Here is a 144,179-nt window from a genome sequence, read left to right as displayed (position 1 = left end):
TACACACTCTCCTTTTGGTTGATTGGATTCCTTATTTTCTCATTGCACATAATAGAAATAAATAAATCAATAAATGTGCACAAGATATATAACTGATATTTTATAACTATAAATTATTTTATATGATTTTATATGATGTTTCTGGCCAGAAACCGAAACTTAGTATAGCAGCAGCATAGTAAAATTGCTAATTGCTATATTTTTTATTATTTTTATTTTAACACATATTAAAACATATATAAATATTTTCATTCAATGAGGTTTAGAAGTATAGACATTAGATTGCTCAGGTTCTCTTTGGAAACATTTCAAGAAAAAATACTTTTGCAGCTATCATAAACAACCACAGATGAAAATGTTTCCATGCTTGCAAACTTGCGGTTGCATACTATGCCTTGCATGAGCTCTGAATGACTGTGAAAATGAAACCTAAAGCCTTAGATAAACAATTAACTTTGCATTAAGTACCACAAAACCTGTTTTATTTTCTATAATAGAAAGCAAAAACACAGACCTGGTGGCCCTTAATATTTTTCCATCTATGATCTAAATACAGTAAACTAGCAGAAATATTATCATACAATTTACTGAGCTAAGGCCAAATGTTTCTATATAATTTGCCTCCAACAACACTGGTTTAATTTTAGGGGATATATGTTACATGGAATAAATAGACGTTTATGTCTGCCTGAGTGATGAAAATCTTTAGGGCACTTAGGTCTGTGATAAAGCCTTTGAATGCTAAACTGATCAGTTGACACTAACTGAGGTCTGCTCTCCTTATTTTTAGTGTGCACATAAAAGAAAATTGGTTTTGTCTTGAAACAGTTGTGTCTGGCAGTCACAGCTTTTTGACTGATAAGCTCTTACTTCATACACTGACTCATTTCAGATAAAAACATCTGTGCTTTTTCAAGTGTGACCTGGGTCTCTTTCTCTACCCCATTCACCCTTTGATTCCCCTCTCCCTCTCTTCTGTGTCTTTTATTCATTGCCAGAAATATATCAATAACATAATGCCACAAAGCTGTTACCAAAAACCAAACCATTAAAATGTCTGTTTTATGATACAGATCTTATTTCCCCCAGGTATGCTACACATCTTTTGTAAATTTGAAGCTTATTTTTTAATCAGTTATTAGATTTATTTATATATTTATATCAAGAAAACATAAAGGTTTATAATAAATTCATCACAGTATGACTTCATCCATGCTATTTATATTTTTTTTTTTCAGCAAAACCTCAATAAAGCAAAATGTAAAGATATCATTTCATCAACCATATTGCCTTCATGGCCACTGTTTCTCTTTTTTGAATACTTGATTCTGACCCATCCATCTGTCTAGTACAGAGTGCGATAGTCAAGTTTTGTCGAGTCGAGTTTCTCCATAGCGGAATAGATTTTTAAAAATAACTTATAAATCTTTAAAGACAGACCTACTATGAACTATGAGGTTGTTAATCGATTGTATATGATTTTATTGAAGCCATTAGCTCAAATTAGTTCAACGTACTGTATTTTTAAAAGAACGTTTATTAGCAAGAATCCTGCTAAAAAAACGAGATTACACGAGCTCTCCACCAATCAGAGAACAGCGACAAGGTCAGCCCATTCCCATGAAGCATGGCAAATAGTTAGTCCCCCTCTACTCTCAAACAGCTTAAGTATATAGACTGTATGTGCACATATAGCTAATTAAATTAAATATTATTTTTACATTTTATAAAAAATTTTTTACTTTAAATCAAAGTCAGTGTTGTGATTCACCTTGTAGCTGGCTGGTTTGGTAACAAAGATTATTTTAAAACCCTATGGAAAAAGGATGGGAAAAAAACATGGAACCAAGGTTGCTGAAGAAGTAAGCGTCACTGTTGCCCTCTATTTGTTAAAAAAAATTTATTTGTCATCCATGTCAACATTCTAACTGAAACCAATGTTACTTTCCTGTTTCTTTTATAACACTGCAGACTCGCTGTCTCTCAATTCACTGCAACTCCCACCATCTTGCATCTCAATTATCAATTGTTGTAAAAAAAAAAAAAAAAAAAAAAAAAAAAAAAGACCTCAGAGGATTTCAGTAGACATATTAATATTAAAATATCCTGTTAGTTTGATTGATTGTAGAAACTTTAAGATAATATACAGGTAAGATCATGAATCAGTTGAATGTATTATCACTGTGAATATCACAAATTCATGTATTTGGAATTTATGATTGGCATCCATTTCCTTTTCTAAGTTAACAATGCGTTAAGGGCCCTTGAACAACAAGTTTTGTTCTGTTAGTTGGAAAATGAAACTTTGAGTATTTAATGGCAACCATTTTATTTGCAGTAATGAGAGTAGAGAAGAAGCAAATACCCTTTTGAGAAAAGAATGGGAGCAAAGCATTAACTTGATCTGCCATGACATTTCCCCAAATCAATCTGGACTAAAAAGGTTTAGTTCAATTGGGTGTGCGTACTTAAGTTAATTATGTTTCCAAGGATAAAGTGGAATACTGGAACAGGGATCCAACAGATGTCATTGAACCTCTACATACCGAAAGCTCAATAATCCCAAATACCCCTTAATTGATCAACAACGGAGCGTGTGTTTAACTGCCTCCCGCTTTTCTCTTCCTCACAGGATTTTTTTTTTTTTCACCCTGTTTGCTTATTTGTTGCCTTGCTCGATGCCCAAAGAAATTTACAGCCCTCATTTATGGTGATTGTTTTCATGGCACAGAGGTTAGCGTTTAATCATCTTGCTCGCCCCTGTGGAATTTGCTAATGACAGTCCCCAGAACAGCTCTCTGGGCATGCTCAGTAAAGAGAGCGGAGAGCTGTGGGCTGCGAGCATGTTTGTCCTATGAAGAGCTGTTTCTGTCACCAGCCAAAGCTGTTGTTTAACAAGTGGAAACCTCATCACAATTAAGCCTTGGTGGTTATGGCTTGGCAGCGTGGAGATGGCAGAACCCTTTCCCTGTCTCTCACAGTTTTCTTCTTTTTTTGGCATCACTTTTTCTCGCCTGTGGCTTTTCATGTCTAAACATGACAACAAACAAACAAACAAACAAATACATAAAACAGTGGTTTTACGACCTAAAAGCAACCAGGAAAAGCAGCGATGTAGAACCTTGTGAGATCCTTCATGATAATCAACTCATGACCCCCTTTGAGTAATAAACAGAGGAAAGAACGGGATCAAAGTTCGGATCAGTGTGTGAGAGGGTTAGAGAAATATGCTGGTCAGGTTGTGTTTCTGTGACGTTGTGGTCTGGCAGGTGCAGCTCGCTGGTTGCGGAGGGCTTTGATCTCTCTTATTTAGGTGTGAACTCTTTGGTGGCATAAGGCCCAGCTGGAAGAAGGTCTGCTCTAGTTAAGACCATATGACCGTATCCTTAGTGTGAGAAAGGGCAGAGGTTTTCATCAAAGAACAATGATGAAGCTAATGTAAGCTACAGCATACCGCAGTCTGGAACCACAATCTGGAAAATTGTTGTAAAAATAAATGTGGCATTTGCTTTAAAGGTTTTGTTCATCCAAAAAATGAAAAATGCTGTCATTATTTACTCGCTCTCATGTCGTTCCAAACCCAAACAAATGTATTCCTCCATGGAACACAAAAAGAGATTTTCTATGGAATTTATGCTATTTTCCAAACAACAAAAATGGAAAGTGATTCCTGTCAGGCACCAAGATAATGAATAAAAGCATAATGAAAAAGGATAAATGAATCATAAGGGTAGATCTTCTGAAGCCCTATGATGCTGCAATTTATTCACTGAAAATCTGTGTTATTGTTGACAATCAACCACAAGATGTGTTAGAATACAGATATTCAGCACAAAACAGCACAATGTGTGTTGAGTGTGATATTACATTTAAACAACAATTAAATAAACAAAAGGTGTATATTGAGTAACAGATAATTAAAACACACTATTGGCACTTAATTTGAGATCTAAAAGTAGTCCAAATGAAACCAGCTGTTACACAGTAGTGGTGTTTCATTCCTTAATGAATCAGTGTTTTGGTACGAATCATTTGAATAAATGATTCTATGACTACATAACTGCTTGCTTTGTTCCTGAATGACTCAGTGTTTTTGAAGGAATACATGATTCAGGGACTCCCTCAAAAAGTTGTTTGTTAATTTAGTATGTCTGGTTCACACTCATAGTACACACATTCATATATGGAACAGATTTTTTTAATGATCACAAAGTAACTACTTATTCAAAAAAAAAAAAAAAAATACATTTTTCAATTTAATCACTCACTCACATGTTGTTTATTTTTTATTATTTCTATTGTGTGTGTATAACAAATTATGTTTTGGTCAGTTTCCAACACATTAAATATAACGTATAAAAGTGCTGATAACAGACATTATTTGTACTTATTTTTGGTTTTATCATGTCTGAAACAACTAGTTGGTGAATTGAAGCAGTACTTCAAAATGGTCTTGAAGCCAATGAGATTTTGTTTGCTGACATGTGCTGCAGTCACTGAGAGGTCATTTGTCCAGCCATGGCCACTTGATATGTGCTTTATAGCACCTTGTTTAATGATCACACTGCACTCTTAATACCCAGATAATTGCTATTCTACAAAACCACATTTTAAAAACACAAGGCCAACAGTAACCATGCCCTGTCTGCAAAGACCTTTAAATAAACCATGCTAAAAAACGCTCTTATCCTTTATTTCAAATTAATATTTATGAGAAATGTGGCTTCAGGGCACAGAAAGTTCAAACTATATTTAACATGTTCCTTGATAGTGAAACATAACTGGATTTCTTTAATTAAAGTTTAATATGACTTTACATTTATGGGAGAACTCAGCAATGCCTACATATCTGAGTGCATGAAAGGAAAAATACATATACAATTTTATGTTCTGTCTGTTGGCCACACCTATCTTTAACAAAAATGAATAAACCTTGTCTGCAGAATAGGAAATTAGCCTATTACCCTTTCAGTTAATGAGCTGCATATTTTCTAAGAATCTGCAGGGGTAAGAAGTTATTGCCGTATTGTCATAATTTGGTGGCCCCATTTTTCCTGCCGTTTATTATTTCTTATGGGCTAATTAAGCCATTAGCCTCTCTAGAAACTTTTCATCAAACAATTGTAATGTTCTTCTTTAGACTTGTGCCAAGCACCCAGAGCTGCATTCAAGGAGCGTTCGGTTCTGTGGTTTTGCTCTGTGAGGTGTCTGAGAGGTGACAAAGTCAGACACCCTTTATGAACTCTTTATTTGTCAAAGTGGACAACATCTGCAAGTACTAAACCTTCACAGTGTCACATGCAGTGTTATTTATAGAAAAGCAGTTTTTAACTCATTGCTTGTCATAATGCTTTGAACATTTTGACCTCAAGGCTGAGTTCACGGAAGAACTTAAAACATTTTCTTAACACATTTTTTTCTCTCTTCCTGTATTTTCGTCTTCTGTATGAACGACTTTACTAAAGGTCGCAGTGTGTTTAATTTTCATTAGCCTTCTTGCTTTGTTAGTGCGCGTATCATAATGAAAACACATTGCTTCGGCAGATCTAGTAAAACATTTCTGGTGTCAGCAAACGCTGATGCTCGATGACACATAAATGTCATTTATCAGCGTGTTCGTGTTAGCACTTTAACTGCTCTTTTTAATGCCTCGTCGAAGCAGAGATGCTTTGTCAGTTCAAAACGACAATGTCAGTCTTAATTACACACGGATCCCAGACGTAGACGTTGAACACCAGAGATCAGTTCAGATGAGGGAGCTTTGTTTGATGTGCCCACCCGGGAGTTAAAACGGCATGTCACTCGTGAACATGTAGGTCTGAGAAGAGAATCTGAGCATGTGTGGATTGGTTGGACCTTACAGACAAAGAGCACACAAAGACATTACCAAACTTGGCCTTCATCTGTTCCTGCATTCTGTCTCCTTCCATTTCCTATGTGTTTGCCTCGTTGTTTTCAGTCTTTAACATTTATTGGCCAAAGATTTAACAATGTGTTTCAATGAAAGTTTGGATTCTTCTCTCTCCCACATAATAACTGTAGCAATGGCGAGAGAGACGGGCTCGTTTTGCTCAGCAACTGTAAAAATCTCTTGGCTGCATTTTCTGCATGTCTCACTCTCCCCAAAATCACGTTGGTCCTTTGATAGCTTGGCATTTTGTTCAGTTGTATCATTTTATGTTTGTCAGGCACTATTAGTTCTCCTTCTGACTTAAACCCAAGAGAATACTGTCATCCAGCAGTCTGTAGAGTTCATCTATCACGTGTCCTGTTAAGCATTCTGTGTATCTGAAAGCGGTCTGTCTTAGAAGAAGATGGTGGTGCTGAAATGTGCCTCATTTTCATTGGTCAGAATGACAACATCCAGTGTGTCTGTAGTAATTACATGCTAAAACACAAAGGGAATAAAAATGGCAGATAGATGGGTTGCAAAAAGTTGTGATGACGTTATTGTTTTCCAGTCAGAATCTGAACTTTAGGAGTAGTGAATATTCTCTGGTGTAAGAGTTGGCCAGGGACATAGATTTAATCATTATAAATGTTATTTATTTATTTGTTTCACATTTACAAATAAAAATACAACAAACAAGATATTCTAATAGGATGAGTAGTTACTAGATTACTAATTCTAATTAGTAAGGAACCATCTAAGAGTCTTACAAGCAACTGATTTTTTAGAGGAATATGTATCAACATCTGTCTTGAAAATAAAAGAATGTTTTTTTTTTTATATCTTTTGAAAATGATTATGAATATACAATTTTGCAATAAATAGTAATAAAATAATATTCAACTAATAACTTTAGAATCTTAATATTAAAATTATCTATACAACAGAAAACACACTTTTTTGACCACACTTTCTTTTATTATATATTTTTGTAAAATTAGAAAAAGTCAAACCAAAACACTTTGCAATAAACACAATTCCAAAATAAGTGGGTATGACAATTTGGTGAAATTGGGTCATTCAATTTTGTAAGTCTTTAGTTTACTAGTTTATGGTGTAACAATTATGAATAACTTTTTTTATAAGAATCTTCAGAAGACACGTTTGTCAAAGAAACCAGAATTCTGAATTCATTTCATATTTTACTGTAGCTGTCATGTGAGTTTGCTGTTGGTATATATATATATATATATTACAAGCACATGCACATGCACACACACACACACGAACATCTCTATATACTGTACATTCATAGAAAGCTTTAACTTTAAACTTAGATTTGTGGTGTGGACTCTGATTTTAAAGTTCCAGGGGCCTAAACCCACAGGATGAGGTCCATAGCACAGAGGAAACAAACTGTGAGAGATCCAATATAAAACATTTTCACATGTTTTCTCTAACCGCAGAGCCTGCAGCCTCCAGCCAAACCCTCCATCTTAACTGGCCTCAGTAGTATGAATTTCTCTCTTTTTATTTCTTATGATCTGTTCTTAGCTAAACGGATGGTGATGGTAAGCAGAGTCCAAAGATCCACCCTTGGATAATACATTGAATCATTGTGGTTACTGGCTGTCCTATGTGTTTCGTGTTGTAAACACTGTCAGACTGAGTCTATAACTACATTGCTAATTGTTTTTGGACTATTGTTGTATTGTATTCAGCATATGCATCTAAACTCCCCATGTACTGTTGCGCTCTTAATCCAGTATTGTTTTCTTTTAACAGATCTAGACCATCCAGCATGTGCTACTACAGCTGTCGATAGAGTAATCTTTATCTACAGACAGCAGTAAGTATCAAGACTGCTACAAGCCAGCCTTTTACAAGGGCATCTACAAGTGTAGTTGTAATACATCTCATTGTGAGCATGAAGCAAAACCACAGACACCAGCACCAAGTGATGGATAAACCATAAAAGAAGAGGGGAGAGCAGACTGATGGGAAACAGCCCACATCAATAGATATCGACTAGTGAGAGAAAGAGAGAGGGGGGGGGGGGGTTAAAGGAAGGACAAATTGAAAAGTGAAAGAAAGAGATGACCACAACCGAGGGACTGTAATTTGTTTTACAAACAATGTTTGTGTTTAAGGATCAATTCATCGAGAAATTATTATTTACTATTATTATGCACACGCCTTCATGTTGTTCCAAATCTGTATGATTTTATTTAATATGTAGAACACAAACAGAGACATTTTAAATAATGCACTGATCTGTATTTTTTGCAGTTACAGTGGGCCTTCAAGCCTCAAATGGACACCAGAGCACCAAAAAGGAGTCCATATTAATATGTGTACTATATTCCATTTTCAGAAGTTAAATTATAACCTTCCTCTTCAGTGAACTGTGAACAGTTATGACCGAATTAGTGAGCCATGAGCTAAATTAGTCCAATTCCTGAACAAATCATTCTGTCCAGTTTCATTAACTCGAACAATTGATTCATTAAAATATCTGACTCAAAAAAAAAAAAGATTTATTAATGAATCAGCCATTGATTCTTCTCTTATTAGCTCTCATGAACACACCAAGGAAAGCAATGGCAAATTTAAAAATTTTCCCTGACTAGTTCAAATTTCAGTCTGTTTCTCGCAAAACATTTTCAAATATTTCAGAATACTTGCAATACAGCACACAAATCATGTGGACCACTTGTTTATGGTGCTTTTAATTTTCAGTCGACAGCCCCAGAACTCATTCATGTTCATTATCACGGAATGTGAGAGATACACCTGTTGTGAGCCACTGAAGAACACAAGTTAAATAAGTTTTGAACACGTAAAGAAGAGTAAATGGTCACAGTGATAACTTTAGGCAGAATTATTCCTTTAACAGTTTCTATGGCCTATGAAACAAAACCAAATGCAATTTTGCATAAAGAAATATGATGTTAAAATAAATTGAATATGAATGTCAAACTAATACCACCAGTTAGCGGCAAATCACTTAATGTGTGAGTCCCTGAATTATTTAATCAACCGAATTGTTCAAATCAAAGCAACTGATTTAATCAGTAATGCAACTGTGTTGTTCAGGGACGCAGCAGCTGCTGTGGATTGCTGGACTTTGTTTGGAACTATTTTTATTGCTGAAATAGCAAAAATAATAATAAAAATATATAAAATTGTGTCTAAAATGTAATTCACTAATACTTCTTGTTAGTTTAACGCTTGCATAAAATCACTACCATGTTTTGCAGTCAAACTCATATTCATGAAAAAAGCTCTTTGAAATTGCTTAATGCTATGTAATATGAAAACAAGATCTCAAGTAAATAAAAATTGCAATCATATCTTGAATTTTATTTTGGCCATTTGTATTAGTTTTGGTTAATTTTTTTGACACAATTCCTCATTAAATTCTGACCGGAAACAGCTGTGTTAAAATAATCAAATAAGAAATAAGTTCATCACATGTTAAATAATTCAGACAGTGCACTTTGTCAGTCAGGTCATCAATCAGCCACTCACAACAGAAAACTAATCACCAGCACCTGGACACCATCAACCCATCAGCTCACCTCCACATAAAAGCACACACCTCAGTTCCTCAGGTTGTCTGATCTTGTAGTTGCATAGCGGAATCACTCCTGTTGTTTAGCTACCTGCATTGACGCCCTACAAACCTTGCTACTTACCTCTCATTGATTCCTTCTCCTAGACTGTGTTTCTCCAGTGTCTCCTGTGATCCCTTCTCCAAGTTCTCTTCTCCGGTGTGAACCCTGAAATGTGTGCGACATGTCTGTCTTCTTGGTCATCCCACTGACGGCTCTGGAAATTCCCATTCTGTCAGTCAAGCTGCAATCAGCGAACTATCTCCTCTGCATATCTCTCGTGCTCAACTCAGACCCACTTCCAATAAACCTAACTCACTTATACCTTCGGTCACAGTGTCTACCGGTCAAGAGGGAGAACACAAGAAATTGCTTTTATGATTATCAATCATTCTGATGATATATGCTGACCACTGATCTACATAAAAAAAGCTGATACTGAACTGCATCAAAAATGTTTAAGCTCAAATAGAATCACCTCTGCATTACACAGAAATATATGTGTTAAGATTATATATCGTGATTTGAAATGAGTGCTCCATTTAATCAGTCCAGGTTCACTAAAGCTTACAGGATTAAACCATTCCCATAGCTACAAATTAAAAGACTAATAGAGTCCCTCATTTGCCATCTACATTCACTTGATTATTAATTTGGCGTGTTCTCATCAACCCTCGGGATGAGCTCAGTAAATCTGACATTCACGTATTGCTTCAGTACAGGTTTATTCCCTAATAACAGATGGATTGTGCCTGACCTTCAGTCAACATTATTCTGTAGAGGACTGTGTGTTCTCCAGTGTGTTTGCCTTATGCTCGAAAATAAACCAGTCAACTGAGACCGTAAACGACCCAGCTTGATGATGATGATGATGTGTGTTTGTGTGCAATGTTCTGGCTACTCACCAGACTAATTAACCAAACAGACATCGCTCAGTGCTGCAACCCAAGACAATTCCAATTTGAGGCGCCCTAATTGAAGTGACAACTTAATTACAGCCTGATAATATCAAGCTTTCCTTGTAGACCCGTCTATCTCCCCTTCTCATCATCCACTCTCTTTTATTCTCTCCAAAGCTCTAATTAATGGAAGACAACCAACAGGTTTAATGTAAAAGCAGGAAACTCCATCCTGTAACCTTTTTTCTCCCATCACCCCGTGCATAATTAAACCCTCATAAGTGAAAAGTCACTTTGTCTCATTTTTGTTGACAGTGTACATAAGAGCCTCTTCATTTAGGCAAAATAGTAGCTCACCCCACACCTCGCTCTCTGCTAGAGTGTTGTTATTAGCATTAGCATCGTCTTTATAGGTGCTACGTTGAGTTTAGCATTCTGGCTAAATGACATTATTATCATAATGTGTGTGTGCATGTGTCTCTAAGTGATTTGCCCCAGTCTATCTCTCTTTCCACCACATCAAAGTGAAACAGAGCGTTACTGTAATTGGGCCATGCCGTCCTGTCAGGATGATTCAAGATGATGTCTGTTCTTCTCCCTCCAGAGCTCAGGGGCTCACTAATTTTCACTCAAAAAAAGTGTCTCATAAAAGTGAAAAGTAGGGGGAAATACAAGTTTGGAGACTGACTTATTAGAGTTTGCAGTATACGTTTAATTAATTATACTGTGATTTTTCCAGGAATCAAAAGTTGCTATTTAACCATTTATTTTTCTGGAAATTATTTGTTTAAGGTTTGTGTGTGTGTGTGTGTGTGTGCGTGTGTGTGTGTGTGTGTGTGTGTGTGTGTGTGTGTGTGTGTGTGTGTGTGTGTGTGTGTGTGTGTGTGTGTGTGTGTGTTGTTGCCGTCACAGTAAATATTTTCAAGATATACTTTTTTTTTTGTTTTGGGAAAAAAATATTCCAGTACTTTTAATAAAACATTAATTCAAGACCAGTTATCTGCAGTATTTTATAATGTTCTCAAAACAGTGGAACAAAAACATTAATCATGTTTTCTTTTTTTTTTCATTATTTTTTTTTATGTTCGTAATAAGGGAAGAAGAAAAAAAATATCTGTGTGGTTAATATTTTTTATCTTTTTTTTCTTTTTCTAATCTAAACTTTCATTGGATAATAAGAATTTTAAAAAAAGCAGTGAAAATTCCCATTTCCACCATCAGGACAATAATAAACACATAAAAACATAAAAACATAAAATGTTACAAATCTGCCAGGAAGAGGACGTGTTTCTATATCATCTTAATGCACGGTGAGAAGGAGAGTTTGAGTGGCCAAAGACTCTCCAATGATTACAGCTGGAGAACTGCAGAAAATAGTTGAGTCTCGGGGTTAGAAAACCTTGAAAAAAAATTGTCAAACAGTACCTACATCACCACATACTGTTTCAAGAAAAATTCAAGATTCAATTCAAGATCAAAATTCAAGGGTTTCAAGAAAAATTCTCCTAGCTCATCCAAAAACAAGTATTCAGTTATCAGACATGACTGAAACTTCAAATATGACTGGCTTCTATGGTGAGATGAAACTAAAAAAATAGCTTTTTAGTAGCAAACACTCAAGATGGGTTTGGTGAAAACAGCGATAAAAAGTACCCCATGTGTACAATGTAATATACTCCTGTATTTTTTATGTTGTTGGCCTATATTTCTGCTGGAGGTCCTGGAAATCTTGTCTAGATACATGGCATCATGGTTTCTATCAAATACCAACAGATAAAAAAATAAAAAAAATGTCTGACTCTTTTAGAAATATTATAATAGACCATGTTTGGATCTTCCAACTGAACAATAATCCAAACACAAACATTAAAAACAACACAAAAATGGGTCACTCTGCACAAAACCAAGCTTCGGCTATGGCCATTTCAGTTCCCTGTTACCTGCACCCTATAGACAATATGAGTGTGGAGAACTGAAAAGAAGAAGCACCAACATGGAGCTGGGAATCTAAAGGGTCTGCAGTGATTCTAGATGAAGGAACGGTCTCTGATCTCTTGTCAGGTGTTCTCTAACCTCATCAGGCATTATAGGAGAACATTTAGAGCCGTTAAACTGGCAAATGGAGGTTTCAAAAAGCATTGAATAAAAGTGTGCTGTTAATTTTGGCCAATGTGCATTAGAGAAAAAATGTATTTAATGATGATACACCCCCCCCCCACCCCATCCCCCCCCCCCCCCCATTTCAATTCTCATAATTCAATGAAAGGTTATATTTTTGTGATTTTTTTAAAATAAAAGATCAAAAAGATTAACAATGCAGATACATTTTCACAGCCTATATTTTTGGCCATGACTGTATATATATATATATATATATATATATGTATATATAATTATAATTATTATTATATGTATTTATTTATTGTGAAAATACCCTTTTCGGTTGTCTGCTTCCTTGTGTATTTTATCAGTCATGTTTCAATATCTTTTTCTTTCATAATCATAATTGATTTCTCTCCGTGGCTCCCTTCACTGTAGGTCAGTCAGGGTTGTGTGCTAAATCAAATAACCTTTTCCTTTGCTGTATTTCCCCTGGCTTGTATTTGAATATGAAAAGCTTTCCCTCTCACACTTTTTAATGTCATTTGGCAGTCATTTGATTTATTAGATTTTAGGACTGGAAAGAAGAGACGAATCCACTAAATATTTCATATATCATGATAATCAATTTAATATTGCTAGCTAAAGCAGTGTACCTCTCTCTCTCTCTCTCTCTCTCTGTGTGTGTGTGTGTGTGTGTGTGTTTGTGTGTGTGTGTGTGTGTGTGTAGATGTTAAAAACACCTGCGAACATCCTGAATAATAAAATGGCCTCATATTGAAATATTTAGACTTTCCCATCAAAGAATCTTTAAAACATGAGATTTAGGTTCATGCTCTGTTTTGAGAGTAAAAAAGTAGAAAGAATGGAGATACATTAGACAGGAATCACAGCTCTGCTAAATCTGTTGCCTGTACTAAAATGCAAAGCTTGAAAGTGCCTTTCTTTGTCTCTTCCCCTCTCTCTGTCTTATTTCCTTCCCCTTCCTCTTCATCTGAGAGTGGATTGCGGCTAAAAAGTGAGCTCTTCAGAAACACGACTTGTTATCCTCACGTAACACATGTCTGAGAAGGGCACAGCCGGGATGATCACACCACCCTCTGCTTTCCTCTGATATGAGGGACAGAAATAATAAAGGTGGAAAATTCTGTTCTGTTTCAAAGTAAAAAAAAAAAAAAAAAAATCACAAATATATAAAAGTTTGATTAACATAAGTAGCTTTAGAAGCACAAGCTTCCTAGCACACAAGATTCAGCAGGCTATAACTTCCTTTCAACACAGGTGACTTTTTCATCACCGTTCTGTAAAACATACCTCACACGCGGTCCCACCTGCTCCCAGATGTTGAGTGGCTTTAGTTGAGAGCTTGATTCTAAGCAGTTTTCAGGCTGTTTATGCACAAACATTTCACAAACATAATTTGCTTTTGAAATGAAAGCCATCTACATTGTATTTTTACTGACATTATACTCAATCGCTCTTGCATTGTTCAATAAATTATAGGTGAAGCCTGAAATGCTGAGTACGTACTCCATGGTTGGTAAAAAGTTTTTGCCCACAAATCCTTGGTGAGCACAGGCCCGCTTTCATGTGCAAATCTGACCCTGTGATGACATCATTGTTGTGGAGATACTTGATGATGAAAGCTAGACAGCCACCGTGACTAAACACACAAAAAACCACTGAAAAAAACGTCCAACATTTCTTTTTGTTTCGAGGTTTATGCGAACAGGGATGGCAGAGAAACAGCTCAGTGTGTGGCAAGAGAATGAGAGGAAACACATTTAGAGAGCAGGTCACTAAACAGGTCTGCTGGAATGTGGTTTCACAAATGAAAACAATTTTCAAACAATAAATGTAAAAGTCCCAGCATCAGATTTAAATGATTTACGCTTGGGTTCCATGAAGATCTGACCACATTTTCAGTGGCGACCATTCAACTGCTAAACAACAACAATCAAAACAAGTCTCATGCAACAGGGTCAGACATGTACAGTACAGTATACATAAGGTTATGAACTTCTCATTATTAAAGGAATTGATCACCCCCCCCCCCCCCCCCAAAAAAAAAAACAATTAAATTCAGTCATTATGTATTCATCCTTATGTTGACTTTCTTTCTTTACAAAAGATGAAGATTTAAAAGAAATGTCAATATAATAACAGTGAATGGGGACTGCCTGGTGTGGTCAGATTACCAAAAATTGCCATTACAGTATATACATTTTTATCAGGTTTTGGAACAACATGAGAGGGAGTAAACAATGACTTAATTTCCTTTTTGTGTGTGAAATATTCATTTAAAGCACCTTTATTTATTTAATTATATGATGGTCACTTAATTTAGACCAGATTTGTGGATCAACTGATTCATTCAAAAGTCAACATGGTGGATTTTCAGTTAATAATGACACAAGTTTAAAGTCGTGACAAAATAGAAGTAGCAATAGATCTTTCGTATTGTGACTAACATCCAAGTGAAACAGATTATCGTAAAAACGTAGGGAGGGGACTTGGTTCTATTCATTGGGTGTTGATTGAGATTTTTCCGAACATATACATGAATAAATCATTCACAAGATCAATAACATGCATTCATAAAATATAGTGTGAAATGTCATTTCATACTGACTGTCGTGTATGCTTATCTCTGAAAACTTCAGGCTCGGAGCGAATACAAGGTCTCAGAATGGTTTTTCTAGTTTCTTGGTGTTGTACATCTTACCGTGCCACTGTTGCCTTAAACTTGGGTGAGTCTTAATCACAGACAATGGTCATTCATTAATCTGTCACTTTTGTAACGGGGAATGCTGATAGGTGCACAAAGGCCTGGGCCCTCACATCTTTCAGGGTGGGCTTCTGAGTGTGTAGTAGATTCATGTTCCTCAGCAGACAGAAGTGACGGCTCCCGCTAAAGGAAAGGGATGTTGCACGCTCTGAATCAGGAGACAGACCAATAATCTACTCAGATAGTGACACAAAGTGTGAGCGTGCCCAGGAGTCTGTATGTGTAGTTACAGTGCTCATTGGCCGTGCCCCAGACTTTAATTGGACATAGCAGGCATCAGTTCATGCAGCAGCATGCATGCGCTCTAAATCCTTGAAGGCCCGGCCGGGTGATTTTCACATGGCTGACAACTGCAGGCTCACAGATGAGGAGACGGGAGGCCAGGTAGTCGGCAATGTACCTCCTGATTCGCCATCGGGGCTCGCGGCCACAGCAACAGCCTCAGTCTTAGTTAAATTGTGAAGAGGAAAGGAAGTGACACGCATAAGCTGGGTGTCACGATAATCGGTGCTAAATGAAGGACTCACACCTGAAATGCGAGCAGGATGTGACCAGGGCATACTGTCAGCACTGATAGTCTCAGTTATCCAAACTCCCTTCAGGAATATTCACACACATCATTAAAATATCCGTCCCCATTATGAATATGGAGATTAGCGGAAGGGGAGCGAGAGGAAAGAAATCTAGTTTGTATTGTTGCAGAAATGACAGGGGTAATGATTATGTTAATGATTACAGTATGTAGACAATGATGATGATAAGCGTTGATTTGGAATGCGGATCAATGACAAGAGCTGGGCCTTATTTTCCTGTGTCTGTCTGCAAGCAAGAGATGGCTAGTGGGTAATATGAAATGATGAAAGAAAAGACCTAGCCATGTATTAAAATACAAACACACACTCACATATACATAAAGCAAGTCCTATTAACACTGTTTGCTGTTCCTATTCTAGAATAACTGTGAGATTGGTATATCTCTGTGAGCATCACTAACTTTGCCAAACCTGTGTTGATTGTTGTACTTTACATACAATTTTATTTTAAGGTCTTCTCATATTATGAAAAAAAATACTTAAATATTTGAACATTCGTTTATTGAGAGTTTTAAACCAATGAAACTCACAAGTAGCAATACAGTAAATGCAACATCAGTGTGTTATTTCCCTTGTAACATAAGTGAATTTTGGTGCTATACCTCTCCTAGCTCTACCTAAAGTATTTACCTCTTTTTAATGCATAATAGGAAATCTGATCTACAGGTACAATATAATCAGCTTTATTTTTAAAGGGTCATATGATGTTGCTAAAAAAAAAAAACATTATTTGGTGTAATGCCATGTGTTTAAGGTAAGAAAAAAATAATAATTCCACATAATGTACATTATTGTTTCTCCTCTATGCCCCGCCTTTCTGAAATGCGTAGATTTTTACAAAGCTCACCATCCTGAAAAGCGAGGTGTACACTGATTGGCAAGCTACTGTATACATTGCGTTGTGATTGGTTAAATGTCTCAAGCATGTGATGGAAATGTTATGCCTCTTACCATACTGTGATGCCGTCTCCCGGCATGATGAGACAAAACCAATAAAATCCATTACAAATTAGGCATTAGTTGCAACCAGTGGGGACATAATTACTGATTATAATACCTTATACTATACACGTTGCGTTGCGTATCATGCTGTGTAAACAAAAAACCATGTCTGCATTTGTGATCGGAGAACGACAAACAACAAGCGCTACTCTACACTGCTCAAAACTCACATTTGAATCATCAGTGGCAAATTCTTTAATTATGTAAACGTACTAACAGGCTGTGAGTCAGAAGCCCCCCCCCCCCCCCCCCCCCAGCACTCCAAATCAGTGAAGATAATGCACATCAGAAAGAACAAGAGAAGAAAGGCACTAGGCCCAGACGGTGCTGAAATCCTGTGCTGACCAGCTGGCCCCCATCTTCACCCAGATCTTCAGCAGATCACTGCAGCTGTGCAAAGTCCCTAATGCTTCAAATGCTCCACCATCATCCCCGTTCCAAAGAAACCCAAAATTACAGGACTAAATGACTACAGACCTGTGGCTCTAACGTCTGTGTGCATGAATTCATTTGAAAGACTAGTTTTGGCTAATCTGAAGGAGATCACGGTACCCTTACTGGACCCCCTGCAGTTTGCCTACAGAGCAAACAGGTCTGTGGATGACACAGTCAGCATTGGACTGCATTTCATTCTGCAACATCTAGACATACCAGGGATTTATGTGAGGATCCTGTGTGAGGACTCGGCATTTAACACTATCTTCTCGAACCTCCTCCTGCCCAAACTAACTCAGCTCTCCATGCCCACCTCCATCTGTCAGTGGATCAACAGCTTCCTGACTGACAGGCAGCAGCTAGTGAGGCTGGGAAAACTCAAATCCAGCACTTGTACGATCAGCACTGGCGCCCCCCAGGGTTGTGTCCTCTCCCCACCGCTCTTCTCCCTGTATACCAATGACAGCACATCTAAAGACTTCTCTGTCAAGCTCCTGAAGTTTGCAGACAACACCACACTCATCGGCCTCATTCAGGATGGTGACAAGTCTGCTTACAGACAGGAGGTTAAAGAGCTGGCTGTCTGGTGCAGTCTTAACAACCTGGAGCTCAACACACTCAAAACTATAAAGATGATAGTGGACTTCAAGAGAAACTCCCCTGCCCTCCACTCACTTACCATCATGAACAGCAATCTCCACCATATCCCAGGACCTGAAGTGAAGGAAAAAATGTAGATCAAGAATCGTTTTGGAATTGGATTGTGACTCAAAGAATCGGAATCAGATCGGAACATGAAGTGCCTGAAGATTCCCACCCCAATAGATGAACAGGATTCATGACAACATTATGATGCATTTTAAATCGTAATCAAATCTTGGGTCTCTGAATCATAATCGAATCGAATCGTGAGATACCCATAGATTCCCACCCCTACATACATTACCTATTTAACACCATACTTGTTTACATTAAAAAATTGCAAACATCATACCTGTACATTTTAATTGTCTATATTATATTTTGCATTTGTTTATTTGTACATTGCCAATTTTGTATATTTTTTATCTTATTCTGCTTATTATCTCTGTCCTGTCTTGTCCCTGTCATTCTGTTGCACTGTGGAGCTTTTGTCATTAAAACAAATTCCTTGTATGTGTAAACATACCTGGCAATACAGCTCATTCTGATTCTGATTATAGAAATAGCCTTTGTGCCACAGAAGCATTGTAGGCTATATACTGTTTCAGGAAACAGTCCTCGTCCTCCGTAAAATGTGCTGCACACATCTGAATATTTGGGTTGAACTGTTTTGGAACAGTGTTGTAAATACAACTTAACCACTGATTTCCAGTTGTGTCCTCTTTTGGAAGGCCAAATAAAGTAGTCTTGCTTTCACAACGAAACACACAGCTTCTCTACAACATGGCGGAGTTGCTTAACAATAGTGAGAATAAAAGTTACACCTTCTTTCTTTGCATGGACATTTGCCTGGCATTATGCAACTCTTCTCACATTGTGACTTAGACATGTGGGGGCGTGTTAGTACGAGCTGTTTTAGGGGGCGTGGTTGACTCTTAACTTTTATAAAGAATATCTCTTTGGATTTAAGATTTAAGTCTTAGCAACTTTACAGATCTTCTTTATGCACCAAGAGCTTGTAACACTCCAAATAGAAATAAAAATTTGAAATCGCATCATATGACCCCTTTAACTGAATTAAGAACGATCATATGCTTTCGCTTAAACTACGACTAAATTATGTTAATCATCATCATTTTAATAGAATATATTAGATTTTCATCACACAGAGGAATGAAGCTTAAGTGTCAAATATGGTTTTCAGTCACAATATAGTAACTCGTTGCACTATTGACAATAGAAAACTTACCTATTTACATGCAAAATTCATTAAATCAGGGCTCTCTTGTACTACTCTCATCATCTGTGCTGTTTTCCATATTACTGTTGGCATTATAAACTGATTTTATTCCTTTAAACTGCATCTCCCCAGATCCATCCAGAGAAATCTGATTATTTGAGGAGAATTATTTCAAAATTGGATTCCACTTAACTCTGTCATTGCAGCTTCAAATTGATTTCTATCAGTTTGTTCAAAGCAACCGAGCTTTATCATTGCTAAAGGCTAGTATTCATTTCCAAGCCATGTCAAAAGATGATCTCCTCACTATGGATTTTATCCTTTGGTCTGTCCAACTTCGTTGGCCAGTGCTCAAGCCACTAATGCACATCAGACAGAGAAGATAACCATAATTGTGCACACACATACACAATAACTTAAGAATTCAGGAAAGAAAAATAGCTTTTGGATATTGTTTCAAACTTGAAACCATTGTTCAGCCCGGGTGAAAATATTCCTTTATCTGAAACTCCCTTTTCACAAATTCGGAGCAGATTTTGATTACAGTAGTTATTTGACAAACAGAAATGGTGCAGAGAATAAGAGAGGGAGATTTGGGAGAGGCTGAATATGTGTGATTTATGGACTGAGGTGTGATGCTATCTTTGCTGACAAATTGGAAGAAGGTTAACCATGTTCTTTACATGTTTGAATGAAGGGTGAAGGTGATGCCGGAGTGTGGTCATGCATACCATTGTTTAATTCAATCCAAGTAATGAAAAAATCATGCTTTTTATTTAACATGTCATATTGCAAGAATATACAATCTACATTTCATTTCAATAAATTCATATTTAAGTAGAGACGTCTAGTTTAATGTATATATCTTCAACAGGCCACTACAGGGGGCTTAACTAGATCTGTTATTCTGATAATATAATTTGTAATGAAAAAAAAAAGAAATAATAATAATAGACAGAATGAGATCAACAAAGTCCTTTTGAACTTTCATTTACAGCTTTATTTTTGTATCTCTTTTTGTTGTTGTTTTTTGCCTTTTTTCTCTTTTTTTCTTTCCTTTCAGAGAGCAGGTGGGTTTTCAAATCTTTCTGGATTTTTTTTCTGTAAATGTTTTTTGGAAAGTAATCCTTAACTAATGTTCTGTTAATAATGAAAAAGGTAAAACTGAAAATGAAAGTGGGTGTACATCCCTTACCTTAAATAGTGTGAGATTAACTTAACTGGGCAGAGCAAACTAGTGGATAAGAGCACTCGTCTCGGTAGACCTTTTCATTGCTCAGTTGTGTGTTTGTGCACATGTCAGTATAGCTTGATGTGTGCACACAGATGTTTTTTGGTACCAGTAAAAATAAAATCAAGTTCAAACTAGTTTTTTGAGATTCATGCGATTCTGATAATGGCTAACGGACAGGAGAAACCTCCCTGTCTAATGGTTCTTTAATGGATCTTTAAAATACCACACCAGAACAATCTCACTAAAATAATCATGACCCTACAATAACACCAGCTAATAAAAAAATAAAAGGAGTTCTCCCTCTTAGAGGAATATAGTCCGTTGTTTATTCATTCTGAACAGTGTTTTGATTTTATCAGTCTGTGTAATAAAATATTCCTACACTGGGTTAAGTGCACACACTTGTCTAAAGAGATGTGAGAAGAGGATATTAATATTAACACACAGGTGAGGGGTGGATTGATTTTCTAATGCTTTTGATTTCAGAGCTAACAGCACCTGCAACACCTTTGTTGGAGTTGTTTATTCTTGTATTTATTTTCCATAGGTAGATTATCAACCTGCCTAATGGTTATGACCTTTGACTTGTGGCTATGAAATGACCTGTCACTTGTTTTTGTTGGCTAATAGCATGTTCTCTATGATGAGATGGGCTATACGTGATGTTTAGTATACTGTGTGCCGGTGTACTGTTGTTATGTTGACATTTCACCTGAAACACGGAAGTAAAAACCAACATGTCATAGATGTTCAATATGTCAGTTGGACATCCTTTACACTTTATCTTCCCCTAAAAATACAGATTAAGGAATTTAAGTGCGGGCTTTAATTTTTGTAAACACTTATTTTTATCCCTGAGAGTCTTTCAGTGTGCCAGTCAATAATTCTCCATCAGGGGCGTTTAACCAGAGACCATCTCTTCGTAAGAAGAGCAGTCTGTAAATTTGTTCGGATTAAGGTTTTAATCTATCTTTTAAAAATGCTAATGTATGTTTAGCAAGAGCTATCAATTAAACGCAGTGGTCTAAAATAGGCGTGAGAAAGATTAGCCCATTTTGCTCAGTGCCTTAATGTATTCCTATTCAAAGTTTCTTAAATTCATTTAAATTGTGACGAGTGTTTTGGAAATAACATGCTCTTTCTCATGTATAAGACAGATCTTTTGTTAATTTAATAGACTACTGCTGATAGTTTTAGATGAAGAATAGCATATCAGATGCAGGACTACTCATATAACGTGATCTACATAAGTGTTGATTTAGTTTTACAGATTTACTGAAAACTATGTGCAGTATATAAAAAAAAATAAATAAAAGAAATCTGGACATAAACCAAAATTATAATTAAATAGTCAGCAGTTTCTTATTTACTCATATTCCTGAGAAGAAAAAAATATGTTGACTTCAGAAGACAGTGCTTTTGTAATTTTATTTATACTTAAGAAAGTAAACATTGGTCTATTGAAAGAAAAATGTAAAGAGAAAAATTACAGACATAAGTAATGTTTGTTGTTTGGCTTTAGAAGACTTATTCATTTTATAGTGCTTTTGTAATTTTTCAAGCAAGAAAGCATAAATTAATTCTCTTAAAAAAATAAAAGTCCACTTTCATTTTACGGAAAATAGCATCTCAGATATTCATGGGAAGAAAAAAAAACGTATTAATTATTACATAGCTGTACAGGCTTAGCCTGGGTTAATGGAAACCTATGAAATGAGGAGAATGCTGAATCACAGTGGAGTCATAAGAATGATAAGTCTCTAGAGTGATGTTTCCTTACGAGAGTGTGTTGACAAGATCGTCATCTAAGTGCACTTTGAATTTATGATCATGCAAGCAGCTTTCAAAGAACAGTTGTCCACACTAAGACAAAAGAAAAGCCGGACGCAAAGTGCTTCCAGACCTGCCACAAAAACACACTCCCACAAACACACTGCTGCATTGTTCACAGTCAAAGTTATTCCCGTAAACTCACATTTTTCATGTGTGGACTGGATTGAGGTAAAACGTCATGATTTATGGAGGATTTTCAACTCTGTATCTATCCTTCCCTTTTATCCTCCTCTGTTTCTTTTCTCTCCAGTCATTCTGTTGCTAAACAGCCTTCGTTTTCCAGTTCAGAAACGTTTTATTTCACACACCTTTCCTCTATTAAAACCTCAATCCTTACAGCATATGTGGAGCATTCCTTTGGACCTGTGCTATATTAATATTGACCTAATTTTACATGATATATTAAAGCTGCGGCTCATGGCACATGTGACTTGGAGCTTTAAGTGAGAGGCGTGCAATGTGAGCACAAATCTGGAAAATTAGGCTATACTGCTCATATTAGCTTATGCTTTCTTCCAGACAACTAATTTATTGGGGATGGGATAGATTAGCTGCCAATTCATTATAGCTGGTGTGAGGGGTGGAGGGTCGGGCCTTTTGCACCAATTGGGCTTGTTGTAAAACTTCACCTTTTAGGCTCTGTAAAATCGGCACATTATGGCTTTATTTAAATGTATGTATTTCTGTTTTTCTGCTGGAGGGAAACTGGGACATACTGTACAAGAAACTGTCACACACACATCATATGCAGCTCTTAGCCACAGAAACGTAGAACTTGTGTTTATGAAAAAAATGGTTCTACTGCAAAATAATCTCAGGGACAGTAATACAATGAGTGATCTGCATTGGCTAAGTGTAATTGTGTCATTTGTAGTTGCTGTTCGCAGCAAACAGGATGTCCTCAGTTTAAAGTTCTCTTGCGGTGAGAACCAGTCAAGTCTGCCTGCCACACTGGTGAGCTCTGATAGAGAGAGACACATCCAACATAGTGCGGTTATCTGATGATGACTGACCTCTTTTCTGCTCTTTGTCTCCTTCTCATAATTTTCTGTTAGGGATTTCCAATGGTAATTGGCTGATCATTCCACCAGTGGTTCACCCTAACTGTTGCTGTTTTCAAATGTAGTTATTGTTGTGATTCATCTCAGATCTGGCTTGCTGAAGAACCTTCATGTTCCTGTGGAGAAAACACTTCTACAAGCAACCCAGGCCAGCGAGAAAGTGGCCGCCCACTGTTGCGCTCTGTTCCAGGAGCCCAAATCTTTGATTCCTTGACAAAAACCTCCATAGGAGGTTCATCTGTTCCCGTATTCAGTTTTCAGGTGTGTGGTGTCCAGGTGTGCATTTCTTTCTGTCCAGGTGTTTGACGTCACTGTAATGAAGGATGCTCTCATTAATATTCTGCTGGAGGCACCACAAGCTATCACGTGCAATTCACTATTTGTTTCAGCACATCTGAGACACAGCAATATCAATACAGTACATTTCAACCCTAACAAGAACAACTGTAGTCCTTCCATCGCTCTCCTCAGGTTCCCATTGCCTGCTCAATAATGAAAAGCAATTAGGTAGGTATACAAAGACCATCGGCCGTCTCATTTCTATCCACATAATCCACAGGCACATTTTTCTGTTTATGGAAGACGATGAGATCGTACAGATCCACTGGGTCACAATCAGGACAAAGCCCGCCAGCCCTGTATTTCCCATTTTGTTGGTGCTTATTTCCATCTAAATTAATGTGTTAGTGGTAACAGGTTTGTGTGCGAGCGTGCGCGCAACCAGCCATCTGAAAGCTGAAGGATATGAGAGAGGGCAGCTCAGATTGTATCTGTGGATAAATTATTCAGAGTTCAGCTTCTCTATCCAATGACCCCACTAACAGAGCACAAATTATTTAGCAAGCTGCCAGAGTAACAGCAATGCTAACACACGTGAAGTGTGGACTCCCTGAGCGAAACCACAGGTCCACGGTGGGGAAGGAGATGGAGAGAGAAAGAGCCTTATACATATTCATCAGTTGCATCAGCTCACCGGTACTCTGATTTCCGCTTGTCACTAATGTCCAGCAGGTTAGAGTAAGGCCTTCTTGAACACACTGATCTAGGAACACTTTCTTTGTTTTCTGTCTCTCTCAGACTTTGAAAGATGAGATGTGCAGAGAGATTCTTGTACCGTAGCAGCTGATGAGATGATATCAGGAGGACGTGAACTTGTTCAGGGTTGTTTAGGGACACTTGCACATCACTGATGTCTCCAGTGTCTATTTTGTACCCAGCATTCAACACCAACAGCTGAAAGCTGACACATGCTGGGGGTAGGTTTGGTGGCAAACCGCATTATAGTTGCCACTCAAGTCTAATTATATCCTTGAATACTATATCATTGAAGTCTATATCCTATAAAGTCTTATGAGACTTTCTGAGGAAGGAAATTGTCAACATAACATCCAATACTGAGATGAATTTAATAATAAAAGTAAAATTAAAAATGTGATATTTCATTAATTCATCTCTGTAAATGCCACTGACAAAACCCAAAGTATATTTTTGATATAAATATAATATTAGTTCTTGGTTCATGAAGTCGGACATGAAAAAAGTTCAGTAAGTTGGTCAGCTTTATTGAAAAACGGCTCCAACTGAAATTTACATGACTTATAAAAGAATCCGACTTTACTTTTTGTGCTGCATGATGTTGATTCACTAAAAAGAACCGGTTTATAAAAGTTTTTCACTGGGGAATCAGACTATACTCGTCATGCTGTTTTCAGATCACTAAAAGAAACATCTTATAAAAGTCATTTGCTTGAGAATCTGACTTCACTGGTTCACTGTATGTTTCTGATTCACTATTAAGAACTGACAGAGTCAAACTGGACAGTGGGATTTCACTGGTCGCACTGTATGATGCTGATTCTCTAAAAAGAACCATCTCAGAAAAGTCTATCGCTCAGGAATCAGACTTTGCTTGTCACACTCTGTCTCTGCATGACTCAGGATATGAAGATACCAACCTAGCATGTTAGAGAAGTAGCACAACCAGAAGCGTTGGTCCACTGATAGCATGAGCATAAACATAACCCTTAAAAATCGAGTGCAAATCTAGAGTAAAAATAGCAGTTTCTAACCCCCAAGTGTGTGAAATACCAATCTGCAGGTGTCTTTAGCTCAGGCATGACCTACTGTACACACCAGAGGAGCAAAGAAAGAAATATTGGAGAGAGGTTTTGGCATTAGGTCTTGATCGTATTAGCAGTGATTGGTTCTCTGAGACCTCACACTTGATTAGGGCTGTAATTACCATTGGCAGGATTGGGGCTGTAACTGTGGTGATCGGGGAGGAAAGTGCCATGCCTTTGTTTGCGGCAACCGTCACAGGCTGTTGTGTGTGGCACCAGCTTTTGGGAGATGACGGCCATAATTGTGATGCTGCCTTTTAAAACCATTTTAACAGGGAGTGCATTTCACAGGCATGAGCTCTATGGTTTGGGAAAGCAACATCACAGAGATGGGACAGCCCAAGTTCAGCCCAGGAGACAAACACAATGATAGAGAAAGGCTGCCACCTGCTGTTAATGTACTGAATTACTGCTGACTAAAATAAATAAATAAATGTAAAAAAAAAAAAGAAAAAAAAGAATTGTGTATCTGTCAGTGCTTATTAAACATGAAACAGCTTTTTATTCATTAAGAACTTGATTTTGTTTTCGAACTTGCTAAGCAGGCCTGGCAGCTCAGAAGAAGGGATAAAAACATTTAATCAGTGTTTTCTAGTCAAATAATTTCAATACTGTAGCTGATATCGCCTTAGCGTCCGTAAATGCTCTGCTGCAAAGACTGAATATACAGATTAATGTAACTTTTAATAATCCAGTCTATATATATATATATATATATATATATATATATATATATATATATATATATATATATATACATTATAAAAAAAACTGTAAATACTTGATTGTGTATATGGTGTGACAAAGATAATCGTGCGACCATCGAACATACCTTTATTTCAGCTCACTGTTTTTCTAGTGGACGTCGTTAGAATTGTTTTTGGTCGAATGGAATTCGACTGCATTTGCCTAAATCACACTTGTGGGCAGCTTTAAGTAGACGGGCTCGCCGTGCCCCTACTGTGTTAAGTGTCTAGTTTAATTTAATTCAATAATCCTGATAAATGAAATAAATCCCTTTTGGGACACCCATCTATGGTTAGCAAGATAATTCGAAATGAGGTTAGGAGAGGAAAATAAGGGCATTATGGTTGATTGAGCTTTAACAAAAGAGAAAATATAATACCGAGATATCCTTTATGTTCATAATTTAAGCTTAATGAATGGGCACATCCGTGTGTAAAAAAAATGTAAGAGAGTAGATTGTTAGTGGCTTAGTTTGGGAACGAATTAACATTTAATCCAATACCAAAGCAGATTGTTTCACTTAAACATTGTATTTCATTTTGCCTTATGCTTTTGCTTTTTGTTTTAACAGTCTTGCAAATGAAGCTGTAGTATGGAGGTAAATCAGTAGCTAAACTCGACAGGTTGAAAATCTGAATGTGAGAACTTTTCATATTAATATTTGTATTTGTAAATTGAAATGTACATTTACAGCTCTGATTTAAATCTGAATCTTTCAATTTGCACACACAAACAATAATCAAAACACCCATTGAATTGGAAGTTTTACTTGCTTGCCTTGCGGCACACATCCCTACTCGCAGAGTTTCATGTGAAATATTCATACAACATTACCGTCATTTTACATTCTGTCTTGTAAAAACCATTCAAGTCCTCATCCTTTTTATGACCCATTTTCTCACTTCTCAAGATGTACCCCGGCAATCACATAAGCACACCTCTTTAAGGCTGAATTATACTTCTGCGTCGGACCTAAGCCGTAGCCTACACATAGACACATTCCCCTGACGTGCACCTCTCCGCAAGCGCTGTGATTGGTCTGTGATACCCTCCCTCCGTATGTACTTCAGTTTTGCGTGTTTTTATCTGCACTTTAATATATTTTAACATTACACCTTCTTATATAAAATTAAACAAAGCAAATAACAAGCGTCTTGTCATTTATTTTACTATAGCATTACACATCATAGTTGTCCGTGACAAACAATGTTGATACAAGTCCTTGTGGGGATGGAAAGAATGCCATCTTCTCCTGTTGTCTGCTTTTGTATTTTTAAAATAATGATTTAATGATTTGATATGTATTTGCCGCCATAACGGCTATAATGCTTCTCCGACGCTTCTTCTTCAGCTTTTGCCAAAAATAAACTGGTTTACATATAACTCTGTCTTCATTTGTATGTTCATTTTTGTTTGAGTTTGGGCTGTTTAATATTAGGATATAAAATCCCCCACCATGGCCCTGCCCTGCAATATCAAGTCCCTAGCACTCTCCAGATAAAATATGTTCCCACTGCTATGGATGCACATTCTGATGTCTGCTAGGCTGTAGCACATTCTGATGTCTGCTAGGCTGTAGCACATTCTGATGTCTGCTAGGCTGTAGCACATTCTGATGTCTGCTAGGCTGTAGCACATTCTGATGTCTGCTAGGCTGTAGCACATTCTGATGTCTGCTAGGCCGTTTTGAACCACTAATGGCCAGTATCGTCGATATTGATACCGATACGATACGTCTAAACTGAACTTTTAGATTTTGAAATGTATTTAATTATTATGAGTACAATGAGTAATAATACATACTTATTTGAAATGCATTTTAAAATTCAGTATGTTTTAATTGCAACTTATTAGGTTATATTTTTGTTTACAAATGGTTAAAATATGTTTACTGTAGTGGTAACCAAGAAAATCTATAAATACTGTAGTTAAACTATGTTCACTTTACCATGGTTCATTGTCATAAGGGACTGCCAGTAATAGAATAAAATGCAACCTTTTTATTCGGTGAGTGTATGTTTTTACTGCATTGTTCTGGGCTGTCTTTTCCAAAAACATAAATGCTTTCTTCGGAAATGCAGCTCTATTAAAATGCACTGTCAGAAATGAGTGAACGCTCTCTGTAATTGATTGATTCTGCCTTGAAACATTTGCATGTGTTCAGATGAGCAGGAAAATCCCTTCCACTATTATTAGCTAACATAGGTTATTTGTCCAGTTTAAGGCATATTGTAGGCATTGTTTTTTTGTTTTGTTTAATGAACAAAACCACTGGTAAATAAAAATGTCTTAGTATTGATTTTTATTTTTATTTTGCATCAGTATCGATACATCAGTACTTCAAGATCGATTCACCAATCCCTAGTAGCACCATTTTGGAGAATCTGAGCTGTACGCAGCATAGACAGTAAAAGAAATGGATACAGCGACCCCATTGGATTCATCACTTTAAAATGAAGTCAATTAGAAGCACGCACTTCCTGGGGGTCGGGCGTACTGCGCAGACTCAAACTAAGCTTGATGACGTAGATGTCACCTTAGAAGTCTTCGAATCGCTGTGCCAAGAGAAATCTGAATCACCCACCGAATCTTCCAGAGAAGGTGAGCGTGAACAGGTGCAAATTTTGGTAAGTATTCTGATTAATTATCTCCCTTGACTTTATGCCTCCACGTACCCCCGATTGCCTCATAGACCGTAAAAGATTGCCTGCGAGCTTCTCCTCCTGTCCATACAGTAATATCCATAGACAGTAAAAGAAATGGACACAGCGACCCCATTGGAACTCAATTGAGACAAGTGAAGCCCATTTTTAGCGTTTTTTAGCACTTCCGTTTCTGACGCGCAGACTCAAATGAAGCTTAATGACGTCAGCAACCTGTCTGACAGATGTAAATCTTCTAGTAGCTGTGCGTGAAAACTACCATCGTTAATCTTGCAGAGACGGCGAGCTTGAGCGGGGAGATCTTTGGCGTGAGTGAGCAGAAGTATTCTGATTAATTATTTTGTATAGTATTTTAAAATTTAACGCCAGTACGCCATATGTTTATGACGCAATCATTAGCCTATTTTTACATAAACTGTTCCTACGGGGCCATAATGTAACGTAGAAGGTAATGGAGCCCTTTATACCTTTATACATCTTTAGAAATAAATAATGGACAAATGGAGTCTTTAAACGCCTCAGATGTAAAGTTATTCGCTGTCAAAGTGACGCCAAAATGAGTGGGTTTCAATGGGAATGCTAACGCAAGTGAAGTTCTGCTACAAGATGGCGGCACCCGGCCGACTTCAACTTCCGGTTGACTTCCTTGCCGCCTGGTAATTTCTCTACTCTGCGACAGAGAGTCGCTGTTATAACGCAATTGTTAGCCTATTTTTTTTTTACAAAAACTGCTTCTACGGGACCATAACGTAAGATACAAAGTAATGGAGCCTTTTATACATGTTTGTGTTTCTTTAGAAATCATTAATGGACAAATGGTGTCTTTAAACGCCTCAGATATAAAGTTATTCACTGTCAAAGTGACGCCAAAATGAATGGGAGTCAATTGAATGCTAACAGCAGGTGGGAGTCCGCTAGCCAATGGCGGCGCCCAGGGGAGCTTCCAAAAAATATGAAACCCTACCCCCCTGGCACGCAGGCAGTGTATGCTTTTCTGTGTCATGGAAATGTCGCCAGACCAGTCTGTAAAACTCTCATACATATTTTAAGATTCTATACCACAAATGTATTTCACATACTTTTGAAATTCCAGTATTTAGCTGATCCAGATAAGTGCTCGTCATCACAGTTGTGAACACTACAGCTTTCTTGTTTCATGAGGGGGTTTATTGTCACTGCATCTTTGTTTCCAGGAAGAACATTTTAAAGAACGCCAACACACGTCTCCGGAAATCCTGTATAATTCAACCAATCTGAGGATGACTTCAACACTCCTGAAGTGTTTCCACTTATGTGTCCCATATGTATCAGACATTTAGCCATTGGCACGACTTCTGAGGCTGAAACTAGTAGATGTATCCTTCGCTGCCTTTTATATCCCACAATCCTGTGCATTGCATTCCGTGACAGTTAAACTTAAAAAAATAAAGGCGGCATCTGAAAGTTGCGTTTGGTGGTCAGTTTTTGTGTAAATATACACTTTTTATCAATGTTTTCCCTTTTTGATGTCATTTCTAGCGAGAAATTAATATCACAGTAATTAAATATTCACTTAATCACCAAATATCTCTATATTTTGCTGTAGATCATTATACCGTTATGCTGCCTCAGAAGCCTATCCAAAATCTGTTTCATGAGGTGCCTTGCAAAAACACTGCCTGCAAAGTCATTTCCTTATATGGCAGTGAGGCAGCAAGTCAGCTGTCTAAGTTTTTGGATGCAGTTTGGTTTAGAGCTCGAGACATCACTAGTTTTAAAATGAAATTAATAAATGTTGTATGAGCGCCCTCTTGTGTCCAAAAGCCTTTCTTTAAAAGGGTGAAATGCTATTTCATGCATACGGAGTTTTTTACACTATTAAAGAGTTGGATTCCCATGCTAAACATGGACAAAGTTTCAAAAATTAAGTTGTACGTTTGAAGGAGTATTTTTGTTCCAAAAAAACCTCTTCCGGTTTGTCACAAGTTTCGGAAAGTTTTTTTCGAATATGGCTCTGTGTGACGTTAGATGGAGCGGAATTTCCTTATATGGGTCCTAAGTGCGCGCTCTTCTGCCGGAAGAGCGCGCGCTCCGGTATAGCAGAGCAGAGAGAGGCTGAGCACAGCCTGATCAGAGCGAGAGCGTCGCGAAAAGTCACAAAAGAAGTGTGTTTTTGGTTGCCAGGGCAAGACAACCCTGCACAGATTACCAAAAGAGAAACAGCATTAAGGGACCAGTGGATGGAGTTTATTTTTACAGAGCATCAATGGAGTTGTGCAAGTGTTTTTGTTTGTTCCCTGCATTTCGGATTGCACATCGTTTATTTCTTAAGGATAATGCAGTCCCAACGGAAAAGGGTCACGATTGTGTGTTGGAACCACATGCGGTGAGAAAAACTGCTTCAAATATCTCTGTGTTGTTAACTTAGCTATCAGCGCGTAAGCACATCAAGTAAACAACATGCGATGTTGCCATTAAACTTCACTTTCCACATGTACAGTTTAAAAAAAAAAAGACGACATAAAGTGGAACTTAGTCATTTTCCAAAACCGCTAAGCAAATATATACAGTTTCAGTACATACCACATAGCATACTGCCTTGGCTGATGCTGCTCTTGTTAAATTTCAGCCTCTGGATCTGTGTCACAGCTTCCACATGCTCTCAACTCAAAAGCCTACTGGCGCTCGTGATTCTTTAGCTCCGCCCACACGTCACGCCTCTAGGCGCTCGTGTTTTTCCGGGAAAAATCGGTACAGACTATCTTTCTCTTATAAATATAATAAAAATAAAGACTTTTTGGAGTTATGAAGGATGCAGTACTACTCTATAGGTACTCAAGATTAACAGGATATTGAGTGAAAACGAGCATTTCACCCCCCCTTTAAAGTAACACATACGTTCAATGTTTCCCCCAATTAATTCTCTTCCCGGAGTAGGTTACTTACGACGTTTAGTTATTGATTAAGACTGACAAATAATAACTAGGAATAAATTGAAGTGCTTTGTTGTTTAGGAATCTCGTCTCTTGCTCCACTCACAGTGTAGGCAGGTGCTCTCACGAATGAACTGTCCTTGTGCAGCTGTTGTTCCACCAACTCTCAAAGGTAATCACAGTAATGGATATCTAAATTATCTACATAGACACATAAACAAATGTGTTTCCGAAGAGAATCTGCATCTGTTGATGGAGGTTTGGAAGTGCAGCGGAAGATGGACACGCTGGTCGATGTCTGCAGTCAATCAGCACTCACTCCTCTGGAAGAAAACACACCAATGTACAATTTCATGGATAGATAGATAGATAGATAGATAGATAGATAGATAGATAGATAGATAGATAGATAGATAGATAGATAGATAGATAGATAGATAGATAGATAGATAGATAATTAAAAGAAACATGTTAAAATAAATGATTATAATAATTGTAATATTAAATAAATGTAAATAAATATATTATTAATACAAGTATTATTATTAATACAATAACTATTGTGGATTGAGGCCTATTATTCAGTCAACCAATTATGTAGTAAAAGTCTAGCTCTATCTGTCCATGCATGTCAATTCAAGTCACCTTTATTTATATAGCACTTTTAACAATATAGATTTTAACAAAGCAACTGAATGGCATTAAATAGAAAGTGTGTCCATAAATCAAAAAGGCAGTTCATCATTGAATTCAATGATGTCATCATCCAGCTCAGTTCAGTTTAAATAGTAGGCTATCTGTGCAATCAAGTCAACGAAAATGCTGGTAAATAACGGTGCAAAGGTGATTGTCTTCAGAATTATTTTTTGTTATACTGGTTGAAAGTCTCTTCACATCCCGATAGCAATCATTTAGTGAAGTGGTTTAAATTTATTTATCTGTATTTATATATTCTGTGGAAATATACGTCCAATCAAAACGGTCCGAGCATTTTAGGGTGCTTTCAAACTATCACTTTTGGTGCACACCCGGGTTCGGATTGATGTCAGAGTTCGGTTAATTTGGATGATGTGAACGCTGTCTACCAAACTCAGGTGCGCACCCGCGAACCGTACCCGACTCCACTTAAAAATGGTGGTCTGGGGTACGGTTCATTTGAACTGCTGCTGATGTGAATGCAATCGTACCAAATCGCAGAAGTGAACCTGCACTGTCATTACTAAGCAACAGGGTAAACAGCTGCTGGCGTGATGATGCAAGCAAACCGCGGTTCGGACTCAAATATTATAATATGAACACGGGGGGGAGGAGGGAGCAATTGAACTCGGGTTCAGATCAGGCAAGCGAACCAAGTGTGAAAGCACCCTTAAATAGCTTTCCTACCTGCCTGTCAACAGAATACATCATTAGCGCATTCAGGGTGATTGAAAGGAGGGTGAGACATTCACTTTCAGTGCTATCAGGCTAATGTTAGTATTTTCCAAGATCTCCTATTGCACCTTTAAGTGTCCCCAACTAAGCAAGACAGAGGCAACAGCGGCAAGGAACCAAAACTCCATTGGTGACAGAATGGAGAAAAAACCTTGGGAGAAACCAGACTGGGGGGGGGGGTTTGAGTGTGGATCTGTCTCTGGGGCTCATCTGTCTCTGGGGCTCATCTGTCCTGGGCTCCCCTGACATTCAGGGTTGTAGGTCCTCTCTAGGTGCTGATCCATCATCTGGGCTGGATACGTTCTGGATCGGGGTGACTGCAGTGATCATCTTATCTGGATACAGACTGAATCTGGTGGCTATGGTGACCTCGGAATAAGAGAAAAAAAAGATTAATATTAGCATAGATTACATTCTTTGATGTAGCAAGTACATAGGGTGCTTCTCAATTCTTATTTGTGCATTCTTGTTTCCTTTCATAGCTTCCTTTCCTCATGTCTTAGCTCCACCTCTTCAGGATGCAAGGGAAGGATGCAAGGAAAACACGTGATAAAAGACTTCCGCATAGGATACACCTGTGTATCCTCGCTCATCACTCCTCATGAAGCCTCCACCCTCCTTGGTCCTCGCCTTCTCATTGTGCAATTAGAGAACTGAGATGCCCTTCAAGATGGCTGTGTTCAATCGGATTTTCCGGGTTATAGGATGGAGGACGGAGGAGCGAGGAGACGAGGAGGTATATTGAGAAGCACCCATAGTTATGATGATATCTAATTATATCTCCCATGGGTAACATGTAAAGCGTGAAAAGTAACTACCCTAGTACTGAGCCTTGAGGTACTTCATACTGCACTTGTGATCGATATGATACCTCTTCATTCACTGCAATGAATTGATGGTACTAAGATCCAATAGCACTAGTAGAGAGATACAACCACAATCAGATGATAAGAGAAGGTCACTTGTAACTCTAAGGAGAGCAGTCTCAGTATGTCAGTGTTGTGGACTTGAGTTTCCTTGTTTTACCCCTGTCTTAGTTTCCTTATTTGGCCATGTTTCCTGTTCCTGTCTTCAGTTCCATTAGTTCCAGGTGTTCCCCATTTTAGTTAGTTTGGTTCCAGCCGTGTCCCATCAGTGTCTGTCTTTAAATAGTGTTCTCTGTTGTTAGTTCTCTGTCTGCTGTTAAATGTCATGTAATATATATGGCAGTTATCTGTTTGTATCTTTGTGTGCATTTAATTAAATGTTCTACTTCATCATTCTCCTGTATCTCCTGGTTCCTTCCCCAAGTGAAGTGTGACACAGTACTATGATATGGTCTAAATCCTGACTGGAAATCCTCACAGATACCATTTTTCTCTAAGAAGGAATATAATTGTGAGGATACTACCTTTTCTTGTATCTTGGACAGAAAAGGAAGATTAGATGTTGGTCTGTAATTAACTAGTTCTTTGGGGTCTAGTTGTGGTTTTTTTGATGAGAGGCATAAATAACAGCCAGTTTGAAGGTTTTGGGGAAATATCCTGATGACCGTGACAAATTAATAATAGTCAGAAGAGGATCTATGACTTCTATGAGTTTTAGGAGTTTAAATGGAATAGGGTCTAACATACATGTTGTTGGTTTAGATGATTTAGCAAGTTATAAAGTCAATGACAAGGAATTGTAGTCCTGTGGCAGTATAGATACGATACAAAAAATGGTTCATCCTACAGCAATGAAGCTAAAAAAAATGTTTTTTTCTTCATTCTACATTATCTGGAATATTGGTATCTTTTTTATAGTAAAAAATAAAAATGGCACAGTGTATGACATATACAGCTTAACATGACATATGAAATGATCTATCCTCTAGCATACTTTTTTTTTTTTTTTTACACCAGGAGCTATGTTCAGATGTCTAAATCACTCATGTTTAATATGATGACTCGGAGACCTCAGATAAGTCACAGTGCTTTTGAAGGTTGTGCCAGAGTGTCTTTCTGTTTCTTTAGAAGCCTCTCTGAACTCATCTGTTGCCTTTTTGGGCTAAGCCCTGTTGCCGAGTAATATTCATAAATTGAATTTCCAATCTTCTCTGCCTTTTATTAGTTTGGGTGTTATTAAATGAGATTGCTTCATCTTAATATATATCCAATGCCAGAGAACGTGTCTGGGAGTCGGTACTCAAATCCAATAACATGGCCTGTACTTAGTGCACGGCTCTAATAAATGGTGGTGTGTGTTAAGCATATTCAGACATAGTGCCCACATCACTTACTCACTCATTCACATACTGCAGACAATAATCTGTCTTTTAAAACTACTCTGCCTGAGTCAAAAAAAAAAAAAAGTAGACAGAGCATCCAGCCTTAGAGAGAATTCTTTATATTGTCTTTGCAATTGGTTATTAAAATTTAGTTTGCCTATGCTTTTAATTAAAACTGTTGTGTGGACGCTTTCATAGTTATAATTAAGTAATATTATTCTGCATGCAGATCTGATAAGATACGCATAACACACCCAACCATCAACAATAATTAATTATTACACCTAATGCTGACTGCACGCAATTTGATTATATTTCATTGGATTATCAGTTAGATAGCACAGTCATAGTCATAAACTATTTGATCCTTAAAACAAAATTCAAAATTTTTGTCAAATATTTTCATAAGAACAACTTATTTTTCTGACACAATTAAGGTGTTATCTGTTTGTGTTTATAATGACACTATTGTCTTTTTAGAGTTGCTTTATTGCAGAATCTGAATTATCTTCAGTTGAGTTTCCATTATTGATTCTGTTATTTTTAATTTTTTTATCACTGTGAGAGCGCTTTAGAAATAAAGGTGACTTGATTTGGTTCTTGCCAAAAACTGGCTGTTCAGCTCAATAAAAAACACCTCAAAGGCCACTGCCAGCAAATTACTCAGGCAGCGACAGCTGAGTTAAAAACTAAAAATGCCTGAAAGTTGTGGTTAGTTGTCATTTTGGAAATAGAAAAAAAGTACTGATACACACACTGAAAGTTTTATGACAAAAGCCAACAAATAAAATTAGCAGCACTATGAACTTTTTATTTGCCTAAACAGTGAAATAAAACATTTGAAAAATCATGGCCAGATTTTAAACTAACAAAAAATATGAATAAATTTATCTTCTGACATGCACATGCTCAAATAAAGTTTTGACCATTTAAAAAAAAACTAAACAATTTTAACATATAACAATATATATATATGAAGAGTTCAGATGCAAAAGCCTCTAAATGCCATTTGAAATTTTCATCTAAAATTAGGATTTTTTTTCAGGCTCCTATATTTATGTTCAGTTATTTCACTTTAATAGCCTGGAAAAGGACCTGCACATTGCCATTAAAGTAAAATGACTCAACCTAAGCATAGGAGCTTGATAAAAATCCTAATTTTAGGTGAAAATTTCAGATGGCACTTAGAGGCTTTTGCATCTGAACTCTTCATATATATATGTGTGTGTGTGTGTGTGTGTGTGTGTGTGTGTGCGTGTGTGTGTGCGTGTGCGTGTGTGTTTCCTATATTTTTTTACCTTATCAAACTGTATTTTATGAAAGCCAGAATGATGGTCATTATCTCAAAATAAACCAGTACATTATCTCTAACAGCAGGTTTTAGTTGTGCGTAAACACAGCTGAAGAACAGTGTATTGTCTACCCCTTTGTCATACTAAGAAACAACACTCAGTCTCAGTCTCTTTCTTTTTCTCTCACTCCTCTTTCCTCTTCATCTGCATCTCAGGTTGTCTGTTCCTGTAAAGGTTGCAGCTTAGGAAAGCTTAGCCTACCATGTGAATGACCTTTGCTTTTAATATGAATATTTCTCTTTCATTATTACTATCATATAGTAAAATCTATGCACATGATCGGGCACTATAGATCTCATTTTCATTAGTGCAGAAAAAATGCCAACCTAGGCTGAGTAAGGGACTTGCAGCCCAGCCAGATTATTCACTCCTCCGTCTGCCCTTGCTCCCTTAACCAGGTCTTGACAATGAGAATTATTATGCATGCAGTTCTTCTCTCCTTTCTCGCTTGAGTTCAACAGGCAACTTTATCAGGGGGAACATTATTGAGAGCTTTGCCGAGAGCACACTCATATCTGAGCCAGCCCAACACTTGTCACTGTCAATCACAAGGTGATAATACACCGAAGATTTCCTCATTTGGTTTAATAAAATCTCCGGGCTTATTTGCACTGCAGTCATTAAAGCAAATAATTGCTGCATTGAGGTGCTAGCCGGGCCATAGCCTAAGGGATAAGGAAAGACTATTGCGGTGTGTGGGACTCAGATGATGCTTTTTCCCTCCTCTTTCCTCTCCCCAGTCGTGCATATTCCAACAATGAATATTGCATCTGAATCAAGCTCTGGCTTTTCTTATTCAAACTAACATTGTTATTACTTATTATCCAGACGTGAAGTCATTCGTTCTGCCTGCATTATGGCTTTTGCTGTCGTGGCATATTTCACTGGGGGGGCTGCCAATTGCAATTTTTAACTGTCATTTAAACCAAATTGCAGATCAGAATAAGCAGACCCATGGTGTCTCAGAGGAGACACAGAGTGATGGAGAGGATCAGCACAGGATATTTTTAATCTGCTATTTCAAACACAATGCACTACTGAGTGTTTGCTTTTTGGGAAGTTTGGTACAATCATTAATACTAACAATAAAGGACAAAACAGCAACCCAGCCGGCCATTAGTGTTGCTTTTTCACTTCACGTCTAAGGAAGCAAAACCTTCTGAAAGCCAGTTGGAAATCCATTATTTATTATTATTAAGCCTTCAAAAAAAAAAAAAAAAAAAAAAGGCATTTTAATTTTCCTGCTTATGCCACAGACTTCATTAGGTTAACTCATAAGAGACAGTACCACTGTTGCCTACAGAAAAATATACACACATATTGCTATTACTATATCATAGCAGGACTAAAACATTCAGCATTGACGTTTTTACACAACATCAGGATGACATAAAAATGTGTCATATTATTTTATTTGCTAAACAAAGCAAACAGTAATTTTCTATGCTGGAAGCATTATTAGCATATTCAGGTCAGGTAGGGCCTGGCATTTGCATTTAAGGCCGAGTGCAATCACCTTTCCAACATTTACATTTTGGAAATACCACTGGAATCCAATCAAATTCATTCTTTCAATGAGTCAGTGACCTTGCTTTGTTTACTGGCTGCATCAAGAAACCACGGGCCAATTATATTATTAGTGTACTGTGTTGAAAAACAAAATGGAATCAGATAATTAAACAACAATTAAGTCAATAATTAGCTTCCACTTTCAGCCCTGGACAATGTAATTTTCCTCAATTAGGTAAATCATTGAGGCACTAAATTAGTTTTTTCTTTCTCTCAATGTTCCTCATAAATTATTATTAGGCATATCCCTCAAGAAATCAATCAATCAATCGATCAAACGTCTGGTGCCAAATTTTACCGTGCAAGTACTCCAGATGTCAGCAGAAAAGCTAGGGCCAGCATAAAACTGTCTATATGTAATCTACTATTGTGACCATGTACTGACATCATTGACAGTCCTGATAATGACACTGCTGGTTTCCAAAGCAAAAGCCTATGCTGGCATTCCTCAAATCTGGGAGGGTCACTGCCTGCAGAGTTTAGCATTGGCCCTCCAGGGCAAGATTTGAGGAACTCTGGCCTATGGATCTATTTAGAAAGGATTGAATAAGGCCAGGGGTGCTCAATCCTGTTCCTGGAGAACTACCTGCCTGCAGAGTTCAGATCCAACCCTTATTCAACACAACTCTCTGTAATCATCAAGTGCAGGAATATAGGGCTGCATCCAAAAACTGAAAGAAATGCTGCCATCTGAGAATTTTAGGATGCAGCCCATATCTTCAGGAACAGGACTGGGGTCCCCTGAAGGCAGTCAGTTGGGGAGATTGTTGAGGTACCTAGTATTTGTATAGTACCTAGTATACCTAGTATTTGACTCCCTCTGTTGTCTTAAAGGGGACATTGCAAAATAAGCCAATCCACTCCCAAGTATGCCAGTGTACGCGGAAAATGTATTTACTTCTTAACTTTATTCTAGAAAGCTGGGCACATATAAGTGAAAGGCCAAGGATGCGTTATAAGATAAGCGTTTATCTCCAAACATTTTTTATAATGACTAAAAATGCGGAAGTTTTTATTTTATTTTAGTATATAAAGATAATTGATACGTTACACTATTTCTCGCAAACTATGTAATAGCTTATGGAGGTTTTGATTTTATAAAGGTTTTGGTGTTATAAAGACTAATATAAACAAATAATGAAAAAATAATATTCATATTTTTACAAGAATTTGCTTGAAATTAAGGTAATGGCTATAAAGGCACACTGAATCTCGTAATAAGCTGACCTCTTATTATGTATGAATAAATCTACCAATGAATCCGTTTAATTAATTCACATAAAAGCGTGATTTAAAGGACCAATCCGAGTTTACTACCTTGGTTTGACATGATTAACAGGAAATGCACCAATAGAATGTAAGCCAATGACAGACCGCAAGCACATTCCGTTCAGTGCGTCAACGGGGAGGGTGGATACATGTTTTAAAAATCATGCGAAATGTCTTGAGTTCAGCACGGTAAGTTTCTCAAAGTCTTTAATTTGTTTATTTACGTTTAACGTAGATATGCCCGTGTATGTTGTAATGTTAGATCAAATCCAAAGCTCGCGTCCGTTAAAACGCTCAGCTCATAACTTGAGCAGACAAAGAAGCAAGTCTTTTGTCGGTCGATTTAAAACCACTTTCGCTGTACACTTTGCGGCTGATGTTATTCCCACATTATTACCCATCTTAAAAGATCGTTATGTGCCAAATATTTGCTGTCTAAACATTAACCTGCAGACATTTAACCTTGTGGATTGCTGTATTGTACGTTTGATAGGGTGAGGAGCTTGTCACTCACAATGAAAGCCAATCACCATCTCTCACTTGTGTTTATATCCCGCCTTTTCCTGTTAGTTCACGTTAGTTAGAGACGTGTTCGGTATTTGTGAGATTTTTCGGAAAAACAGGGTCGATGGTGTATTAACCGTACAAAATGAATAAAAATGTCTAAATCAAACTTTCACAATCTTCAGCCAGGTGAGATTATTTGACTCCGGTAAGTGGAACCCCGTTAGTTAGTTACGGAGGTTTTGCTAAATACAGGCTAGTCTACTCCAATTACAAATACTGTAACAGTAACTCAAACTCTGCTTTAAAAGCGGTGTTTTCACCTTGAGAGCACTTCATTTAACGCTAAAGTTTGCCTGTCACCAAACAAAGCTGCCTGCAGTGGGTGTCAGCTAGAAATTAAGGCTATATATTTGTCTTACACGCAGTCGAAGCTCTTGTTTCAAGTTGTAGCCAATCGTCCAGTGTCTCGGGCGTTGACATCTGTCACTGTATACTGTATATTACCATTATCTTTTCTCTCACCCTGGTTAAACTTTTATATGAACTATGGATAATCCTTGGCCCTAGGTTAATGTTAGATCTGACTGCTCGAAACGTCAACCTATTGATGACTGTAGAATTTATTGTTGTTATTATTCTTGTACAGTCATGGCCGAAAGTTTTGGCAGTGACACATTTTGTGTTTTGCAAAAATTAGAAATTTGCTGTCAACCAATCATGAATTCCAGTAGTACGGCATATGCAAATGTGACGCTGAAGCCAACGAGTGAAGTTTATCTGAGGAAAGTGTCAGATGAATTCAACAGATCACATGCACCTGCAGCGCTTCTGTGAATGGAGAAAACAGAAAAACTATAGGATTACATAAAAAGGAATATAGGCATATACACTAAACATTTCACTTAAATCATATTGACAGATTAACGAAACGAAAGAAAAAATGTGCTAAATTCCGGTTCATTGTGACATGTTCCAAAGTTCTTTGGAGTTAATCATTGCTAACAAGAACACGATTGGAAGCACTTCTTCCTTCCTTTTGTAGCAATCAGTCTGCTGATCTCATTTTTAATAATGGTGATTCCACCTGACTAGTACTCATTCACACTTTCTCATGTGCTGCTGATATGATTAGTCTGTTAATGTTAGCTGGTCATTTTGTGAAATGTGTAAAATTCTGATAATATCAAATTTTTTGATGATTTTATAGTAGTGATTTTATAATTTCAAAATTATGCCAATAAGTGCTCCTCTGCTGCTGTCTACTGGTTATAGTTGTGATTTTGATGTATTTTTTATTTTATTTTGCATAAGTTTTTGTTTACCACAAAGTATACATTTGTTCATCCCATTAAAAATAACATTCAAACGGAATCATTTTAGAGCTTTAAAGTTGTGATATGCTTAAGTCATTGAAAAGTGCTTGAATTTCTCCCTCAAATGTTGTACAAACTCTGAAATGAATGATGCATTCAACTATTTCTACCACAACACCATGGTTACAGTTAGCGTTACCACTTTCCTAGCGTATGTAAGTGCTGTTTATAACCGATTTCTGTGCAGAATTTGAATGATTCTCACTAGATCTCACAGTAACCTTATCATTTTGCGGTGAATTCAAACACTTCTCACTAGATCTCGCAGCACTGTTGCAAATGTACAGTAACTGTTTCGCAAAATCAGCTTTGGCTCTCCCTTGGCTTTGCATCGTGGTCCGTGCTGAGATTTAACGCGGTTTAATTTTGCTTACATTTACCATTTGATGTTTCTCAAATGGAACCAAAATGGCAGAGCTTATGAGTTGGGCAGCGCGGTGGTTGCGCCAGTGCAACCGCTTACAAAAATTAGTTGCACAAAATGGTCGCAGTCTGGAGCTCTGTAACTGTAGATGAGAGGTTTTGGGGCCCATTAAAAACTTTTGAGAAGAAGCGTTTAAAAATGATTACAATAATTACAAAAAGAAAGGGAAAACAATAGTATGTAACCTAATAAAAACTAAATATTTTGCAAATAATATTTGACACCTCTGTAATATTGATTGATCAGTATAAATTAGGGGTGTAACGGTTCACAAAATTCACGGTTCGGTTCGATACGATTCACTGGTGTCTCGGTTCGGTTCGGTACGGTTCGGTACGTTTTAGATACAGCAAAAAAAAAAAATTGGCAGATACATTTCCTTGATTTAAAAAAAAATATATATTTATTAAAACTAACAACGTATGTTTTTTTTTACATTGAACAATGATGGAGCTATTCTTTACCCATCTTTTATGGTGTTTTCTTAGCAGCATACTGTATAAAACAAAAACAGCTCCTTATAAAAAAAAAATTAAAATGTTATATTGTTGTAGTAGTTCTGAACAAATACAAAGATGTAACTTTTTATATGGAACTCTATAACTCTTTATATTGAGTGTGTTTTTACTCAATTGGTTCTTTATAGGGATTATGTTTTTTGAAACAAAGCAGGAATTATGGTCTGGCTGAAATGGGCTCGTGAAGGAATATTGTAACGGGGCTCAATTACATTAAGCATGTTCTTAAAACCTGCGTTTTCCACTACAGAGTAAGGCGCTCGCTCACTCAGTGCGCGCTGAAGGCTCGTTGCAGAATGGCTAAAGGGTCTTTCACACAGGACGCAGTATGCGCGGCACTGGACTCTGGGCTCAGCGTTGCCCTTCAGATACAACGCGATTGGCGCTGCACTATGGCAAGAGCAAAGTAGGTTGAGTTTTCAAAACTGCCCGTGCATACGTTCTATTTATAACAGTTCTTCTATCTAATAACGTGCAGGCCTGTTAATTGTAGCCTATCGTACTGCTCAGGAAATTCCGACACAGTACAGTACTAGTCCATTTTGATTTCCGTGCTTGTTTGGATGCCCCGATCGTTTGGTAAAGTGCACCCAAACACCAGACCTGTTGGTTATCGGAGGATCTTCTATTTGTGGTCTGTTAAACGCATTGGCCATTTTGCAACGAGCCTTCAACGTGTACTGAGTGAGCGAGCGCCTGACTGAGTAGCCTAACATAAACATAGGCTGGTGTTTTTTTTTCTTCTTCGGGGGTGTCAGGGGCGTTGCCTGTTATGTCGTTTGGGTTATTGGGCTACCTTGTTGAACGCATATCATTATATTTCACAATTTTTTATTTATTTTCCAAATATAATTAATTAGTCCAACGAACCGTTCGGTACATAATGCGTACCGCGTACCGAACCGAAAGCCTCGTACCGAACGGTTCAATACGAATACGCGTATCGTTACACCCCTAGTATAAATTGGATCTTTATATATACAAATGCATAGCTGCCTTTTAAGTTTTAGAGTGGGGTCTCTCAGGATGATGGTATTTGGGGGTCTGTGTCATCTAAAAGATTGAAAACTTCTATATTAGACTAAAGGTCACTGAAATTCTCACTAGCACCAACAACAACATAGTTAGGGGGATTGGATTGCCACCAGCTGCCATAAAGCTTCAGTTTGCCTAATGTGTTTTTCCAATGTCTAGACTCTCATCAGCACTTTTTCTTTCTCTCATTATCTTTCCCACAGCAAATTCTTCAGATGCCACCAAAAAGTGAACAAGCATACACCGATCCAGAGCTCAATCAGTAATGAACCCATTTTGGAGCATGTCGACAAACGCTGGTCGTAAGGTGAATTATGGCAGTCCACCAGTATGTCTTTTCATGAACACATTTGACCTCTCTTGATCCTGTCCTTTATTTCTGGCCTATTAAACTAGCTTGTGAGTCTGCTGAGATTGACAAAAGATTTCTCAGAGTTTCTTTACTTGTGATGCAAATTAATGAATTAAACCTCTCTTAAAATGTGAGGTTCTTTTTGATATTGCTAGCATAAACATTCCCGTGTCCTTTACCTGGGGTCCGTTCTTCGTACTTTGCTTAATACATCTGAGATGATTTGAAAGATGTCAGATCTTCTAATCACGGTAACTGATCGCTGGCTAATTTGGTTCTTCAGATGAATTAGCGGATTTGATTAAAATCTCTGGTTTATGTTGCTGTAAGATTGCTGCACATTCCCTGTAAAGGGCAGATGTATCGATAGTCAAAACCATGATCAGCAAAGCAGCAATTGGCTGGCGGCAAGACAGCAACATAATGACATCATATAGTTAAAAAGACACCTGATGAGAAGAAAAAAAAACCTTGACAAATTTCTGGTCCTATATAAGGAAACAAAACTAAATGTTATAATAGGTAAATGAAATGTGCACTTATTTTATATTTACAATTACTAGTATTTGTGAAGGTTTTACATTTTTAGTTCAATGTTGTAATTAGCAATTCATGTTATATTATCTTTAAAGCAGATTTTTTATGTGAACGCAAAGTTTCTTATCGGTCAAGATCAAGTTATCTGCATCTTCTGCGCTCCAAGGCACTCCCATAATAGCTGTCAGCACTCAAATTAATCCATGACTCTGATTAACTGTACGGCATGTGTGTAAGACTCTAATACAATTATAAAGTTATTATTTGAGCACTAATCTTTCATTGAGTAAAACTGGTTGTGTGTACGGTATTAACATTATACATTATAATATTATTTTCCAATTACATTAAAAATTATTATTTTAAATGATTGTCCCCAGATTAGTAGAGTACTCTTGTTATAGAGTAGCATTGGCTGGGATATATTTTAAATATCAGTTCCACTTAAAAGGATGCAAGCTGATCCTGTTTATATTAAATAAGCCTGCTCCCGAGCAGGTTTAAGTTTACAGACCTGTTGCTATGACAGCAAGTCCAAGTGGCTGTTTCATAAAACAAGCTTACCAAATAAGCCAGGCTTATTTCAGTTAGTCTGACTTATTTTCACTTGATTTGGTTTCATAAAGCAAAATTACCATAGCTCAAACTCAGTCCCTGGGGCAACATATGCTGGGAAACTAACCTGGTCCGGAGCAGGCTAACTGTCAGGCTAAGCTGAGCTCCTCTAACACTGACCAATAGGAACGCATTGATATTACCACTGACTCCCTCACATAGGCTACAATTAGTTGACTTTATTATTATTCTAAAAATAAAAGTATACAGAAAATGTAACTTAAATAATCCAATAAATAAGAACATTAGACTACAACCAACTATATGTAATGTATTGTGGCCAAAATGTATTTTTATTTTTAAGATGAAAGGATTTGAATATAGTTGCTACTTGCTCATTCAGTTGATCAGCAGTTTCTAGCCATGCAGCCTTTCTCTCGGGTTTTATGACAACTGTACCATTTATAGTTAGTACCGTTTCAATGTTCTACTAATATCTAAAATGGATCTTTTAAAGCATTTAAAAAAAAACTAAATTAAAAGTTAAAACCACTGAATTAAAAATGAAAATAAATAATAGAAATCAGGCTACATTTTAACTGATAAGAGGAACACACATTAACTAATTTTAAATAGTAGGGCTTTATTAGCAGCCTACATTTTTTAAGTTACTGCTATGATAAAAATGTACTTGTATGTAGGATAAAAATTCCGCATGCGTCACATTTAATGTCCCACAACAAATATTTTAGCAGAATGCATATTTATATTATTCTATTTCTCTCAGTCTATTTTCCTGACAGCAAAATGTTTATATTTGCATGACTTCCTAGCATTTAAAGATGAAAAATATACCTGTGACATGTAATTTATGCACAGAGGAAAACACAATGTCTCAAATGCATTCACTGTTTGCCGTAGTGGATTGATTTGATCCATGATAGAATTTAAGGGGATACTCCACCCTAAAATGAAAATGGTCATTAATCACTTACCACCATGTTGTTCCAAACCCATAAAAGCTTCGTTCATCATCGAAACACAATTTAACATATTTTGGATGAAAATCTGGAGGCTTGAGACTATCCCTTAGACTGCCAATTAAATAACCGTGTCAAGGTCCATAAAAGGTATGAAAAGTTGGTTGCACTGTTTCTTTGTATATTTAGCTTTGATTTGAAATGAACAGTGCATCCTTGTGGGGCAGATGACACAGAAGAGCACACGCAGCATACGGTGATATGGAGGGACACAGAGGAGACCGTTGACCAAGGAATTATTGAATAAAGACATTATTTTTGTCACGTCACTTATATAACCCAGATTGCATGTCTGATGGCAGATAAGAGTATTCTGACGACAACTTTTCATACCTTTTATGGACCTTGACACGGTTATTTACTTGGCAGTCTATGGGACAGTCTCAAGCCTCCAGGTTTTCATCCAAAATATAATAAATTGTGTTCCGAAGACGAACAGAGCTTTTACGGGTTTGGAATGACATGGGGTTAAGTGATTTAACGACACACTTTTTTTTTTTATTTTGGGTTGGAGTAACCCTTTAAGGGCTACATAAGAATAAGTGTGCACATCCAATTATCCTGAGTCTGACTAATTGAACCTGGATCAAATTAGTGAACTTAAATTGTAGTTTATGAAACGATTGATTTGTTAGGTTATTCCAAGTAAGGTTTTGGAACTTATTCCTCTTTTTTTTTTTTAAGCATCTTCTATGAAACAGCCCACAGGATGAACTTCCAAATAATCCAAAATCATGCCAAATCATCAACAATCAAATCATCCAGCTTACGGTGTTAGTGATGTACAAAGAACGGGCCACCTGAAGATTAATGACTGTTCACAAAGTAATGGTGTAACAGGAGTGACTGCAATAAGGAATCACGTTGGAGGCTCAGGGTTTAAAGGTGATTTTTGCACAGATCAGCCTCTCTAAAGTCACAAGCTTTAGTGGTGGAGGAATTTTCTTTTACAGAATGATGGAAGCTAGTATCTCAATTCTGATATGTTTTAGAATTATGGTTTTAAACTCTTGCTAAAATCTGAGAGTTGTAGTCTATTAGTGCTTTTGACTTGGCTCGGCAAAAGGAGTAACGGTGTGTTTGTTGTAAACTACAAAGGTGTTGTCCTGAATTGGTGTGGCATGGAATCACAGCTGTCATAAAGATATTATATTCTGCGGTTTCTTAATAGATGCCGATTCATGAACCAACTGCTCTTTTTGATTTGATAGATATTTCTTGGACTAGCTGTTAGCAAATTGTTTTAAGAGTGTATTTGACTGTATTCTGTGATATTTAGTTGTATTTTGTTGTCGTTGTTTATTACAGGCTGTGTGCTGAGTAGCTGAATCGGTTTGCTGTGTTAGTTTTTCCTTTCTTTAAGTTTCTGGTTTCTAATTTTTACCTTCAGTTTCTTGAAATGTAGTCTCTGTAACTCTGCATAATTATATTAAACATTGAGAACTGTAGGAGTCTAATCGGGTCTAACAGTGCTAGATATGTATTGGAGGATGAAAAGCATAATCTGTAACAAAAAATATATAAGATAAACTTGCAAAAGGTTTTCCAGTTGATTTCCAATTCAATTTCATTCACATTGCACTTAAACTCCAAAGAAAATAAATGTTAAGGCCTATATTTTGCATGTGTAGTTTATCAATTTTTTTTTTTCACATTCTTTGACTCTTACTTTGAACTTACTGTTCAAGTCAATTAAAGGGTTAGTTAATGTGGCTGACACTCACTCTGAGTTGGACCTGGAAATTTCAAATGATTAAAACATCATGAACTATTGCAAATAAAATGCTTCAATGGATTTTTGAACCATTGAACAACTGTGAATTTTTTTGTGTAGAGATCTGACGGTGAGGAGCAGGGTGGACCAACGGAGCAGAGATACAGTCCAGCTCGTTCTCCATTTGGTAAAAAACAGCTTCCCTCCATCCCAAAGACTGTCATCCCGATCACTAAAGCCGCCTCGCCGGCCTCCTCTACACAGTCTGCCAATGGCACACATGCCTCGTATGGCCCTTTCTATCTGGAGTACTCGCTGCTTGCAGAATTGTGAGTTATGCTCCGTTTTTATTTATTTGCTTTCAGGGGTAATCATACAGCAGTCCAGGTTCCACAGGTTTTGGCCAAGAACAATTTTGATGGATTTTAAGTAATGTTGAATAAATAATGAAGCTGTGATTTATAAAACGCATCATACCTGAGATTGAATAGAATTATATGACTGTAAAACTAAGTTAAAGAGTATGCATCACATTTGTTATTCAGCAGTTGTCTCAGAGTTGTGTATCAGCACCCTAAGTTTATGCAGCATTTTACCGTGTATCTGTTGCAGCACATTGGTGATCAAGCAGAAGCTCCCTGGCATCTACGTTCAGCCTTCATACAGATCAGCACTAAGTAAGCATGCCTTCCTCTTCCACTCTATTCTGTCTTGCACAGATGCTGTCACACACAATGCTCTTATGCTGCACTCCATTAAACTCCAAAAGAATTTGGAAAAGTGCAACAGAATGTGCAGTCAATTTAACTTCTGTGACTGTGTCAGCATGGGATTGCACTGTCACAAAAATATGTTGGTGCTCAGGGAGATGTGCATGATTAATGAGTAGGGTTGGGCATCGATTGGGTTTTTTATGATGCCGGTGCCAAATCGTTACTTTTAAAACGGTACCGGTGCCTGAACCGATACTAGTGATAGATGAAGTATAACACCGTTTTCAGATAAAGTTAGGTTACTTACTCTGAGGCGATCACAAATTTGTGTACAGTTTATGGAGCTAATCACTATAGCCCCGCTAAAAATGGCATAGCGACGCCCTGCTTCTAACGTCCATTTCTGAGAACCAGGACAAATATTTCAGTTGATCGCTCAGACATTAAGCGGCACCGAAATCTGTGTTCTGATTTGGTTCGGTGCATACTGGTCCCATAGGCACCAGGTTTCGGTACCCAACCCTATTAATGAGATGAAAGGATTGGCATTTTTTTTTCTATATGTAGCTACCAAACATCGGACAACAGAAATCAATATGGTCGCAAGTCAGACATATAGAAAACCCCCACACCTGGATTTGAATGGAGCACAGCATTGGTCATTGTGTAGGATCATTGTGCTTGTTTTGCATCATCAAATAGTTTAAATTATGAAAAGATCAATGTTCTTTAACTGAACTTAAACTGAACTGAACTTTAATTTGCTACATTGCTAATTTCTGTAAGTATGCAACAATGTCTTGTCTCTATTGCAGTGTGGTTTGGTGTGATTTTCATCCGACATGGCTTGTACCAAGATGGTGTGTTTAAGTTCACCGTCTACATTCCTGATAACTACCCAGATGGAGACTGTCCTGTAAGTATAATATACATTTTCCATACATCTTTCCACACATCAAGAATAATGATTTGCTACATGTATTAATAAATTAATCAATGATGGCTCCCCACATTAGTTTGGTGTTTTTTCCTCTGTAAACTCATTTACAGTTTTTGTAGAAGCTACACACACCATGAATTAGAACTGTTTGAAATGTTAGACCATTAAACATTAGCCCAGATTTAACATGGTGATGGTTGGTTGCTATAAAAAATTTAAAAGAAAAGTGACAAAGTAGAAAAGAATGTCTGTGCATAGCACCTTACGCATTATATTTTATGATGAAGCTGGAGAATAAGAAACATGCATACTTTTAGCTTTAAAATAACAAAACAAGAGGGTGTATGCATGTTCTTGACATTTTGTTGATAAATGGAAAGAACTGCACCTCGATTCAGAGTGGCTATTGGGGTCATGATGCCGAAACAAGTGGTGAAAGTGGAACTTATGTGTGTGTGGTGGAGCTAGAATATCCAGCCACACCCACACACCAACCCTTCCCACAACTTTATCTATCCCTTTCACGCCATTAGATGGCATTTGACTCTGTAGTGAGTACCACTTGGGCTAATCTGCTGTTATATTAGCCATAGTACAGTCAGACTTTGCTGTAGACTTTACAAGTTTCATTGAAATATTTAAACATTCCATCTGGCATTAATTCTGTAACCGTATGATGTGATGACATCAGGGTGCGTCTAGGAACAGAACATTACTGGCAACATTATCAAGTCAGTAGAGGTGTGTTCATTTTATTTGCATCATACAGTTTCTTACCTGCTTGCTTGTTTTCTTATTTTTAAATACACAAGTAATGGAAATATCTATTGACTTTAATATCTGTGCTCAACTCTCAAACAAATGTGAGTTATGGAAACAAATTTTTCAGAAGGTTTGGGACACATAATTTTCTTCTTTTTGTTGTTTATGCATGTTGTGTTTTTTTTCAGAGGGTCATTTTTGACACCCCGGTTTTCCACCCCCTAGTGGACCCGGTCTCTGGCGAGCTGGATGTGAGAAGAGCTTTCACCAAATGGAGGTCCGTTTTAAAAAAGAAAAAGAAAAAATCCTGCCTTACTGTATTGCCCTTTACCTCCCTGGAATCAAAATTTGAAGGGGCTCAAGGTTGTTTTGGAAATATTTCAGTGCCATCAAAATTAATGTGTTAATGCATGCATTTAATTTCTTTTCAGTTTAACATGTTAAAAACATTTAACACAATTAATGCAGGGGCAGAACTAGAGTAGGCCACCCCATATTTTTTTTGATTTATATTTAAATTGATCTAAATTTGCAGGCGAAACCATAACCATATCTGGCAGGTCCTTATGTACGCCCGCACAATCTTCTATAAGATCAACACCATGGATCCGCTCAACCCAGAGGCTGCAGTCCTGTGAGTAATAGATTGTATATCTGCTTTTGTTGTTGTTTTTCCTAGCACATACACTAAATAACAGTGACACTAAATAAGTTTCTAAATAAAAGCGACTGAAGTTGCTTTTGCTTCAGTGAAATGAAGTAACCACAATATCTCTCTCATGTGCTTAGGCATTGCCTGTGTTATTCTGAGGTTTTTGACTTCCTGTGTGTTTGAAGTCATGTAGTGCTGAAAGGCTTGGTCCAACCTCACACTGTGTCTACAACAGACATGGATGGTGCGACGAAACAAAATACTACAGAAACCTTTATTGTCAGTGATGCGGCACTATACGACAAACCCCCGAGAGTAAACTGATGCCTTGTTCTATTTATGATGTACTGACACAAAATTCTAATGATTTACGACAGTCGCTTTGTTGTGTCCAGTGTAGACCCCCTCAAGCTGTTGCAGCGTGGCACGGCAAACTATCGCATCCAGTGTAGACACAGTGCCAATCTTTGCCCCCCATTTATTTCCTCTTAGCTGTGCCTTCCAGTAGTCGAGAGCTTGTTTTATGAAACCCTATACAACCCTATATTGACTGTTTTTTTGCTTTCTAATATAAATGCTTTCTGTCCAGGTATGACAAAGACATCCAGCTCTTCAAAAGCAAAGTGGTAGACTGTGTCAAGCTATGCAATAGTCACCTGTTTGATCAGCCCAAGTTTGATGATCCTTACGCAATAAGGCAAGTACAGCACTCAGATGTTGTATTGTGGGGTTTTCCTCCACCGTTGTGATCTCTTAAGGCCTTTTAACACTGAACGTAAAATTCGGTGTGATGATGCTTTTGAATCAAAAGAATAGATCCCTATGGCACTATTCACACCCGGTGCGATCATTTGTGGTGTGAAATTTATTTTTTTCATTCTTCGATGAAAAGGGCCAGCCAATTAAATTTAAGCTTGAATCACATGCCTTGGAGGTATGGGGCTCTTTGGTCCAGGCTAAACGGTGAGCTCGGACCCCTCTCTCTGGACAGGGGGAGTACCCTGACTCGGGAGTAAGTATCGAGCTCGGAGCCCTCTCCCCAGACAGCTCAGACATTTACTTGGTTTATTATATGTAATTGTGAAATCGTGAAAGGATGTTTATGACAAATGATAATGGAGTGTATATTTTAAAGGTCCCCTTCTTCGTGATTCCATGTTTTAAACTTTAGTTAGTGTGTAATGTTGTTGTTGTTGTTGTTAGAGTATAAATAATAACTGTAAAATTCTAAAGCTCAAAGTTCAATGCCAAGCGAGATATTTGATTTAATAGAATTCGCCTACAAAAAAACGACCCGTTTGGACTACAGCCCTCTAGTTTCTGCAGTAATAACGTCACTAAAACAGTTTTTGCTTGGGCTTCCCAGGAACGCTGTACTTTGAGATTAATGGTTACAATTTTTGTTTAACTCGGTTCCCGAAGATTATAACCCACATGTAAAACTATGTGCAGCACATTTAGCTGAGGACAACTTTCTCAATCTCAATCAGTTTAATGCTGGATTTGCACAAAGATTATTCTTGAAAGATGTAGCAGTTCCCTCTTTGTCTGGAGAAGGCGTTGTTTATGGACCACCACCGGTAAGTGTATTTTATTATTTAAGTTGGTGCGTTTAACAGTTTCTGTAACTTATTACACAAAGGGCAACACTGTTTAGCTTTGTTAACTAGATGTTAGGGCTGTGCAAAAAAACAAATGCGGTTTTCATGCGCATCTCGTCAGTAAAAACGCTCCTGTGATTATAAATACATCTCCAGCACGTGCGTTCTAGCCCAATCGCGTTACCAGGAGGGTAGCCTGCTCTCAGCTGCTGTCGAATCACAACACAGTTACCGCTGGCCCAATCAGAACCCGTTACGTATTTCTGAAGGAGAGGCTTCATAGAACAAGGAAGTCATCAGCCCGTTTTTGTGACCGTGAAAACAGCGGTATACAGATAGGTGAATTGTGTGAAAAATACTGTGTTTTTTTTACACGCGAAACATGAACACATGTTATTTTGCTCATTGTAAACACAATCAAAGCTTCAAAAAAGCGCGTAAAACGGGACCTTTAAGATGTATTCTTGTAAGAATTAAGTTTGTTTCTATTGTAGAACCAAACTTTATTCAAATTTTATGCTGTATATTGAGCAGCTGATGATGTTAACTCCCAGATATAAGATGCATATCTGAGGAAAAATGCATTGTTGTTCCGCGCCAACTAGTGTGCAGGTGAGAATTAACAGAAAGCAATCAATAGTTTTGTGCTCTGTGTAATGCGGCAACCATTCAGCAACGATTCGCCTTATAGGCTGTTTACATGGGGACCAAAAAAAAAAATTAATCTGAACTCACATCTGACACAAATTGTACACTTCAAACACAATCTATTTTTATTTTTTATATTTCGTATCCATTCTGAGCCACTTAAAAATGTGGTTTTAAATCATATACTTATCTGATATCATACCTACATCCAAGTGCGAAGTCCAAATCACCACAGGTGTGAGATGCATTTACACTCAAAGAAAGATTTTTTTTTCTCCCTCTCTTCTCATATTATAGATTTGGCTTTGTGGTGTGTCTGTGTTAGGGCTGTGCAAAAAGGGCTGTGCATCTCAGGAAAGGCGTTCCTGTGATTAGAAGTATATCCCCAGCACGTGCGTTCAGATCAGGGTTGCCAGGTTTCTACACACTTGCTTCTCAAAACTTGTTCAAAACTAGCCCAATCACTTTTCCAGGAGGTTTTCCTTTGCATCCTGGGGTTAAAATACACTTTTTTTTTTTTTTTTTTTTTTTTTTGGCAGGGCTGCCTCAGTAAAATTCACATTTTAGGGGATAAACATCACGTTATTGGTATTGGGGTCGCTTCAACCCAGAAGTAAACTCATAGCTTGGCTATATAGAGATGCTGCACTGACCACGGGTAATTCACAATATCTTATTCAGATTCATTTTAAATTAATTACTTCAGAATTATAGATCTAACAACCCGAAGATGGAGTAATTGTCAAGAACAACAGTTATTTTTATCTGTTCAATTAGACTTTATGCTACACATAAATGACTGCTTCAATTTGTCAATGCTGGCAAGTGAACATGGTGTAAGGAGGGTTAATTACATCTGTTGTGTTCATTGCGAGTCATATAAATAAGTTTAAGTACACCATTCAAAAGTCGAGAGTCAGTGGTTGGAATCTTTCAGTGGAATTGTTCTAGTTTTGGCGGGGATAAATGTAAACACTGATTTAGGATGTTTGTGTGAATGTAAACAGCCAAGACAAAAATCAGACATGGGCAAAAGATTGTATTTGTGCATTAAGTATCTGCGTAAATGTGGCCTTGCTTTTTGAAACTTGGATTCATTTGTGAAAATGAAACCAGGAGTTTTCGTTCAGTGAGGTTAAAAGTTCAGCGTGGAGTCATCAGAATGGACTTCGGCTCGTTTTTCCGCATCTGATGTTTGTTTTCTGTCTGCAGCTTCTCTCCGTGGAATCCAGCAGTGCATGAAGAGGCCAAAGAGAAGATGTTTGCACATAAAGTGAGTGTGTGACGCTCTCCTGACTGCTCCCCACAATCAAGTAAAAACTGGCTTCTTCTTGGTATCTAATGCATGCCTCATTTTAAGTCATGAGCTTTTTTTTTTGTGTGGAACAGTGTTTCTTTTCCTTTTCTATTTCCTGTTGTCTTTTTCTAGTCTACATGCTTGTGGGTTGGCTAAAATGTGCATTATCGTGAGCATATTAACTACACCCTTGGTGCTTGTGACCAGTGGTGTTCTTTTGTTATTATAGCGGCGGCCGGAGGATTATAGCAAAGCACTGCCAGTGTCTGGGCTGTCCTGGGTGAAGCCTGGTTCCACTCAGCCTTTCAGCAAAGAGGACAACCCCCTTCAGACGTGAACCTTCAACGCTGTCTGTCCAGCAGGAGGGGCACTAGGCTACTGTGGCTCCAACGAACCACAAATATAGAATTTATGCAGTTCTATGAACTTTATCTTTATTCGGAAAACCCTCGCTCATCTTTAAATGAAAACTGCTATAATGTTCCCAGTATAGATCTAAAGACCCCACTCGTTCATTTCAGTGCTGAGGTTTGAACGCTCAGGCGGAGAGATTATTCTAGTCAGTAGTTACTTGCACATGTTAATGTTTTCAGGCACAACAAACCACCTCACTTATTTGTGTTGGTCTTTCTTTTCTAATTGACAAACTTGGTTTTCTCACTAATAATTTGACATATTTAATACATTTTCCCTTTATTTTCCTTTCCCTACAAAACTTGGTTATATTTGCAGACTGGGACAGAGCGCTGTTTTTTGTGTCTTGATGTATTTGGGTTGAGAATTTTTTTTTTTTTAATATATAAAATCCTGTGTATGATGTGGTTTTAATGTAAAATACAGAGCAAGACAAAAACTATTCATAAGACTCTGGCAACTTTTGTGTGTGTGTGTGTGTGTGTATAATGGTGCTTAGGCACTTTCCCACTGAGAATGGTTAACAACATTTCTGTTTGGATACTTCAGATCGGTCGTGGGCTCTGTCTCACCTGGTTGCTCATTGACGGCCTGGCTACATTGTTCAAAGTTGGCCTGTGTTTCATCAGCCTAAGTTAATCTTTGTTGTCCAGTAATGTAATTCACTTGTATTGTTATGGAAACCAAAATGGGTTTGATGTGTAAATGGAGCAGATTAACCATGGTTTAAATTTTAGAAATTCTTTTATAATGCATTTATTTTATTTATTATTTTATAATTATTATTATTTTGGGTGGTATCAGTAAGAGTACTGATAAGCTCAGCTGTGTAAGTAATGTATTATTATTATTATTATTATTATTATTATTATTATTTACTGTTAAAAGCAAATAAATGCATAAACAATGAAACTGGTCAGATTTTGTGTTTAGTGAAAGCAAATGGTCAGTGTTTCTGATATTTGCAGTTTATATTTATGTATGTGTGAGAGAGAGAGAGAGATTTGCTTTGGAACCCAAAAATAAATTTTGTGCTAGATAAAACAAGTCATTTTAGTTATTGATTATACACATTTTCTATTTGACATGCTCCTGTTTCTACAAGAGTTGTCAAGTCAGTGTTTACAAGCAGCAGTTCCCAAAAGCTCCACCAGAGGTGATCAAATATCAGAGACGCCGACTGCAACTTTCCCCCACGTCTCTCCTCCCACTGCTTCGACTACTACAGGGTCATTCACGGTCAAAGTAAAGCCCTCGCTGATTGGCTGGCGTCCTGGAACGGCCATCTTCTTTGTTGAACGGTCTAACTTCACGTTTTGCGTACAGTACGCTTATGTTACAGAATACCAGTATCATTTTAAGTACACGATATGGATCTTTGCTGACACCCAACTTGTAGACTCAGACGTGCGTCCCGGCTATTCCAAAACAAACGAATTCAACTTCGACCAATCACAGATGACTTAACGCATATGCAAATGTGCGTGTATCGTCATCCTACGTCAGCAGCGCTGGAGCCGCTGAGATCGCCCTGCCGCGATATTAACTACGCCAAAAACTTCGCTATTTTATCTCGCCGTCAATGATCGCTGTCACCGCAGGATTTGGCTTCGTTTGGGTAAGTAAGGTTGTCCGTTTAGTCTCCTAGTCTAAAGATAGTTACAGAGTGCTGAAACTCAGGTAGCTGTCATTCCCGATGAGCGCGAGAGAGACTGACTGACTTCATTTGCCTGAAGGGAATCCCAGTCTGGATGAAACACTCGTAGCACCTGAGCTCAGGTAGACTGTCACGGTATGAGCTCCACGTGAAAGACACGACACGGACAGCACTGAGTGTCCAGCCAGCGGTGGTTCTGAACTAACAGCGACCGAGCGCACTCCAGAAAGTAGAGCTCCGGGCGAACGTAACAGGAAAATAACAGCTTGTATTTGAAGGATTATCATGTTCCTTCGCTGTTGTGACTAAATATGAAGGGGACGCACGTTTAAAGTTGGAAACGCTGTGGAAGGTACAGTGATTTAATCTTTACTGGAGTCTAGGTTCGTACTGCTAATCTGGAAAGACAGAGACAGCATTACAGGCTTGACCGATGGAAGATGCTGTTAAGTAATATTAAGTCATAAAAAAGGGAAAAAGGCCAATGTCGATTTTTAAAGAGAGGTTGAACGGTCTGGGAAGGCAACAGGTCCAAAAAAGTAACTTAAAGAAAATAATATATTATTCAGAATTATCCTAGTGGACACAAAACTTCCTTCGATTGAAGAATCATCCATATGTATTTGTTATGAATGCTACCATCGCATCTACATTTCATATTGTTAGTTTCAGTTCTGTTACATACAGATCTATATGACACATGACTGTGTGTAAATTAGCACTGGCCTGAGTTTCAAACCAGAGACTTCACTACTACAGGCTGTAAAATCTGGCCAGGAAAGATGCTGGGACTCCAGGGAGATTTGCTTGAATTTAGCCTTCAGTGTGTTCTGATGGATCTCCTTGAATGCACTGAAAGGGGCTGTTCATGTGGACCGTGCACTACAACATTTAAGTAACATTTAGGACACGGCGTTTCTGTTTGTTGTGTGTTTGTTGGTAGGCCTGTCGCAATAATCAGAATATGAACTTATCGCACAATATATGTACATGAGCTCAATAATGTCTCGTGATGCAATATATTGCCTATTATATTTACATAAAAATTTTGTGTCTTTTGCAGCTTCTCGTACATAATGTGGTGTTGTTGGGGCTAGTTTGAATTAAAGGGGTCATATGATGTAATTTCAATTTGTCCTTTCTCTTTGGAGTGTTACAAGTTCTTGGTGCGTGAAAAAGTCAACCACTCCTACCTAAAACGGCTTGTTCTAACACGCCCCCACATGGTTATGTCACGATGTGGGAAGATTTGCATAATGACTCGCAATTGTTCACGCAAAGAAAGAAGGCGTAACTTTATGCTTGAGGCATTCAGCCAATCACAACACACTAGATAGCTGGCCAATCAGAGCACACCTCACTTTTCAGACTGATGAACTTTGTAAAAATCGACACGTTTCAGATAGGTGGGGGGCATAGAGGAGCAACAATAATGTACAGTATGTGGAAAATAATTTTATACCTTAAATCCACATAAACACATTGCATTACACCAAATACACAAAATAATGTTCTTTTTAGAAATGTCAAATGACTACTTTAATAAAATTCTTAGTTTAATATAGTTTCATCTGCAGATATGGCCTTGTTCAGGGATCTGTGCCTTTGTGCTTACGGACATCTGACTGTTAAGTAGGGATTGTGTTTTTCAGCAATACAGTGCACCCTTAATTTACAGAGAAACTAAGTTCTGGGAAAAATCTGTATGTGGAAAAATCTCCATATAAGTTATTTGTGAAATGTTATTTTTTTTCTACTTGTTACTTTGCACTTTTTGTAAAAAAAAACACTTTATTTACTATTTATTCAAGTTTTTTTTAAGGCATCTACTATTTTGATACTTAATTTCCGTGATCTAAATCTTTTTGAGAATTACAAGTTTGTTGTCATTTGAAAGTGTGCTGGCCTTCTTGCATTATGCTTTTATACTATGAATATATATTTAGTGGCATAAAATGGTCTCACAATTACAATATAGTTAATTTCTGGGGCAATATATTGCAATAGATAAAAAGATGTTATCGCGTGATAGGCCTATTTGTTGTTGTTGTGATATAGGGCAAGGGATGATGCACAGAGAGTCAACCAGAATCAACTGCTGTGAGCAGGAAGTGTCGAAGAATTTAGAGATGCACTTTAGCTCCAAAAACAATAAATACCTCGACACCCGTGTCCATCTGAAGTGCTGTTGAACTTGCATCAGGAAGCAAAATGTCGTTCAGTGATGACTCAATGGAAGCTGCAGGACAGGATCATTTGAGCCCACATATATTTTCCTCTGCTTGACAAATCTCTGAGCATCTTGAGTCATGATGATAATTGAAGTGCTTTTCCATTAGATCAAGAGAAAATCTTGTTCAGCCAGCTTTACATTAATTAAGTTTATGCATCAACTAAGAACTGTAACTGGTAGGTTGTCAGTGGTTGGTACAGAACGTGTTCGTGTTATGCCCTTTGCCTTTGTGCACTGGCAAGCAGCTGTTTCTTTCTGCTTCACTTTGTAAGGAGTGGTTTTCGTCATTCCTCAGTGGAAGCAGGTTCATTATTTGTACACTGTTATGTAAGATCTTATGTATGGTGCACCTTTGTTTGGAAGTATGCTAAGAATAGATGATACAGGTTTGTTGAATATAATATAAGGACCACACTCATCTTGAATTGTATCTGCAAGACCTGAATGACTAGGAACTAGGTTTTTTTTTTTTGCATGCAGATTAAGCTTAGTGATTCATGAAAGTTATTGTAAGACTAGACTTGCTTTCATGCTGGAAGATCTAAGTGAAGTCCTGTCGTTGGGGACGGATTGTTTCTTTGACTTTTTCTCTTGGGATGCACAGTAAATTGATAACGTCATTGATAACATTTAAATGATGAATTTTGTATTTATTTATTCAGTTTTGCTATTGGAGCATTGCTATTGTCAGCCATAGCACAAAATGAATAAATAGAATATCAGTAGCTTAATCATGTCAGTCAGAAATGTTAATGGACAGACATGAACTGTTCTTACAGAGATCAATCCCTCCTCATGGCGCAAGAAGTTGCATAACTGGACAAAAAAGCTGTATCTTCCTTCTGTTGTTCCACTTTTGATGTGGAAGTCGTTGAGATTTCACTCGCCACCTGTTGTGTTGGTTTAAGCATGGCTGTGCTGTGGGAAAATGAATCACTAAGAAAAGAGGTTTCTTGATGGGGGTGGTCCAGGATCAGCTTCAGTCGCCCAGAAAAAAAACCCTGACCATAGTCAAATAGATCTCTCGGGTCTCTGGCACCTGGCACTTCTACCTGCTCTTTAGATGAGTCACAATCTAGAATATATGACTTGGCTTCCCTCACAGGGCAGTTTCACTACGGAAATGCGCTGATGTGTGTAGTCCAAGACCAGCAGCACTGACACCCAGCTATGCCTCATCTTGTTGAAGTCATGCACTCTCACTGGCACGAGAAAAGCCAGCGGATTCAATTTGTGAGATGCATTGAATCACATAATTACCTCATATTAGTGGCTCTTTCATTAACCAGACATGTAAGGCATATTGCAGAAATGTAGATCAAATTAAATATTGTAGGTTACTCTGTGAAAGAGACTTGTGTAAGATATCATCTTTAAAGAGTGTGTGTTGGGGGAGGGCTCACAGTGTTTTTCAGTTGTAGGAAGTTGCACATGTTTTTGCTTGTATAGTGCACGGCTAATGGCCTTAGATGGCAGGGCTCTTATCAGCGTTTCTCTCAGCTGTGCACGGTGATGCAGTTTCTGGAAGACACCTCTGGCCTCTCTTCTCAAGAGAAAGGTTTCTGGCCTGATGCTTATCCTTGGAAGCCAGTCCATATAAATCAGTCCTCTCAGCCAAAGAGGCTGATCAAAACCGGTAGGCAATCTGGGCTTTGAGTGTTTACATAAATCTGTTTTGGGTCTGTTGTGTACCACAATGTTTCATAAGAACCACCGGTGATCTATTGCTATAGCAGAAGGGCTGCATGATTTCAAAAAAGAAATAAAAATATAATGAAAGGCAATTTTCAGCAGCCATTCCTTCAGTCTTCACAGTCAAATGAGAAATCAGAAATCAGTCTGATATGCTGATTTGGTTCTAAACAGACATTCCTTATTATTAATGTTGAAGAGTGGAAATGATACCATAGTAAAAAACAAAACAAAATCAAGATTATTTGATGAATAGAAAGTTCAAAATAAAGCTTTTATTTGAAGTAGAAACCATTTGGAACATTTTAAATGGTTTTACTGTCACCTTTGATCAAATTATAATGTGTCCTTATTGAATAAAGGTATTAATTTTCTTGACCCCAAACTTTTGAACAGTGGTGTACATCAGTAAATCAAGTCAGGGCCTCACTGGTAAACTTCACAAACAAAACGGTACCATTTTGAATAAATATACAGGAGGCAAGCAATGTGGCAATACTATAAATCCCATTTTAATAACTGAAGCTGACACTCACTGCATGTTTACACAGTCTCATTGTTTGAGCCCTGCAGTTCAGCGCAAGTCAACTAACCGTCTGCACACACTGCGTACCGGGCTTTACTCTATATATGTTACAGTGTCAGGAATTCAAGATTATTCCAAAATACCACTGATCATTTTCAGTTTGGTTCTAAACATATAATAAACTTTAAACTGCAGCAGAATGCAAGAAATGGAATATTCATACTGTAATTTTTTGCAATGAATTATGCAGCCCTCTCTTTCTGCATTTTCTCAAAGGAACAGTGTGAGGCAAAAAAACTTGTCCAGCTTCTAGTCTGATATCATATCAGTTTCATCTAGATGACTAGGACGTGACAGTAAGCCTTAATTACAATGTGTCTGCCCAAATGCTTCCTGGTTTGAGACAGGTGTACTACTTGCAAAACAGTCCATTAAAGCCAGCCCTAGATAAAGGGAGGTGCCCTGTAATTTTGAACACTGGTGACATACGCAGTTACAGCTGCATATATGATTTCAAATCCCCATGCAGAGCTGAGTTTTTGCTATTGATATGAGATGAGGCTCATGCTTAAACTGTTTTATTTTTCTTCTTTGAATGCTAGTGCATAGAGGACTGACCCTTATTTCAAGCATTTTCTTTCTTTCTTTTTTTTTTTTAAGCTAAAATCAATATAAGACAGCTGTTACAGTCTTTTTCAAATGGCAAAACCAAAAGGTCTAGACGTGGAGCAGCAGCTTCAATTGAAGTGTTATGCTTCCCCTTCTAGTGACGGAATATAGTCTATGTTTGTGTGTTAGTTGAATTATTGTGGATTAAATGGTATATAGAGGAAAAAACGATTGAAACCACAGAGTGGTATCGTAGTAATGGACCGTGTCTAGTCTTCTGTGCACTGCCTTTTTGTTATCAGTGTGAGTTATGAGTCATCAGGTCATGACGGAACTCCTCCGCAGCCGGTGTTGGTCAGGACAGCCTCTCTCAACCTCTCTGTCCGGTTGCGTGTATGGAATGAGCTGTCTGATGAGATGTCCCACACAGCTCAAGTGGCTCCTCTCGTTCTCCTGACCAAGGCTTGGCAGAGAATTATGCAGTTCCCACACACTCTCTCTCATCCATAGCTGAGGAAAGTCTGAGGGGAGTGTGAAGCACCTGGTTTTTGTCTGGTGCTGAAAGCTCTTCAGCTGCTGTGCTTGTTGTAATGTCTGTTTCTGAGCTCCACTAATGGTGCCAAATGTTCCCCTGACATTCCTTCCCCTTTCACCTCTCTCAAGCCTCAGGGTGTTCTGAAGAGTTTATTTTCAGTCTGACTTAAGGAAGTGGGCATGTTAGAAGAGCATTAGTGTGGTGTTGTATCTTGTAATGGAGTGATTGGGTTTGTATTTGAAGTATGACGTCACATGCTCAGTGCTTCTCCTTTTGTGTTGAGTTTTCTACTACTTTTTACTTTTCTGCTGGGTTTATGCTGCATTCCATTGAAAATAATTTAAAAATGACGCTAGCCTCAGGAAAAAATGCTTTGGTGGATACGAAGCCTTAGTTCAGTATGAAAGCAGACACTACAATTAAAGAACAAGATTTTGTTTCAAAGCGTCAGTGTACATACGTGTACAAATAATGAACCTGCTTCCTCTGAAGAAAAGTTTTCTGAATATTTTGGATTTTGAAAAAGCTGTTGAATTTTGCCATTTATCTAAGGTGATTTGGGTTTTTTTTTTTTTTTTTTTTTTACATTTGTTTCCTATTTATTTGGTTCCACATTTGGTTTGCAGATTTTTTTCTATATTTAATCTGTGTGTGATTGTGTGTTCTAGGCTATGTTTAATACAATTGGGTTTGTCATTGTCCATTCAAGCAATTCATATGGAAATTGGTGTTAATGTGCACGGGTATTTAGAAGCTATTTAAAAGTGAGGAAAAGAGGGAAAACCCATACAAAACCAACCCCACAGTGATACCAGTATTACCGGTGTGGTCACAAGTCGATTAACCAGTGGGAAAATTTCCTCACCATCACAACCCCTAGTTTACAGCCTAAAATGAAGACAGACACACCTTTTTTTTATCCAGCTGTATTAACTATGTGTATCTTATACCATCCAAGTGAAAGTTATAACACCAACATGTCAAAAAAAAAAAAAAAGTTTTCTTTACTAACTTTGCACTACTAGACTTTATATTATATTAAAAGACTTGAAAACACACATAAACCATATTGTAGCAATCATTTGTTGTCTTAACGTTTCATCGGTTAAGGTTTATGCTTGTTTTTTAACTTAGTTACAGCGATAGATGGATGCCTTTGTCCATTTTAGGGATTTCCTGGCATCAGAAGTTACTTCTAAATTCGAAATTGACATTTATACATCATCTGAAAGCTGAATAAAGAAGCTTTATTCTTATTTATTCACTTTATTCTCACTTCCCATTGATGTATGGTTTATTAGGATCAGACAATATTTGGCCGATATACAACTGTTTGAAAATCTGGAATATGAGGGTGCAAAATTTCAAAATACTGAGAAAATCGCCTTTTGAAATTGTCCAAATGAATTCTTAGCAAAGCATTTATTCATATTGGCACTTGAAAACTTCTGAATTAAGAAACTTGCCTGACAAAAAGTGCACGGGAAGAGTTTAGGTTTTAAATGTCGGGGGGACACCTCCCCTGTGTATTGGGGTTTATCCTTTTTCAAACTCAGTGATTCTTGTTATTATATTTTTTCTTTCTGAAATGTTGGTGTTATATCTTTCATTTGACATATCTTTAATTTATCTTTACACCTCAAACCTATGGATGGGTACCAAGAACCGGTATTTTTTGGACCAGTATGTAATTGGGTCGATACCAGAATACTGAAAAGCTTCAGGACAAACGATACTGTTATCGATACTTGCATTGTTTTAGCTCCATATACTTTAATGTTAACAACAAATTAAAAGCTGCTGCTTGTCATTTCTCTTCACGGAATTACGTGGCTTATGTTTGCTGGACGTGCGTCTGATATTCTTGCCCATGTGCTGTGTGTGTTTGCGTGTTATCAGTCATATCGGTAGGAGTGAAACGTCAAACGGAAATTGTGTTGGAAACAGGGATGTACAGGTGCATCTCAATAAATTAAAATATTGTGGAAAAGTTCATTTATTTCAGTAATACAACTCAAAAACTAAAGTGGTTTAAGTTTATGATTCTTTTCATTGTGATGATTGTGGCTCACATTTAACAAAAAACCCACCAATTTAGTATCTCAACAAATTAGAATATGATGACATGCCAATCAGCTAATCATAAATAAACACCTGCAAAGGTTTCCAGAGCCTTCCCAGTTGTCCAGATGACAATCATTGACACGCTTCACAAGGAGGGTAAGCCACAAACATTAATTGTCAAAGAAGCTGGCTGTTCACAGAGTGCTGTATCCAAGCATGTTAACAGAACGTTGAGTGTAAGGAAAAAGTGTGGAAGAAAAAGATGCACAACCAGCCGAGAAAACCGCAGCTTTATGAGGATTGTCAACCAAAATTGATTCAAGAATTTGAGTGAACTTCACAAGGAATGGATTAAGGCTGGGGTCAAGGCATCAAGAGCCACCACACACAGACTTGTCAAGGAATTTGTTTAACCACAGACAACATCAGAGGTATCTTACCTGGGCGAAGGAGAAGAAGAACTGGACTGTTACCCAGTGGTCCAAAGTTCTCTTTTCAGATGAGAGGAAGTTTTGTATTTCATTAGGAAACCAAGGTTCTAGAGTTTGGAGGAAGGGTGGAGAAGCTCATAGCCCAAGTTGCTTGAAGTCCAGTGTTAAGTTTTCACAGTCTGTAATGATTTAGGGTGCAATGTCATCTGCTGGTGTTGGTCCATTGTGATTTTTGAATACACACTTAAAATTTAATTGAAACTATTTCTTAAAGTCTGAATTATGCCAGTCCTGCTTGAAACCTGGCTTATATTAGCAGAGCTCTGAGAACAATTGTAACAATTAGGGATGCACAGAAATACAAATTATTTTCCAAAACTGAAGCCGAAAAGTCTGGATGCACTTGGCTGAAAGCCAAAATTTATTATTTTATTAGGCTAAATAATATAAAATAATTTTGTAAGTTGACTTTTTAATTTAACTCGATAATTTTAATGATAATAAATTTAAAAAGCACAATCCAAATAAAATCCTTTTATTGAAAGCAATGAAATCGAACAGAAAATATATTATTAAATATCTATATATTATTTATATTCAGTTCCATGCAACAGAATCGGATTTAACAGGTATTTATAAAAAATACAAATTCAAATAATCTATAGTTCTACAAAGCTATTATTATTGGAGCATGTGAGCAGAGCATAGTGGGGAGCAGATCAGTGAATGAGAAGGTAGCATCATTTTTACCAGTGTTGTCCAGTACATAGGCCTATTACACCATGTTACAGCACAGTACAAACAGGAACAAGTATACTACATAGAAAGGACCTGCCTGTGTGTTGTTTGAGTGAGCTTTGCTTTTCCCGTGAGCATGAGCATACATGAGTGGAGCATCAGCATGAGCCATGAGCGGCACAACAGAATGCATATTCATAGAGCAAAATATTGAGCGAAGCGTCACATCGTGCAGTGAGATGACTAGTGAGAGAGTGAAACCTGCGTACTGAACACTACCGGGCTGTGCAGCATGCCATAAATTTTCTGCCATTTTTCTGTTTCGGCTAAAAAAAAAGGAAAATAAGATTTTTTGCCTATAATCTTCGGCCGCCTACATTTTGGTGCATCCCTAGTAACGATGTTTTTGGTTTCAGATCTGTTTAAAAATAAGTTTTAATGAAATATCAATAAATTATCTGCAGAAGGTTATTGAAATAGTTCTGAATCCCAAGTGTTTTTACATTTCTTAAATTGTCTATGCTTTTTTTCTCATTTTCCTAGACTGTTGCCGTTCTTGGTGATGGACACACAGCAGTTCAACAAACTCTGATAGTGTTTAGCTCCCTATTGCATCCAGCAGTCCTGTCGTAGGGGCTGCTGAGGGGGCAGAAACTTAATGCACTGAACTCAAACAATGACCGACCCCATCATGGACTTCTTTGATGACCCTAGCATATTTGGGGAAGGGCTTGACAGCTTGGTCCAGGATGATCCAGGGTTTACCCCTGGGACTGTGTGCTTAGATGATGAACTTCACCTGGGGCCTAGTTTGGAGCCTCTTCAGGTGGATGCAGGCGGGTCCAGATCTTCTGCAATCCAGCATGGGATACCCTACAGTCAACCTTTGGCTCATTTTGACACTATGAAGGCACAGACCTCAATGGAACAGTCCTTTCCTGGTACAGAAGGAGGTGGCAATGATAGAAGAGCATTTTTGCCACAGCAGCAATCATTTCAAGGGCATACTATGAACCAAGTCCCCCAGACTAATGGACGGTTTCTTCACGACAGCCCCATGTGGGGAAACCATGATCAAAAAGGGAATAACTACCATCAGCACAATCAACAACATCAACAAATTCATCAACAACAACTACAGCATAAACAATTTCAGCAGCAGCCACAGTTTCAGCAGCATCAAGCTCAACATCAACAGTACAGTCAGCCACATCAACATCTTCAGCATAGACAGCACAGACTCAATCAACACCCAATCCCAGACCAGCTGCAGCTCCCTCACCAACAAATAGCCCATCAAGGCTTGCATCATCTTGACAAGACCTATCAGGAACATACCGATTTTTACTATCAGAGCAGCATCCCTCAAAATCATTCTCAGCATGGCCACCATAACTCACTCAATTTGGAGGGTAGTCCCTTTCACCCTATGGTTGAGGCCTCAATGATGTCTGGGTCTTCTCAGCGACGCAGTGGTTTTCAGGTAGCCCAAGGTGTTCAAGGTTTTACTAAAGAAGGTCCGAGGTTGGAAGACGATGACCTGGCCTTCCCTATCCAGTCTTCCCCTGCAACCGATTCTTTCCCGACTGGCACGGTTAGCCATGATTCATCCTATCCTACTGGTCATTACACTCTGACTTCTCACCATTCCCCTGTAGTAAATGCAACTCAGTCTTACTCTTCTACCCCAGTCTCTATGACAGCCTCTTTAACGGCCATCCCATCATCAGGTTCAAATCGTTTGGATACTGGTTGTCCTTTTCTTTCAAATTCTGGAAGGGAACATCAGCAGCAAAAAGTCCAGATTCCTGGCAGTCCAGCACAACGATGCCCCTTGAATAACTCCAAATCAGAGCAGGATCCCTTCAGCTCTTCTAAGGTGTTCCCAGATGGTCTGAACGTGTTTACCGCAGACTGTCCATTCTCTATGGCAGAGCGAAGAAGCCATGATGTACTTGGACCTTTGGTTACAAGCCGAAGCTTAAGCAGCAGTAATGGGTTTCAGGCACTTGAGGAGGTCTTGCTTGGACAGCAGCATTGTAACAGACTTGACCTGGGTGAAGCTCCTGACCTTTTAGGGGATGAGCTGTTGCCTCAGCTGGAGGCACTAGACCAGGAAGGGAGCTCCAATCACTCTTGGATAAATGCAGGACTAGAGAATGACCATGAAGATGCGAAGGACGAGGAAAGCATGGAGGATGTGCCAATGGTTTACAATGCACAGGTGAGAGAAGCGTTTCTTCGATCTTTTCCTTAGGTGTCTTATGTTGCCTGATGGCTTTAAAAGTTCATTGCTGGGATGTTGGAGTGAGTCAGAGATTACAGCTCCTAGTTTTGAAATTAAATGAATGAATGAAATGGTAGCTGGAATGTTGCCAAGCAGACAACAGACTACTTTGTCATTAGGTTACATTGTAGTGTTCAAATGTACTGAAAGAGAAAAGACAAGATAGAAGGTTCCATTAAATAATAATTCACTGCTCCTCCTGTCCAGGGCCTGCAGACAGGTACTGTAGCAGCCGATTAAGAGTTGCAGTAGTGTTTAGGACTTACTGGAACTAAGCGTACTTAAGGCTATAACAAGATGTGGGTCAGGCCAACCATAGGATAGTGGGAGGTGCACTCTGGCTGGCTAGAGTGGGTCTGGCTTGTGGTTTTTCTGTCTGCGTGGTTGATGTGAGATTAGTTTTTATATGTGAGTGCAGACAGAAGGGAACTGTTGATGATAAAGTTTCTGAGGAATATGGGGAAGAAGAGAGAGAAAGAGCAGGATTGCTGTCTAGTCTGTGATTGCAAGCAACAGGCAGTGCTTTCAGCAGTACTGCCTGACAGTGTCAACTCTTTTGCTATCTCTGTCTGTCTTTCTCTCTTTTTGTTTCTCTCTCTTCTGATGCAGGAGCAATAGTCTTTCCCCTCAGATCTTTGCTGCTGACACATGGAGTTGAGGCACATTGATTCTGCTGCCTCTCTCTCTCTCTTTCTCTCTCTCTCTCTCTCTCTCTCACACACACATATATTGTGCACTCTTTCCACCAGTTCTGCTGGGCACATGGAGTGCTCTCGTTGTCAGACGTGTGCATAAATACACCTATCCAAATACAGATTCTGATTTGCCAGTGTTCCTGTTTTCCCACAAGGAATACAAATAGTCTGTTTGCCAATAGAGAGTTGGTTTATAGTATATTTTACTATAATGATTATTGGCCAACATGAATTTGGGGTGGTGATGGGTGGGGAGGTTGGGTTTTGCCAGTGGATTGGGGAGGTGTGCCCGAAGTGTGAATCCTTATGGGAAAACAACTAACGATTCCTAACACCATGTTCTACACCGGATGCGTGGCACGACAAAATACTATAGAACTTCTGATCTATAATAGAGATTCATTAAATATTGATCAGTCAATAGAACTCATTATAATCAGTTATGATGTTTACACTGAATGCTGGGCAGCATGACAGCACAAATCCCTGACACAAAACTGCGGCCGCGTTCTATTTATGACGCGCTGACACAAATTTTTAATGATTTTCAACAGTCGCTTTGTAGCATCCAGTGTAGACAGTCTTTAGCTGATGCAGCGCGGTGCCACTCAACAGTTTCTGCGTCCGGTGTAGACACTGTGTAAGGAGAGATGACTGAGGGCGATGGCGGATGATTTGCAGATCCTCAGTACCATTGACAAATATATAATCTTGTAAAATGTGTGGTAAGTACTGTCACTCTATAGTTATAAACACAGTTTGTGTGATCATGAATCTCGCAAGTGATAGTAAAGCTAAAAAACTATTGTGCATTCACATAGGTGGCGTTTTGAGCATGCAGGCTCTTCATTATGTCGAACACCCTCTTTGAGAATTTTTCCAGTAATGTGCATGCTTTTGTTTTTGTTTTGTTTATGTCCTCCTTAAGCCAGTCTGTCTGTCCTCACAGATCCTTAATTAAAGCAGAGGCAGGATGTGAATCAGAGTTCATATCGTGTGACTTCCTGTAGCGAGTGTGTTTGTGTTGCAGTGTCTGTCTGCATTTTTTGCGTGTGTTTTTGTGTGTGTTTGAGAGAGAGAGAGAGAGAGAGAGAGAGAGAGATAGAGATGAGCCATTCATGTACACTGGGCTGTGGAAAGCCAACAGATGTATAATTTGAGGCAGTCCCAGGGTAAATGAGAGAGATGCACTCGACCTTCCATCTCCCTGAGGGTCTCAGGGGCGAGTTTGTGCTTTAATGTTCTTTCTTAGGCTCTGGACCACAAGGGGTTGGTGTTTCAATACTGAAACCTGACTTCACCTTGGACGTGACTTTAACTGCAGTAGAGGGGAATGGCTGTTTTTTTGTGTGGTTACTTGGGTTAAATGTTTTTAGAAAGTACAAGATCATGGTGGAGCATGTTCAGACAGAAAGTATGTAACTTAATTCAATAATGCTGCTGCAACGATATTGCTGCATCATGTAATGCATGTGAGAAACCTTTTTTTTGGATTTTTGAAGCAGGTGGAATAAAACCCAATTAGACTCATAAATGATGACAAAACTTTTACACAGATAATAAAAAATGTTCAGGATGGTTAAACAAATGAACTGTCATCTGATATGACAGTTTAAGAATCAATCTAGTTAAAACGTGAATAACAGTTGGGAATGAGTGACAGGGCAAAGCAGCAGCAGCCACAGAGTCACAGGGTGGTGTGATAGCGTGAGGGACGAAAGAGCGAGTGAGAGCGGCTGACGACTCGAACAGAGCCCCTTTGTGCTGCTGCTTTGTGCAGAATGAACATTCAGCAACATGGATGCAAATACCAATCCACATCACTCACATTCACACACAGACCCCCTAACCTATTGTCTGTATGTGATCCAGATGATGGATCTGCTTTTTAAAGGGGCTGTATTATGTTACACTTTTCATATTCCATCTTCTTTCTGATGGTGAATTAAATGGGCTGATTTATGCTACTGTACTTTTATGAAAAATATTAAACAAGCTGATAATTGAGCAACAAATCGGCATATTTAGTGACACTTAAGACTGGCATAGTGGTTGCTGAAAATTCAGCTTTGCCATTACAGGAAGGAACAATTAAATATTAAAGGGTTAGTTGACCCAAAAATGAAAATTATGTCATTAATTTCTTCACCTTCATGTCGTTCCAAACCCGTGAGACCTCCGTTCATCTTCGGAACACAGTTTAAGATATTTTAGATTTAGTCCGAGAGCTCTCAGTCCCTCCATTGAAACTGTGTGTACGGTATACGGTCCATGTCCAGAAAGGTAATAAAAACATAATCAAAGTAGTCCATGTGACATCAGTTAGTCAGTTAGAATTTGTTGAAGCATCGTTTTGGTCCAAAAAGGACAAAAATTATGACTTTATTCAGCATTTTTATCTCTTCCGGGTCTGTTGTGAGTGCGTTCACGACATTGCTGACTAGGGGTGCTCTGATCACGATCGGCCGATCGTTATGCGCATATCGTCAGTAAAGCCGGTTCTCTATTCAGCGGTAAATTCCATCAGGTGCGTGATTTCACATAGAGCAGCTGTTACAACACAGAGCCATTGTTAACTGAGAAGCTGCACAAATCCACATTAATTTTCAGTGTTTATTTGCGCATCTTCTCAACGGCTCTATGTAGTAACAGTTGCTCTATGTGAAATCACGCACCTGATGGAATTTACCGCTGATTAGAAAACCAGCTTTACTGACGAGACGCGCATTAACGATCGGCCGATCATGATCGGAGCACCCCTACTGCTGACGTATGATGCTGCTGACATGTTTTCTGGTGCGCCCAATAAAAAAGATAACACGTCAGCAGTGTCATATGCCGGCAGCATCGTGAACGCACTCACAAATGACCCGGAAGAGAAGACAACGCTGAATAAAATCGTAGTTTCTGCTATTTTTGGACCAAAATGTATTTTCGCTGCTTCAACAAATTCTAACTGACCATCTGATGTCACATGGACTACTTTGATGATGTTTTTATTAATTTTCTGGACATTGACAGTAGAGCTGCAACTAACGATTATTTTTTCTGCCAACTAATCTAACAATTATTTTTTCGATTAGTCGACTACTCTAACGATTATTTTTTTTACAATAAATAATTTATCTAATGTTCTTTTTTGATTAGCTAATGAATCCTTTGGATAACTTTACAAAAAAATATAAGTACAACTTATAATATTTCAACCTTTATTCATTTTCAACCAATGTGGTTGAAGTTTTTACAGTATACAAATAGGCAAAGAAAATTATTTTACTATGGTTAATATGAGTTTACGATAGCGCTTATGAATAAAACCACAATAGCCACAAATTTACAGTTGTCTGAGACGTCATGAAATATTCTTTAGCATCACAAACCATAAAATGTAGTGCTATGGTTCTGCTATGGTTTTAGCATGGTTTCCAGAGATCTGGAGCTGATTCTGGGTATATCGTTGGTCTGTGACTGTGAAAACAGGCGCATCCGCACCACATCAAGTTAAAAACATCTCAACTCTTCAGAATGCCGCAAGCGCACGGCGGTTCATGTGACAACTAACCAATCAGTTTCATCGTTTCCCATAACAACCTTGAAAGTTCAGCTAAGATGAAGGAACTGCTGATCATAGCTGTATATGGATTGCCATTTTGAAATAAATTTAGTAGCAGAGCTACTGCAAGCGATTTTTGGTGCAGCAAATCCATTTATCCTTTGCTGAAATTTCCTTGTCTTCATGGAGAGAGCACGTCATGGTTGCTTAGCAACGGCAGACACCCCAGGGGCGCAACTGCCCAAGTGCTTTGGAAAAAAGGAGAAAGTGGCGCGACTAGCATTTTCCAGGCGTTTTTAGGCGTGATATGTGAACGGCCCCTAACGCGTTTTCGAAACCCGAGCCAACACAGACCTACTTTTTATTTTATCCTTACTTCAGCCGCTACGGGTGATCATACCAATAACTTGTAATCTTTACAAGAATATCAGAGTCATGCAATGAGCAAGTCAGTCTGCGTTTATTAGACACTTAATATCATCAGATCAGTTTGTACTTTTAGAATCCCCGAATCAGCTGCGTTTGTTCCATCACATCTGCAGCAGAGACCTGAACCAGGAAGTTGGTCACCAGATCACACGGTAACCAGTTAAACCATAACACCGGAGAGCGCCAGGTGCTCGTGCATCACAGTTGTGCTGCCGTGGTACAGCATGTCGTTTTTTCAAAGGGAACAAATGGCCATTTTATTTGGCCTCTGTTTGAAGTATTCGCATACTTTTGATAACAGTGGTCTCTGTTTTTGTGATAAAATGCAACTTTCTCCATTCCCAGTATGCCATTACGTAAGATGTAAACAGTGTGAGGCGTCGACGCATTTCACGCACATCGATGACACGTCGTTGCAGCACTAATGGACAGGATACCATACATACGTTTTCAATGGAGGGACTGAGAGCTCTCGGACTAAATCTAAAATATCTTAAACTGTGTTGATGAACGGAGGTATTACAGGTTTGGAACGACATGAGGGTGAGTCCTTAATGACATAATTTTCATTTTGGATGAATTAACCCTTTAAAATGTATACAAATAGGAAACGTAAAAAAGTAATGGTAATATTTCACAATATACTGTTTTTACAGTATTTCTGATCAAAAGGATTGTGATATTCTTGGTGTCTAGCTTTATAATTTAAACCATTGTTTGTATTTATACGCAATTCTATCATTTTAGATTCAATTATTTACATTTTCATAACAATGGATTACCATTGCAAATACAGTACAATATTATTTTTACCATATTTTATTTTATATACATTTTTTCTGTCTAGTGTTAAGCTCCCAGCCTATTACATTAGTTAGTAGCTTCGACATTACCAGTGCAAAATGATTTAAGCTGTTGTGGTGCTGCTTAGTTTTTTTTAGTTTTCAGCTGTATTCACTGTTGGTGTCTCTATGTTGGAGAAAAACAAGGGAAAAGATGTAGGTGTCTTAATGCAAGAATGAAAATGGCTAAAGTTCATCAACCCCGTTCCCAATGACCAGTGTGGCGTGAAGCAAGGTGTGTGTATGTGTGTGTGGGTTTGCTTGCAGGCTTCCTACCATGTGCCGCGTGAATGCTCTGTGTGACTAAAACCGGTCTCTGTGTGTGAGCGTATACGCCTCTTTGTGTGAGTGTGTGCCTGTGTGTGGCCAGCTTGCTTTGTTGCTTCCTGACCCTGCATCTGTGAGGTTTATATAACTGGGCCGGTCTGTCAGGCAGAGCGTCCAACCAGCACTGTAACCTGACACCTGACCACCTCCTGCTGTATGTCTGCATCTGTGTGCTTGCGCCCCCCATCTGTGTGCGGAAGTGGCTTGTACCTTTTTTTTCCTTCACCTAATTCAGCTTAGTAGCCTATGCATGTGCGTTTGTTTCTGTTGTCTGTCACCAGCCAACTCGCGTCGTTTAACCAATCTGACAGCTCTGTTTCTCCTAGAGCACTCATCTAAGGTCAGAATTGAATGACAGGTGACGTCAAGAGAAAAGCCGTCAGGTTCACAGATCTGGGGAGGGACATGAGGGGTTAAAGGTAAACAGGAAGGGATTCTGGTAGCATTTCTATAGATAGGCGGACTTTGGCATGCAGCGGAAGGGGAGGGAGGACAGGAAAGGAAGAGGGAGGACGTCGAGAGAGGGAGGGGTTAGTCGAGCCATTAAAAAAAGCATGTGGGAAGTTTGCCAGGCCAAACTACACAGTAGGTCTCAATCTAAAGCCTTCTTTTACTTTGTTGTTCTCACTTTGCATGTGTTTGTAAGCGTGTGGTGTACGTGCGGAGTTCACTTCAGTCGGAATATTAACACGCTTAGACTTTGGGACTGGTAACTGTGTGAGTTTATGTGTGTGTGTGTGTGTGTGTGTCTGTGAGCTAGCCGGCCATTTTCTCAGCTCTTGCGAGGGGGGGGGGGGGGGGGGGGGGGGGGGGGTTAGAGGAATGTCAGAAGTTCAGGGCGATGACACTGTATGATCTCCAGACGGACATTTTTAACCCTTCACAACCAAACACACAGGACACACAGGGAGCTTAACAGGTGTGGGATGTCGTATTTGTGCTGGGAAATGCTTGTTTCAGCTTTCTAGAGCAGTTGTGTCTGCTGTTTGTAAGAGAAGTGTTTTATTTGGTCACTGTTGGTTTTATTCGTTTTTGGGCTGGAGATGGCCAATGGTTTTTGATTGGCTGGGAGGTTAGGGCTGCTGGTTTCTGATTGGTCAGTAGAGCGACCATCACCATGTTTTTTTTTTTTTTTTACAAAAAGAAAATGGATTTTATTTCACAGCCATGTTCTCATTAAAATCACAAAGTGTTATTTCTAGATAGAAATTAATGTTTTAATGTTCTTAAACACAATAATAATAATCTAAATACTATATTTCCTTTATTCATTTACCCCTTTTTGCTCCATTTCTTTAAATTACTGTCGTGAAATGAAATGTCTTGATACTTCCTTTAGTAGGGCCGTTTGATTAGCGCAGTGTGGTAAATGAAGATGGAATCACAGAATCCAGTCATAAAATTGGATTTTATATATTATAATGTGATATGCCATGGGATTTGGGATATTTAGGATCAATAAATAAAAAGCAGGGTTTTACATTTAATCAAATTGCAGTATGAAATAGTGTATATGAATATTAAAGTGTAAAAAAATAGAAATTCTGCTTGTTCTGTGTAAATGAGTGAAGCAGTTTTGTCCACTAAACATACGTAAACATTTGTGGTGCTCATGAGCATTTCATTTATTTAATACAAAATTATTGTTATATTATATACAAACAGAAACCCAAAGGCTTTCATGCCAACCCATCAAAATAAAAGTTTGATTTAACTTGAAGTAATTTTGGCAAACAATATATTACGTGTGGAACAATACAATTTACATCTCAAAGTAATAATGATAATAATAAACTATAGTTTAATATGATCAGTAAATCTCAATTGTGCTGCACAGTTTGTCAAAAACTAAAGGAATTGTTACATTTGAAATATGAAATTGTTAATGTTTTATGCATTCATTTGATTACCACAGTTTTTCATAATAAATTTATAATGAATTAATTTAAACAGACAACAAAGAATATCTGAAAAGAAAAGAAAAGAAAAGAAAAGAAAAGAAAAGAGATTGTAAAAATCTTAATACATTTTTAATTGTAAATGTTTTATAAATTGGGGGAGGTCTACAAAGCATAGTTGTTAATTATGGCTGTCCAGAATTCTTTCTCTGGTCACATACAAGAGTGTCAAACTTACTGGTTCCTCCTCTGTATTTGTTGTGTGTGTGCTTTAATTGGAGAATTAGCATTTTTGTGAATGGTTTTTCAGCCCACTTTTGCTCTAAATAAGGCATAGTTGAGGTTCCCCTCTGTGTGATTTTTTTTCTCTTTCTTGAAATCTATAATCCAATGCAACTGTCCATCTGTCTATCTATCTATTGCTCTGTCTAATGTTTTGAACACATTTTGAAAGAAATGGTCTGCTATTGTCAGATGCTGATCATAAAATAGTTAAACACAATACGATACATTGGCCTGGCCCATTTAATCTGTCTGCAGTTATTTTCTCCTTTTTTGTGTGTGTGTGTGTGTATACCTGCAGTGAGCAGTGAATCAGACTGAGGCTGAGGGTTGATGGTAATCGTCTGAGGCAGATTAGGTCAGCCAACAAAACTCTGAACTTGTTCTACCCACAAATGAGCACTGGATTCCAGTGTAAATTATGCTGTGGAAGTCTCTGCATTCTTCTTGATTGGTCATACATTGATTTAATAGTTAGTGTAAACTTAAAGGGATAGTTCATCCAAAAATGAAAATTTTGTCATTAATGACTCACCCTCATGTCGTTCCAAACCCGTAAGACCTCCGTTCATCTTCGGAACACAGTTTAACCCTCTGGAGTCTAAGGGTATTTTTGGGGCCTGGAGAAGTTTTGTCATGCACTGACATTTGTGCTTTTTTCAGTTTCTTCTAAACATCTAAATGGCTAAAGTCTAATCTCACTGTAATCAGTATAAACAGGGCTATAATAATATGTGAGCAGCATGTATGTATGCGTTTTTGAGAAAAAAAAAGTTATGCTTGGTTAGTGAAAAACTAAAAATGTTAAATCACTTGAATAAGGCAATAAAACACATACAGAACATTGGTTCCTGGGACTTTTGAGAACTGGAGCTTGTAGCCTAGAATTTTTATTTTTAAATTATGTGAAAATCATCTTGTTTACTCACTCACAGAAAACAATATATTGATTTAAATTTTCTAAGACACTTTTTGTTGGTAAAAGTCATATGCGAGTAGGCGTCAACTATCATGAATATCATTGTGATTTACACCTGAGAAGACAAAGGCCTGCATAATGAGCTGCATAATGAGCCTTTCAGTCAGATGTGTCACTGAGAGGGAGGAGTTACAAGAAAGAATGTGAGGACAAAATAAATGTATATAATTTTATGTTTGCAGTTTATTTAGAATACATTTAATTATCCCACAACATAATTTAATATCCACTTGCGAGTGCAGATAAAGTTTATTAGAAACAAAGTTGACTTTCAAACTGATTTTTTTGCATCATTTTTCCAGTCACACAATCATTCAGAAATCCAAATACAAAAAAAACATTTATTGTTATTATTATCATTATTATTATTAATGTTGAAAAGAGATTATAATATTTTATTTTATTTTATATTTTTAGGGGGGGGGGGGGATAAAATGAAAGAACAGCATTGTTTGTTACATTTGTTACAGTTACATTTATATATTATCAAGCTTTTGAATGGTATAGTATTGTATATTTTTATTGAAGCTTCATAATTTTTCACTTATTTATACATTTAGTCAGGAATTATAGTTTGGAAAAAGTCTAACTTGTAAAATGTTTACACGTTATGCTGAAACTATAGTACAAGTTTAAATAAAAATAAGACTTCCTCATGTTTATGATCTCTGCTGAATAAAGCGCTTCATTCTTTTTTTCTGAGGAAATCCAAATTTCAAATCCTCAACCACATCACATCTTTTTGGGGTGAATTATGTCTTATTCCTCTCATCGCGAAGCAAACCATAAAATAAAAAAAAAACTTTAACAGTCTGGCTGCGTTGCCTTCTGTTGTGTGGGCGTGTTCAAGGCGTGCGCTTCAGTGAAACATTAGAATCTGAATAGAGCGTTCAGCGCAGGGGCGTGGTCACATTAAAAAATAATGAAGGGAGACATACAAAACGGACATCGAGTTTGTAAATGAAGATCAGCGCAGACAAAGGCTGCAGACAGCACACCTTGTTTGTTATCTTTTTTTTTTATTAATGCACAAACTTTTGTTGTTATTATATAAAAAGTACACCCTTTACAGATTCGATTGATGTATTGCTCTTATCTGTACGATCAAAACTGAAATTGTAATTTAAGTTCTTTTCTGGGTTATCAGGAGAAAATTCCTCATAACGCGTATACATGTTAGATTCCAGAGTGTTAAGATATTTTAGATTTAGTCTGTGAGCTCTCAGTCCCTCCATTGAAGCTGTGTGTACGGTATACTGTCCATGTCCAGAAAGGTAATAAAAACATAATCAAAGTAGACCATGTGACATCAGAGGGTCAGTTAGAATTTGTTGAAGCATCGAAAATACATTTTGGTCTAAAAATAACAAAAACTATGACTTTATTCAGCATTGTCTTCTCTTCTGGGTCTGTTGTGAGTGCATTCAAGTGTTGTGCTATCTGGTTCATGAAAGAATCACTCAATTTAACTGGTTCTTCTTGAACCAGTTCACCAAATCGAACTGAATCATTTTAAACGGTCCATGTCTCCAATACGCATGAATCCACAAATGACTTAAGCTGTTAACTTTTTTAACGTGGCTGACACTCCCTCTGAGTTAAAATAAACCAATATCCCGGAGTAATTAATGTACTGAAACAGTACACTGACTGAACTGCTGTGAAGAGAGAACTGAAGATGAGCACCGAGCCGAGCCAGATAACAAACGAAAGATCAACTCGTTCTCGAGTCAAGAACCGTTTCTGTCAGACGCGTCCAATTCGAGAACCGAGGAGCTGATACTGCGCATGTGTGATTCAGTGTGAAGCAGACCGACACACAGAGCGTCTGAACTGAACTGATTATTTTTGTGATTGATTCTGAACTGATTATGTGCTAATGTTATGAGAGCGAGTAAACCAAAGGCTTGTATCAAGGGCAATCATCGGCAATGACGTCATTACGCCGAGCGCGAAAGAACCCGGTGAACCGTTTTTTTCAACCGGTTTAATGAATCCAACTGTCCGAAAGAACTGAACTTCCCATCACTACTGTTGATCCGAAAACCGATGCAACCGGTTCTTGACTCGAGAACAAGTCAATATTTCATTTGTTATCTGGCTCGGCTCGGTGTTCATCTTCAGTTCTCTCTTCACAGCAGTTCATATTCCGGGATATTTCTTTTATTTTAACTCAGAGGGTGTGTCAGCCACATTAAAAAAGTTCACAGTTTAAGTAATTTGTGGATTTATGCGTATTGGAGAAGCAAACAGTTTCAAACGATTCAGTTCAATTTGGTGAACTGGTTCAAGAAGAACCGGTTAAATCAAATGATTAATTTACGAACCGGATATCACAACACTTGAACGTGCTCACAACAGACCCGGAAGAGAAGACAATGCTGAATAAAGTTGTAGTTTTTGCTATTTTTGGACCAAAATGTATTTTCGATGCTTCAACAAATTCTAACTGACCCTCTGATGTCACATGGACTACTTTAATGATTTTTTTTTATTACCTTTCTGGACAGGGACAGTATACCATACATATGTTTTCAATGGAGGGACAGAAAGCTCTCAGACTAAATCTAAAATATCTTAAACTGTGTTCTGAAGATGAACGCAGGTCTAAACGGGTTTGGAGTGACACGAGGACGAGTCATTAATGACATAATTTAAAATTTTCTGTGAAGTATCCCTTATAAAAGGTATTGTTTACCCAGATATTTGCATCAGCTGTCAAAACACCAATATTGATTGACCACTAATATGTTATATCAGTTATCATTCATAATGTGTATAAAACTGTAAACTGATATAATATATACTAATATATAAAACTAATTACTTTATTCTTTGACTGGAATATGATATTTTTTGGTTAAATAATTACAGTAGATGTGTTTGCATGTGGTGTCACGGTAGGGTTTAGATGAAACACAAAGAGAGGGTGGATCCAAGTGCAGGTAAGGGATTTATTTAAACGGAAGGGTAAATACAAAATAAACAGTCATGAGAGACAAACAAAAACCAAAAGAGGGAACCGGATGAAACGGGGAACTCAGAAGAACAAGAAGGTAGAGGAAGTCTCGGGGAACGAGAGCATGAGACACAAAGGGTAAGGACTCCATGATGACAACAGAGAAAGACAGCTCTATATAGGGAAACTAATGACAGAGTATTGTCAACACCTGTGCGATTCTAATTGGAGTGCAATTACTGTGAAGACACAACCAGACTAGCGGAATTAAAGTGCCTATGGTGAAGTGCCTAAGGGGAAGTGAGCTCACTAGGGAACACCCAGGAAAACAAAGACTGGCAGCGTGACATTACCCCCTCCCCTACGGAGCAGCTACCAGATGCTCCACCTAAACCCAGGAAAACCCCAACAGAAAAAGAGGCAGGAGGGAGGTGGAACGGCGGCGGACCAGGGGGAGGGACGGAGGGACAGAAAACAGGGACAGGAGCAACCAGGAGAAATGGAAAGGTGCAACACAAAACAAGGAGTCCAGGAGGGAGGCGGACAGGTGGAGGCTCAGGGGGAGGGAAGGAGGGCCAGACTAAACTAAAAGGAACAGACAGAAACAGAACTCAAAAAACACAAAACATAAGTCCACGAAGGACATGTTGAGGCGTCCACCAGGACGGAGCAGATGACCACCACAGCCGTGTGGTCAAGGCCAGAGCCCTCCAGGGCGGAGCGGAAGACCACCACGGCCTTGTGGTCAAAGTCAAAGCCCTCCAGGGCGGAGCGGAAGACCACCACGTCTTTGTGGTCGAGGCCGGAGTCCACCAGGGCGGAGCAGAAGACCACCACGTCCTCATGGTCACCGCCAGAGTCCCCCAGAGCGGAGCGGACGACCACCACGTCCTCGTGGTCACCGCCCGAGTCCCCCAGGGCGGAGCGGACGACCACCACGTCCTCGTGGTCACCGCCCGAGTCCCCCAGGGTGGAGCGGACGACCACCACGTCCTCGTGGTCACCGCCAGAGTCCCCCAAGGCGGAGCAGAAGACCACCACGGCCTTGTGGTCACCGCCTCGGGAACTGCATCGGGCACCGCCTCGGGAACTGCATCGGGCACCGCCTCGGGAACTGCATCGGGCACCGCCTCGAGCACCGCCTCGGGAACCGCATCGGGCACCGCCTCGGGAACCGCATCGGGCACCGCCTCGGGAACAGCATCGGGCACCTCCTCGGGAACAGCCTCGGGCACCTCCTCGGGAACAGCCTCGGGCACCTCCTCGGGAACAGCCTCGGGCACCGCATCGGGCACCGCCTCGGGAACCGCATCGGGCACCGCCTCGGGAACAGCATCGGGCACCTCCTCGGGAACAGCCTCGGGCACCTCCTCGGGAACAGCCTCGGGCACCTCCTCGGGAACAGCCTCGGGCACCGCATCGGGCACCGCCTCGGGAACTGCATCGGGCACCGCCTCGGGAACTGCATCGGGCACCGCCTCGGGAACTGCATCGGGCACCGCCTCGGGAACAGCATCGAGCACCGCCTCGGGAACAGCATCGAGCACCGCCTCGGGAACAGCATCGGGCACCGCCTCGGGAACTGCATCGGGCACCGCCTCGGGAACTGCATCGGGCACCGCCTCGGGAACTGCATCGGGCACCGCCTCGGCCTCCGGAACAGCAGCGGGCATCGCATCGGGAACGGCCTCGGCCACCGCCTCGGCCTCCGGAACAGCAACGGGAACCGCATCGGGAACGGCCTCGGCCACCGCCTCGGCCTCCAGAACAGCAGCGGGCACCGCCTCGGCCTCCAGAACCGCAGCGGGCACCGCATCGGGAACAGCCTCAGCCACCGCCTCCGAAACAGCAGCGGGCACCGCATCGGGAATGGCCTCATGGATGGCAGCGGCCCGCTCGGGAACGTTCTCCGGGTCCTGAGGAACAGTAGCTGCCTGTCTCCTCCTCCGCCCTCTACGATGGAGAGTCGGTGGCGTTGAGTCGGCCATCTTGTGCTGTGGTGCTGGGCTGGCAGCCATCCTGGGCTGTGGCGCTAGGCTGGCGGCCATCTTGGGCTGTGGCGCTAGGCTGGCGGCCATCCTGGGCTGTGTCGCTAGGCTGGCGGCCATCTTGGGCTGTGGCGCTAGGCTGGCGGCCATCTTGGGTTGTGGCGCTAGGCTGGCAGCCACCTTGGGCTGTGGCGCTAGGCTGGCGGCCATCTTAGGCTGTGGCGCTAGGCTGGCGGCCATCTTGTGCTGTGGGGCTGAGTTGGCAGCAATCTTGTGCTGTGGGACTGAGCTGGCGGCCATCTTGTGCTGTGGCGCTGAGCTGGCGGCCATTTGGTGCCGCTGTACAGGACTGGCGGCCATCTGGTACCACGGCGCTGGCTCAGCCGATCTGCATTTCCCCTCTCCTCTCGGGACATCTTGGGGAAATGGCCGCCCCCATCCAAATCTCGGATCGATGGGAGGCCACAGTGGCGATCGCTGCCGGACATCCTCTCGACCGCTTGCTCCGGAGCGACCTCCCCTGGTCCCCCGGAACACCACTAGGCGAGAGCCCTCAAAACCATTACGCTTGCTGGCTGATGAGTACATGGCAGCAGACATACCGCTGGATCCTTGATTATGGAGTCCTTCTGTCACGGTAGGGTTTAGATGAAACACAAAGAGAGGGTGGATCCAAGTGCAGGTAAGGGATTTATTTAAACGGAAGGGTAAATACAAAATAAACAGTCATGAGAGACAAACAAAAACCAAAAGAGGGAACCGGATGAAACGGGGAACTCAGAAGAACAAGAAGGTAGAGGAAGTCTCGGGGAACGAGAGCATGAGACACAAAGGGTAAGGACTCCATGATGACAACAGAGAAAGACAGCTCTATATAGGGAAACTAATGACAGAGTATTGTCAACACCTGTGCGATTCTAATTGGAGTGCAATTACTGTGAAGACACAACCAGACTAGCGGAATTAAAGTGCCTATGGTGAAGTGCCTAAGGGGAAGTGAGCTCACTAGGGAACACCCAGGAAAACAAAGACTGGCAGCGTGACATGTGGCTGTTCTGTCTTTTGAGACTGAATAATGAAGAATTTGTCAGTGTAGGTATCTGTATGGAAAATATGTTTGAGCATACCTGGATCACTGTACCACAATACTGAATGTATATGCTCATTTGTGAGTGTATGTGCTTTGTGTGTGTGTGTGTGTGTGTTCTGTATGGGTCATTAATAGCCGTCATGTTTAATAGGTTCAGGAAACCATTGCTACACATCAGGTCTCCCCTCATTAATCCTCTCTCTCTCTCTCCCTCCCTCCCTCCAGCTCTATCTGCTGTAGTCCACATTAGTCTGCAGTCTAGTCCTAACTATGGACTCTAAACTCTCTCTCTCGTCCTGACAGTGTAATTCATTTTCCCCTAGGCAGGACACAGATTTTGGGTTGTGGGTTGCTTTTGTTGAGGAACTGTTAAACATACAGAAGATGTACGTTATCAATAGGAAAAGGACCTGACTTTTGTAAATTTTTCTTGACTGTGTGAAAGCTTCCTTCATGATGTTGGGATTTTGTGAGTATTTGTTAGGATGTTGCTATTAATGCCAAGGTGTTTGGAGTATTTTTAGCATGTGGCTATATGGGTTTAAGGGAACCAAAACCCCATATGAAATCAGACTGAATACAATGATTGGCCAAACATAGAGAAAACTTAGAAAACTTAAATTATTGATTGCTATAAGTATGTGAAGAGACTTTCAACCAGTACAAGAAAAATGTTTCTGGAAAAAAAATGTAAATAGCTGTAATTAGTGGTGCTGATGGAGAGAATGTAACATTCAAAAGTCTAGTTACACTTTTGGGCTGTTTGATTGACTTAATTTGATTTTTAAGTTTGGCTTTGAAGTATTATCTAATGATATTTGGGAGAAAACGAATATCCCTAGTTTGAGGTCAATGCATATTGCTCCAATTTAAAAAAACACACCACACTCAAGTCCATGATATTTTGGTAGTTAGATGTTACTTTGAAGATCCTTTCAATATACAACTGTTCAAAAGTTTGGGGTCTTTTTTTTATTTTTTTTTTATGAAAAACATGAAACTGAAGTCTATTTAGAATAAATTGATTTATTTTGAACTCTATTTCCATGAAAGAATCCCGAACAATAATGTATTGTGTTTTCCACAAAATTATTTAGCTGCACAGCTGTTTTCAGCATTGATAATAATATTAATTTGTTTCTTAAGCATCAAATGAGCATATTTGATTTCTGAAGGATAATGTGAAGACTGGAAAAGTGGCGACTGAAAAATCAGCTTTGCCAGCAAAGGAATAAATTATATTTTAAAATCTATTAAAATAGAAAACAGTTCTCCTAAATTGTAAAAAAAATTCACAATATTGCTCTATTTTTGAACAAAAAAAAAATAAAATCGTATTCTTTTTTATGGTAGTGTAAGTCTTTTGTTGTTGTTTTTTCAACATTTTATCATTTTTTAAGCAAGAAAATTACTAAGCTTGCCTAAGCAAGCACTACTAGTTAGTGGTTGAGCGATATTTGTTTTTTGACAGCCAATACTGATACCAATATCATGGAAAGCAGGGGGGTCGATAGCTGATATAAAGCAAAGCCAATATGATTTTTCTTAAATTATTATTATTCATATTTAAGAAATTTGAAATAATTTGACAATGGATTAAAACAATTAATGTGTAAACGAAACATGCTTATACTTTAGATGACAAGGACTCAGTATTCTGGGTTTGTGTGCACTGGGAATCAGGGTAACCCTCATTTTACATACAGCACAAAGTGAAAATGACATGAATATGAAAGTGGACAAATGCATAAAGCACAGTATAATCTGAAATCACGAGTCTATAGTTTAAAGCATTTCGTTCACACGGACTGACCATCATGCTGAGAAAACGTGAAAGCTTTGTGAAATTAAGTGTTCATTCATTAGTCCCTCTCAGCGCAGTCAAAATAAAAGTCCTGCCTCAAACACATCCGATATTATAAAAAAAAAAAAGATATATCAGCCGATATATCGGTCGACCACTACTACTACTAACAAGCTGCTTTTTCAGTTGTCATGAGAATTTAAATCAGTCAGGACAGGAGTGATGCATCTGTAAGTACAGCTGCTTTTTTTCATTTGAAAATTTGTCTTAGAGCTGTAGGAAAAAAAATAAAAAAAATATATATATATTTTTGATCACCATAATATATTTGTGTTGTTTTGAAGGGAAATCAGCAGAATTCCTTGAAATGGATTTAAAGCTGAGAGCAGAGAGAACTGCACTTTTATTAGGATCTAAGATGTAATTGATTTATACAGAATGTTTAATAAAAACACATGGAAGGAGCTGTCTACAGCCTTCTGCATGCACTGATAAGATGATGACATTTTAGTCTTTGTGACTGCTTGGGTATCTGAAATAGTTACAGGCAAGGGCATTGGTCATATTCCATGAGACTGTAGCTCCTTCCTTGTTGAAAGGAGCACAATTTGTCATGATTGCACTACGATCAGTAAGTTCATATTCACTTTAGTGTATTTCTTCCACATTGGCTTAAGCATTCCCCAAACTTACAGGCTTGGAATATCCTTGAAAATATCCTCCTAATATAGGAGGTCTGAAGGTGGGCAGCTTTGTGAATTAGCTACACAGATGGAGAACTGAAGGAATAGAGATCTTTCTCTCCCTCTCTCTTTCTCTGCAGAGCTGAACTCCTCCCAATGTTTTGGTACTGCTATTTCATTTTATTTACATATTAACCGTTTGGTTGCCATGGTGTAGAGGTGGTTTGTGTCATGTGAATTCCAGAGCATGTGCATATTTCTCTTTTCGCCCCTTGCAGCATACAAGCACACTCTTTTCTTTGCTTTCTCTTCCACTCACACGTTTGTCATCATAGGTTATTCTGTCTTTAAGGCATGTTCATGTACATAAGCATAAGTTGCACAGAAAGTTAACGAAATACCAAACATTGTTACTATATGCATCCTTGTCAGAAACCTTTTAGGAATGTAGAAATAACATTTTGACATTACCACATCCTCTTCGCAACTTACAAGTTTATTTAAAATTGTGTGTGGGTGTGTATGTGTGTGTGTGTGGGTGGGTGGCAGGACTGTTGTTATAGCCTGAATCATTCAAAATGGCACTATTTAAGATGTGAAATATACACATATATATTTTTTTTGTATATTTATTTATTAAGATTATTTTGAAGTCTTATATATATATTATCTTAAATATATTATTTATTTGATTTTTTTATTATTATATAATTTTTATTATATACATTTTTGCATGCAAGTAGAGGTAGGGCATATCATCATAAGAGGTAGGCCTGTTTATCAAGGTCTTGTTTTTGAGTTGTTTCCACCAGTCCAGACTTCAAGGCCTTGTTATCGCTCTCTTTTCTCTCTGTCTCTGTTTTGTTATCTCTCTTTCTCTCTGCGTGTCACACAAAGCCTGTTTCTACTGCTAAAAACATTTTATTGTTGCTAGCACTGGCAGAAGAGAAACATGCACATGCATGAACAGAAACAGCCACTCTACAGTATGTGCCACCTAGTGAGAAGGAGTGTTTTAGATGACTTTCAGATCTCATGTATTGTCTAGTCTTAATTTAACCTTGCAGAAGTTGATCTAACTATAGTCTGAAGGCTTGGCCTAGTCACAGCTAATCACGGTGCTACTAGCTACATAAGACGCTTAAGCGAAGATGACCAACTTTTGGGCATGATTTCAGATTGGAATAGTGACAAAACCCATGTGGTTTTATGCCTGACATATTATTTGGGGTGTCTTTTTAATACACTTTTTTACCTCCTATGTATCTGCTTTTCACAGTGCAGACATTTGCTTTCATTTTTTGCTGTGTATGTGTGTGTGGGCACAAGTGGTTTGTTGCAGTGCACATGCAAGTTGCACATGGCCAATGTGTCACACTTTGGGAAAGTCAGGGCACGACCTCGTTTCCACTTGAGGATCTGTTGTCACTTCCTGTGAGTCAATCCGGCAGCACATGAACACATGCCACCTGCCCCATCTTCTGTATATGTGTGTGCGATTGCATAGATGATGATTGAATTGCTGACATGATGACATATTTACAATTTTAATTGTGATTTGTTTCACTTATTTATACCAAAACAAAGTTATATATGTGTAGGTGTATGAACGTCCTTAAACTCTTGAGCGTTTTGTGCCTGGTTAGATTCAGCAAGTAGAGAAATTCAGTATTTTGGGGGTTAAATTGTGAAAGTTAAAGTAATAACAGCTAGCACCCTCTGCTGGACCTCCTGTTTCACAATGAGCTAAAGAGAGAGAGAGAGAGAGAGAGAGAGAGAGAGAATGAACGAGCAAGGGAGAGAGAGAAAAACGAGTCTGGATTTTAACGACATCTCTAATATACATGCTGATGCGTTTTGCTGCTTTGTGCTTTCATTTCTCTCCGCTTCGTCCACATCTCCTGCTCACCGCACACACCTCAGCCTGAGAGAGCGGAGGGGAACGAGGGAAAAGGAAGGGAAAAAAACAAGTGAAAATAAGGAAAACAAGCTACAGAGCCTCCAACTGAGCCAGTACAAAAAACCTTTTGTGTTAGCAATCCTACCTTCGTCTGGGATGTGAAAGGAGGAAGAGGAACGAGAAGTCTTGCCGGTCTATGCGCGTGTGTGTGTACACAGGAAAGGGCGAGAAAACGACAGCTGGGAGAGATCGGGCACAGTTGTTCTCGGACGGACAGTCGGAGGGAATCGATGAGAAAGGGAGAGCGAGAGAGGGAGGGAAAAGAATAGACCGAGTTCAGCGGAGTCCAGCAGAATGCGAGAATCCCGCACCAGTGTGGCTGCTTCATCTGTCTCTTCCTCATTCCCTTGTTTTCCTTGAAGTGTGGCTCCATGCAGCCCGGACAGGGAAGAAGGAGGAGGTGAACAGGGCTTCTTCAGCCACGGACCTGCCAGGGGAGGGAGGGAGAGAGAGAGAGAGAGAGAGAGAGAGAAACGGTGAAAGGGCAAGGCTTTTGTTGGTGGTTGGAGAGAGGGAAGAGGGGGAAGAAGAAAAGAAAAAACATGTCTACGGTGAACAGGCCGAGAGGACGGGTGAGTGAGAGAGTGAGCGAGCAAGCGAGTGAGTGAGTGTGTGTGTTTGTGTGTGGGGGGTGGAGAGAGGTGGAGGAGGAGGAGGAGGAGGAGGAGGGTGGGGGAGGGGCGGCAGGAACTGAACAGCTACAGGCTCATGCGGCAGGCTACACAATTGCCGCCATCTTGTGCTAACTGCTTCTCTCCATTTCTTATTATTTTGTTTGTGTGCTAACAGGGAATGCTATGTTAGCTAGCTTTTATCACTCATTCTTTTCTGGCTCTGTCTGTGCTGCTTCCTGTTTCGTTTTCATCTGTTTTCATTCAGCGGGGCGCTGTAGGATGTGCCACATGTGTGCATCAGGCATTGTGTGGCAGTGCCGCCTGCACGTTTCTGCTTCAACAACGTTTCATTATAAGCAGAGATGGTGATGTCCTGAGAGAGGAGAGAGATTGAAACCGCTGCGATGCTGGCAGGCTGTAATTTCAGTTATTTATAGACAAATGTGTCACATAGATGTAGAGCTCACGGCTTGCTGCATTTCCCCCTCGCTCACGTCATGTTCTCTCGATTACTCATTTTCTCATATATACTCTCCCGCCTTCCCCCTATAGCTTTCCACCATCTCTCCATTCCTGCTGATTTTCCCCTTCGTGCCTCAAATGGATCAGTGTGAATATTTCACAAGAGTTCTGCTCTCTGGCTCGTGTTTAGCCACCAAATGAGTTAGTGTTTGTAACCCACTCGCTTCTCTCTTTATTCCACTCTTTCCAGATAATTCCCTTTATTTAGCCATCAGGAAAGCACATACTGAGTGTTCTTGTTTTATGTCTGTATAGCTTTATTGGCATGACTGGAACCTAATAAAATAAAAGATAAGATCTCTTCCTTTATGGGTCCAAACTCTCCAAGTGAGTTCAAACTTTCCAAGTGAGAAAGAAAGCGAGAAATGGAGGGAAAAGGGAAATTGTATGTCAGTGAAACAGGCATGAATAATAAAGCTGACATGTCCAGACCTGCTATATGACCGTGCTGTGAATTATACGTGACTGTCTTTTTATCTCATGGGGTGAGGGGTGGATAATGTGAATAGACGGTCTCTTAAGTTGAAGATTGTGTCTCCTGACCTTTGACCTGTGTGTGATGTCATTCTGATGAACTGTGACTTATTAACACCCCTATTGATATTTATGTTTAAGTAAATATAATGATACCTTATGTTTACTTTAGATTTTTAAACTAGTAATATATCTTTGTATATGTGTGTGTGTGTGTGTGTGTGTGTGTGTGTGTGTGTGTGTGTGCAAGCCTATGCAGTCGTCCAAACCATTTTTTTTACTTCCCCTATAGCTGGTTGGGCACATGAATAGAGAGCAGTGGATATTATGAAACCCAGGCATTAGGAACATTGATGATTCAGCAGTTCAAAGATTGAGCATTTCCCATGTTGTCATCCTGTATGTGTGGGTGGGCTCAGGCTAACCATGCTGCACTGCTTGAACTTCAAGCAGATGAGATGGGATCTCTGAGAATTTGTATCTTGGACCTCCTCTTATGTTTAGTCTGCTGGCAAGGTCATTGAGTAACTAGTGTACTTATTAAATTCCCAAATAGTATTGAGCTGGGTAAAGAATGGCCCTTAACACTTGATCTGTATTTGAGCTCATGTAAGCACAAGTGTCTCTACTTCCTGACAGGCCTCACTGAAAAAGGTGTCGTGAGAAATCACACCTGTCTCAGTAAGAGCTCTGTAACTGTAAAGAATCAGGGGAGTAAGATGTTTAAGACAATCAGCAAACTAGACAATTAGAAATGTTATGTACCACTCAGTTTTTCCCCCCATTTCAAATATATGAACTAACTGACCCTGAAAAAAAAAAATTGTGCAAAGATCAATTTAAGTGGTTCCGGAAAGCATTTATGTTTGTACGAACACAATCTCTGGTCTCTTTTGTTCCACTTTAATTAAAATCAGCATGAATTGGAAATGTATCTAAAATCTCAGTGAATACAGTGATTTCATATTAGCTATTTGCTATTCGAACTTCTCGGACCATTTTGTCTGCCTAAACACAGCCCCTTTTTTACAATCTATTGCAAGCTTGTGTTCCTGTATCCAGTCAACAAAACCAATTAATAAAAACAACACAATGCAGAGAAAAAAAGTGTAAAATCTGCTTGTAAAATCAGTCTCTACTTTCTTTACATCATTTGCTTTAACATCTATCCGTTTACACTGTTGTCTTTTTGGCTTGTTTGTTTTTGTTTTCGAGCCAAGTTCAGGTTCACTCTGATAACAACAGATATTAGGCATTGTTTCTTTTTAAACCAGACATAATGTGCACTGCAAAAGCAAAGCTAATAAGCGACCCACGGTAGATGAGCAAAATTAGCCGCTATTGTGTGAAAAACTACCAGCATTTGGCTGGTGGCAGCTGTTAATTTCATACACCGCCTGGGAATGAATTTGCACATTCTGGTTTGTTGGCATCTTGTCGGTTTGTTGGAGGTCTGTGTTTTAGAGTGAGGATATTGTGCTTGCTCGAAGTTAGTAAAATGGTGGAAAAGTTAGCAAAACATCTTAAATTGCTGACAGGACCTTAGTAATCTTATGTGCAGAGTCGCTGTTTCACTGTACTGGCTTTGTCCCCCTTAATAAGAAACCTATTCAAGAATTGACATCAGCTTGAGTCTAAGTTTTCTAGGTCATGACTAGAGGAGGAATGTTATGGCTGTTGATTTCAGCTCATCGTTCTGTTTCTTGTCCAATAGTTCTCTAACATTGACCGTCAGACTAGTCTGCATGGCGTCATGGTATCTTAGTAGTGTTTTGTTCGTCAAGGGTTAAACATATGAAATTACGTGATTCTGAAATAGAATCCTATCTATGGGCTTCCTGTACAGTCATGCCTACTAATTCTAGATGAGTCCAGTCCTATGGAGGACATCGATATCTTGTTTGGGTGGTAATATCTTTCTTTTTTTTTTTCTCACAGCCTCCTAAGAACACTAATGGTCCCAACAGCCAGCCGCGGGTACTCAGCCCACTAGTGAAGAGCAGTTCTTCTTCCTCTTCATCGTCCTCATACATATCGGTGTCAGAGAAGCGGGTGCAGAAGCGGCAGCAACAGCAGATGGATTCGTCCCTTTCCGAAGATAAACAGCAGAAGGCCAATCGAATCATCTCTGAGGCCATCACCAAAGCACGAGAGAGGGGAGAGAAAAATATTCCACGCATCATGAGTCCCGACAGCTTCCCGTCTTCGTCGTCGCAGCACCGCAGACACAAGGCTGGTTCCTCCAAGTCCAGAGGCAAGGATAAAAGCTCCAAGAAGGCCCGGATTGTGATGTCATCCAAGCCCAAGCAAAAGGCTCAAATTGGGTAAGACCGCTGTAAACATTCTCCCCAAGCTAAAAGATGAGTGACATGCTATCTGCTTACAGATGTGGTCTTAACACGTGTTTGTGTGTTAAGTCTAAATAGGATGAGAATTGAGTTCTCCTAGAGATGCAGAGCGTGAGGAGCATTAACTGTCATGTAAAATGCTACTTCAGGCTAACAGCATTTAATTAAGCAATCAGGAATAAGAGACTGCAGCATTGTGAATACAGTCAAGAATAAAGGCCGTTGTTAGGCATAAAGTTTCCCATTTTTAAGAGCATCTGTGAACATTCAGCTAAAGCAGAAATGCCTGAACTTGTAACTATGAAGAGCCCAAAAGTATTGAGAATATATTTCAATGCACAATATTGTATGTCAACCATTTCTTTTGCATTAATTCCCAACTAGAGCAAATTCACCTCGGGCTAGTAAATAAACATGCAAATGTTGAGAGTTTATGTGCATATTAAGCATTTCCTGTCAGGTGTTCTTGAGTGCAACTTTTGCCAGAATATCTTTATGTGGGATATTGTAGCACTACAAAGATGGAAAGCACAGCAAAATGCTCTGTAAAACTGTGCCTCCGTTGAGTAAACATTTTAGTCTAACAAAGGTGTCGGCGTTTCTTTAGATGTTTTCAGATACATTTCATTCAACATCATGCTGATGATTCTGTCCTCAGCTGTTAGGAAGTCTAGAAGTGTGCTCAGAGCATGCAGGGAGAGTTCACTTTTTAACCAGTTACACAACTTTCTAGCAAACCTTTTTGAACCAAGGACTCCTTTTAATAACCCCACACTGTTTGCGGATATGAGAAACACTGCCCTAGCAGTTTTCTGTAGAAATGTTGGAGATTTGCGTAATCATTTTGAGTAATGATATGTTGAGTTAATGTCATGTCATTATTGTTTTTGGTTTTTCCATTATCTGAAAAGTATTCATTGAAAGTGATTATTTTCGCAATAAAGATTGATAGACATGTTTTTTTTGGACCGCTGATACCCCTTAAGGCCTTCTGGGTTTCCCTGGACCCCAGTTTGAAAATCCAAAAATAAGCAGCCTTTTTTTGTAGCCCACAAACATGGCAAATTAACAAACAAACACTGAACATACAGTAATGTGGTGTTCTCCCATTTTTGTTGTGGTTAATGATTCCTATACCAAATGTTACATGTACCTCCAGTGTAACACAGCAAGTGCTCACACAGACAGCCAGTTCTGGTGAATGTGAATAGATCATAACTCTCATCCAAACATGCAGAGCTTTATGACATCATGCTGTCATCTGATCTGTATTAATGGAGGACTGAATGAAAGAACATGACTTGAGATTTCTGGGTCATGTGCATCATGTGAAGGGCTCTGCAAACTTTGTGCCACCAAATATTGTCTCCAGCTGTACAGTTCAATCCAGATGCAGCCGTGTTCTTAAAAAGGCTGCGTGCTCTCTCATGGCCTGTTGGTGCGATTACAAAGCTGGCATGAATGTGTTTAACGTTTCCGCTGTGCTTGTAAAAGCAGTCTGTTGAATATCTTCAGTGACTTGTTCATCGTGCTTTATGGATTAGCAGTCTGACTGAACCAAATTCTTCAGCAGTAAAGGCAAGACAAACAGGACAGGTGTATGTTAAGCCTCAGTGCCTCACTGGATGATTTCTTTTCTTGTTTAACACACAGTTTCTTGGCTCTTTCACCTCTGTTGTATAGATTGCCATTTTTACCACATCTAGCAGAAGGAAGCATATGTTGATGGCTTTTAAATGCTGGTTTGCAGATACTTCAGAATGAAAGGGACATGTTTGCATATTGACATGGGAATAGGCTAAGTGGTCTCTTTCTCCCTGTAAAGTACTGCAAGTTACCTGTCTGGTTTGGCAAGCTTTTATTGAGCGTGTGTTAGTTTGTAAGTGTTGTCAACTGAATCTTGTCACCTAGCATCCCTCTGATGACATTCTAATGTGCTACGGTGTTGCTGGTCTGCTATAAGAGGCTGGTATTTATTAACAGTTGAGTATTACGTTGTAACTAGTGGTGTAATGACCACACGCAAGTCCACATTTAGGAATCCCAGTGTTGTTCAGCATTGTTGGGAACAACAAGTGTGAGTGTGGGTGTGGGTGATCAGGAAGACGTATAGACCCTGTCCCAAATGCTGGATGATCGGCTACATAAGCCAGGACCGATCTTTGTGGCACTAGTCAGGAAGGTCATAGCTTGCACAATTATTTATATCATTTTGTATGCACAATGCTTCTGTTCTGGAAGACGAAACATTGCTTTTTAAGTAAAAGTAAGTACATTTGCATGCTACGGCATTGGACAGGAAAGTGTTATGTCCTTTTTTGTATGTATGTGTGTATATAAAGGTTTGAGGTTGTAGTCAAGGTAGCAAATAAAAACAAACCTGAGCATATTGAGTATGCGATGAGCTCAAGAAGTCAAAACATAAACAGCAACCTTTTTGAAAAACTGCAGACAGTTGCAACAAACCTCCTTAAGTCAGAAAATTCCTCATCGAGGATCACCTTACCCGTCACTAACTATAGGTTTTCTTAAATGAAGAGATTTGTGGTAACTGGGTGCTGAATATTGATTTTCATATCATGGTAGAGATATGGAGGCAGAGTCATCTCTTAGATCTTGCTTTCATAAATAGCAGGGTTGATGTCTGCGGTGCAGTGCAAAGCCAGAAACCCACTGACCCGCTTTGAGCCAAACTGCACACTACAGCCAACAGCTGCCACAACAGCTTTAAATCAGACCATGTGATCTCTGAGAGAGATAGAGAGAGAGAGACTGCAGTCATATACACACACACACACACACACACACACTTATAACTGTACAGTCTGCCAGACACGTTATGGCTGTGACGATATATAGTCATGTATCAGAATTTTCCCCCTCATGGTATTGTATCAGTACTTTCATTGATATTTTTTATTTATTCATGTGTTTGTTCATTCAATTACACAAGAATCAGGTTGTTAAAAGTGCCAACTTGCTTTTCTTAGTGTGGTCAGATACGCTGTGCTGGGCAAAAGTGAAGAGAACCATGTGCAACCAAGACGGACTGAAACTGACCCCACAAATTCACCGACATACTGAGTTTCTGTCTCACGTTTAGCACCGTTTAAATCCAATTGTGATACATGTTTGATAAATGTTGTGTCATGACATGAGCTGCTGAGTGTTTGATGAAGAAGAATGGATACTGGATGTTTATATTGACATTATATTGAAAGAAAGAGATGAAAAAGATTTCGAAAAAATAAATATATGGTGGATTTTTCATCACAGGACTGATTTTAAACTCATTTTATGTGTATGTTTGTACAACCATGTGTTCGGAGGAGCTTTTAGGGAAAAGACTGAGTGTGTGCTTATGTGTAGCCTATGTTTCAACCCTGAAATATTAACACAGCCTTCTTCGTATGCCACAGAAGACCCTTCCACTGTCATCCATCGAGTGTGTGAGCATGCATTAATGTGTGTTTGGCTCTGATTCATATAGCTAAACACATACAATAACCCAACGCCAAATAACGGACGAACGTAAAGAGAGCGCTGGGAACGCACAAGTCAGCAATATTTCTTATTTATTGGCATGAAGTTTCATGCAGAATAACAAACAGCAACAGGAGTGAAACATTCTCGAAAAAAATTTAAGCAGAGTGGACTTACGATCGCACAGTTTGCATACCACTTTGTCCTTCTTCATATTTTGATTTTCAGTCCAAAACCCGAAGTGCTTCCATATCGAACTCAAGTTATTTGGGGTTATCACTCGTCTCTCATGTTGCAGAGGTTTATTGCCACTGTCCTCCATTTTCTTTGCAAAACACTAGATGCAGCGATTGAAACTGTGAAACTATAGGCACGTAAAATTGCTGGGTATTTTCTGTCTAGCTTTCACAACGCATACTGCACTTTCGGAGTTCTTTATTTTCTTTTTCTGCTTGTTTGTGAGTTTTGTTACATCTATATTTTTAATTCTTTAATTCTTTTAAAATTAATAGTGTACATATTTGGCTAAAACCGATTCCCTATTTTCGTTTTCGAAACTTTTTTTGGTTGGTCCTATGGATTGTGCAATCGATTTTCAAACGAAAAGTGAAAGCCCTATTTGTGAAAAAGTACAACTATTAAAATGATAGTTGATTTAAATCTAAATTACTAACTAAACGTTGACCAGCTGGGATTTGTGATTGTTGGTTTTGGTAAAACATTTTGATACATGTAATAATGTGAAATGATCAGTCAAATCAATAAGTGTACTCTAATTAACAGTAAGTGCAAATTTAGCATTTGAAGTTTTTTTTTTGTTTTTTTTTTTTTTTTTACTATTCTTTTTATCTCTCTCTTCAAAACAGAGTAAATAAAATGTTGGCCAGATTGGCCTGTTGACTGGTACCTTTTTTCAGCAATTCTAACACAATTACACGTGTTGTAAATCTAAGAATGATAAGAATGCAATGTAAGAATGACAGTCCTACTGATGTTTTTCATATATTTTGCCTTTGCATTCATAGCTTTATATTTTTATATTTAATATTTGTTACTCTAGAGTTTCAAGTGACAATAAATTTTTTTGTTCTTGATTCACCAACATAAAAATGTGAGGGACAAAATATTTACTCATTACAACCATTACAAATTTATTGGACAGGAAAACAAGTTGATCAACATTTTCGGGGTCCAGAGCAGAGCATTTTTTATTCACTATATGTCCAGCTGTTGAGAAGACGCGCTCCGACCGCACTAATGTCCCAGGGACACTCAGGTACAGCTGCGCAAGGTGGGGGTATTACTGCCAATTTTCCCCCACAGAAGCCAGTCGCTGTCAGCTTGCAATGGTCCTTTTCATAACTCAGAATCTCCTGTAACTAGATGCGCGAATGAGGCGAATTCACGTCTACCGTGTCGCGAGACCTCCAGACACGTTTCTTTACATTGACTTAAGATTGAAATCATTCGCGCCAGTCGCTCTATTCGTGTTTGGTGTGAAGGGAGCATAAGAGGTCGCTTTCGACGTCACTGGGTCTTATAGGCACGTAAAATTGCTGGTATTTTCTGTCTAGCTTTCACAACGCATACTGCACTTTCGGAATTCTTTATTGTCTTTTTCTGCTTGTTTGTGAGTTTTGTTACATCTATATGTTTTAATTGTTTAATTATTGTAAAATTAATAGTGTACATATTTGGTTAAAACCGATTCCCAATTTTCATTTTAGAAACTTTTTTTGGTTGGTCTGATGGATTGTGCAATTGATTTTCGAACTAAAAGTGACAGCCCTACAGTGCAGTGAAGACCAGCTCTCAGTCTCATGAGTGGAGCTTATGTGTCACTCACAGTACACAACATTACTGCTTCCACCCACAGCATCAGCTTCACTATGATCAGGTCACTAGGCAACCAGACAGTCATAGTGTTCCGGAAAAGAGTGAAGTGTAACATCATCCTGAGTGGAGTGCCCAGAATAACAGCACACAGCTGATGTCCTGAGAATCATGTCCTGTTCATCAGAGCTGTGTGCCCAGCACTGCGGAGAAATAGCAAAAGTGTGTTTTTAGTGTCCAGCATGAAAGATGAAATTCTGTGAAATCATTTGACTTTTAATGTTTTCATGTGTGCTGAAGGTTTGGCTTCATTAAAGGACATTTACAATGGAGTTAAGAGAAAATAGTGTTATGTAATATTTATACCAAACACTATATTGTTCAATATCATGTATATATTATTATTATTATTATTGTGTTATTAATATTTAAATTAGCTTAAATTTTAATATTTTCAGATTTTATTGTTTTAATATATATGTGTATATGTTTTTTTATATATATATATATATATATATATATTATTTTATTTTATAATTAACAAGAGCTACACTGCGAGATATGAAAGTTTCTGTGTTTATTGCGCCAGTTTTTATGTGTGGTGTCAGTTTTATTTGTGACCATATAAAAAAGCCATTTTACAGTTTTACTGCCTCTTAGAAACATTCTCGGGTTTCAAAATAAATGCAGAGGCATCGCAGTCAACAAAGCAGCCTTTTTGTGTGTTTCCATAAATGTTTTTTGAGTAATACTGGTTTCTTCTGATTGAATTCAAGTGGGTTTCGGTGTTAAAATAAGTCTCTCACTGTGTTCTCCTCTTTTACAGGAAAATTGTTATAAAGCTTGGAAAGAAAAAGCGAAAGAAGAGCGATTCCTCTGAAGAGCTGTCTGACAGTGACAGACCAACTCGACGATCTTCTAAAGATGATGATGATTCGGTGAGCTTTTTTTTTTTTTTTAATCTATTCTTGATATGCTTGGATAACACTTTTAGTCTTATATAAGCATCGAGCATGAAGAGTATTTGTAAGTGGTCATTTCTGGAGCTGGTGGCACGAAACATATTCCTGGACACTCGTGTTCGGAGGAGTTTTTAGTTTGGTCACATTGATCTGCACAGTGGTGCTTCCTGCAGCATGAGGAAGAGCTAGAGAGACTGAGATGACGGCCGTACCCTCAAATGAATTCCAGCTCTTTTTCTGAAATGACTAACCTCTCATCCCCCTCAACCCTTCCAGATATAATTATCATCTTTAAATACCCTTGTGTTAATTAAAGCAGTATTCTTTTGATGACTCAGTTAGGATGTCGGAGGTAAAGCCACAGCCATCTGCATTCTGGGAAACACTGAGGTCTCGTGGCGGGGCGGTTGGGTCTTTATTTGGTCATCCTGAGATATTCTCATCCTCTCCGTTTACTTTAACTCTTACACATTCAGGTCATGTTTTATTTGGGAGGACAGACTCACACTCATTCTATCCCTTTATCTCTCTCTATCGCTCTTGTCTCTCTCTCTCTCTCTGCTGTACTAATTTATTAAATGCCCCCTGATGGGCATCTCTGATTCGCTAAATGAAAGATAAAATTGTGCATTCGCAGGGGTTCTCCTTATCTCTTGGTCACCCAAAATGACATTAACATGGATCAAGAAGCCCCCTGGGGTAAATTCATCCCAACTGTAATATGATTTTTGCTAAAAATTGAAAATTAATTTTAGAATTTCTCTATTTATTTGAAAATGCAGTCATTAATGGAAAATCATTTGTAAATGTATACATTTATTTTAAAATTTCTGAATGTGTATCTATATACATGTTTATTTCCCCATATTCTTCCTTGGGTCCAACAAGTATAAAATAACTAAACTAACATCAAGTCAAGTCATGTCAATAAAAAATAAAAACTGAAAATTAATTCAAAACATCAAAATCAATCATTTACTGTGCGTTGTGCCGTAAAATATTCCTTTAAATAATTGAAACCTCATTTTATATATTATAAAAATATGTGATTTTATCATTTCATATTTTCATTCCTCTATACATTAGTCCATTGCTTTGCATTAGTTTTTGAAAAAGGAAATAAAAAACATATTTTTGATGCATGCCTGTTGTTAAAATTATGACTAGCGCTGCTATACAAAAGTTAAAAGTACAGGACATTAGAAACTCTACACCCTGAAATATTCTTATAAAACACAGCAGATAAATAATTGTCTTATTCTTCACCAGTGGCCAACCTAAAGATTTGTGCATTCTTATCATATTAGCCCTTCTATCACTCTTTTGAGTGAGTCGTGCAGCTCTGTTGTGGACTAATTGTAATTTTTCCAAATATTCACTTGATGCACTCGACCTCGCCACTGCACAGTAATCTAAATAAGTAAGAACCATTGTTTCCACAGTTTTAGAAATGCAATAATGTGGTAAAAATGTTGCCCATCTCTTCTGTTTTGATCTCTTCAGTGTGCTGTCTATTATAACTCTAAGAAATCTGGTTTCCTCTACCTGTTCAACAGGCACACTCTTTAAAGACTAATTTAACTGTGGTTTGAAATTATTCTCCTCAAAGAAGAATTGAATTTGCTCACAAGCTTTGATTTCAACTACTTTGCTAAGAACTGGTAGCAAACAATATATATATATATATATATATATATATATATATATATATATATATATATATATATATATATATTAGAAAACAGTTATTTTAATTGAAATAACATTTCATAATACACCTGTATCTGTTTGATCAAATACAGAAGCGGCGATCGAAACGGAAGGTCAAGAGGAAGAAGTATGAGGATGATGGTGAGGCTCGATTGTCTGATGAAGAAATGAAGGTCATCGTCAAATCCAAGAAGAGCAACTCCAACGCTCACAAACAGCCTGCAGTGCAACTGTTTGTGGTGAGAGCTTACAATCTCACTGCAGTTAGCAGCACACAGACTTGTATCCCAGCATGCTCAAGCAGTTCTCTGATCTTGAATATAATATGATATGTTTAGAAGGAGAAAAGCCAGTTCATCATTTTATATGTGTGTGTATGTTTGAGGGAGGTAGTGTATGTTGTCACATTAAGAGTCTCTGATCTGGTTTATATTGGTGTATAGGAGAACCCGACTGATGAAGATGCTGCTGTGGTTGATAAAATCATGGCATCTCGTGTGGTGAATAAAGAGGTAAGAGTTTCACGATTTCTGTGTTTTATTAAGTTCTTATTCATTTTTAGAGCTCATGCATTTTTATTAAGGTAATTATGACCTGTTTGCACATGGCACTACACATGATGTGCCTCACACACACTTCCTGTTACCACTTGTGATCAGATTGTGTCTGCATCACACTGCATGTTTATAAAGATAAAGCACAGTAAAGGGGAATGGGGGCATAGCTGTTCTGAAATATACTGAAATTTGAATCTTGCCTCAAACGTAACTTCCCACAGAATGCTCATAGTATTAATGCTTCTACACGGGCAAATGCTTCTATCCCAAGCAAGCTATCTGTGTCACTGAAACATGCTCTGTGAGGTCTGTGTATGTATAGGGCTTTTCCAGATTTCATTAAGAAACATTAGGGCACGTTAAGTAAATAGTTCATTTTTCCCTATATATATATATATATATATATATATATATATATATATATATATATATATATATATATATATATATATATATATATTTTTTTTTTTTTTTTTTTTTATGGGGGAGGGAATGATATGTTTGATAATTTATCATTTATTTTAATCATTTATCATTTATATTTAATATGTCTATAATATAATATGATTTTTATTCTTCATTCAACAGGTGTCTCCTGGGTTGACGGTAGAAACCGAAGAGTATTATGTCAAGTACAAAAACTAGTAAGTCAATTTGGCACTGCTTTTGTCAGCTTTAACAGTTTTCTCTGTTAGCGTTCAGGCTGTAAAACAAAAATGTTTTTTCATATTGCTAATAACCAGGAGCAGCTCAGAGAGCAATTTAGTCAGGTGCTGATGAGCACGCGTAATTTAGCGTATGCGTAAGGAGCATTCAGTAATGTGAACTTGGGTCTGTTGTAGCTCATATCTTCACTGTGAGTGGGCGACGGAGCAGCATTTAGAGAAGGACAAGAGGATCCAGCAGAAAATCAAGCGCTTCAAGATCAAACAGGCACAGAAAGCACACTTCTTTGCTGATGTAAGAATGCCGATGTTTTTTTGTAACTTCAGCAAACACAAAATATTTTGTATGATGCTTTTCAGATTAAATGTCATGTAATTTAGTAATAATAATCGCTGGGGAGACACACAGGATTTCTGTGTAATAATTAATGATGTGTACGTGTGTGTTAAAGATGGAGGAGGAACCATTCAATCCTGACTATGTAGAAGTGGACCGAGTTCTCGAGGTCTCATACTGTGAGGACAAGGACACCGGAGAGGTAGCCATTGCTCTGTGAATCGTGTGTGTGAGTGCAGTTAGCACTCTCTCTGTAGTTCCTGGCAGTGCATTTTGTGTAAGTCTCAAAACCTTCTTTTGTGTGCATGTGTAGCCGGTGGTGTATTACCTGGTGAAATGGTGCTCATTGCCGTATGAAGACAGCACATGGGAGCTGAAGGAAGATGTAGACCAGACTAAGATCAAAGAGTTCAAAAAGCTGCAGGCAGCAAAACCACACACCAACAGAGTGGTGAGACCGTCTCTCTCTTGCTCCCTCTAATACCATTGATATATTATCATATTATATTATATTACAGTACATTACCGTTCAAACATGATTTTTTTTATTTATCTATACTTTAATCCGGCAAGTATCTATTAGCATTATATTCTAAATAATAAATTAATAATAAATAAATGTTTCTTAAAGCAGCGAATCAGAATATTAGAATGATTTCTAAAGGATCGGCTGACCCTGAAGACTAAAGTAATGGTTGCATTTTAAAAGTTAAATTCCAATTATATTTTTTACAGTATTATTGTTTTTACTGTACTTTTGATCAAGTAAAAGCAGCCTTTGTGAGCATAAGATACTATGTTATTTTTTAAATAATGTATTCACCGTACATTCCTCGTTCTAGATGTAATTGCCTCGGAGTTCCAGGGACCTAAAACGACTCTTTAACATGCCTAAAGTGTGCTTTACTGGATACATGATACTCACTTCTCCATCATTTGATGACTTACTGTTGCCATATTCTCTAGAAATTGTACACAAACTTCTCTTTTAGGGTGTATCTATAATTTCTATATAAAGGAGACATGTTTGCACTGCAAAGTATTTAAATATACATGCCGATTTGGTGTTGCAGAGCAAATAGTGCCTGGTTAAACTGTGCTGCAGGTAGTTAGTGTGTATAATGCAAGTTTTGAATACTATTGACTGAATCCACTCTCAGGAACGTCCACCGGCGAGTCACTGGAAGAAGCGGGAGCAATCCCGAGAGTATTGTAATGGAAACTGTCTCAGGGATTACCAGCTGGAGGGGGTCAACTGGCTTCTCTTCAACTGGTATAACAGGTAAGTGAATGCTCAGCCCTGACACAGGGATTCTTCCTCTTTAACCTTCCCCATGTATGTCAATGAAACTACTGAGTGGGACAGCATCGTATGCTGTACTTTAGGCTAGCTGCGATAGTCAGTGTTACCGGTGTTAAGCTGCAGCAGGGGTTACGTCACTTGACCACCACTGCATCGCCAACCACCGTCGTTTTGATTCTTTATAGTAATAAAAATCATTTAGTTCAGTTAAAGTGATAGTTCACCCAAAAATTAAAATTCTGTCATCATTTACTCACCCTCATATTGTTCCAAACCTATATGAGTTGCTTTCTTATGTTGAACATAAAATTAGATATTGAAGGAAAAGAAATACTACGGACGTCGATGGGAACCACCAACTGTTTGATTACCAGCAATCTTCAAAATATCTTCTTTTATTCCTCACCATCATAACTCTAGTGTACTTTTCATTGTGGGCTAATGAATGCATGGCTTTTCTTATAGACTTTGTGTCCTTGTTCTTTTGCTAGCTTTCTATGTATATGTGTAGATTGATCATTGAATGAAGAGCTGTGTGCATTGAGTGTGATGGAAAACTAATTTACCATTCACACTTCATTCAGCATTGAGAGCATCAATGAGATAATTAATTAATTAAAGGATTTTAATTCCAGCAACTCATTTGGCTGATTCTTTTGTACAAAATTAATTTACAAATCTAATTTGAACATAATTTAGTGTTACTATAATATAAAATTATTCTGTAGACGATGCTCACTGTTGTATTACGTGTGATTGTGTTTGTGCCACAGGTAGCACTACATTTCAACAGAAATGATGTCTAATATGGTGATTTTTGCTATTTTTATTTCATTTTTTAATACATTTTACACCTACTCTTGGAATTTAACCTGGTATCTTGTGTGTGTGAATATTAAAAAAGGCTACTCTGATGCCCCTCTGTCTCTATTTGCAGGCGTAACTGTATTCTTGCGGATGAGATGGGTCTAGGAAAAACCATCCAGTCCATCACGTTTCTGGAAGAGATGTATCGCATAGGGATCAAGGGGCCTTTCCTCATCATCGCCCCTCTCTCTACCATCGCTAACTGGGAGAGAGAGTTCAGAACCTGGACGAAACTCAATGTCATCGTGTACCATGGCAGTGTGGTCAGCCGACAGATGCTCCAGCAGTATGAGATGTATTTCAGAGATGCTCAGGTGAGATCTTACACTCATACACACACACACACGCAGCCTCGCATTGATCTAGACCTCTTAACTGTAATTCAAGGCTTTTGAATTGGCTACCTTTTAGTATTATGTTTTGTAAAGGAGAAAGATAGAGAGGGGAAAAGCAAGCCAATAACTCAATTATGGTTATTTTATTCCTTTTCAAACTAAATGTAATTGTGAAGTTGTCAGATTGTATCTCTGAGAAAGTCCATATAGTGATGCTTGACATGCAAATAATCGAACATCGCTGTTTTGGCTGGGTGGTATATATATATATATATTAGAGGTGGGCATAGATTAATTTTTTTTTTATCTAGATTAATCTCACTGTGATCTTGAAATTAATTCTAATTAAATTAATCTAGATTAAAATGGCTCATTCGAATTCTGCCGACGGCATTCAGAATATGTGTGTTACCCAAATAAAATTGACAAACAGTAAGTCTTTGAGAAGGGGTTTGTCAAGCTAGATGGTGCATTAGAAATGAACATCTCCTGTTTCCAAAATGCATCACAAACTGCTTGAAAAAGCTGTAAACTAATCTCACATTGCACAAGCAGGGACCCGATGAAGGTTGTACCAGTGGGCCCTGTTTGAAATTGTCTAATTTGTATGTTGTTTATTTTTATTTATTTGTGCTATTTACACAATGTTTAAGGTTTTTTTCAAGTTTTTAGGTGTCATGGTACAGAAACTAAATAATTAAATGTAAAAAAAGCACCGGATAGTCTTCAATGTAAAAATGAAATATACAATGAAACCTACATTTATTCAGACACCTTCAACATTTCTCACATTATTACAGTTTTGCTATATCAAAAATATATCTGGTGTCTGAATAATTTTTGGTTTGACTGTTAAAACTACAAAGTAGTCAAGAGCAGTGAGTGATTTTCATTTTGATTTTCTTGGATTAACATTACAGCTGCCAGTAGCGCGGTCACTTTAAGAGACGATGAACGCATCCAATATAATACACATCCCATTTTTCCTCAACTGTTTACTTTCACTTAAGAAATAACTAACAGTTTTTTCCAGCATAATTTCCAAGGTGGATATTTTGACATATTTCATATGTATTTGTCGGCACTAGAGCAAAAATAAGCAAATTCGATGTTCAAGTGTTTTGATCAAAACACTTGAAAACGCTTATTTTTAGCGTCTTGAGACGCCTTTCTCTGCGTGAGCCCTGAACACCAGAACACAGCGAGTACTGAATCGGGCTCTTTCATATCTTGTTGTTTGTTCAAACTGCGATTTGTATTTGTTCGTTCCGGTGCAGTATGTTAGGCTGGCCTCAACCAGTTGGTTATATAAAATATCAAGGTGAAAGTCATCATAGCTTGCTTAGTATAGACCCAGCTCCCAACTTTGAGAATAGATTAACGGCGATATTTTTTTTTTATCGCCCGATAAGAGTCTTGCGTTAACGCAGCACGTAAACGGCGATAACGGCCCACCACTAATATATATATATATATATATATATATATATATATATATATATATATCAAATTAATGTTTGTAGAATTTCCTGCAAAATTACCCGTATCATTATAAATACTGAAATACATGATAAAAAAAGAAAAAAAGAATAGTGGTGTATCATGCAAAACCTCAGGGAGCACACTCACACACACACACATAAAACCATGGAAAATGTTTGCTGGCACTTACTATCTCTCTTTCTCTCATACAGGGTCGTGTGATAAGGGGTGCTTACCGGTTTCAGGCAGTCATTACAACATTTGAGATGATATTGGGAGGCTGTCCAGAACTTAACGCAATAGACTGGCGCTGTGTCATCATTGATGAAGCCCATCGGCTCAAAAATAAGAACTGCAAGCTTTTGGAGGGCTTCAAACTTATGAGTCTGGTATAAATAAGACATCATTATGCTTATATCTAAAACTTTTTTCCCCTATGTTTTTAACTTGATATCTTTTGACCTCTTAGGAACACAAGGTGTTATTGACGGGCACTCCACTACAAAATACAGTAGAGGAACTCTTTAGTCTGCTGCACTTCCTGGAGCCGACCCGCTTCCCTTCTGAAAGCACCTTCATGCAGGAATTTGGAGACCTTAAGACTGAGGAGCAGGTGCTGTATTTGTATACATCATATATTACTGTGTTTGAATTTTAAAATAGATGTTCTGTATGTTTTACTCTTCTCCATCTGTAAATGCATCTACATGCAGGTCCAGAAACTCCAGGCCATCCTAAAACCAATGATGCTGCGGCGTCTTAAGGAAGACGTGGAGAAGAAGTTGGCCCCTAAGGAAGAGACCATCATTGAAGTGGAGCTTACCAACATCCAGAAGAAATACTACCGCGCCATCCTGGAGAAGAACTTCTCGTTCCTGGCTAAAGGAGCTGGCCAAGCCAACGTCCCGAACTTGCTCAACACCATGATGGAACTGCGGAAATGCTGCAACCATCCCTACCTCATCAAAGGTACAGCTTCACAAACCCCAACTGCTGTCAAAACCACAACAAGTCCACATTAGGCAAGGTCCTAAGAAGTCTGTCCTTCTCTCTTCGCTTCTAGGGGCCGAGGAGAAGATCTTGGAGGACTTCAAGGAGGTGTATAGCCCCACATCTGTAGATTTCCACCTGCAGGCTATGATTCAGTCAGCAGGTAAACTCGTTCTCATTGACAAGCTGCTCCCCAAGATGAAGGCCGGTGGACACAAAGTGCTCATCTTTTCTCAGATGGTGCGCTGCCTGGACATCCTGGAAGACTACCTCATCCAAAAAAGGTGAGAATCGAAAACAGATATCTCTCTGGTCCTTTATACAGAGCTCTCTGCTGTTGATCCCTTTTTGCATCAGCAATATTATGTTACCTTTACCATTTTATGCAATGTCTAGGATTTGATTCTTTCCTTAATTCCTGCCTCGTTCATTTTTCTCATCTGTGACGGTCTAGCAGTGTGTACAGAATCAGATGTGTGTACAGTGCACTGTTAACAAACTAAGTGCTGTGTATGTTGGCTGATGCAGCTAGGGTGCTGCAGGACACAGACACTCTAGGGATCTCACATCATGCACACAGTCCCAGAGGCACAGATCTGGCAAAGTGGGTCAGAGAAAGCAGGAAGTTTAGAAGAGTTTAAGGAGTGAGCTAGGGACATACTAATGCAACATTGCTCATGGGGAATCAACATTGTGCCACAGATGCTGATTCAGCTTTACTTGTACCGAACCTGGAATATTCCTTCAACACATTTAGTTCATTAAATGATGACAATAAAACAATGTATTGTTGTGTCAACATGTATTGATGAAACTCGTAATATATAGGATTATCTGACTGTTTTGACTGTAGTGTATATGTACTGCTGTTCAATTTGGAGTCGGTAAGATTTTATTATTTTATTATTTTATTTTTTATTATTATTTTGTAAGAAAGAATGAAAGAAAGAAGTACTTCAGCAAGAATGCGTAAAATTGATCCAAAGTAACATTTATGGTAATGATTTATGTTTCAAAGAAGTTCTTGTTCACTTGAACCTTCTATTAATCAAAAAATCCTGAAAAAAAGAGCATCACGGTTTGCATAAATATATTAAGCAGCACAACATTGAAATAAACATTGAAAATAATAGGAAATGTTTCTTGAGCCACAAATCTTATGTTAGAATGATTTCTGAAAGATCATGTGACACTGAGGACTAGAGTTATGGCTACTCAAAATCACAGAAATAAATGACATTTTAAAATATATTCGAATATAAAACGGTTATTTTAAATGGTCATGGTTGCTGTGTGGAATACTGTGTGGAAGTGCTCGATAAAGTACATCGATCTGTAATTTCTATGTCAAACTGACCTTTTTCAGATACCTCTATGAGCGGATTGATGGCCGTGTACGTGGGAACCTCCGTCAAGCAGCAATAGACCGTTTCAGTAAACCAGACTCGGATCGATTCGTCTTCCTGCTGTGTACTCGAGCAGGTGGGCTCGGTATTAACCTCACAGCTGCCGACACCTGTATCATCTTTGATTCTGACTGGAACCCTCAGAATGACCTGCAGGTACACACACACGCACACACACACACACACACACTTGATAGTAAATTTGTAGAAGTTCTTGATGGCTCATATTCCTTTTTCATCTTGTTATATCCACAGGCTCAGGCTCGCTGCCATAGGATTGGTCAGGATAAAGCAGTTAAAGTATATCGACTAATCACGCGTAACTCATATGAGCGAGAGATGTTCGATAGAGCCAGTCTGAAGCTGGGATTGGATAAAGCGGTGCTTCAAAGCATGAGCGGACGAGACAACAGTCTAGGAGGGGGAGGGGTAAGACATTAAATGTCACCCATGAACCAGGATTTTTTTTCCTCCAGTCCTCATTACATTGTTGTTCTCTACATAGAGATTTGCATAATTGGTGTTGTAGACTGATTTATTTATTTATTTATTTGTACTGGTTTAATATGTATTGTCTGGTTTCATTCACTCTCCGTCTCTAGCAGATGCAGCAGCAGCTCTCTAAGAAGGAGATTGAGGACCTTCTTCGGCGTGGAGCTTATGGTGCCATCATGGATGAGGAAGATGAGGGGGCTAAATTTTGTGAAGAGGACATTGACCAAATCCTGCAACGCAGAACCAAGACCATCACTATTGAATCTGAGGGACGGGGCTCCACCTTTGCCAAGGTCAGCTTCTTTTTTTTTTTCATCTTTAAATTCTTCTGTTTAAAAGTGTTGATCATAATGTTTTCTTACATCTTCTCTTATGAAAGCAATTTTCAGATGGCATTCTTTTAAAGGCTGCAAAATCAAACAAATGTAGGAGAAGCTAAATGGGCTCCCTGGGATTTCTGCCAAAATAAAAGCTTAAAAAAGACAAAATTAAGATGTAATTATTAGTATTGTAATTCCTCAGACATTCTATTAAATTATTATTATTTTACTTTTTATTAAATACTCAATTTTATGTTTTATAGTACAAAAGTAGTATTACAATAGTAATAATATATAATATAATAATAATAGCAATAATATATCTAATTAAAATTGAATGAAAAAAGCAAAAAAAATTATAATAATAATAATAATAAAACATCCCAGTAATTCTACACTTATGTAATATTTACAGAAATATATCTGTTGAAGTCATTCATAAATTCCTATTTAATATCACAATAATTATCAGAGAGAAAAAAATACTGGAATGTAATTTATTTTTTCCTCCATTATTTTACAGCCTTAATTCTGTATGTACTTGTGCATTAACATGCTGTTCTCTGTGGTTTTGCTGTGTTCACAGGCCAGTTTTGTAGCTTCAGGGAACAGAACAGACATCTCTCTGGATGACCCCAACTTCTGGGACAAGTGGGCCAAGAAAGCAGAGATCGACATGGAGACGGTCAATGGCAGAGTAAGTTCCACAAAAACAGTAGAGCAGAGAAGAGAAGCCCGCATATCTTCCTGGCTGACTCTCCAGTACCAGGATTACTTTGAGAAAATAAAGAATCAAGTTACTGAAAGCTCCTTTGATTCAATGTCTGATGGGAAAACCCCCAGAAACGAGAGGCATTGCTGTAAGAAATGACGGGATGCTGGTTAACATGATTGGTATTTAATGTAATGTACTCTGAAATAACTCAATCACTGTTTTCTGTGGGCTCCTCTGTATTTTAGTTGGAAGTGCTGCACAGTGATTGAAAGCAAACATCAGTTTTAGTGAATGCGGTTGGCCTCATTTAAATGCATAGCATTGCTCTCAGTAAAGGTGGGTCAGTGGTTTTGTTTTAACCATTGTCTTTTGTTGCGGTTTTGCTACAGAACAGTCTGGTGATCGACACCCCTCGTGTCAGGAAACAGACCCGGCCGTTCAGTGCTACTAAGGACGAGCTGGCCGAGCTCTCTGAAGGGGAGAGTAGCGGAGATGACAAACCCAAACTCCGCCGGCCACATGAACGCCTCAACAGCTATGGCCGCACAGAGTGCTTCCGCGTGGAGAAAAATCTGTTGGTGTATGGGTGAGTGATGGCTAGCGGTCTACCTACCGATGCCAGTTTTGCTGTATGCCAGTGCATTATCAATATATACACATACATATATGTTTAAAAGTGAGAGGAGTGGTTAAGGTATTTGTTCTTGAAAGCTGTCTCTTATGCTTACTGTGTAACGTTTGTGCTACTTAATACTTTTTTGTGGAAACCGTGATACTTTTTTTTTTCTTTTCGGTATTCTATTGTTAATGCAAATTTCAAAAGAACAGCATTTCTTTGAAATAGTAAAATTTTAAGTGATTTTACTATCACTTTTGATCCGTTTAATGCTCTAGCCGAATAAAAGTTCATTGTGCTGCATACTACCATATTTTTCGGCCTATAAGTCGCACCTGAGTATAAGTTGCATCAGTCCAAAAATACGTCATGATGAGGAAAAAAAACATATATAAGTCAAACTGGACTATAAGTTGCATTTATTTAGACCCAATAACCAAGAGAAAACATTACTGTCTACAGCCGCAGAGGGCGCTCTATGCTGATCAGTGTAGACTACAGGAGCACAGAGCAGCATAGAGCGCCCTCTCTCTGATGTAGATGGTAATGTTTTCTCTTAGTTCATTTCTCTTGGTTCTTGTTAAATTAATTTTGATAAATAAGTCGCACCTGAAGTCGCAGGACCAGCCAAACTATGAAAAAAAAGTGCGACTTATAGTCCTGAAAATACGGCATACGTATGATACACTATACAAACTATGCCAATATAGAAAGTAAGACTCTTCTCAGGCAGAGTTCTTGACACTAGATGAAATGACAGACCACTGAATTTGTTTCGGTGGTCACAGGTGGGGCCGCTGGAAGGATATCCTGGCTCACGGGCGCTTTAAGCGACAGCTGAGCGAGAATGATGTGGAGTGTATATGCAGAGCACTCCTGGCATACTGCCTCGTTCATTACCGTGGAGATGATAAAATCAAAAGCTTCATGTGGGATCTGATCGCTCCCACAGAGGACGGCAGGACCAAGGAACTTCAGAACCATTTGGGTATGAGGACTGGAGCGTTTTTAGAAATACAATTACCTTTTGCATTTTGATCCAGTCAGGATTAATGTTTGTTTATGAAGCGTGTGATATCATTTACATGCTATTGATTTGACTTGCGCAGGTTTGTCTACTCCAGTACCACGAGGCCGAAAAGGAAAGAAGATGAAAACTCAGTCTAGCTCATTTGATATCCAGAAGGCCGAGTGGATCCGGAAACACAACCCAGAACATATGTTGTCTGATGATGGGTACAAGAAACACCTGAAACACCACTGCAACAAGTGAGTATGGCATTGCAAACACAATATACACCAGGGATCCTCAAATCTGGCCCTAGAGATCCACTTTCCTGCAGAGTTGAGCTATTTAAGGTCTTCAGGATCATTAGAAAATCACAGGTAGGTGAGTTTGATCAGGGTTGGAGATCAACTCTGCGGTGCATTGGCCCTCCAGGACAAGATCTGAGGAACGCTGATAGACACTAATGTCTGATGCACCAAATATTTGCAGTCAATAAAATAATGTTTTTTTATTCTTTTATATCTACTAGTGTTGCATTTATTTGATCAGAAATAGTAATATTGTAAAAGATTATTACAATTTAAAGTGATTAAAGTTTTCCATCTTAATATTTTAGAAAAATGTGATTTATTCCTGCTGATGTGGTGCTCAAGAAATTAACTTTCAAACTATTGTCTGTGCTAAAAATAGTTTAGCAGCAAGAACACTTATTCCTGGTCTTAATTTTACCATCAGTGCATCCCATTTATGTTACATCTGTTGTGCAACTCACCAATAACGTTAGGCCATAAAGCAGCAGCAACACCCACTTTCAACCACACAGCCGCTCGGCTATGTGTGAACGCCTCGTGAGATGGATATCTCTCACTCTGGGGGAAGCGTGTGATGCAGTGATAGAAGGGAATCTCCCGCTTTAGCCCTGTGATCTTATTCTGGTAAAGCCCACTCTCACAGACTTGTTCAGGGGCTTTTCTCTTAGGGAGTGGATGATGGGGTGCCTTCAGGTCACGCTCTTCAGTTCTTGACACTTTAGTTGTCAAACTCACTATCAGAACTGTCTGAATGTCCCCACTCTGTCTACAAATGCTTAACAACTCTTGCATTAGAAAGCAGCCAGTGTTGTACACCGTGTCACGCTATAAATAAAGCTGTGTGATCGTGCTTTGATAAATGAACTGTTCTGGACCAGGATGTGTGTGTAGAGAGAGTTTATTACTTTCATTCAGGGCTCTCTGCCATTGGAGAAAGTTCCCTATTGTTTAGAAAGCTCCTGTTTAACATGCACACACACTGTATTTTCTACAAAACTGTATTTTCTATCGTTTTACACCAATCCTACACCTAAACCTACACCCCTTACAGAAAACTACTGGTGATTTTTGAATTTCATAAAACACAGTTTTTTAAGCCTTATATTTTTTTTTTTTTAACAGTTACATTGCCAACATTTACTGTCATGTATGTTCTCTGAAGCAACTTTCATAAAAAAATAAATAAATACTTATTAGAATTGAAAATACATGTTTTTTTTTTTAATATATATATTTTAAAATGCAATTTACGTCTGTTATGGCAAAGCTGGATTTTCAGCATAATTACTTGAGTGTCTCATGATTCTTCAGAAATCATTTGAAAAAGCGAATTAGGTGCCCAAGAATATTTATTATTATTGTCAGTGTTATTAATAGTTACAATTTTAAGGACATTTTGATGAATATAAGGTTCAAAGCATTCATTTGAAATGTAAATCTAAATGTTTTCAAATAAATGTATTCTCACTTTTGATCAGCAGTTAATTTCTTTAAAATATATTCATACATATTGTCTATATCTGTGTTGGCAGGGTTCTGCTGAGGGTCCGAATGCTGTACTATCTGAAACAAGAGGTGATCGGGGTACATTGCCAAAAAGTACTGGATGGGGCAGATGTCAGGTAAGAATTGTCATGAACCCTCTCACCTTATCACTTTCACTAGTCTGGGAAACCAACACATCTGAGCGGAGCGTGTGCATCTGTAATACCAGTAGTGGTAGAAGTAACAATACCAGTAAGTGTTCTTAGGTTTTTTTTTTTTTTTTTATATATGCTGGTAATTTGTATTTAATTTTAAGCTACATAAAACTAATCGAAATCTTAAAATATAAAGATTTCACAAGACATTCTCTTGTGTATCATAGATCTCTTTAGATTTTAGGATTATAAATAGATCCTCATTGAACTCCTCCAGTGTTAGTCAGTTTAAGCCAGTTTGTTCAATAAGAGGAACATTGAAGCGCCATCTGCTGTTCTGCTGAGGAAACGTCAGGAATGCACTCATGCAATATCAATATGAAGGAATAGTTCACCAAAAAATGTCAGCAAATTAAAATATCAGACTTAAATTGTGGTCTGTTCCAAAATCCAAATGTTAACAACCGTGGACTAAAGTGTATAGCAGATTACTGCTAGTAATGGCAGGAATGTTTGTTTTGCTTCTCTCAGTGAGATAGAGATCTGGGTTCCTGAGCCGGATCATTCAGAGATGCCTGCTCTGTGGTGGGACATGCTCTCGGACAAATGTCTGCTGTTAGGAGTCTTTAAGCACGGTGAGTCGGATCAGCTCTGCTGCGCTCAAGGCTTTATGTGTGGGTACACACGTTTATCTAATGGCTGTTTTTATGTTTTGTAGGTTACGAGAAGTACAACACTATTCGTGCAGATCCAGCACTGTGTTTCTTAGACAAGGTTGGGCGGCCAGACGAGAAGGCCATCGCTGCTGAGCAGAGAGGAAATGACTTTATGGATGGGTAAGAGGCACAAACATGTGCTCCATTCATACAGATAGAAGAAGTATTTTATCAGTTTCTGCCTGCAGTAACGGTAAACTGTGTTTGTGTGTGTGTGTGTGTGTTATCTGTTTGTGCAGAGATGTGGATGACCCTGAGTATAAGCCTGCTCCAGCCTTGCTGAAGGATGATATGGAGGTATGCAATTGGAAGAGAGAGAACTGGGCCTGATAAGACTGTTACACACAAAAGTGCATACAGGAGCTCAACGAATGTCAATTAGTGTGACTTTTTAGAATTGGTTGTCTTTTCAATTCATGAGTTAGAATTGGAATCGAACTGGCCCTGCACACAAGAGTTATGTAGTTTCAGTTCTGTAAACACAGTCACAAAGCAGGTATTTATTAATCCAACATAATGTTTTGTAAATAAATAGCTGCCTATTTGTTCCCTGATTTGTAGAATGCTGTAGAATACTATAACTTTTTATATATAAATCTGCATATAATATACAGTACATGGAATATATATATAGCAGTGAGCATAGATATCTTTTTTAATCTAGATGAATCTCACTGTAATCTTGGAATTAATCTATATTAATCTAGATTACAATGGCTCATTTGAATTCTGCCGAAGGCATTCAGATTATGTGTGCTACCCAAATAAAATAATGACTAAAAGTAAGTCTTTTAGAACGGGTTTCTCAAGCCAGGTGGTGCATTCCTGTTTCCAAAATGCATCACAAAGTGCTTGAGAAAGCTGTAAACAAATTCCACATTGCACAATCCGTGCTAAAATATCAAGATGAAAGTCATCATAGCTCGCCTAGTATAGACCCTGCTGTCAACCAAACTTTGAGAATAGATTTACGGTATATTATTTTTTTATATATGTATATGATATTTTTTTTTATAATAATATTGGCCCACCATATATATATATATATATATATATATATATATATATATATATACCTTAATTCCTCAAATAAAAGCCAGGGCCTTCATTTACCTGAACTGCAGAAGGTAACAGGCTTTTATTTGAAACAGGCTTTTATTAGATGCAGGCCTTTATTTCTAATTCCATCTGTTTGATATGTAATTGTTTTAAATAACCCATTTTAAATTAAAAGCAATTGGTTCCAGTAGACAGAGATCATAACACTAGCACAGAATCCGTTCAGAATCAATCTCCAAAAGAATCAGTTCGGTTCAGACATATATAGATTACATATATATATATATATAGATATAGATAGATAGATATATATATATATATATATATATATATATATATATATATATATATATATATATATATATATATATATATATATATATATATATATATATACAATACACAGTATAGAAAGGAAAATAGTGTTGAACACCCCTTTAAAATAATCACATTTTGATTTGCAGTCTGATTTTGTTTTATCCAGCTGTATTTTACACAGTGCAACTGATAAGATATTATCAAAAAATGTTTCTGAAAGTATTATGTAGTGTTTATGGTAACATACACAATAATTCATACTAAAACATACTGTTACAATCTGTTTTTATTTCTAAATCTGTCTGCTACTTCAATTAGAATTTAGTTAAAATTGAAAAAATAATAATAATTAGGGTGTTGTGTGTTGTGTGTGTGTGTGTGTTATAGTGTTGAACTATGATTTAACATGTGCTCTTACCTCTAGGATGATGCATCCTCCCCAGGGGAGCTGGTCATCACTGATATAGGCGGAGGTATTGACAAACTATAGTATTAAATAGTGATTCTCATTCCCTTTATAAATAAACCCCTAATAAGTTAATATTAAGTCATTGTTTGTGCAGAAGGAGGTTCTGTATTAGAGGGTGGCGGTGGGACTCTGGGTGCTGGCTCAGGGATGTACTGGCCCTCACCCTCTGTGCTGACGGCCCGACTGCGGCGTCTGATCACCGCGTCTCAGCGCTTCACCAAGAGCAGACAGATACTTCAGATCCACCAGACACAGCAGGCCATGACCCCTACCCTCTACCCTCTGCCTCCAACGCTCAGCGACACACTCAGTCCCAAAATTGCTGCCAAAATTGAAAGACAACAACGGTGAGAGATTTTTGTTAGTATCAGGTGTAAAGGCTGGAATACACTACTTTTTTTTTTTTTTTTTTTCTCCTCTATTGTGAAGTGTGTCTGAGCCAGTCTGCAGATATTTGGCAGCTAGAGTTGACAGATTTGACAGATAATCACGTAGCGTATGATGGTTATAGTCTCTCTCTCTCTCTCTCTCTCTATCTCTTTTTTGGCTTAAGACAAAAAATCAGTCGGAGGATATCAGACATGTTTGATATCTTGAGCTGATTTTAGAATGCATTGTTTTCATTGTCATGTTTCTCCTAGCCATGAGGTGCATGTTTCTGTTGTGTTTGGAAAAGCTTGAAAGCATGGTAGTGTGTCATCCTTGGTTTAGTTTAATGCCCAGTTTTTCTCTGTAACATCTATAAAGTCTGCAAGTGTAGGATTCCTAGTGTTTTAAAATCTCTTCAGATTTTAGAAGTCATATAGTGTATTCCAGCTTTAATTTGACTTAAGAATGCACAAGTTTGTTTTTCTGCTGAATAATGCTTGACGCATTTGTGTAAAATGATGTAAACCCACATGAGATCATGTGACCTAGAAAAAAAGCTGTTTGATTCAATATTTTGAATCCATGACTTGCGTTTAAGGTGAAAAGGAGGCAAATATAAACCTGAGGTTCATTTTTCAATAGGTGGACGCGTAGAGAGGAGGCGGATTTCTATCGCGTGGTTTCAACATTTGGGGTAGTGTTTGATCCAGATTTGGGCTGTTTTGACTGGGCCAAGTTCAGAGCCATGGCTCGACTGCACAAGAAAACTGACGAGAGTCTACACAAGTACCTGTGTGCCTTTATTGCCATGTGCAGGAGAGTCTGCCGCCTTCCTGCTATAGAGGGAGGTCAGTGCCACAAACACGCACGCACGCACACTTAAGTTAGTTTTCAATCAAGTCTGCCAAAGCAAGGCTGCTGTACTAGTTCATCATAAGTTTTTGTCTACTCTCTCCTCAGATATGGTGGATTCCTCTCTTGCTATTCAACCTATCACAGAGGAGCGTGCCTCCCGTACCTTATACAGAGTGGAGTTGCTGCGGAAGATAAGAGAACAGGTGTTGCGTCACCCGCAGCTTTATGAGCGTCTTGCACTGTGCCAGCCAGGACCGGATCTTCCAGTGTGGTGGGAAACAGGTTCCCATGATCGCGATCTTCTTCTTGGGGCAGCCAAACATGGAGTCAGCCGAACAGACTACCATATCCTCCGTGACCCGGAGCTCTGCTTTATGGTGGCACAGAGGAACTACAGCCAGAACAAGGGAAGTGCAGCACAAGTCCAAGCCCAAGCCCAGAATCAGACACCTTCACTGGGGCAATGTCACATCCCAACTCCCCTCCAGCACATCCAGGCTAAAGAGGCTTCTATTTCACCCCTTCAAAACCAAACTGAACTAAAGGAGGAGCCACTGTCAGAGGGAGAGGAAGAGAGTGGAGAACAATTTCCCAAGATGGAGACGCAACCTATCAGACCACCAACACCTTCAGGAGTGGATGAGAAAGATGACATCCCCAAAGCGGGAGAGAACGCGAGCCGGATGGTAGCAGCCAGAACTAAACCGCTAACGCCAAACTCAGTTACTCCAAAACAGAAGAAACTGAGTAAGCGGAGCCGCAGAGAGGCCAGGAGGGGGTCGGGATCTGACTCGGATGGCTCCTCGTCCAGCTCTTCGTCGAGTTCTTCATCAAGATCTTCTTCCTCATCCTCGTCTTCATCACGGTCTGGATCCAGTTCCTCGTCTTCCTCCTGTTCTTCAGGCTCTTCGTCTTCATCGTCATCGTCTTCCTCATCTTCAGAAGACAGTGACAGTGAGGAAGTACCAAAGAACGGTAAGTTATCTGATTAACTTAAATAGTATGTTGTAGACTTTTCTACAATAACTGTAGAAAATAACTAGATAATAGAGATAAGAAATGTCTCTTGAGCACTGAATCAGCGTATTAGAATGATTACTGAAGGATCATGTGACACTGACGAAATAGCTGAAGAAGAAATATATTACATGTGTTCCTGTAGCACTATTGGTAGAGCACTACGTTATCAAGCGCGAGGTTGGGGGTTCGATTCCCTGGGAACACATGATAGGTAAAAATTGATAGCCTGAATGCACTGTAAGTTGCTTTGGATAAAAGCGTCTGATAAATGCATCAATTTAAATTTAAAATTTTAATTTTACATGTTCAAATTCAGCAAGAGGCATTCTGTTGTATTCTCTGAAATAAATATTTGTTTTAATCCAGTTTTATGTAAAAAAAAAAAAAAAAAAAATGTCCTGTCCGGCAGTCTAGTCAAATGAGTCAAGAAAGAGACTTGATATTGTTTCTGGTTCATTTATCACACTGAATATGGACGGTCAAGTTGAGTACATTTCCACAAATGTAGTAGGTTGTCTGAAAAATTCTGGTTCGAAGTTTGAGTTTTGCAAAAAGTGAAATAGATAATGTTTAAAGTCTGCTTGATCATGAGTCTGTCTGTATTCCGGCAGTGTCAACAGTGCCTAGTGTTAAAGGCTTCGACGAAGACAGCATTGCCTCACTCAACACCACACAAGATGACCTGCAGGACAGTCATGTGACCAACGGAATCTCTAACCCTCCCCACCCTTTCCAGGGAGGTTATATGCTTGCTGCCTCCTACTGGCCAAAGGTGAGCAGTCCAGGCCAACATCTTGTGCCAATTCCTCTTTTCTGTCTTGCTCTGTCAATGTTGTATCTTAGTTGTATCTAGCTGTGGCTCTGTCGCTGTAAGAACAGTATCATTTCATTTATAAAAAAGTTATGAACATCCAGAAATAACAATCTGCTTTAGAACATGGTTTTTCTCTACCCCAACTTTTCCAGCTTAAAGTACAGTACTTAGTTGTAATGTCCTCACATCAGTACTGTCCACACATTGCAGGACCGTGTCATGATAAACCGGTTGGACAGTATATGTCAGGCAGTGTTGAAGGGGACATGGCCAGGGGTTCGTCGTGCATACGAAGGCAATGCCGTGACTTCTTTCTACACCACCAAACTCCTGGACAACACATCCACGCTCACAGAAGACCCTTCAGCCTCCCCTCAGGGTTCAAAGGTGAAGAAGCACGATGCAGACAGAGAAAAGGAGTTCTCAGTCAAAATCAATGACGTATGTTATTTTACGTTCTCCCCCACATATGCCGATCTGCGGTGTCATTGCAGCGCTTGGCATGTTTTGTTTGTTTTTATTGTTTAGTCTCCCCCCCTTTTCCTCCAGTATTTGTTTGTTTGTTTCTTCCTATCATTTGATTTTTCAGTTTTAGTTTAATTTTTAGTTTAGATTTTCCGAGTTTTTGCTTTCTATATCAGAATCAAAGCTGCTACACTGAAGTTGCAACATTCACCCATTTAAACTAAACCCGGTGTCTTAGCTTCGGTCCTCTGTCCTTGCTTTAAAGGGGAAGTGTGTATTAAAAAATGATCATAGTCATTATATTATTATTCTTTATTATTTTCATCATATTAATTATTATTTAGTTAAAAAAAAAAATGATGTTTTACTATATTTTTTATTAAATTCAGGGCTGTTGAGCATAAGAGACTATACATTTCTATTTTTAATGAACAGAAAGTTCTGGCTGACTATATAGTCTGATATATATATATATATATATATATATATATATATATATATATATATATATATATATATATATATATCTCTATCAGACTGGTCAGGATGCTCAAACAGGTACAGCAATGTCTTGATAAAACCAACTTGTGAAAATTAACCTATGAATGGTTTACTTAATTTATTGATTTTATGTTTTTGCACATTAAACTGATTGAAAAAGTATTTGTGCACCAAAAGGTTTACACGCATCATCTTTAAAGCCCTTTGACTCCAATGTGTTCCTGTGTAACCTCAACACCACTAGAGACAATTAAATAAAGCTGCCTCTCTTTGTAAAACCTGTTGTCATTTAAGAACCTAATGTGAGTGTGTTTATCTGTGAAACCTGCCCTGTTAGCATTGTGTCCTTAACCTCTGACTTTTGGCCTGAAGCAGGAGGGCAGCCTTAAACTGACCTTCCAGAAACAAGGTTTGCCTCTGAAGCGCCCCCTGGAGGGTGAGGAGGGACCTCTTGCCCAGCAGCAGTACCTAGCCCGGCTCCAAGAATTACAGAACGCGTCTGATACCAGCCTAGCAGATTACACCAAAATTCAGAACCGCTATCCACAAGGTAATGTACAACCATACTTAACCAAATACCTGCTGTACCCTCCAACCACACCACACTGTACTCAACATACAGTGCTGGATGACACTAAAAGTGCATGTTCTTTGTCTTACTGCAGTACTGCCAGAGCAAATGCGACTGAATGGAGCTATAGATGGACAGCCCGTAATGAAGAAGAAGAGAGGACGACGGAAGAATGTGGAGGGGATGGACCTGCTGTTCATGAACAGAAATGGACTTCCTTTGATGCCAGAGCAGGTTTGACTCACTTATGACCTTTTTGTTTAGTTTTTTTTTTAACTATATTTTTTTAAATCTAGAAAGTGGCACACTTCAGTATCAATATGGCAAACGCATGACCTACATTTGCAGGTTGCCGGTACATCTGCTCCCCCTGGACTGAGCACACCTCATGGGCTCAGCACTCTTGATACAGATAGTCGCGTTCCTGTCATTAGCCTCAAAGATGGGACGCGACTAGCTGGAGAGGATGCGCCAAAACGGAAAGATCTTGACCAGTGGCTTAAAGAACACCCAGGCTTTGTGGCAGATGTTGGAGCTTTTATTCCTGTAAATACCATGAAAATAAAAGTTGTCCTTTCAGATAGCTGTTCATAATAATATGTTTCTAATCATAACATTTTTGCAGAGTGCAAACAAGCTGCAGTTTCAAGATGACAGACCAAAACAGAAGAGACATCGCTGCAGAAACCCCAACAAAATTGACATCAACAGCCTGACTGGAGAAGAGCGAGTGCAGATCATCAACCGGCGAAACGCTCGCAAGGTCAGTATTGCTGAGAGTGAGATATAGGTGAGAGGTTTTGTTTGTTTGTAATACTCGTTTTATATTTCTTTGTTCCAGATTGGTGGTGCGTTTGCTCCCCCTCTGAAAGATTTGAGCCGGTTCCTGCAGGAGAATCCAGAGTATGGGGTCCCACCAGAGTGGGCTGATGTTGTTAAACAGTCTGTGAGTTTTCCATTCCAAATAACAGCGCAAAAACAGAAATTAAACGTGTCACAATATACTGGTATGACAAGAACCATAGTATATAAAGAATGTAATAATATTGTGTTAGTACTACACATATGATAAAATAGTAAATAACCCAGCACTGGGTAATGCTGGCTACCACCTGTCAGAAAGGAGACAACTAAAAGACAACACTAAATCTCGTTGAAGGAGACGTTCTACCCACACCCATAAAAGTAAGCTTGTCAGTGTGGGAGTTTTAAGCAGTAAATGTATATCTGTAGCATTATTGTGAATTCTTTTGGCCCTGATAATTGTGTAATTAAAATAATGACAGCCCTAAAAAATGATTATCATTTTACAAAAACCTTACGGAAACTATTAAACTCCCCCCCCCCCCCCCCCTATTTAAATAAAATTTTCATTTGTGTTTCCAGGGTTACCTTCCTGAAAGTATGTTTGACCGCATCCTGACCGGCCCCATCGTTCCTGAAGAAGTGAGTCGACGAGGTCGACGTCCCAAAAATGCTTTGGCTAGAGCAGCCACTATGGCCAGTCCCGGTTCCAACGCTGCCCTGGGGCTCAACCCACTCCTAACAAACGGCCTCCTCGCCGGGCTGGACCTGCCTAGTCTCCAAGCTCTTCAGCACAACCTCCAGAGCCTCCAGTCCCTCCAACTCACCACTGGCCTCATGGGACTGCCTCACGACCCTACCAACATGGCCGCCATGTTTCCGATGATGCTGTCTGGAATGACCGGGCTGCCGAACCTCCTCGGAATGAGTGGTGTCCTCGGACAACAGGAAGCGGCATGTGTCGCTTTGAGTGATGAGGACAGGAAAAGGAAGAGTGTTGGAGAGTCCGTGACACCCAAAGGACCAGCTGAGACTTTAAGTCCTTTGAGTGGCAAAGCGGACAGGACAGAGGGTCAAAGCTCCAAAGCGACCGCCTCGATGGCCGCCAACTCAAATCAAACAAGTTCTTCTGATTCAGGCCACCCACTGGCTCTCAACCCCCTTCTCCTCTCTAGTATGCTCTACCCAGGGATGCTTCTTACTCCAGACCTTAACCTGCCTGTGGCCAACCAGCCGCAAGCTGCAAACACTCAGCCAACCCCACCGCTGCAAACTTCTTCCTCTGAAGCCACGGCTCAGCTGCCCGGCCACTCGGAGGACAAAGACAGCGATGATGGGGAGGAGTCAGACGAAAAGAAGGATACCAGTGGTCCAGAGGGCTCGGCGAAGGCGGAGTCATCCTCCTCCGAGTCCGACAGCTCCTCCTCGTCATCAGAGGATTCCGATTCCAGCGACGAAGACTGAGTCTTTAAACATGTATAAATAAATATTATATATTTATATACATCTCTTAGAAATGTATACATATAAACACATATAGGAGTTGTCCTGCATTTACTACATCATGTTTTTTTTTTTTTTTTTTTCCATGTAAATATAATAAATAAATGTGTTGTGTAATGAAGATGAAAAAAAAAGGAGATCCTAGAGAAACTGAAATGAGATTTCAGTGTTTGTTTAGGTACAATGTCGTTTCAAAGAGACGTTTTGCATGTGAAAAAAAAAAGAAGAAAAAAACCTTTGTGGAATTAATTGTATTACACCATGATGTACATCTGCAACAAACACGAAGCAAAAACTAAAAGGCATTATTGTTATAGCTATGTCAGGGTTTAATTTTATTAAAGAAATGAGGATGCTGTCGCTCACTGCAGAGCTTTATAATTAATATATTTTGTTTTGGGAGAAAGAACACATGGATTGCTTGGGTTTCATTTGTAAATACTTGAGCAGGATCCTGAACACATAGACTTCACAGAGCATACCTACAGATCCACAGCAATAACACACAGGCAGCTTATGAATGTCACTGAAGCTGTAGAGACCCTGCGTTCGTTCGTTCGTTCGTTCGTTCTTTCATTCATTCAGTCATCCATCGCACAAGTTCTTCTTCATTCACTTCTCTTGAGATTTGTGCATCTGTTTACTGTCCCGGACACTCTGCATTCTGCCCGAGGTCTGTTCTTCCTTTCTTTCTTCCTTTCTTTCTTTTAAATTCTCTTCATACAGCTATTTTACCCAAAGATTTGAGTTTCGTGGTGCAGGCGATCCATCTGGTGTACAGTGACGTCTACAGTGATCCAGACATTCTTTTAGGAACACATTCCTTACAATGCCTGAAATCAGTGTCCGTGCATGTTTTTCCAGCAAACATCACTGTTCTTTTTCAGACCACTTCTTTCACATCCATATATTTGTGTTTCTTTTAGCGTTCAGTGTGTGTGTGTGTGTGTGTGTGTGAGATGTTCTGTGCATATGAACACTGTTGCCTCAATTTGCATGAAACTCTATGTGTCCAAGGTCCTGTTGGTCTCACGTATAACCCCCTTGTGACAAACAGCAGTGCGTATATCCTCTCTTTTCCACAGACTGCTACAGTATTGCCATGTTAGCTGGTAAATCACCCACATTTGTAATCAGTGTGAGAGTATTGAGAGGAATTCAAGTATTTGCAGTAGTATTTCAGTTACTTGATCAGCACACATGAGGTCCCCAGAATTGATAGTAGTTTAAATGTTATAAAGGTCAAAAATCCCATGTTCCTTTAGTCTGACAAAACAGGTCTGTGCTTTTGCAGATCCACGTAGTCGCCTCGCTGCATTTAGATGTACATGACTGATCTAGAAGTGTCCTTATGCCATACTTCAGTGTCTGTCTCTCATGATCTGTCGAAATCCAGCACCTCGGCCAACACATTGAACCTCACTGGCGTTTTGAATCAGGATGTGTATGTGATTTAATTTCTGTTACATGTGCTGATGTGCTTGTTCTAGACTGTTAGGCTCATTTGATTCATGCGAGTCTCTGCTGCATCCCGTTAGTTCATATTCAGGTTTGGCTACTGAAGTTTTCCATTTGTGATGCAAATTTCTTCGGGATGCACTGCACAATGCAACTCTATTTACCCGTCTCACTAGTGAACTCCGTTATATTAATGGTCTTGATTTCAATCATGTTTTCACACATGTAGGCCCTCTCTCTTATCTCTCAGAGTGTAATTTTGCCTCATTAGATGTTCTGAAAGCCGTCTCCTCTCCACTGTGGCATCAGATTTCCCTCTTTCCAGTTTTGAAACTGTGTACAGGTATTGCTGCTTTCCACTTCTTCCCAAAACCACACATAAAACCTTACATAGTTCCTCTTTTTGACCGCGTTAGCATCTCGTTCAACTGAATGGAGTTCTGAGGAGAATTGCAGGTTTGACTGAGAATTGGACATTTATGTTGATTTTCTTTCCTTTTTTATCCTATGTACATTGAATCAATATTTTGGTTGTCTTTCATGTTGCAGTATGAACCGCTGGACTACTGACCAGAATCAGGGCAAGATTTGCCGTTGTGGCACAAAGACAATGACATCCACCATGCAACAGCAAATGAAAATAGAAATACACTACTGCAAATAAACGTTTGCTTTCAATTATTTGAATGATTAAATTGACAGACAGACTCATTTTGTTTCATAATTTCAATGTTTTGAAAGTACCCCCCCCCCCCCCCCCCCCCTTTTATTTTTTTTTAGACCGTTGCAATACTCGCAAGTTGTGGCCTGTGTAGTCAATTAATGCTTCTTTCAGTGCAGGATACATGTCTTAAAAAAGTTTGTAACTTATTGAATTACTTTCTATGGAGTTCTACAGAAGAAATTGAGGTTTAATTATTTTTTATTAAACATATTCTGACTCTACAGAAAAATCTTGTCTCATGTGAAATTTGTCAAACGTATTTGTTTTGAGCTGAAATGCCAGTTATTAAAATCTAAAACTGTCTTAAATCTAAAAATAAAACTGAGCTTGTTTGATTGCGGTTGTAATTTTCTAGAATCAAATTCTAACACTTATCAGGAGCAACAGCCCAGAACGTGAATAGAATCTGTGTGTTTGAAGTGATGGACTAATACATTTATATAATGATTGATAAGTAGAGTTCTTCTGAAACATTCATCCTCTTCAGAAATGTGATAGATGATTGAAAGTAAAATGTCAACTGACTAGATATACAGTAATACTGCATTTTACTAATAATTGAGTACAGAAGAAAGAATTTATATACTTTTTGTGACTTGTGATTGTGACCTCTCATCAAGTGAAATAATACACATTGCTACAGGGCTTGAACAAAATAATGTTAACCATAATTATAGGGGTTCCCTAACCTAACCTTCATGATAAGAAAATAGTAGGTGAAAACATGAAAGTATTTGATAGGGACATTAAACACTAAGAAGGATTGTGTCAATACAACAGAACTATTGCCGCAAATGTGACCGCAAACTTCAATAATCACCTGGAAGATCCTGCATGAAAGTGCTGCAACTGATAATATTTTAATCACAGAAACCAGTGCTAAAAAGTGAAAAAGACTGAGTCATGATCATAAAACCTGGACAAAACTATAAACTATAGAACTTCAGAAGACTGTGATGTGGGTTGTGAGACTTGAGCATGGTGACATTTGACTGCATCCATGTTTCCTAAACTTCAGTGCAGAGAAAAAGAATTAGTGAAACACGCGAGTGTTTCTGAGAGCACAGTTGTTTCTCTCCCTCGGGATGTTTGCAGTCTGGAGAGAGATCTCTACAGCTGCAGCTCTGCCAATCACGCAGAAGACAAACAGCCCTGCCTGATGTTGCACACCTGTATTCACACTATGATGATATGCACTCAGTTATTCAGAGTGTTGTACATCAACCATAAGAAGAATCAAGCTATTGATCACTACAGACAAATGAGATATTAGACATAATGGTAACACTTTAGAATAAGGTCCCATTAGTTAATGTATTAATTAACATGAACAAACAATGAATAATACATTTATTACTGTATTTATTCATCTTCGTTAATGTTAGTTAATGAAAATACAGTTATTCATTGTTAGTTCATGGTCATTCACAGTGCATTAACTAATGTTAACAAGCACAACTTTTGATTTAAATAATGCATTAGGAAATCTTGAAATTAACATGAACTAAGACTTATAAATGCTGTAGAAGGATTGTTCTTGCTTAGTTCATGTTAGCGAAAGTAGTTAACTAACATTAACTAATGGAACCTTATTCTAAAGTGTTACAGACATAATTACTCATTTCATTCTTGACTCTGACTTGAATCTATCTAGATTATATCTGAACATGAGACAGTGATTAATGAATCAAACATTTTGACAAGAAGTGCTTCAACCTGTAAAATGAATCAGTGGGTCAGTGTTGTCATGTGTCGTGTAGATAATGCTTTGACCCAGTGGACAGAGATTAATGAAAGAGGCTTTTTCTGCTTGTCCAACCCGTCATTTGTTACCAGACAGACTGTCTGACAGAGCAGCCCTGCTCTGTTTATCAGTAGCCATGTCTTGACACACCATCAGGTTAAATGTCAACTCATAGGTGAAACACAGAGCCTGTAACAATCTGAATCAACAAACCTTGCTAACTCTGGCCATGCTGAAGTATGTCTGCAGTACCTGCACCAATGACAACAGGAAGTTCAGTGTGTTGTCATAGAAATCAGAGCCCTGACTTCACAACAGTGTTATAGGAAACTTAGGTAGGAGACTGTACTGATGCACTTCTAAAGAGCACATTACTGCCTTTGCACAATATCCTCTTATACTGAGATACCTCAATAACTAGAAGTTTCGTGCTATTTTTATTTATTTTTTCAAAAGTCTCCACACAGGAATCTTTGGACTGTTTTATGTGCAACTCAAGCAAAGGTACGCAGGTCGTGGATCCATCCAAAAAACCTGAAGACAGACCCAAATCTGCTGACTCATTGGACAAAGAAGAAGAGGACAATCTCATACACAGAGAATAATGAAGTGGAGACAGAAGACAACAGATAATGCAGATTTTGGTTACCTTCCTCAAGCTTCTATGGTAAGATCCATATAGTTATGTTTTGATATATTTCTTATCTCAGCTTATATTATAATATTGCATAATAGTTTATTTATCTGCTCTAGTGAGAGACGTGTCAGGAACTGTTGGGATAATATCCTGTATTTGATCTTATTTTTTTATCTGTTTGTTGCAGTTTCTCTCCAGGCCAGCTGTGATTGGCTGAAGTTACCAGAAGAGTGTGATGAGATCTGCACCAGCTTGTTACATTACAGATATGTTCTCATATCATCATGTCATCTCTGCTGTCCATATATATATATATATATGTGTGTGTGTGTGTGTGTGTGTGTGTGTGTGTGTGTGTGTGTGGTTCCTTGCATGATAAGACTGTTAAGGAAAAACTCATTGTGATATTATTAGTAGATCTAGTCTTATATTATTAGCAGATTCTAATAAGAATGTAAATAAATACTCTTAGAAGAAAAGAGAAATACATTTTTATTTTTATTATTCTTAATTTATTTTATTTCTACACGAAACGAACAATCTTTAAATTATTTACAATAAATTACAGAATGAAAAATAAAAAATTATGGAATTGACCTGTAATATCTTCCAAGACCACCAGATGACTCTCTCCGTCTCTCTCTCTCTCTCTCTCTCTCTCTCTCTCTCTCTCTCTCTCTCCCTCTCTCTCTCTCTCTCTCTCTCTCTATTTAAATTTTACAGTTAAATATGGTTCATTGACGCGTTTGATAAAAACTGAACGTGTTTTCAGCAGAGAGATTTGTAATGTATATGTAATAGAAACGCAAGTAAACATATGTAAACGCTGCGTGTGTTGTGTTAGACTAATTGGGACTTGACAGCTGGGATATTGATGCCCTTTTGCAATTAAACAAGCATTATTAAAAAAAAAAAACACCCCTAAAACAAATAAACCAACGAATAAACACTATGTCATAAGTTCAAAATAAAATAAAAAAGCAAAATGAATAGAATGCAAAGTAATGAAAAAAAGAAAAAAGAAAAAAATGTATAGGCTAAATGAAAGACGTAACGTAGCCTATATTTGCCTAACCGAACTACAAGTAGCCTAACAAAGACAATGAAGACAATTAAACGCGTTATAACGATTCGAGCCTTAAAAATGCCTTAAAAATGCTACTTTACAAGTTATTTAAAGTTGTTTGTCATAGTGGTGACTTTCCATTGACATTTATTGTTTTCCTTCTGAGCAAATTCTACTAGACCAAACCCTAACAGAAATCTGTTTTTTTTTTTTTTTTTTATGTTTTAATAAAACAGTATTTAAGAAGTGTTCCTCGTGGGGACTGTTCTGCTTCTCGTAATGCAGGCTAAGTGATTTTACAGGTTTTACAGTAGATCACGTTCTCGTCCTACTATGCAGGGCAGGCACAACCCGACTCCCTCATACGCACATACAGCTCAGCACCACTAGAGGGCAAAAGTGTCCCATAATGGAATCAGCGGTTTCGGCATTTTCCACCCCTTGCTGAGAGCATTCAATGTGAAATGTATGTTTTAGGATTATTAGCACAGAGTGGGTTGAGCTCACAGAAAAAAAGCTATTCTATAAAGCCCAGTTTCACACTCTCATCAGAAAGACAGCAGGAAATTGCTGCAAAATATTATTATTACACAAATGGATACTTTGAATGAATAAAACGTTTGAGAAGATAACTGAAAAGAAAATGTAGCACCTAATAGCTTTTTAATTTCAGATGATGCATGAAAAGAAGAACTTAGAGTATTTCTCCTGCCGTTTCCTCTTAGTATTGATGAGAGCAAACACACCTGCAGCGAGCCGGTGTCTTATCTTTATCAGATAATTAATATTTATACTTTAAATGCCCATTATCTCTGTGGGTACATTAAACCAAATGATCCATTGATGTTAACGAAATGTTATGTTAATACAGGTGCTTCTCTGTGGGGGTGGAGTCTAGTGCAGAAATTGGTTGACATCAATTTAATATAATTGTTGTCACAGACAATTGGCTGGAGAAATATCACTTCACTGGGTAATTCTTTATGTAGTGTGACCAACATCTGGATCTGAGAGGATTCAATTTACATGTCTGAAAAATGAAACTAAAATATCACATTTTTCATATCATTTTAAGACAAGATGATCTTGGGAATGAGGAGGAATGAGGATGCTGGGATATTTTGGGAGGTTAGAGACATGCTGTTTTCTTTTGAAGGGTTCTTAATCTTTATTTCTTCTTCTTTATTTTTATATACACTCCCTAGCCACATGGCTTGTACATCGGCTTGTTGATACAAATAACTAATGTGGCAGCATTCATAACTGCACGCAGAAGATGCATGCAGATGGGCAGAAGATTCACTTGTTGTTCAAACCAAACATGGGAATGAGGACGCAATGTGGGTATAATAGACACTGCAGATGGTATTTTCACTTGCAAAAGTCATCACCATTCTTGAAGCGGAAAGCCTTTGTTAATGAGAATACCATGAAAAATGACCATGACCCACAACTGGAGAGTAAAAGATAAGTAAATATCGCCTGGTTTGACAAATCTCAATGTTGTATGTAATATACAGATGACAGTCAAAATCCTTTATACAGGTGCATCTCAGTGAATTAGAATATCGTGAAAAGGTTAATTTATTTCAGTAATTCAACTCAAATTGTGAAACTCATGTGTTAAATAAATTCAATGCACACAGACTTGAGTAGTTTAAGTCTTTGGTTCTTTTAATTGTGATGATTTTGACTCACATTTAACCAAAACCTACAAATTCACCAATCTCAACTAATTAGAATATAGTGACATGCCAATCAGCTAATCAACTTAAAACACCTGCAAGACTTTCCTGAGCCTTCAAAATGGTCTGAGCCCCATAGAGGGTCTATGGGCTGTTGTCAAGAGGACGATGAGCTGAAGGCCACTGTCAAAGAAACCTGGGCTTCCAGACCACCTCAGCAGTGCCACAAACTGATCACCTCCATACCACACTGAACTGAGGCAGTAATTAAAGCAAAAGGAGCCCCTTCCAAGTATTGAGTACATGTACAGTAAATGAACATACTTTTCAGAATACCAACAATTCACTTCTTTTTTTTTTTTTTTTTTTTTATTGGTCTTATGAAGTATTCTAATTTGTTGAGATTTATGAATTGGTGGGTTTTTGTTAAATGTGAGCCAAAATCTCTAAAAATAAACAGCCTGTAAACAAACTATGCCATGGTCACGTGATTTTGACAGCACCTTTGAGATGTGGTTGAACAGTAGAACTCTTCATTTCCATCACCATGCTGAACCCGTGACCTTAAAGGATTAGTTCACCCTAATAGCAAAATTATGTCATTAATAACTCACCCTCATGTCGTTCCAAACCCGTAAGTCCTCCGTTTATCTTTGGAACACAGTTTAAGATATTTTAGATTTAGTCCGAGAGCTCTCAGTCCCTCCATTGAAGCTGTGTGTACGGTATACTGTCCATGTCCAGAAAGGTAAGAAAAACATCATCAAAGTAGTCCATGTGACATCAGAGGGTCAGTTAGAATTTTTTGAAGCATCGAAAATACATTTTGGTCCAAAAATAGCAAAACTACGACTTTATTCATCATTGTCTTCTCTTTCGTGTCTGTTGTGAAAGAAAGTTCAAAACACTGCAGTTTAGTGATATCTGGTTCGCGAACGAATCATTCGATGTAACCGGATCTTTTTGAACCAGTTCACCAAATCGAACTGAATTGTTTAAAACAGTTCGCGTCTCCAAAACGCATTTATCTACAAATGACTTAAGCTTTTAACTTTTTTAATGTGGCTGACACTCCCTGAGTTCAAACAAACCAATTTCCCGGAGTAATTCATTTACTCAAACAGTAGAATGACTGAACTGATGTGAAGAGAGAACTGAAGATGAACACCGAGCCGGGCCAGATAACGAACAAAACATTGACTCGTTCACGAGTCAAGAACCGTTTCTGTCAAACGCGCCCGATTCGTGAACCGAGGAGCCGATGATACAGCGCATGTGTGAATCAGCGTGAAGCAGACCGACACACAGAGCGTCTGAACTGAACTGATTCTTTTGGTGATTGATTCTGAACTGATTGTTTGCTAATGTTATGAGCATGGGTAAACCGAAGGCTTGAATCAAGGGCAATCATCGCCAATGATGCCATTACGTCGAGCGCAAAAGAACCGGTGAATCATTTTCTTCAACCGGTTTATTGAATCGAACTGTCCGAATGAACTACTGGTGATCCGAAAACCGATGCAACCGGTTCTTGACTCTTGATGAGGGTAATTTATTAATGACATAATTTTGATATTTGGGAGAACTAACCCTTTAAGAATTGAAGCTGTAATGTGTGATGATGAGTGTATATGCATGCTCATTAAGACTGTAATTAATAATTGTAATTCTTCACATACCGTCTGTTTACAGTAGAGGTAGTTGTATATGATTGAACTGTGTCTTGCCACAAGGTGAGTGAGACAAAGCAGCTGGTTTCATGTATGTGCATCACATGTGTGTTGACTGTACATGTGGAGTGTGTGCTGTGTGATCTGCTCTGTCTCAAGGTGAATGAGAGTGAAATCAGTTCTCTGGCAGCTGCAGTGTAATTATGTGAAAGCTGCTGGTGTGTGTATATAAAATGCCTGCCTGGCAGGTGTAGCCATTCATCTCCCAGATGAGTTTTTTTTTTTTTTTTTTTTTTTTGAAGCTGAGGCAGAGAGAATTCTTTTTAGTGGAAATGGAGAAAAATTGAAAAACATATTCTAAATGTCATTCATTCTGCCAACATGTCACTCTGACCTTAAAATATCATCTATCCCTTGTTGTAAATGTGGACAAAAGAATCCTGTAAAATACCACATTTTGATAAGAGATGAAGCCCACATAAAGGGTGTGTGTGTGCGCTGGGCCATCAGTGATGGGGTGAAAAGGTGGCAATGATTCTGGAGGCTCACAGCTCCAGTGGGTCACATCAATTCTAGCATTACTGATTTAGTGATCAGTGTTATTAATTCAATGCATTCTGTGTCATGGTAGAAATGAATGAATTCAGATCATGCACTGTGTGATAGGGTTATTAGTTAATTAAAACTAAAACCATAAAAAAGGTTATTGATATTTGAAACTAAATAAACTTTAAATTATAAAACAATTTCCGCTATAGTTGTCAAAGGCAACATTTCTCACTTTCATTTAGCTTAACTTGATGTACCAAAATAACTAGAAATGAAATAAAATGAATAAAAAAGATATACATGTACATGATTTTAAAAACTAAAATAAAAATCAAATGAAAACAGAAAATATAAAAATAAACTAATAAAAGATTCTGATAAAAATGTGTAAACAACACACACACACAAACACACGTATATATATGAGTTTGCTGGCACACACACACACACAAATATATGTTTTTATGCATTTTTTCTTCTAAGTTCCTCAAATAACAAAAAACAAACAAACAAAAACAATAAGATTAAGAACAAGACCAAAAACATTATAGGGATAATACAGAGCTCTTATGAAAATTATCCATCGTTATACTGTGAAAAAACAACAACCAAAAAACTGGTTATTAGTTGACCCCCCCCCCCCCCCCCTCCCCAAAAGAAAAAAACAAGGTTTCTAAACAATGAATAAATTAAAACCATGGTTCATTTTCGTAAGGGTTAGCATGAGTAAGATACCACGAAAGTCTCCAAGTTAGATCCAGTTAAGAGATCAGGTGTGTGTGTTGACAGTGTGCCAGATTATGGTACATTGAAGGCCACAGTAAGTGTGAGCATCTCAGAGCTCATATAACAGTATCAAATCACTCTCTCAGTTGTAATTTCAGTACAGTAGTTACATGAGTCATGGAAACAGCATGCATTTCCTAGAACAAGTAATTTTGTAATTATAGGGTGAATATGCAGTTGTCAGGGATACATTGGTGCACCTCATCAACACAAAAACAGATGGATGTTTTTTTTTTATTGTTTTATTGAGCCATAAACCCTATTGGAGCTGTTTATTTACAGTATTATGCCATCAGATCTCATTACTGTATTCACCGCATACACTATCACCTCCATGCTGAAAGATTCATTTACATCGTACATACTGTCTATAAACACTTGTGTTGCCAAAGCAATGACTGACGTGTTTGTATTACAAGCTCTGTTATCAGTTCCACAGTGGAAAATGAAACAATATTCATACCAGATTGGTGCTGAATTGAACGGTTAATCAGTGAGAGCGGTTTGGCCCGATGGTGGAAAAACAACTATTGCTTTCATTTACATATACATTTATGCATTTGGAAGACACTTTTATCCAAAACAATTGCATTCAAGGCATACAATTCTTGCTTTCCCTGGAAATCAAACCATGACCTTGGCATTGCTAGTGGATTGCTGTATTGTTTAAGCTCATTAACAAACTTCCATTTAAAGGAATACTGTCCTTTACCTGAAAAAGGAAAACTCTTACTCAGTTTTGTTCAAAATCTCTAGAGCTTCCTTTCTTCTGACATTTGATTCTTTCTACTGATATGTTTTTGATATTTTGCCTTTTTTCTCCAAACAATGACAATCAATGGGTTTTGGAGAAACATAAATAGTTGAAATATTTTTTCTAAATATCTTCTTTTGTGTTTATCATCTGAGAGAATGTCATACAAGTTTGGAATGTTATGAAGGTGAATAAATGATAACAGAATGTTCATTTTTTTTAGGTGAACATTCCCTTTAACTGTTCCGTGTTTCTGTATAATTTCTAGACTGTGTACTTGCTTGTCAGTGTGCATGATTGTGTATGCATTTGAATATGAAAGCGAAGCGATTTTGCATTGCAGGAATGTCATTAATGTGTGTGTTGGTGAGTGGGTGGGTGAGCCTCAGCATGTAGAAGTAATATAGACCTCTCTGCTCCACTGGAGAGGACAGAAACAGAGCGAGTGAGAGACGGAGAGAGCACTCCCCACCGTCATTAGTGCTCTTTTATATTTTTATTTTTTAATGTAGAGAAACCACATCCATGTTCTCATCTCGAAGAAATCAAGTACTTGTCCTGCAGGCCAGTTTGTCACAAGCAATTATACTAAATGATGCTAAAGCCAGAATATTGTGGGGTTAAATTGCATGTGGAGAGGCTTTTGACATGTGACTTTCTCTCTCGTCTCTTTGAGAATAGGTGCATTTCAGGGAGATAGAAATCCATTAGAGTCCAATCATAAATAACTCTCTCTGTCCTCTGTTTGAGAAGAGAGAGGAAGAGAGCAGAGGCCAAACTACCTGTGATTGAATTTGAGGGCATTATAGTTCGGACTTGAGTCAGATTTCCATTGTTCCGAACAGCCCTAGTGTATCATATAGCCATGCAATAACACGCCCACCTGTTAAATATCAGATTACTCTGAAACAAATGGCATCTGTTAGCACAAGGCATTTAAGATCCTTTCAATGCTGCAGCTGAAACACTGCCCAAAATTACTCATACTGTACCACTGTAACCTTACAATAGGATTACATCCTTTAAAACCCTTCACAGTCCATTCCACAGAAGTCAAGGTGAGTTAGAAATGGTAGATCCAGAAGAGCAGTTCACCGGAGAATGATGACTGGACTGTGTGTTATTAGCCAGAGTAATCAAAGAGTCAAGATACTGTATTAAAACAAGGGAAAACCAACCCTGTTGCGTTTCTATCACTCTCTCTCTCCCTCTTGGTAGGGCTTTGGCTGTTAGCCTTGCCAAAGCAATACAGAAAAGATTATGCTCACCAAGGTTACATTTATTTAACTAAAAGCAGTATATTATTATGATATTGGATTTTCAGTTTTAACATATTTTCAGAATTTTCTGTAATTTATTTCTCTGATGGGGTAGTGTTGGCGCAGTGGATAAGCACATGCCTTTGGTGTGAGAGACCCAGGTTCGAATCCACTGTAAGACACCAATGTGACCCTGAGCAAGACACTTAACCCCTAGTTGTGACCTCTGACACACATATATATATATATATATAGCAATTTTAAGTCGCTTTGGATAAAAGCGTCAGCTAAATGCATAAATGTAATGTAAATGATGGCAAAGCTGAATTTTCAGCAGCAATTCCTCCAGTCTTGAGTGTCACATGATCCTTTAGAAATCATTCTAATATGCTGATTTGGTGCTTAAGAAACATTTCTTCTTTTAACATTTTTGTGAGAATTGTATTAAAAAAATAAATTCAGGATTGCATAATCAGATATAAACAGATCCTTAACAGATATAAAACAAACAAACAAAATAATTTATTTGCATTTATTTGAAATATAATTTTTTTGTAACATTATACTCGTTTATTAATTCTTCATTTTGTGAGGATTTCTGTCTAATGTCTGTTTAATTGTTCAGTGTTAAATGTTCTATATTGGCTTAAGATTTGACTTGAAAGTACAGCTAGAGTTTGCTTTACATTTTTATTTCTCCATTGAAAAGCTCTTCAATTTCTGCTGTATCTGTATGACATACTGCATCCACTTAGATTCTGAAATAAGCTTCTGAGGAAAAAAGTTGTGCTGTAGAGTTCAAGGGATATATCTACAGTACTTAAGGTAACTATGATTTTGCGAAACACAGCCAAAACAGAACAAAAACCTGAACAGAGACTGCAGTCTGTCTGAGAAACAAAAGTGTGACTGGAAGCGGGCGATTCCACCTGAATAGTTCTCCAGACAGAGTTTGTTTGGTGATTTTGTGGAAAAGGTCACAATCAGCCTGGTATTGAAATGCATTGGTTTTTATTTCACAGTCTATTGCCTCCCACTTCCATTACTACTAACTCACGCGGTCTCTCCATCTCATTTAAAGCACAGCAGAACTGACAGGATGCTCCAAATGACTTGTGCTCTTCTCCCGAGCACAACTCACAGAACGCTCACTGCTCCAAACAAAACACAGATAACAAATGAAGCTGTGGAGATAGAGCTATCAATGAACACAATCAAAAAGATAATAAACACAGCAAATGCAATTGTGCCACTGATGGGGGAAATATGTATTACTGTGAATAATGAGTGGTGAATAGATTTCTCCAGTCTCTCTTTAATGTTTTGTCTGTGCTCATGGCCAGTGGGCAAACGACGCAATCACATTTCATCAAAACAAGCTCAAAGAAAATAACTTTTTTTCAACATGCTCGATGAATATTGTTAGTGTGGCTGATTAATGCAAAGCATTGCCTTCATTACATTCATGTGCGATATGATGCATTAAACAGCGGCTGATGCAGCATCACCTCTAGTGTTGTATTATGACATATTCCTAACTGTGTTTTCTTTCTCACTTCACCTTATCCAGAATAGCCCCTGGCTTCTCATTTTAGCTCTGGCAACCGCTACACATTTAATAGGTTTTTGAACTGTCAAGGCCTCAGGGTCAACACTCCACAGAATGAGCAAGATATCTGAATGGAGCTTGTTCACACACACACACACACACACACACACTTCATCTGCACTGCAGTGTTACACTGAACTCTCTCTGCGTGTGCATGAGAGAGAGAGAGAGCAATTTTATTTCACCATTAAAAACATTTTCACACACAAAAAAAAAACATTCCATAACTTACTACCAGTTAAAAAAGAGGTTTTCATCCTCTACAAAAACGAAACCCCTATTTAAACACCACTTATTCTTAAACATCAATTCATCACTATTTACTTGATAATATTCATATTGCAATCGAATCCTAGATTCAACTAAGGCCTTGAGCAAATTGGCCATATTAACTTTGCCTGTCCAAGCGGGAGTTTGGAAAAAGTACAAATCTCCTTCTTGTTTTAAGACTATTCATACCCATAAAAGAACTTTGTTTTTGAGAAATGTAAACCTAATCTCCTGAAAATTCCATTTAAAATTTTGAAAAGAGGAAATAATTTACAACATTCACAAAAAAAAAAAAACCCACGAAAAACAGTGTCAGGTTCTTTGCACACAGTACGCAGCAAAGAAACTGAAAATGTACATTTAAACAAAAAGACTTTTGTTGCCAATGAACAATGCAAAATTTGCCACTGTAAGTCACCAGACCTTTTTGGAAGAGGACTTTTAAACAAGGCCAAGAAGGCGATTTATTTTCGGATACAGAAAAATAAGTTCTCCATTTTGTATCTCTCCTCTCTCTTAACTGTCCCACAAAGAATGACTTTACACAAATGTTATAAAAATTACCATACATAACATTTGTTATAAACTGTTGTAAAGGTCTAGGAAACGATGTTTTCAAAATCTTCTGAATATTCCCCTCTGTTCTCTCTGATCTGCTTCCAAGTAAACCTCTGTACTGAAAACCACTCTCTCTTTGATAAATCCAACAAATTACCAACTTTAGTTACTCCTGCTGAGACAAAATTAGAGATATCTTTGTTAGACATAGTAGTTTTGACAAAACAAGGGGTTATGAAAAAGTGGTTCATTAAAGCCAAAATGCTCCAACTTAAAATACCCCCAAGCTTCAAAAACAGATCCTTAAAACTTTATAACAGTCTTAACTCTTACATCATTTTCTGAAAAAAAAAAAAAAAAAAAAAAAAACATCTGTTTATCAAGCCCCATTTTTTGGTTTTTGTTTGTGAAATAACAAGACCAAATCTAATCCATGGTACAGAGTCTGAAGAATAAAGCAGCTTTTGGGCAGTTTGTAACCTCATGACTTTCACCTTAGGGGTCAGATGGATTAACCCTTGACCACCCTCATTGACAGGAAGACAAAGTACTCCACAGGAGAGCAAATAATGGCCACCCCAGAAAAAATCCAAAAAAGCTTTCTGAAGTTTTGACAAGAGCTCTTTTGGAGGATCCAATACTATTAAACAATGCCACAGCAATGAGACTGTTCCCTACTAGAGTAACCCACTCAAATAATTGAGTTGATGGGTTGATTGACACAAATATTTAATATTTCTGACAATTGAGATTTTTTTTTTCCTTGTATGCATTTTTATTTTCTTGCTTAATGAATAACATTCAGGCATGTAAAGTGTATATATTTTTTTTTATTTTATATACTTAAATTTTTTAAACATTATTATTAAACCAGTGCGTCGATGGTTGCTGACGTCACTCGCGCCCCAGCTCGTGGTGAGAGAGAGCGGCATTTCGGCTGCTGATTAATCTTTTCCATCTTCGCATTTTTTTCTTTAAATATATGCCTGAACTGTTTTGTTGCATTGGGTAAGTCAAAATTATTCTTAATTCCACAAGTATGTTAGTTTATTAATGTAAGATGATGTAGATGATTAATTGTGTTCTCGAAGTGGACAAATGTAAATTGTTTTCATGATATTACTAGAATTTTTAACATGTTTATACAGTTATTTTGGAGAAATTAATGTTGTAAGTTTTAAGTTATCAATGTTAAGTGAAGTTAATGAAGTTTTGGCTGACGTCACTCGCTCGCCAGCTCGTGGTGAGAGAGATATGAGCCGTATTTCGACTGCTGCTTAATCTTTTCCATCTTCTCATTTTTATTTATTTAAATATATGCCTGAACTGTTTTGTTGCATAAGTAATCCTTGGATGCCGTGTGTGCTTGATGAGATCGGAGTGAATCATCGCGTCGTGGTCTTTTTGGATTCGTGCCAGGAGAGGAGAAACAAGTTGGATTTCACTACGGATCGTTCGCAAGAAAAGAAAAGTTTATTCATCGTCCCTTACGGCAAAGATTCTGTATTCACTCATACACACATTGACTGAACTGAGACAAAAACATTCCTACTTAATTCAGGACTTTGGTATTCATCCACAAATTTTAGTTGTTCCATATAATTATTATTTGTAATTTTTAATTTTATTTTCATTTTCTCTATATTCAGTTGAATTATTAACTGACAGCTTTACTGTTCAGTGGTTGAAATGTGATCAACAAAACTTTATTTTAATTTTTTTATGTTAAAGGGTTTCAAACATATTGCAGTGCAGTATATAAAAAGAAAAAAATACAGAAAGTGCACTTTAAAACTGATTTCTGTCTAAAGCAAGATGATGGAAAAGTCAATCCTTGCAACTTCTCTCTCAACATCCTTATTAATGGTTCAATAGAAATCATATACAAGAAGCTGCAACCTTGTCTCACTCCTCTGAAAAAGTCTTGTCAGACTTCCATTAACTTTCAGCATGCTGTAAACGTCGCTATAGAGAAGCCTTACCCATTAAATAAACTGTTCTCCAAAGCCTTCAAGCTATTTAAACAAATATGCATAGTCACCTTTGTCAAAGGCCTTTTCTTGGTCCAAACACACAAGGTCAAGATGTAGTTTATGCTATTCGGTTAAATACAACATATCTCACACAAGAAAAAGGTTATTAAATATAGAATGCTTTGGAAAGCAGTGCGACTGGTTTCCAGTAAGCATGATGCTACAGACTTTTTCAGTTGATTTGTCAAAGCTGCTGTAAGGCCTTACTTAACCTCCTGAAAAGAAAAGTGTTTTTTCTAAATCAGCTTTATCTTCTTTTCCAAGCTGTGGAAGTCCATCTAGAAGTTGATCAGTTGGTTCAAGATTACTAGGTTGTGCACTATATAAATCTTCATAAAACCATAAAGCTTGAAAAATGATTTCTTTCTTTTTCCATTTAAAATACGAGTCAGTCTTTATTTTTATATTTAGCCCTCTGCAAGGGCTCCTAGATGCTCCCTAGAGCGCTGCTAGAGCAAACCAGCAATGTGTCTGACTACACAGGCTAATCTATTAATTACTGACCCGTTAGGACTCACATGGGGATGATTAGAAAGAGCTGTTGGTTTGTCTCTTCAGCTCACAGACAATCTTAGCAAGCCGTTGAGATCTAGTGTGAGACTATGAATCTGATCTGAGGATTGATCTGGCTAATTTTTAAACAGAAGTAAATATTTTCTGTGGTGCGAGAGTGCATGTTTCCAAACAGGTTTCCCAAAACCGTTTCTTCCTTACAACCCTGAGTACTCCATTTCCAAATACTGTATTTCCCTATATATTCTACAAAAAAATAAAAAAAGATTAAAAAAAATAGTATGTTCACATAAGCAGAAACGTATGTGAACACTTCAAAAGATTGGATTCAAAATATTTTCAATTTTTTTTTTTTTCAGCAAATTTTCAGCATCTGTTTTTAGCATTGATAATAATAATTGTGTGTGTGTGTGTGTGTTCTGTATTGTGATTGGCACCACTCAACTCAACACCTGGTCGGGTAATGTCATGTCCCTTACCACATTTGCTGTGAGCTTCAGTGTAAATATTGTGTCAATATCTAATCAATTTGAGAGCGATTTAAACCCGGATGATTTTAACCACTCTAAGTTTGTCTGCCTTGGGAAAGCTAGCATTTCTCTGACATAGTGATAACACTTGTTGCCTTCTCTTGTGCAGCTCAACCAGGTCTCTCATCAAATCAGATTGTGCATAGAAAACTTAAACTGCCAACTGGTGATAATCATGGCTGCTGGAGGTTAATTCTTCAAGCATCAATTCAGTTGAGTTTTGATGAGATTTCTGGTAGCCAATGTTTACATTTGAAATCACCAAAACAAACACGTCCCTACCCCAAAATGGTCTCTATGGCCCCTATTTTCATAGCTCCGCCCCACACATATGTACGCAACACAGGCAATGATTAGTTCTGTGAAGCAAAGCAAAACCTTTCTTTCGTTGCTCGGCTCTGCTAATGTCCGTCCCGTGCACTGAACGCTCTCTTCTTGACATCATGAGTAGAAATGCCGCTTACTGCTGATTGGCTACAAGATTGTTTTGCTAGTTAGCCCAAATCAGTTTTCTAAGATTTTTTATTTGTATTTTTTTACGCTTATCCCACTTTTAAGATACATTTCTGATTTCTGCTTACTAAATGATCTGTAAATGCTAGCCTATATACAGAGCCTGAAATTTGGTTTGAGTTTAAGGCTGTGGGTATTGCATATAATGTTAATAACTCCCACAAGTGTCACGTTCCTAATTTCATGGCATCAACACATCTCAAAAAAGTTGGGACAAGGCCATGTTTACCACTGTGTGGCATCCCCTCTTCTTTTTAAACCAGTCTGCAAACGTCTAGGGACTGAGGAGACAAGTTGCTCAAATTAAGGAATAATAATGTTGTCCCATTCTTGTTTAATACAAGCTTCTAGTTGCTCAACTGTCACATCTTCCTCTTTATGATGTGCTAAATGTTTTCTATGGGTGAAAGATCATTTCAATACCCGGATCCTTCTTCTATGCAGCCATGATGTTGTAATTGATGCAGTATGTGGTCTGGCATAATCATGTTGGAAAATTCAAGGTCTTCCCTGAAAGATTCGACGTCTGGATGGGAGCATATGTTGTTCTAGAACTTGGATATACCTTTCAGCATTGATGGTGCCTTTCCAGATGTGTAAGTTGCACACAATAACAACTTGGGTTGTCTTTGTCCTCTTTAGTCCGGATGACATGGTTTCCCAGTTTTCCAAAAATAACTTCAAATTTTGATTCGTCTGACCACAGAACAGTTTTTCACTTTCACTATTTTAAATGAGCCTTGGCCCTGAGGAAATGCCTGCACTTCTGTATCAGGTTTAGATATGGCTTCTTTTTTGACCTATAGAGTTTCCACGGTGGATTGTGTTCACTGACAATGTTTTCTGGAAGTATTCCTGAGCCCATGTTGTGACTTCCATTACAGTAGCATTCCTGCATGTGATGTAGTGCCATCTAAGGGCCCGAAGATCACGGGCATTCAGTATGGTTTTCCGGCCTTGACCCTTACGCACATTTGAGATTGTTCCAGATTCTCTGAATCTTTTTTGATGATATTATGCACTGTTGATGATGATAACTTCAAACTCTTTGCAATTTTTTCTCTGAGAAACTCCTTTCTGATATTGTTCCAATATTTTTCACCGCAGCATTGGGGGAATTGGTGATCCTCTGCCCATCTTGACTTCTGAGAGACACTGCCACTCTGAGAGGCACACTTTATACCCAGTCATGTTGTCAGTTGACCTAATAAGTTGCAGATTTATCCTCCAGCTGTTCCTTATATGTACATTAAACGTTTCCGGTCTTTTATTGCTACCTGTCCCAACTTTTTTGGAATGTGTAGCTCTCATGAAATCCAAAATAAGCCAATATTTGGCATGCCATTTCAAAATGTCTCACTTTCAAAATTTGATATGTAATCTATATTCTATTGTGAATAAAATATGTGTTTATGAGATTTGTAAATTATTCCATTCCTTTTTTACTCACAATTTGTACAGTGTCCCAACTTTTTTGGAATTGGGTTTTTATATAGAGAGAAACACGATCTGCACTGCCATACCTCCTGTGCTTGCGTCCTGCTGTAGTCTTTTAAAGAATTCTGCAGCTTGTGAAAAAGTGTGTTGGGGACACTCTTAAATGGCCTTATGTACTGAAATTTGAGGACCTGATTCAGTATGCACCTTATTGATGACCCATGGCATAATTATGGGCCTAATGTAACTCAGTCAGTGCATGATGTAACAAACCTGCAGCTCATTAATATGTTTTTTTTTATTAATAATAAAAACATCAATTATTGATCCATTTTATGCAATCCATTTTTCACTGTTTGAGAATAGTGAGAATGACTAATATATTAACTATGTTTTTTTATTAAAAATAAATGAGGGGAATTACCAATTTATTTGAACAATCATTGATTATTTAGGTTATGTAAACCATTGTGCAAAAAATAAAATGATGTTTTGCTGTAGCAACTCACCCTGGTAGTGGGGTGCAGTAGTACTGTTTATATGTAGAGAGCAGATAAATATGTGAAAATATCAAAATGACAGTCACATGCTGTAGTGAAAATTAACACTGAGTTACAGATCTTGAAACTAAATAACTCCAACACTCCCCATTCTCCCCTACTCACAGATATTAAATAAAAATAGGCCAAGGGCAAGTTTTAGAGACAGGAACTGAGAAAAATGTTTTTTATTACATTATTTTGTATTTTACAGCCCCAATTAAATACCAGAGTGTTATACAAGCAGTTTGCAGAGTTCCTATACAGTAAATACATGTTGATAAATTGATTTTCAAGTGTGCCAGCAGATTTTTATGAAACATTTTTTTTTTTTTTTTATAAAAAAAAGACATCTTAGTTCAAGATCTTCTCCTGGGATTTAGGGTAAACATATTTGGTTGTTTTAATATGCCTTATCATTGGTTGGGGTTTGTCAGATCTCATAAGAAAATTCTTGGACAGCTTCCCACATTGAACCCAAGGTTTTTTTTTTTACCAGTAGAATGTTAACATTAGTGATCTTAACTAATATTGCAGTTTACTGAGTAACAGCACAATCAAATGCAATCGTTACAGTCAAGGGCGTAACTTTGGTTCTACCATTGGGGGGGTTAAACTCGCGGCATATTTATTAATTTATTTATTTATTGAATAATTTTCTTGTGTAAAAGGTAACATGCTAATTTGCATAATTTCATTATGCCCCCCCCCCCCCCCCCCAAAAAAAAACGGGTGCCTGTATTGGAGCAAACAGCAATTTAAGTTACAATTCAGTGACATTGGTTCTACACATTCCCTGGCACCCTCTGGCTTCACCTCATAGGACACTGGCAAACGAACATCTAGCCAGCCAACTCCAGTCAACAAAACAAATCATCAGATAACTCAGTGTTTCTCAAACTTTTTCTGCCATCCCCCACTTTGGAGGTAGGAAAGGGTTCCGAGTCCCACCTGTCTCCAGTCACCCCAACAAAATGTTAATAAACTGGGCTTTAAGATTAACTCTTAAAATGTGTTTTATTAATATCACATTTTAAAAACTTAACATCAAATAACAACATTAAAAATTTTCAAACAGAGAAAATGAAAGTGCAATTATATTATCACTTTGCATGAAATAAGACACAAAAGTAGATTAAAAAATAATAATAATTGTGTTTCCATTTAGCCTCTGATGACATCAAATTCAGAAACTGAGAAAATACAAGTGTGGACTGACGTTAACGTTAGTTGTGCTTTGATTAATTTTGTCACTTTGCAAACTCCATGAAAAAAATAAAATAAATATAAATATATATATATATATATATATATATATATATATATATATATATATATATATATATATATATATATATTATAATCATCTCAAATTGAACCGGAGGTGTTAACGTTAAATTCCTAATAATAATTTAACGTTACGTATTTTTTTAGGTATTTTAATAAGATAGATACCTAAAATACGTTGCGAATACAGCCCAACTAAAGGTGTTTGAACAACAAAACACATCCACCTGCACATATTTGACAATCGGAATATAAGATATATCCTGCTATAGCTAACAAATTTGTGAAATTTGAATAAAAAAGGAAATAAAGCAGATCATCAGTCATTCAGCGCTGACAAGCAATGAATGACGCGTCTCCATGGGAACCATAAAGCGATACGATCAATAACGGTCGCCTTGAAAAACTTTTAAACTTACGTGGTTAACTTACGAACGTTAAGTAAGGCTCATGCTTAAATGTGTATTTGTTTTGTTTTGAGTGTATGGTCAATAAATAAAAGAATTAAAAAGATGGGCACAAAACCTGTTTGTCATGTCTCTACTCCCCACACTTTGAGAAACGCTGAGCTAACTTAACAGCTAACTTGGCAATAGTGGTTACCTCCGTTTGGTCAGGATTTTTCTTTTCTTTTCTTTTTTTTTTCTTTTTTGGCTGGTGTCGACAAACAATAAAAAATCGTTGTCTGGCTGCCTTTCAGTGTCCTTTTCATCTTTCCTTCAGCTTTCTCGACTCATTCATCCGAGCGACTGCGCAAAACTTGGGAGAGAAAGCGGGTTGGGTAATACCAAGTAGTCGGTGCGGTGGGCGGGGGGTATATTACAGATTATTTAAAATATGATACTCTTTCTTGCTGGCAAATGAAATTAATAAAGAAAACAAACAAAAGTATTCATTCTGAATATTTCATATTATTTTAATCTGAATGATTTGATGATACTGAGGCGGTTATATTAGTTGGATCTGATTTTTGGGGGGGTCATGACCCCCGTAACCCCCCTACAAATTACGCGCATGGTTACAGTAACTTAAACTCTAGACATAACCATGTGTGTTAACATTAGCTAGCTATAATGTCAGACAAATAAAATGTTTGTTCAAAACACTGAATAGGC

The 144,179-nt window shown here is 38.3% G+C and overlaps 2 protein-coding genes across 18 annotated transcripts; both read left to right on the top strand.

Moving 5' to 3' along the window:
• Positions 1–39,686: 39,686 nt before the first annotated feature.
• Positions 39,687–55,166, top strand: LOC128016857 (AKT-interacting protein). Of its 7 annotated transcripts, none has more exons than XM_052601710.1 (10): positions 39,694–39,831; positions 43,703–43,806; positions 47,818–48,026; positions 48,310–48,374; positions 49,226–49,326; positions 50,301–50,389; positions 50,648–50,746; positions 51,354–51,461; positions 54,226–54,286; positions 54,540–55,166. In XM_052601710.1, exons 2-10 carry the CDS (start codon positions 43,765–43,767, stop codon positions 54,645–54,647), a joined length of 882 nt encoding a protein of 293 aa, XP_052457670.1. In that variant the 5' UTR covers positions 39,694–39,831; positions 43,703–43,764; the 3' UTR covers positions 54,648–55,166. The 7 variants fall into 7 exon arrangements, with proteins under 7 accessions (XP_052457673.1, XP_052457667.1, XP_052457670.1 ...); XM_052601714.1 differs by having other exon boundaries at positions 54,226–54,326; XM_052601708.1 differs by having other exon boundaries at positions 43,703–43,827.
• Positions 55,167–56,207: 1,041 nt separating this feature from the next.
• Positions 56,208–123,600, top strand: LOC128016856 (chromodomain-helicase-DNA-binding protein 9). Of its 11 annotated transcripts, none has more exons than XM_052601699.1 (39): positions 56,208–56,342; positions 65,753–67,433; positions 90,534–90,919; positions 97,086–97,197; positions 99,024–99,170; positions 99,375–99,443; positions 100,077–100,132; positions 100,331–100,448; positions 100,606–100,692; positions 100,804–100,941; positions 101,651–101,772; positions 102,731–102,974; positions 104,690–104,866; positions 104,947–105,090; positions 105,191–105,446; positions 105,541–105,751; positions 106,834–107,029; positions 107,129–107,302; positions 107,479–107,661; positions 108,275–108,385; positions 108,793–108,989; positions 109,808–110,007; positions 110,129–110,288; positions 111,872–111,961; positions 112,511–112,614; positions 112,698–112,815; positions 112,935–112,992; positions 114,497–114,545; positions 114,636–114,888; positions 115,553–115,758; positions 115,871–116,740; positions 117,397–117,557; positions 117,810–118,040; positions 118,938–119,115; positions 119,231–119,370; positions 119,485–119,682; positions 119,762–119,899; positions 119,978–120,082; positions 120,523–123,600. In XM_052601699.1, exons 2-39 carry the CDS (start codon positions 65,886–65,888, stop codon positions 121,402–121,404), a joined length of 8,817 nt encoding a protein of 2,938 aa, XP_052457659.1. In that variant the 5' UTR covers positions 56,208–56,342; positions 65,753–65,885; the 3' UTR covers positions 121,405–123,600. The 11 variants fall into 11 exon arrangements, with proteins under 11 accessions (XP_052457659.1, XP_052457661.1, XP_052457660.1 ...); XM_052601701.1 differs by having other exon boundaries at positions 107,476–107,661; positions 117,810–117,986; positions 118,941–119,115; XM_052601700.1 differs by having other exon boundaries at positions 107,476–107,661; positions 117,810–117,986.
• The last annotated feature ends 20,579 nt before the right edge of the window (positions 123,601–144,179 follow it).

This window comes from Carassius gibelio, chromosome A7 (assembly GCF_023724105.1).
Source record: "Carassius gibelio isolate Cgi1373 ecotype wild population from Czech Republic chromosome A7, carGib1.2-hapl.c, whole genome shotgun sequence".
Taxonomy (NCBI): domain Eukaryota; kingdom Metazoa; phylum Chordata; class Actinopteri; order Cypriniformes; family Cyprinidae; genus Carassius; species Carassius gibelio.
The sequence above is the reverse complement of the archived record's forward strand: the minus strand, read 5'-3'. Positions and strand labels throughout refer to the sequence as shown.

What these genes read in the sequence shown, in the direction of transcription:
- LOC128016857 (XM_052601707.1), top strand. Translation starts at nt 39,739, where the DNA reads ATGACAGACCGCAAGCACATTCCGTTCAGTGCGTCAACGGGGAGGGTG. An exon ending in TTCATACAGATCAGCACTAA is followed by an intron (nt 48,375 to 49,225) that starts GTAAGCATGCCT and finishes TCTCTATTGCAG; the next exon opens with TGTGGTTTGGTGTGATTTTC. An exon ending in GATGATCCTTACGCAATAAG is followed by an intron (nt 51,462 to 54,225) that starts GCAAGTACAGCA and finishes TTCTGTCTGCAG; the next exon opens with CTTCTCTCCGTGGAATCCAG.
- LOC128016856 (XM_052601695.1), top strand. Translation starts at nt 65,886, where the DNA reads ATGACCGACCCCATCATGGACTTCTTTGATGACCCTAGCATATTTGGG. An exon ending in CTGGATGGGGCAGATGTCAG is followed by an intron (nt 111,962 to 112,510) that starts GTAAGAATTGTC and finishes TGCTTCTCTCAG; the next exon opens with TGAGATAGAGATCTGGGTTC. An exon ending in TTCCTTTGATGCCAGAGCAG is followed by an intron (nt 119,371 to 119,484) that starts GTTTGACTCACT and finishes CTACATTTGCAG; the next exon opens with GTTGCCGGTACATCTGCTCC.